Source organism: Botrytis porri (assembly GCF_014898465.1).
Source record: "Botrytis porri strain MUCL 3234 chromosome Unknown BPOR_005, whole genome shotgun sequence".
NCBI lineage: Eukaryota > Fungi > Ascomycota > Leotiomycetes > Helotiales > Sclerotiniaceae > Botrytis > Botrytis porri.
Window position 1 is genome coordinate 755653 of NW_024066079.1, and position 125458 is coordinate 881110.

Here is a 125458-nt window from a genome sequence, read left to right on the forward strand (position 1 = left end):
TTAAAGTTATTATACAACTCACTTGTTAAATACAATACAATTAATAAAAAGAAATTATAAATTGATATTATAGTATTATATCAATCTTATAAGAAAAAAAACATTGTTGAAATTATATAAATCAATAAACCGATTAATTTAATTAATATAATAATGAAGAGAGAATTATATTAAACACTTATTAACCTTATTAATATAAATAAGATTGATATTAAAACGATGAAATAAATTAAGATAAAATAAAATAATAAAGAAGATACCTTTATTAAATTTTAATAAAGTTATAAATTGAAATTATAAAAGATAGGTTTTAATATATAAATATTGATTATTAGGATTTAATAAATAGCTTTAATTTATTAGTTATTGTATTACAATCTTTAGTGAATATAGGATATAATAGTCTTAAGTAAAAGTAGAAAAAACTAACTCCTCTTATAGCGTTTATATAAGATCTATAAGTTTCTATATTTAATTAGCCCTTTAAAAAAAATATAATATAGATATTTAGGACTTATAAATACTATGGGTGCTACATCTTCTATATCCTTCTCAAACTAACACATTTTAATATAAATGAAAGAAATAAATACTCTTATATGAACAATTCTTATAAAAAAAGTGAATAACTAGCCTACAGATATATCTATAAGTATAATAATGTAAATTACATTAATAATAATTCCTTGAATATATTTAAAGAATATAGATCTACTTATAATAAAGAATTAGAAAAGTAAGGCTATATTATAATAAAAGAAATCATTTATAAAGAGACTTTCTTTCAAGAAAATAAAAGAGGTAATAATATTAAATATAATTTAAACGAAAATGAATACTCTATTTTAAATAATATTCAAAGTTATAAAGAGTATAAAAAGCATAATATAATCTTTATAATTAAGAATAAGCTTTTTAAGTATATTTACTCAAATTCTTGTATAGGGAATCTATAATTTATATAAGTAGTAGTAATAATAATAGTAATAGTATTAATTTACATCTAAGAGGTATAAATTTAAGATCTGTATTCTATAACCTTTTAAGAAGTATAAAAATATATTAAACTAAAGGTTTTTAAAACTAATGATTAAATGATTACAAAAAGTATTTCTAATTTATAGTAAACTTTAAAAGAACTGTTCAAATATAATCCTTTTATTTTATTTAAAAAGAGTATATATTATTTCAAAGTAATGTTTATATTTATTTCTAAAAAAGAAAATAATCAAAAGATTTATTTTAATACCTTCAAAAAGACTGAAAAACAAAGAAATAGTTAATTTCAGCTAAAAATATAATTTTATAGTAAATAAACTAAAACTAAGAAATTAAAAAGTGCTAAATATATCAAACTCAAAGATTTATTAATATAAATAATTAAAAAAGAAATATAAAAGTAGGGAAAAGAAAAGAATAAGAAGATATTTGAATAGAAAGTATGTCAAAATAATATATCTATTTGGAATAAATATTAATATAAAAATCTATAAGAACAAGGAACTTTACAAATTCAAATAACTTTTTAAAAATTATGAGAAGTATTTTATCTCTTTTATAATTATGATTAAGGAAATAAGTAATTAGAGTAACTATGTATTAAAAAATCTTTAAAATTTAGTATAATGTATAATATATAAAAATACTTTATTTTATTTATAAGAACATTTGAGATTGATGTTTATATAATTGAATTTCTTATAATATTAAGCACAATCTCTATAAGAGGATTTAATAACAAGTAGTCTATATAATTAATATTAAAAGAAATCAAATTCTGAAAGGGAATTGATTTTGTATTTGAAATTCCATTTATAATAATTGATAAAGAGTTTGAGGTTTTGTTTAAATTATTAGAATTGTTGAGTAATATAGTAAAGTGTTTTTAATATACTTTTAATATTATTAATAATCAATTACAAGTTAAGCTTAGGATTAAGTATATTATATAAAGTATTAATATTAATAAGTATATTAGTTGCTTTATTATTCTTGATATTTACATATCTTAATAATTATTTAATATAAATATTATATATTTATATTATATTCTAGATTGTATAAAATACTTATTAGAAGGACTTCAATATATTGTTTTAAATATACTAAATTACTAATATATTATCAATATATAACTAGATACATTTTAAGCTTATACTTATTGATATTCGGATTATATATTAAAGATCTTATTATATATTAATAACTTTGCTATTGAAAATATAGAAAATTAAATTAAATTTTTTTAAGTTATATACTATTTATTTCTTATTTTAATATATAGTATAATTATATTTAATATATTTGTTTTCATTAATATATTATTTCAAATTATTTAAGAAGATTATAATCTTATTATTCAAAAGGAATATTCATTATTCTTTAAATTCTCTTATAACAGTTTCTTTATTAATTCTTATTATAAAATTAATATAATATTTATAAAAAAAAATGTAATAACTAAAGCTTGAATTGGGGGATTGTGGGGAAAAAACCGTCAAATCATTGGACCTTGGTTTTGAAAATCTATTTACTTTTTACATTACAGCCCCTGATAATTATAAAGAAAAGAATATATTTCATTAAAGAGTACATAGTATTAATAATATTAATACAAAATATAAATCTTAATTTAGTTTCCTTTAGAATAATTTTTTTAAAGAATAAATTGATATTTTTAAAAAGAATAATTATTAATATTATTCTTTAGGTTGATGATACTCCATATATTACTATAACTAATATCTTATTAATAAGTTCAATATATCCTCTAACTTTAGTACTAATTATTATAATCTAGCCTATATAATTTAACTTAAAGGCCTTAATTCTTTCTATATACTATACTTCCATATTATAAAGAAAAGAAGAAATTATATAGATAATAACGACTTTATATAATAAAGATACTAATAGATTATTAATAATCTTAATCAGATTTCAAATATAAAGTATAATATAATCAGTTTTTATAACTTTTTCTATAATATATCTATAAAATATTAATTCCTTATTAAATTATACTCTAAGTTATTAAAATACTGATTATAAGTTAGGTTTATTTATTATAATAATAAAGTTGATAATAAGATTGTTATTAACAATATATTTAGGATTAAGGTTGCTATACTTTTTAAACAAATAAATCATTTCCAACTTTCGAATATAAAAAAGATCTTATTTTGTTCGCCTCAGTTTAAAATACTTTTAACTTTTATTATAAAAGTAATAACATTCTTATTAAATGAATTGAAAACTTTATATAAATAAAGATTATCCGTATAATTAAAACAAAACTGAAAGTCCTATATAAATAGTTTGATAAGATATAGCATATAAAGGATTAATGAGAGGGGTGACCTTTATAGTATACTGCATACTACTTCATAATTGGGTGTAATGGAATTTTCAAGGCGTATAATTTATATAAGATAATGGTCTTAATATTGTAAAACTAAAAATTATAGGAATCTAATATATATTAGAAATTAATAATGTTGAAAACCTAGTTCAATAAGGGATTTGTTATATAAATTTCAAAACTGTTATTAATATTTCAAATAAAGATAAACAAAACCTTTAGATTTTCTAAATATTTTTAAATAAAAAATCAAGAATTATATTTAAATCTGAAATCCTATTTATATTATAATATCAATAATTGATAGGAAATATAATTCCAAATATTAATTTATTTATATAATAATGATAACATATAAATTGGTTAATAATTAAGATTTTAAAATCTATACTAATAATGAATATCCTTGTTTATTAATCAATACAAAATAAATCTTTAATTATTTTTATGTATAAATCAAAAAGGATTTATATATTAATATTAAGAATATTAAAAATTACTTTTGTTTAAATTAATTAGTAAAATTTGATATCTTTTTTATTAGATTTATTCAATAATAAACAGATCTTTAATAAGATTAATATTAAGATCTAAATAAAATAAGAACTTAATACTTTAGATAATCCTATTATTCGATTAAGAAATGAGTTTCTAATATCTTATAGAATCTATATAAATTTAAATAGAAAAACATTTACTTTATATTTATATAAAGATTTAATCATATTATTAAATGTTTATATTAGAGATGAATTTATAATCCAAAAGATTATATTCATAATAAAGATAGTAATACCTTTTAAATTAATAATCTCTATTTCTATTAAATATCACTCCCTTTCTAAAAATAGGAACTATCTTTTTGAAAATATAATCTTAAAGGTTTGTAATGTTATTATTAATCATAACGATTTTATAATCTTTATAAATATTTTAAGCTTATTAATAATCATTTGGGCAAAAATATGTATGAGTATTATTAAGAATTATAAAGAGAATAAAAAATAACTCTTAGAAAATAAGTTTTAATAATCTTGAATATAATTTCGAAGGTAAAGGATAGATTTTATAAATATTATTATTAATAAAATATAAGTAGGTTATTTCATTATTGAAAGAATATAAACCCTTAATTCTTAGGTTTTTATTTTCTTCAAAGTCTATTATTTCTATCGAAAGTTTAGTATTATTTTTAGATATAATTTAGAAGATAATATTCATAAGTATTATAAAGTTGATAAATATAATAAAAATTTTAGTATATAATAATATATAAGTTATATATATCTTGAAGATTATAAACTTATTGAATACCTTGAATAATTGATTAAAGACTTTAAAATTACATAAGTTAATAACAAACCTATTAATCTTTCATATAATAATAAAATATTAATTATCTTAATTGATAAATAATAGAATATTAAAATAACGATTTATATATATTTAATTAGTAAAAGAAATCAAGAAATCATTAATATTATATTTAATAAACTATAAAAAATAAACTATATGAAATGAATTATAAAACCTATATTCTTTAAATATATAATATTTGTAATATGGTATATAATCAAAGGTAAATATAAGGGTTATATAATTATTAATTTATAATCAATCAATAAGATTTCAATCTCGAATATTTATTTAATATTATTATAGTTGAATATAATGAAAGCCTTGAGAAATAACAATTTTATTATTATTATCAATATATTAATTTTTTTATATTAATTTATAATTAAAGAAAAAGATAAGGAGAAGTTTATTATTATAAGTTATTGAGAATAAGAACATTTTAAAATAATACTTATAGGTTTTAAGAATTCATTAATATATATATAAAAGGTTCTGAATAAAAAGCTATTCTTATATAAATAATATATTCATATTTTCATCAACAATATTATCATTTTCTTTAAAATAATAAAAAATCATTTACAACATTTTTATAACATTTTCATTTTTTTTAAAGTTATAAATCTCATTTTAATATTTAAAAAATCTTTTCTAATATATCCTTTAATAATCTTATTTGAATATAAAGTTAATAATCTTAAACTTTTTCTAATAATAAAAGAGTAATTATTGGTTCGAGAAGGATACGGAGGATGTAGCATCTATGATATTCATAGATCTTAAATATCTATATTGTATTCTATTTAAAAAGTTAGCTAAGTTATAGGAATTTGTAGGTTTTATATAAATATTATAAGAGAAGCTAGTTTCTTTTGTTCTTACTTAAGGTTATTGTATTCTATATTTGCTAAAGATTGCAATATAATAGCTAATGAATTGAAGCTATTCATTAGATCTTAATGATTAGTGTTCATATAGTAATAATTATAAGAAATCTAATTTTCTTATTTAATCTATAAAACCTTAAATATTTTCTTAAAATAATCAAATACTTTAGATAATTCGCTTTTTATTATATAAAGATAATCGAATCTCTTTAAAACTATAAAACTAAGCTATTAATTCAAGATTAAGAATAGAAAGTTATAGATAGAAAAAGAAAGGTGTTGGTTCGAGAAGGATATGAAAGACATAGCACCTACGATATTCAAAGGTTCTAAATATCTATATTATATTTTATCTAAAAAACTAGCTAAGTCATAAAAAGTTGTAGGTTTTATATAGACACTACAAGAGGAGCTAATCTCTTCTGCTTTCGCTTGAGGCTATTATATCTCACATTCACTAAAGACTACAATACAGTTGCTAATGAATTGAAGCTATTCACTAGATCCTAATGATCAGTGTTCATACAAAAGGGCTTTTATAAATATATATATTAGGATTATATACCCACTAAAATGAAAGTATTCTAATTAATTAAAGACTACCTTTTCTCTAAGAGATTTCTTATTTATATAGATCCTTTTTGTTATTTATTTATTAAAATTAATAAATTTCTAGAATAAGATTTCGAAATTATAATATTCCATTTAAAAAAGGATTACATTGCTTTTAAGAAAGTTTAAAGATTTTGTATACAATTATTCAATCCATTCTATTTCTTAATAAATTACTTAAAACAATAAACAAACAATCATTATCTAATAGAACTTAAGATAGTATATCTAATTTATATATATAAATAATTGAAAGTTATATTATAATTATTTAATTCATTAATTATTATTTTCATTAATCATATAATAACCTAAGGAATTTATAAAAATAATTTATTCAAGACTTCAAATATTATAAAAATAAATTAAAGTTTGATTACAAGGTTTTGATATTTATTATAACATGATCTCAAAATTTATTATAATTCAGATTAAATTAACATTATTTCTAATATTTTGTTCTGCTTATCAGCTATATCTATAAAAAATATATAACAAAAGATAACAAATTGGATAATATTTGAATAATAATGGAAATTTATATGATTAATAATATTAAATCAAGATTCATTAAAGGATATTACAAGAATACTTATTTTTAAAGAATCCTATACTTACGAGAAATTATATCAAATAATTCGATCTTAGATTAATTGATCAAGAATAAAATCTCATTTTATTTTAATAAAGATTCTTTATAGTACTATTTTATTAATAAATAGAAAAAATTAATAATACTTAATAATATAATTAAAACCTTTTTTAAAGTAGTATATAATAAGAATTATTACTTAGATTCTAGATGAATTAAATTTGAACTATAAGATTTTTATATTCTCAAATTTATAAAGCAATTTACAAATTATATAAAGTTTTATTTGAATTATAAAACAAATTTTATATTTTAATAAAAACCTAATAATCAATTAGAATTTATTTGAATATCTTTTAGACTATATTATATGATTAATATAGACTTTATTATAAATCTATCAAAAATAAAGACAATATTATTATGATTAGTATAAAGTTATAAATTCTTTAAGTTTATAATTATTATAATTTACAAATTTTCAAAAAAATCATTTCTAATTCTATATTATATTGTCTATATAATAATAAATTAAACCAATATTAATTATATTATACTTATATTATATAATTAGAAAGTATTGTATAGTATTATTTTAAATAAAGATTTGAAATTCATTTTAGAACTTTAAAAGGAATTATTCTAAAAGTTGTAAATCAAATTATTTATATTAATAGCTTGACATTTACAAATAAACAATCAATTTAAGGTAAAGATTTAGTAGATAAAAATTATTATTAAAAATCATATTTATTATTCTTCAAATAAAAACTGAGTTTCTTTAATTATTTTAATAATAATTTTAATAAATAACATTTTTGATATAATCATCAATACTCTATTAAACAAATTAATATTAGACTTCTGTTTAAACAATATAATCTCGAGTTTTTTTCAAAAAAAAAAAACAAATACCTTTTTAAGATTATTTGAGAATTATATTAATAAAATATTAAAGTAGCTATTAATTTCACAATTAATATAAGAAAAGAAAATTACAATTATAAATATTATTTATTAATAATAAATATAGATAATAATATATACCTTGAATTATATAGAGATTATTAATTGTTAAATAAATCAAATTGAAATTTTTTAGAACAATATTTGAAACCCTTTAAGGCTTTGAAATGCATAGGAAAGCTGATATACAAAATTGATTTTCTATTTTATCGAAAGGTTTATTAAGTTATATCTATTATATATTTATACTCTGGTTTTATTGCTAAAGATTCTTTTAATTAGTTTAAATTTGATTATATTGAATTTGTTGAAATGAATTCTAATAACTATATGAGCTGAAGAGGTTTATTAATAAAAGAATAGTTAAATATAATAATGAAAATACTATTAAGTATTTAATAAAATATAAAAGATAAAGTAATACTTAAAATAAATAATTCCTTATTGAATTATTTAATAACGTTAAGAGTCTTATTAAAAAATATAAGAAAAAATTGAAGATTATATTAGTTTCTTTAAAGTATAATAAAGACTATCCTTTTAAAAGATTAGATTCTATTAATAATAAGACTTTATAAATAATTTTCAATTATTTTATTCAATTTTGGAATTATAGATTTTATATTTCATCTTTACTTTTAAAATAGCTTTATAAATTTACTTTTAATAATATTATTAATGCTAAGATTCAATATTAAATTATCTTCTTTTTTTTTACTAACTTTCCTTAGAATTTTCAATCTCTTTAATCATTTTAATTTCTATCAATTACGATTTCAGATCGAATATAATAATTCTCTTAAATCAATTGAATATCTTCTTTTTAATTGATTTTTTCTTTTGATTTTTTTCTTCTTTTTTTTTTTTATTTATAAAAAGAACGATGAGAATATAAGTAATCCCTTAGATAAATCTTAAAATAATTATAATCTTTTGAATTTATATAAGACAAATCAAGAATAAACAATAATGAAGAATTAAGATATGTTTTTTATATAAGGTATTTTTTTATTTACATAAAACCATTTCAATATAAATTCTATAAAACAAGAATTTTTTTTTGTTTTATCTTTTATAATACCTAATTTTATAAAAATAATTTTAAGGATTAAAAACAGAATTCATATTGAACCTTTTTAAAGACTTAATATTCAATTATTATTAAAGGCTTTAAAAGATTAGAATCTAGTATCTTTATAAATTAAACCTACAATTCAGTCTAGAATTAGAATTCCTAGTGTTGGTATATTAGTAATTATCACTATAAATGCCTTAGAAATCAACTTTAAATTTATATTAATATTAAGAAAACTATTTTTAAGATTATTATTAATAAGAATGTCAAATCCTTTCAATTTAAAAACCCCTTTATAACCTTGTAAATTCATAAAAGATCATTTTATTTTTCATGTATTAATTTCGATCTAGTATATAATTAATAAGGTTTTCAATATTATTATCTTAATTATTAAATACTTAGAAAAAGATAGTATAATGCTAATAAAATAATCAAGAATCCTAAAATATAAAATTCCATATAAAAAAATCAAAAATAATAAGATATCTAATTAGATAAATGTCAATATCTATATGAATATATATGGTTTTATTCTAACTAATTTGAAAAATCATATAATAATGATTGAGATAGTAAAGTTAAAGAAATACAAGTATTCAAGGAAAATAAGAATATTAATAAATAAGACAATAAGAAATGGTATAATAGATTTTTTAATTAAAGAGTATAAAGAAACTATATTATTAGAATTGTTTGATTAATTCGATAAAAAGAAAGAAAAAGCGATTTCTGTATAGAAGATAATTTTGAAATTTATTCCGGAATTAATAATAATCTTTATTATAATTAAGAATTTATTACTTAAAGGATTGAACAAACTATCTATAGCAAAAGACAATAATAATAAGAATATATCTCTTCTTATAAATAATAATATATAGAACTAACTATAAAAGTTCAAAATAGAATTAGAATTAAAAAAAAACTGATTAATAAAGGTTAAATAAATAGATCCTAATTTAGTAGAATGTATATTATAATTACTATATAAGTGTTTAAAACAGATGCTAAAATAATTAATATTATTAATTTATTTTTAGAGAATATAACTAAAACAATAATAATAATACTTAAACATATGCGAGTAGTTATAGATTTATATATTATTAATAAAATTATTCATAAATTTGAAAATTTAAATTATACTCGAAAACTAAAGAAACTAAAGTTTTTCTTTTTAAGTAAATCTAATAATATATATTCTCATTTTATAATAGACAATCTTTTAAGCCCTTTATATTTTATCCCTATATTTATTATATTATTTATTAATAAAGATAAGGAGATACTTTAAGTTTATTAGTGAAATATATTGAAAGATTTTTATCTTTTTTAAATAATAATTATAAATAAACAAAACTTAAGGATGTAATACTTTATATAAAAAACATAATAATTTAAAACTAAAATTCTAATTATTATTAAAAAAGAATTTAATCTGCTCGTTAAAATGCATAAGAATCATTTTATTGTTTTAACTAAAGAGCCAGAATCCGGACTCATAAATTCGACCTTTGATTCAAGATCCTTAATAACTACTACCCCATTGCTTATTATTTCTTTTATTTCTATAATAAGTTTCATAATTATATTATTTGCTAAATAACCTAAATAAAAGAAACAGTTATAAGAACATTAATGCTAAATAATTATTAAAGTTAAGGATAAAATTAAAGAATAAAATAATGTATAAAACATATAAGTTATAAAAACTAATAATTTATTATTAATAGAATAGTAAATTATATATTAGTATATTCAATACAAAAGATTTCTAAGGAATATAAATAAATCAAAAAACCTTGTAGATATTATAAAACTTCTAGAAGTTAAAATGAATATATGAGATATGGAACTTAATAATGATTTCTTTGTAAATCAATTAAATTCTTTAATCCCAAGTCGATATAGGACATCAACTCCACCCCCTCCTTTACTAGTCAAATCAATTCGATTCGTTCATTTCATATAGTTCGTTTAGTTTACTCAAACTATAGATTCTATTTATGTATAATCAATATCAATATATATCAATCAATAGGGAATTAGTTTTTAGTAATTCTAAACAAATATATTCGAAGTTTCAAATATAAAATATAATAAATTTAATTAAAACTATAGCATCAATTCTATACAAATATATTCTATTTCTCATTCCTAAACATTTAGGAATTCAATACAAATACCTAGATATTACTCTACATTTTTAATTTCATATTAATATTAGGATTATAATAGCTATCAATATAATACAAATTTTGAAAATAGAAATATAGAATTTGAAAGTAATATGGAATTCAATGATAATTGAATATAATTTCAATAGCCTTAAGTACAATTTCAATAATGAGCATAATTCTAGTCAAACCTTTACTAATTCTAAATTAATATTAATAATTAGGATTAGTTTGTTATTATGATATAAATACAACCTTTAAAATATAATTATAGTAAGGATTATTCATCAGATTTATTAAAACAATTTAATTAATAGAATAAGAATTAATAAGAAATCAAGAGAATATTTATAAAGGATGATAATTACTTTATTTTTTGCTTAGTTTTATTTTATTTTCTTTAATTTTAATTTTGTAGCTTTTTTTATAAGAATATAAGGAATGTTTCTTAAAGAAAGTATTTAATATACTAATACTAATGTACTAAAGTACTTAGATATAAATAAATAGCTTCTATATAGTATAATAAGAACTTCGTTCTTCTTTCATACTATACACGTATTATAAATGTTTTCTATATTAATAACAATTTTATTTTATATATTATTAATAAAATCATATGTTTTCAAACTGTTAGATGATTAAACAATATACTTATAAAATATATATAAAATAAACTTTACAAAGATTAAATCAATATATATATATTAATTTGTTAAAGTATATTACTTATAATATAAATATTAACTTTATTAAAAAAGAATTTCAATAATATACTATATTAATAACTATTAAGATGTAAATAATCCTTATAAAAGTATATTATTCAAACAATATTATTAAGAGATTTTATATATTATAATATAGATCTTATGAAATTATTCATCATGAAACTTATAATTTAAGTATTAACAAAAATATAATATTACAAATAACTATAAAACCTATTAATAGTACTACTAAATTAAATAATTTAATACCTATTTTACTTGTTTTTAAAATAATTCACTATATAATTAAGAATAACCCTTTAATTTCTATTATTTAATAACAAGCTATTATAATATCTAAAGTTATAATAAAGATTTACAAGCTATAGAGTTTTATAAAAGTATAAAAAACAATAAATATATATAATAGCCCTTTGATTATTAAACTTTATGATTTACTATTAAATAATATTATCTTAATATAAAGAACGAGTAATAATATTACATCTAATAAACAAAAAGAATCCTTTTTATTTCTTAATATGAAAAGAAAGATATATCTACTTGATCTACCTTATAAATCCATAAGATTTCCATCTACATTAATAAAACTATATTATAAATATATCAAAGATAATTATATTAAGAAAGTTGATTCAGATTATAACTATAATCTCATTAATCTCATTATTCTTAATGATTATATCGATTATATTCTTAATCAACTTAAAAGATATAAAATAACTTTACTATAATCTATCAAAGTTAGATCACTTGTTTTTAATAGAGCTATTATATATATTATAAATCCTAAAAAACTCTTTTTAAATTTATTTAAGAATAATCAAATACTTATATTAATAATCTTTTCTTAAGTAATATTATCATAAATTCATACTTGTATATAAGATTAGCATTCTAATTGTTTTATCATTAATCTTCTGAATTTAATTATATATAAGGAATTTAAAAAGAAGAAGATTAATACTTTAATAATTAAAGGTATATTCAAAGTCGTATCATTATTTAATATTCCTTTTGATATATATATATTTTAAAAGAAATAGGGTTTTCAGCTAATATGATTTTACTTAGTATAAAACTATTATATAGTATTTTGAAAATAAGAAATCATTAGTTTAAAATATACTATATTTATTATTATAAGAAACTTAGAATATAATAATTTATATATAATTCTTACTTTTTATATATTAACGATTAGAATATTAGATTTAATATTATAGATTTTCAAATAAATAATATATTTATTATTAAGAATAATAAGTTTATTTAAGTTAAGAATAAATAATTCAAATAAGTTAATTTTATAATTCAAAATTGTAAGGAATTTATTTACAATTATTTATTAATATTTAATAATGTTATTTTTATATATAAGAATAATTATATTTATTTTAATTATAAGAAGTAATATAAGAATCTACAACTTATTTTAAAGAAGTTTATAGATATTTACAATATATATATTATAATTATATATCAATCTGAAGTATCTTTTGATTTATTAATAGTAGTATAAATAATATAATCTAATAAGAATAACATTATAATATTGAATAAGTATATTAAATAATAAAAAGATAATTCTATTAAAGAACTTAATTATATATTATTTGATTTAAACTTATTCAAAATTATTATCTTTACTAATACCTTTTTTATTAATAACAAGAATTATTTATTCTAAATAGATTATATTATTATTATAATGAATAAATATAATTATACTAATATTGTTCATTAATTATTTATTAAATATAAAAGTGTTCGATATAGTATTCTAATTTCAAAATTATATGAATGAATTCAAGGATTTAATATTAATATAACAATTACTTTTATAATTTATATTAGTTTTGATAAAGAAATTTCATTGGTTTTGTATATTAATTTAAAATCATTATATAACTGTTAAGGTACAGGTAAAGACTTAGATTGTATTATAAGAGTAGAAGGGCCATGGAAGGGTGAGGCCCTACTTATAGGAAGTAGGGCACGCTAGTGGTCTATGCCTGAGGCACGAAGGCAACTACAGATTATGTAGTTGGCGCCGTGACAATAACTTACTCATTAAGTTAGATATAATTAATGAAAAAAGATTAATAATCGATATTATAATATTATATTAATCTTATAAAAGAAAAAAGATTATTAAAGTTATATAAATCAATAAACTAATTAATTCAACTAATATAATAATAAAGGGAAAACTATATTAAGTATTTATTAATTTTATTAATATAAATAAGCTTAATATTAAAGTAATAAAATAAGTTGAAAAAGAATAGAATAATAAGGAAAGTAATCTTATTAGATTTTAATAAAGTTATGAATTGAAATTATAAAAGAGAGTTTCTAGTATATAAACATTAATTATTAGGATTTAGTAAGTAGCTTTAATTTATTAGTTATTATATTATAATTATTAATAAATGTAGAATATAATAATCTTAAGTAAAAATAAAAGAGATTAGCTTTTCTTATAATGTTTATATAAGGCTTATAACTTCTTATATTTAGTTAGCTTTAAAGGTAGAATATAATATAGACATTTTGGATTTACGAATACTATAAGTATTATATCTTCTATATTCTTCTCGAACTAACAGTTATAGATCTTATATAAACACTATAAAAAGAGCTAGTTTCTTCTATATTTACTTAGGACTATTATATTCCGTATTTACTTACAATTGTAATTTAATAGCTAATAAATTAAAGCTATTTATTAGATTCTAATAATTAATATTCATATAATAATATCTTTAATTATATTAATTTCTATTATATTCATTATTAAAGTTATTAAGTTTGTTATTTAATAAATCTTTTAATATGTTAAGCTAAATGTGTTTATTAGATTTTAATAAAATTATATCATTGTTTACTAAAAATTCGAATCTATAATTATTTAGAATAGGAAAATAGTTAAATATATATCTCGAATAAATAAAAATATATCTCTAGAGTTTTTAGTTTCGAAACCGCTCAAAGGAGTAAAGTGAAAAGAAAAGAATCGATAACTCATGAAATCTTACAAAATCTAGGTACTACTTTAATGAAGAGATGAATAGGCGGCCTGGGTACGAAACTCTAGGATTGAAACCTCGTGGTTTTAGTAGAACATCAGTACAATATGCTCTATCAGATCATCATGTTAACAGATAGACCTGAATTTTAGCCTTTTTCTGTTCCTTTCATCAAGAAACGATGATGTACATGCAAGTGAAGCTTAATTGAGTTGATCGTTGAGTTTATTGGAATTGGTCATCCTCGTGGGAACATCCAAAGTCCATTTTTATTTCTTTAAGTTGAGATCCAAAATATTGCTGAACTTCAGCCACCGAGCCACTGAGCCACTGACGCCTCAAATGTGGCTCGGGTCATGGATAAACACAGCTCCGATATGAGGCCACAAGGCTCAAAACATTCCGATTTTCAGCGAGCCTTAAGAAATCCCAAGCTCGTGAGGTCACAATTGTAAATTATACCTTTCAAGCAATTGATCCTTCCTACACCAGTTAATATGGGATCTGGAGCTTCGAAACCGGAGGAACCTCCCAAGGCCCAAGTATGGTCTAGGTATTTCTTCCCAATAATGTATCTACATCTTCCTTCAAGCAAGCTCTAATGGTATCCGGCAGTGAAACACCTGTAAGGTTCTCGGAACAACTCATAGATTCTTTGCAATCGAGTTCTGAGGTAAGACTCTCTCCCAGACCTATAGATCTGAGAATTTCTAACATACTTCAAAAGTCCGATTCTACTCGTGCCAAAACTCTCGAACTCCACATTCAAGCCCGTGTCGCCAGCGAACTCAAGAAACTCCAAGAGCGCGCCAACAAAGATTTCGAAGAATTAACCGCCAAACTCTCCACCGAGGAATCTTCGCCCCCATCTGAGGAGAAATCGGCAGGTGATAGCTTGAGAAAATTGGGTAGAGATGCGGTTCAGAAAGATGTGGAGGGCTTGAGAAAGAAGTTGGAACAGAGGAAGAAGGTACTGGAATTAGATGAGGGGGTTGAGAATGCAAAGAGTGCAGTGGTAAAGTGTTTGAGGGATAACGACAGGAGGCCGTTGGATTGTTACAAAGAGGTTGAGGCTTTCAGACAAGAGGTTAGGAGGTTGGAGGGTAAATGGGTTGAGGGTATTGTTCGATAAGGGAGGTATGATTGTATGAGGGGAGAAGGAAAGGAAGATGAATAAAAAATGTCGAATGGAGGACAAAAGGATGGAAAGAAACCAACGAAGGTGTTCAAGGGCCCACCGTGTATAGAATATGTGTAACAGAAATAATGCATGGCGTGGAAGTTTGGGTACACTATCATAGACGATGTGAAGTATTAATGCATCAGATTCTAGTCTCACTATAATCTACAGGTGTTGGGCCTACTGAAAGCTCTCCCGAGTCCTGGTTCTCAGATTTCCCACTTCTCGCTTTTGCTTCCTTCAGTTCCTGGGCTCTCCTCAACCCTTCCGCACGCTTCCGCTCCTTCCTAGCCTGAGGATCCTCCCAGTCCTCCCCATTTTCTCCTACCTTTTTCTTCTCCACAGGATTCATTGCCTCATTCAATAATACTCTAAATCTCTCAATCCTTTTCGTGTTCTCTTCGAATCTCTCATTAGAAATTCTCATCAACGTACTTAATTGCCCGTTATCGACAAGGCAAACTCCTCGGTCAAAAGCCTCGTGATATACACCAACTAATGATTCAAGCGTCAGACCCATGCATCTTATTCCTACCATTGGAGTTGCTGGCTCGGATGTTGTAGATATTAGGTTCAATGCACCACTTTCTCGGAAACCCGCTTGTAATGCAGCTGATAACACTTTTTGCGCTTGCTCCAAAGATGCGGTAAGGACATGCAGGATCTACTTCAGACGTCAGCATTTAGACCTCAAGAACAGAGTAGGCTAAGTAACATACCATGGGCTCAAATTTAAAATGAATATGCCGTAAATCTCTTTCTTTGCTCTTCGGGAGAGGGATCATAGAATCACCACCATTCGCCCGCATCCCCAGCAGTTCACAAAGAGTTCCTTCATTTTCTTGCCTGCTCAGTGCCTCGTCTTCAATTGCGTCGTGAGAAACATATAACCATTTTCCACCCCCTCCTTTTCCACCAAACCCGGCTGTCTTCTCAGCTCTCACATCCGGAATACCATCCATACCAGTCTCGTCTTGAACTTGATTTTTGACTCCATCATCAGAATTCTTCTTCCCTTCCAAAAATACGCTCACTCGTCCAGCACAACTACTAGTCGTGACACAACCTTCAAGAGAATTTATTTCATCTATTAATTCTCGAATGCCTTCATCCACGGACCCTTTAGGAGACAGGTCATCGTATTCATCTGTAGGGACAGCAAGCTTGCTTAATATTAGCTTCTTCTTGCTGATAAAAGATTGAGGTAAAGACATTTTAACTCTCTTGTGTCTCTCATGTGATGGAGGGGTGAAGAATTGGTGGGGGAATGTATGGATCATGAAATCATTGGGTGGTGAAGCGAAGGACTTGGATAATTAGTGGCCGAAGATATTCCGAGACATCTCAACTAACTTTCACACATTCATTTTCCTTCCCTTTCTCTCTCATCTCATGAGGATGATGATACTCATCCAATGTCTTCCAACCATCAGATATCTGGGTTCATTTCCTACTTGAACCTAATATTCATCAAATAAGCTCTTCATTTACAGCTTACTCCTACACAGACCTGACATTCATTGTTGGCAATGGCACAGTATTAAAAAATTTAAGGTATTGGATTTGTACTATCTGAATGGACAACTACAGAGATGCAAATACCAAGATGTCATCAGAATGACCTCAAGAATCGAAGCAACCAAAGAAGAAACTTGACCCAAATCATCATAATCTCAAATCGAGCATCCCAATCAAATGACATCAAAAACTCAAATCCCTTCAAGTACTTACGCAAATCACCAAAGCATCGATAGCTATCGTCATGAGAAAAGTATGCAAGAACAGGTCATGCAAAATTTGACGTTCCAGGTGAGACCAAACATGCCGGACTTCTCTCGATAGTAAGACCCTTTATGATGCGAATAGAAGGATATCAACAATGCTGTTCCTTCAATGATATGACGGTGTTTCGATGATTTCGAGGATGGCTTCACGATTCATCAAGTTGGTGGTAGACAGATGTAATATGAGGAAAGTAGAAAATATGAACAATCGACGACAATCGAGGATTTCAAGAAAACTCAAGTCCAGCTCTTGTGATTTCCGGGAAGATTCGGAGAACGAAATTATCCGGATATCAGGCTTGCCTAATGAGAATGTAGAGAAATGCCTAAGAAGTTCGACAAATTATGTCCGAGAATTGAAAACAAATGCGAAATGGTATCTGACATTAGAGACTAGGACGCATCAACTGCTTGGTAGGTATGGTTCTATCAGTTAGATGGACCGGCCTCCAAAGCTGGAGTAAGTGCTCGTCGAATTGCGGTCTCGAATGCAGCCCACTCCTTCACAGCAAGTTCAGCAAGAGTCAAATCAAGGCAATTAGTGTAATCAACAAGCGTATCAAGATTCCCAAAGAGACTTGGAAGGCGAGGAACCTCTTCGGCTCTGGCTGCAGCCTTCTCGGCCAAGGTGAGTTGCTTCTTCTCAGTAGTTGCATCATGGATAAGCTTGACATAGTACTATTGTTGATCAGCCTGTGATCTCAATTTGATCAATATTTCTCGGGAGACTTACCTGAACGAGATCATAAGCAACATCCTTTCTTGGTCCAATGGTCCAGATATTGCTCCAGAGATCAGCTTGTGGTGGAACGCCACACTCAAACGCGGTTGTAGGATCAATCTTCATCTTGAAAACAATGTTGTCTTTCATACAGGGACTGAAACCCTCGCACTTGAGAGCAGTACGCCAAACTCGCTTCAACAATTGGGCATTAAGATTGACTGGATCATCATTGTTTTCGACACGTTCAACAAGCAACCCAAGCAATTGCATCGTGGCTTTGTACAATAACTCACGATCTTGGCAAGTGATGTGGTTGACCATTGCCCAAGGAAACTTGATCAAGGTACTGACAAGACATTCGAATGGTCGTTGCGGACAATCCTTAGAGAATGGGGACTGTTTGATGTCAGTAGAATTTCGAATGACGTAGGCAGACTTATAAATACTTACACGTTGTGGGGACTCAACATGCTTAACCAGCATAACCAACTCTTCACGGCTAACGAAACCCTGAAAACCAGAGTTATACTTGTCATTCTCGTCGCGTTCAATAATTGTGGGCTTATTTCCGTGCCACTCAACGTTCTTGGCCTTTGGAAAAAGCTGTTTCATCAACTCTTCCTGGGAAGACAACTCCACTTCGACGTGGCGCTGTCCAAGACGACCACCTCTGCCGCCCATGCGATTCATATCGAAACGTGTGATTGCATTTGAAGCCTCAGTAAAGCTGATAAACTCAACATAGGCGTCAAGTGTCTTGCTGGTGACACGCTCCATAATAATATGGATGGGCTCGTGGTCATTCGAGGCTGCGATCTTTGCGTTACGGCCTAGAAATGCAAGAATCTCTTGTCTTGTTACGCCATATGGAATCTATGAATGAATTAATATATGGTTATCAAACATCGGCGACCATGACTTACGTTTTTAATTCGCATAACCCCATATTGTGCAGGCTTGGCTTGGCGGCAGTACTCCTCGAAAGGCATGAAACTTATATCAAGAGCTTCTTCGGCAGTTGGCGTAACAGTACCATTTCTGGTCAACTCACGAAGCAAGGGGCTCATGCCACCAGCATCTCCGTAACGAGAATTTGGGCTGAAAGGAGCAAGTGTGGTGACAGGATTGAAGGGATTAACGCTAAGAGCGCGTGGGGTAAAACCACCTGGGATGGCGTCGTGGGAACTATTGATTGGGCGATGATCTCTACCAGCGTCATAGTTCGGCATCGTAGGAGTATTGTCAACTTCAGCAAAGTTGTCACTTGTGACAGAGTTTTGGCGCGAAACACTTCCACGAGTCGGTGTATTTTGTACCCAATCGCTAATGTGCTGAGCACGATCTACAGATGCGGTGATGGATGTGCCGCGATTAGATCGAAGCAAGGGTGTGAAGTTAGGTCTCGGCTCGGAAGCAGGAATGGCAGCAGATAGTGAGCGACCGTTGGACGATACAGGTGATTGGATGTCGTTGCTGCTCTCTTGACTTGGATCACTTTTCTCACTTTGAAGGCTTCGCTTTTGCTGTTGAGGAGTATGGACAACAGATCGAGGATTATTGCTAGTTGCTGTGTAAGGCTGGTTGCCAGAATTGGGTTTGGAAACATGGGTGTTTTGCGCTTGAAATGGTGGCTTTGGAGGAAGTGGGTGATGAATGTTACCGACAGATACAAGCGAGGAATACTGTGCGTTGCGAGCATTGGCAGCCATATTGTTATTGTTGGCTACAGCCGAGAAACTTCCATTGGAACGATTCTGCTCTGAACCATTGTGGCCAATGCCACCAGTATTGCCGATATTACCGACGCCGCTGCCATGGCCGTAACCATTGTTCTGAATGCCGTTCGGGCCGACACCATTTGGACTCATGCCGCCAAGGCTGAGGTTACTAAATTTCAAGTCGGATACCATACGCGAGGCTGAACTTGGTGTAGAATTTGGGCCATGATAATTGCCACCGCCAACATTGTCGTAAAACTGTGCTGGATTCATTCCAATCGGTGGAGCAGAGTAGGTCTGATTGTATTGAGGACTGTAAGGATGTGTAGGAAATTGAGTAGCAATTTGTGGTAATTGTGGTCGCATACCCATGTTCTGCTGTTGGAAGTTGCTTTGAGTTGGAGGACCACCATGCCCATTGAAACCGAATTGATTTTGATGCTGATGCTGCAAATTTCCTGTGTGACCGGTGCTCATGTGAGGGTTTGGGAGACCTCCGATTTGGCCATTGTAAGGTGGTGATTGATATGCATTGTTAGCACCGCTGAATGAATTCATGCTATGCATGCCGTTCATACCATTCAACCCCATAGTAAAGTTTTCTTGTTGATAAGTTTGCTGTTGTTGCATCTGGTATTCATTCTCATGGTTATAAGCTCCAGCAGAAGCACCGTTCACCATGGAATTTTGATTGGTAAATGGTTGAAACTGAGCGCGGCCATTGCTAAATTCAGGTGCCACAAAAGGTGGAGGCTCAGCAAAAGGACTTGGATCGCACATCTCAACTCCACCACTATCCTCATAATCGGATGGCAGGTTCCATGGGAGTGGTACCTGTGTTCGGAAGGAATCGTTTGAATTTGCTGAATCCTGACTTGTGTTTTGAAGGTTTGCCAGAGATGGTGGAAAGCCATGTGGGTTGTTGTTATATTGAAATGCATTTGGAGCTGGCTGACCAGTGGGCAAATTAAAGGATGCCATGGTCTCAGTGAAAGGTGCGTTCCACTTGCTTATTGAAACAAGGATTTCCTGTTGTCGATCTATGATCTGTTGTTGATAAATCAATGGTGATTTATCAACAAAGGCAGGTGGAGAAGTAAGCAAGATGGAAATGAACGAGGTGGGTGAAAAAATGATGGAGTTTCTGCAATTTTAAATGATGTTGCAAGAGGATTTAAAGAGAGCAAGTGACTTTGTTGTATTGTTGGATACAAAGGATTGACCGTGGAAGACGAGGGCGATGGTGGTGAATAATAAGTACTTGAATTGTCGTACCGCCGTTCACTTTTTGCATGGCTCAAGCGTAAGTTATCACTAGGGGGACCAGTTCCCCAACGAGGATCGCCGCTTTGAGGACTTGAAACCATTTCTAGAACTCCCAAGTTCAGACGAGAGTCACAAGTGCTAAGACAGTAACAAGCACTGGCCAAGAGTGAAGGTATAATAATCAGAGTATTGAAGTCAAATCTTACCTTGACAATGGTTGATGGTGTGTAAAGTGGAATCCAATATCTGCACTTCAAATCTTTCTGGTAATATGATGGAAACGAAGAGCGATGGGAACGTGAAAGTCAAATGTATGACAGTCAGTGTTGAGAAGTACGTCTGTGTGACCACACACAAATCATATGATTGACCTAAAAACCATTCTTGAGAATTTGGATGTACATATGGTGCAGCAAGATCATCAAAAGTGGGTGATGCATCTTTTCAGTAGAAGCATCTAGGCGACACATGAAAGGGATGTCTTATACACAGAATTCGGGAAGATCCTGAAGTTCTTGAAAATTGGGAAAGACCAATATCTCATTCGTTTTGAGTGGTCTAGTATCTATATATTGCATGTATTAATGCCTGGGTTAATCTCTAATCTGTTCAATGTAACTTAGACAGTTCTTCAAGAATGGAGATCATGTCATTTATGCAAGTCGTAGAATCTCGTTCTTCTCTCTTCATTCAGTTGGTTCCTTAAGCCAGCAAGTCCTGCGTGTATGTTAGTCACGGGCAAAGCCCTAGTATGGAGAAATCTTGGTAAAGTCTATATATCTGGTGATTTTGGCGCCAGCTTTGAGCTGCTCTGTATATCATCAGTGTATAGATTAGAGGTGATGCTTGATTGGAGTTTTACTAAAGGTGACACCAAAAACGGGCGTATGCCCCTTCCATCCATACTCACACTTTGAGACACTCCAATTCTCTAGTTATTTTTTCTCGCTGATGATAACAATCAGCTGCGGCCAAGGCTCTGTTTTCATGATAGTCGGGCGATGTCAACTGAACAATATCGATGATGCAAAAGCACATGGGCTGGTTGGTCAGCAGTTGTCCCGGAATTATGACATGGCCATGAGAACAATTGATATGTAGCAGCAAGCAAGTAGGGCTTTTATTTGTTCTTATCATTGTTGAGTTTGCAAAAAGCTTTCCTATGGGATAGAATCTCAAAATTGCCAAGGTAATGCTGTAGTTCATGGCTGATGTGAGCCCTGAGGTATTTTGGGTTTTCAACGTCTTCTCGCGTATTTTTAGGGGCAGGTGCGACTGTAGATGTCCCACCAGCGATGGAAATACATTCAGAATTGCTTGAGAGGAGTCCATCAACTAATGTTGTTGAGTTTAGACTCGATTGATTTTACTCGGATTTGGTTTGTGGTGTACTGATCGGCGAAGAATGAAATTGATATATACCAATTCTTGATTGTTGGACGATGAAGAGATCTGTTGGGGTATAGGAATTTGAAACTAATCCTATGTGTCGGCAAACACAGCTGAGTTATTTCTTCTGGCCATTTGAACTCACGATCCGATGATTATAACGCTTAGTATCATGAGTCCATGCTTCGCGTCACATTTTCATCGGCTTTATCGATAAGAGATCGATTTATGTACGCCTGAGCTTTTGAATCTATAATCGATAGGTATATGATTCAAAGACAGCGAGATGAGTTTGGGTTTGATCTACCTGTTGTCTTTATACTTATTCGGCGAAATAATTAAAGACGCATAGTATAAATTTAAAACAATTATAACTTCAACAGCTTTCGATAAAATAAACTAGAATTGATATATATAATTCATTAATATAATAATTATATTATATGAAAGTTCTTAAAGAATTAAAATTGAAATCATTGAAATAAAAGTAGTTGAAATTATTAAATTGACTTAAAAAGTACTTTTTTTTGATATCTTTTCAATCTTTAACAATGTAATTAGTTTAATAGTTAAATAAGAATTTATTCATAATAAAAAAAGTTATTTATATTCAAAATGAAAAAAGTAATAAATTTATTATTTTTAAAAGAGTAAATTCGCTTATTCTAGGGAATTTTAAATATAAAAATTCAAAAATCTACATCTCTTTTCAATTTCGATCTCGAATAATTTTTTAAAATTATAGAATAATCAAAAATGATTTATTTTAAATCAAACTTTGTTTGATTTTAAACAGAATTTAAAAATATCATAGTAGATAAATAAAAGTTAATAGAGATATAACATTAAATTATACTTATTTTCATTAATTAAATAATTTTCATATAATTTTTGTTTTTGAATCTTTAATTTGAATTTTATAAAACTTTTTCTATGTATATATATATAAAATAATTTATTGTTTTTAATGAATGTTAATTAAATCAATTAGATTTTATTTGAAATTTATTATCTTTGTTTTTATTTTGTTTTATTAATATTATTTTTTCAATAAAAAGGTTTTATAATTTTATAGTAAAAGAGGTTAATAATTATATAATCGATTTTAATTTATATTTGATATATTTATAATCTAAAATAAATTATATAATAAGTATAAAATGAATTACAATATCGATTTTTAATATAATAATAATAATAATAATATTATATTATTAAGAATTAATCTTTTTTATAAATAATTAATAGTATATTATATGTTATAAAGAAGTATAATCAATACTAATATATTATAATTTCTATTATACTTTAGGATTGTTCTTATGTATATAAATTATATTATATTAAGATTCAAAGATTTTTATATATATAGGATAATTATAGGTATTATAAAAAGGTTTGATTTCTATATATTAATAATTTTATTAAAAATATTTCTTGAATAAAATAGGGCTTTTTGAAGAGATTTTACTTTTTTATATTTTTATATTTAAAACCCTTTTCTTTGTACATAAGATCTTTTTATAAGGTTGTTGAGTATTGAAAGATCTAAATTATTATAGAAATCTTCTTTTTTATTAATTCATTTAATATGATTATTCTATATAATAATAGTATTGATTATTTTCAATATTTCAAATAAGTATAATATACTTCCTTTTTTTATCGATAATAATAATTACTTAATCTGAATAAATACTAATTTAGTAATTGTAAAAGAGAATATAAAATAATTTCCTGATTTGAATGTAATATAAATTAGAGAGTTATTTCGAAAAAACTCTTCTTAGTTTTTTTTCGTGTTTTATATATTATATATAATCTTTACAATAAATACTTTATTTTATAAGTCTGAAAACTAATAGAGATAATTATATTCTTTTAAAATAAATAAGAAATATACATCCTTTATATATTCTTAAAGGTTTATTATATTTATTTCTTATATTTCCAAAGAATTAGAATTTATTACTATATAAAGAATAGAATAAATAATCCTTAATTAGAGTATTTTTAACTTTTAATTTAAAAAAACTCTTATATATCAAATAGCTATAAATTTGATTACCAATTTTATTCACGATATTAAAATAATATTTTTAATCAGAATAGTTATTTTTTTGTTTTAGTTTTTTTGTATAATTAGAGTAGGTTTTCAACTATTACCTTTTTTTAAAATAGAAACGAGTATGACTTTAGAATAATATATATTCATTTTAGATAAAATAGAAGGATTGTATTTGAATAATTTTATAAAGTTTGTTATAAACTAAAAATGCTTTTTGTAATTATTTGATCATTTTATTTTTGAAAATCCTTAGTTTGATATATTCTTATATTCTTTAGGAGATTATAGGATATAGGTTTTAAATCTATACTTATTAGATGAAAATTAATAATAATAATATTATTATTGAATGATTGGATAGATATTTCTAATTGTTTTAAAAAGTTAGGTGGGGGTATAATAAAAGAGATAGGGATCTTAGGTTTATAGATTCAAATTTATAAATTTAGATTTATAGGTTTAGGATCATAGATTTAATAAAGATTTAAATAATTTGAAGAATTTATTAAGATATTTTTGAAATAGAATTAAAAAAGAATTGATTGAAAAGAGAATGAGAGGGGGAATTAAAAAGAGGTTCGTCAAAAGGTAAAAGAAAGTGAATTAAGAGAATTAGAAAGTTAAAAAGAGAGTTAAATTTATTAGATTTATTAGATTTACAGACTAAATTTAGAACACTTGACTAGGGGCGTGACATTACATGTCACGCTTTACTACACTTATATACTCCGTGCGTAAGTAGGTTTAGTAATTCCCTCTTCGTACGAAGAGAGTAATATAGTTTATTAGTACGTATATTATATTAGTATGTATACTATTCATTTTATATATAAAATTTGTTTATATGTAACCGTACACTTTCTTTATTTATTAATATAATTTAATTTTTTCTAAAAAACATTATAGTTAATTATTTATATAAATAATAAGAGTTTCTAATCAATTATTAGAAATTTGATTTAATATAATAATTATTATAAAAAAAGTTTTTTGTAACGAAAATCGTAACAATTTTAATCTTTTTTTAAAATATAATGGAAATATTTATATAAAAATTAAATTTTTGAATATTTAAATTATAATTTTTATCAAATATTTTGTTCTCTTCTAAAAATAATGATTAATTATTAAAATATGAATATTAAAAAAAACCTTGATTTTAGTATAATTTTGAAGTAGTGCACGCACTGATATGATGCACGCACTGATAAACTACGTTAGATAGAATAATTACAACCTTTTTATTTATATACTTTGTATATACACCCTATTAAGTCTACTCAATACTAAACGACGCCTTCGAGGCCTCTTTCCGAGCTAGAAGTGAGAGGTAAGCGAAGAATATTAGAATATTAGATTTATTATTAAAAGTTTACATTAAATTTACTCTATTTAAGTTAGTATATAGATTATTCTTTCAAAAAGCTTAAGATCTTTAAATAGCTTTAAAATTAATATTTTGATAGAATCTAAGAATCTCAAGGGGACAAGTGAAAATAGGGAATATGTTCTTATAGTATTCTGATGTTATATTATATCTGATTGAGATATAATGTTTGAGCTGTACTCCTAATTAAGTATAATATATATACTCTTAATATAGTAGAAGTATACTTAACGTATTATTCGTTAGTCCTTGTAGTTATACTCTATAAGTCTTATAATTATAAGTATCTAAATTGATTAAATATGATTTCAAAAGGCTTTTAGTAAAAATTTACTAGTAATACTTAAAGTGGGTCCAGGAAGCTATTATGTAAATAATATTAAAAATACATTGAAAAAATATACTAAAGCTTATTAATTGATTAAGATTTACATAGTATTTATATAAATCACTTCAGGGTTTTAACAAAAATACAATAAACTTTAGAAATTCGAAATTAATATATGAACATAGTCTTATAAATATATAATTTATTAAAGGTTTACCTTCTTAATAATCTTACTATTCGCGAAAACCGAAGTACTATATATATATATAAAAGTTGATTCGCTAAGCTTGAGATTCGATTTAAACAATATAATTAGTTTAAACCTCTATATATAATATTCTTAATATTATAGTATTGTAATATTATAACTTAGAATGATTTTTTCTAATAAAATTCATTTAAATTATTCTATAGAAGTCAGTTTCAATTAAGAGAAAAAAAGAAAAAAAGATAATCATATAGAAGAAGCTAAGACCTTTCAATTAATCTAATTTTTATAATACTAGCTTCAATATCATGATTTAAATAATAGATTAAAGTTAAATTCTTTTAAGGGCTTTAAAGCTTATATAATTAATATAAAAGGAGATATTTAAGTATCGTAGAGTTTATATTAATAAAATCATTTTAGACTTAAAGCTTTTATAATCTAATATTACAATTACTAATTCGAATGAAAAAATCGAAATGTAATTCTAAAATGTAATTTACAATATTATATAATGAAATATAATTCAAAATAAAATGATTAAATCAAGATTCTAAGAAATATGAAAATTATAAAAAATAAAAGTAATTTAATAGTAAACCGACTTTGCCTGTAAGTATTTAATAAGTTTATTTTTTTAATCTTTATAATAATAAACATTATTATATTATACTTTCTCAAAAAGTAAGGAGTTCGAGGGCTTGTAGGCCCCTAATAAGATTAAGAGAATTTATATTATAAATATCTATCTCTAAAGTAATAATATAAATTGACTTTTAGAGTTTGTTATGGGAGCTACCTCTAAGATCATATAAAAGTGTCTAGAGATCTCTCAAGATAATTTAGATTAGATTTCAAATAGGAATTCAATAAGATTATAATTAATTATAATTCTTATAATTATAATAATGAAATTAATAATTGTTTTTAAACACAAAACTCTATATATAAAGAAACCCTATTCCTTATATAAACCTTCATTCTCTACAGAATTATAAGGCTCTGTTCTACTTGAATCCTTTAAATCTTATAAATCTAGACATTTATTCTTCAATCCCCTAAATCCTCTAGGTCCATCACATAACCATTTGGCCATATGACATGGTATATTGGATACCATTATAATAGAGTTTTAAAACAAGTCTTTTAGAAAGCTTTGATTTTTTTACTTTTACTTTTTCTTTTAATATTATGTGGTTTATAATAATTATAGAGTATATTGAAGCTCTAATATAATTTCTATATTATAAAATTAATGTAATATTAAATTTATTAAGAATCATTAAAAGCTTTTTGTTACGACGATATTCAACATACCATGTTACATGGTCAAACGATCATATAATGGACCTAGAGAATCTAGGGGATTAAAGAATAAATATTTAAATCTATAAGATTCAAAAAATCCAAGCAGAACAAAGTCTTATAATTCTATAGAAAATAAAAATCTATATAAGAAATAGAATTTCTTTATATATAAAACTTCATACTCAAGAACAATTATTAGTTTTATTATTATAATTACAAGAATTATAATCAATTATAATCTTATTGAATTCCTACTTGAAGTTTAATTTAAATCATCTTGAAAGATCTCTAGCCACTTTTACGTAACTCTAAAAGTAGCTTTCATAACACTTTTTTTATTCTAAGTTCCTAATTAAATATAATACTAGTATTATTCAGGGGTTCGAGAACTCTAAAAATATCACTTCATTAATATTAGTACTACTATAACTATAAAAGTATCACTTCCTTAATACTAGTACGTACTATTAAAACTATACTAGTATTATAATTATATTATAATATGTCCTTATTTGTCTCATTAAGGACTATTAATTTTAGAATTCTAATAGTTATATAATTTGAATATAAGTATAGATTCTGAATAATTATAAAAAGAATTATTAAGATTATTAGTATTTTTATTTATAAAGGGCTGAGAAATAGCTTCTTTTATAATATTTTTAAAATATAATTCTTTAAAATGTTTAATAACGTAGTTTATCATCGAGTGGACTATTATAAATACATACAAAATTCGTCTGTGCGTAACCGTGTACTTTCTTCATTTAATAATATCATTTTATAAAATTTGAAATTATGAAATCTAATTATATAAATATTGTAGAAATCTAATTTGCTTTTTAAAATTCTAATTAATATAGGAGTTATTATTAAAATAATATTTTTGTAACGAAAATCGTAACAATTTATGATTTTTATAAAATATAATATCAATTTTCATATAAAAACTAAATATTTGTATAAGAAATCTTTTCTTATTAATAAATCTTTTTTCTTTTTTAAAAAATACTAATTAATTATTAAAATGTAAATATTAGGAAAAGGCTAATTTTAGTGTATTTTGAAGTGGCCCACTCGATGATATAGTCCACTCGATGATAAACTACGTTATACATAATTATAGAATTAGATTAAAAGACCGTTTTAATAATTCTTAGATTTTTATTGAATTTACAATTATATTCGATTATATAATTCAATAAAATTAAAATTAAAATTACAGTAAATTACTCTTATGTTTTTCAAAACCTATTTAATTATACTTATATTCTAAAATTTATAATAGTTAATATTTATATGCTTTAAATTCTATAATAGATTCTATCTAGAGTCTATTTCGAATTCATAAATTTTAGTTTATTAAGAAACTCTTTTTTAAGGAAAAGAAGTAATGTATTTACAAAATCTAATCTGAAATAACTAAAATCTATTCTCCTTTTATAAGATCTATTTTTCTCTTATAGAATCTAATATGAAATAATCAATATCCATTTTTATATTATAAAATCTATTATTTCATTACAGAATGTATTCTAAATAAATAGAATTTACTTTTCTATTGTAGAATCTATTTCCTTTTTATAAAATCTCATTAATAATAATTAGAATATATCCTTTTATTATAGGATCTATTGATTCCCTATTAAATCTATATCTTCTGTTATTAAAGATTCTATTTCAAATATCTAGTATCTAGTTATTTTAGATTGAATTCTATTATAAATTCTAAGGTATATGAAAGTCAATCACCTCTTAATTTTAAAGTAAAAGAGTAATTAAATAATGTTGAAAAAATATGAGAATAATTTATCATTAATATTATAAGTTATCAGATTTCTAAAGTCAATATTATGTATAAATGAGTTTACTAATTTAAAGCCTTATAAATTTCATTACTAGTTGAATAGTTATATTTATAACGAGTTGTTTTAGAACTCTTATATATGAATACTTCACTCAATACTCAATATAGACTTTTGAAATTATTTTATAACATTCTTCTTAATGTTATAAACTGAAGACGATAATAGATTTATTCGTATTTTTTTATTCCTCTTATTTTTATTTTTATTTGTTCGAAATTTGAAAGTCAGATAAATTAATGATTCATATGTTCTTGATTAACATGTAGATTTGAAAATGATTTGAGGAGTATAATATCTTGAACATTTCATAGACTACGTAGTATAAGATTGATTTCATGACTGAAAACTAATTAATCTAAAACCATATGAATTTTCTAAAGATTCGATTAGAATACGAAAATAACCTTAAATCATCTAGCAAAACAAGCAATTAACAAGAATCATACTATAAGTGAAAACTTAAAAAGACATAGTCATAACCTATAGTAGTAACTCTTAAAAGCTCGATATTTCATTTTATTAAATTTATTATTTTAAATTAATTACATTATTAATATTTATCGAACACTCTCTAAATCTAATGTTTTTCTTATATTATATGAGTATTTTATTATGAGTATTTTGTTATGTAAGACTAAAAGTGTAGACTAAACGAGCCCTTAAGCTTCGGAGCCGATATGTATTATTTTCTATTCGAATATGACATATCGTAAGTTCTCGGTCTCCTCTTGATGTCCACCTGATGTGTGATTCGGAAATTCACTAAACCCTAAGGTGCGACAAATGAGCTCCGAAAGTAGTCTGTATATTGAACAAGAACATTAATAACTTTATAAATAATATTAATAATAAGGAAATTAACAAATGCATTATATATATTAATTTATTAATATAAAAACATTATACTCAAATATTCTTCCTATTTTGAACATAAAGATTTTTTTCAAACCTATAGATTATATAAATTTCAATTAAAAATTCCTTTTTCAAATTAATACTTAATATTATAATTTATTTAATCTATTTTACCTTTACTTTCTATTAAAAATAAACGAATTCATATATACAAAACCTAAAAGATAAAGAACTTTTAAGATTACGACCATTTTTATAATATCCTATAACAATAAATAAGATTTATTTTTATTTAAAGATTCACATTTATATAACTATATACTCAGAATTTAGAATTAAAAGCTATTAAAAATATAATAAAAAATCTAATAAGCATCCTTTTATATATTTCATATTAAAAAATAAGTTCTAAAAGTTTTATATAAAATATCATATTAAATCTTCTAAAACAATTAATATTTATAAAAAATAAGATATCGATTTAATAATTTTAAATAAAAAGAAGTAAAATAACAAAGTATATAAAGATATTAAGAATATAATATCTATTTATATAATAATAATAATAAATATCTCAATAATAATAATAATAACTAATTCTTAATCAATTCAATCTATCTATTACTTCTCTTTTTATATAATTTTATTATCATTCATTATTACTTTATGATAATTATACCTTTATTTACTTCTTTTCTTCCATATTATTTTCTTTCATAATATATCTCATCTAATCTCTTATATAAGATTTATTTATTCTTTATATTATATTATGTTAATTACAATCTCTACATCCCTTAAGTATTTCTTTCCCTCAAGCTCTTCCTTTTAATTATCAAAATTCTTTTAAATTCCTTTCTTCTAATAAACATTACTTACATTTTTTCATTATATCTCCTAAAAAAAAGATTAGAGCCTAAAGATTATTTCCTCATTCTTATCCTACTATATATTCACTATATAAATATTATATAGGATATTTATATTAATTATTCTATAATCCTAATATAATCTATATTTATAAGTATAAGAAATACATTTACTATTATATTAATAAGAGTATATATTGTAATATATATAAAGAATATTATATTTACTTTGAAATACCTTCTCATATCAATACTTATCTATCTTTATAATAATAAATACCTACAGTGTTACGGGAGCTGCCTATAGGTGTTACGGAGGTACCCGCACCGCAACATGGATTATAAGATAAACCTAAGGCCTTGGTGTTGGAACCTACGAAAACAGCACTGTAGGGACAGTTGGATTAAAGGGTAACGAAAGATAGCGGTAACCGAATCAATAAGCAATGATTAAAAGATAGGTACATATCTTTTGTTGGCACCTATCCTACAGTAGGCACAGGAGGGATAGCGGTTACAGGTTATCTAGTAAGCACAGGTTAGATAAGCAGTAGTATCATATAGGTCACGGGGCAAGTGTCACGTGATGGATAGACAGGATAGACAGTCTACCCAAGCTATCCAGACGAGAACGAAGGTCTATATAAGGGAATGGGTTTCATTACAATGTAGAGCTTCGTGCTCAAGAACAATCATTAGTTTCATTACTATAGTTACGAGAATTGCAACCAGTTACAACCTTATTGAATTCCTACTTGAAGTCTAGTCTAAACCACCTCGAGAGATCTCTAGACACTTCCACGTGACCCTAGTGTTACGGGAGCTGCCTCTAGGGTCACGTGGAAGTGTCTAGAGATCTCTCGAGGTGGTTTAGACTAGACTTCAAGTAGGAATTCAATAAGGTTGTAACTGGTTGCAATTCTCGTAACTATAGTAATGAAACTAATGATTGTTCTTGAGCACGAAGCTCTATATTGTAATGAAATCCCATTCCCTTATATAGATCTTCGTACTCTGATGTTGGTTGGAGTTTCTTGGAGTCCTGGCTCCCAAGGACCTCCTTGGAGCCCTGGCTCCTGGGGACTTCACCACGTGACACTTATCACATGGCATTCTGTTACCCATCGTAACACTATCCCCTTCCTAGACTAGCGCTTGTCCCAAGCGTCTTATAATGCTCCATTTCCCCACCCGGCCGGTGAATCAAATGGTCTTGGGCTCTTTCATTATGCCTATCACCACTATTTCCCCTAATCACCTAACTGTTCGAAAACGTAAGGAACAAATCCTTCTTGCTCAGGCTATTGAATCTAGTAGTGTCGAAATGATTCCGTGTTCGCGTTGTCGTTTGGATGGTTATCGATGTGTTAAGGATTTGTCTCGTTCCGATCGCTCTCGTTGTTCTGAATGCGTGCGTGCACGTTCTTCTTGTGATGCTGAGTTTCCTTTGGCCGAGGATTGGGATCGAGAAGTTCCTCGGGAAGGCGATTGACGTGCCTTGGATCGTCAAGAGGAACGCCTTCGTTCGGAGGAAGAAGAGGCTATGGCGAAGATCCTTCGCCTTAGGAAACAACAAAAGTTGTTGCGCGAGCGGCGTCAGCGCATGGCCGACCGTGGCCTTAAATATTTGGATGAGCTTGATGCTCTGGAAGAAAAGGAAAGGCTAGAGAAAGAGCGTGTTGAGAGAGAAAAAGAAATGGCGTCTGCCTCTGTTGCTGGTCCTATCGACGACTCCTTTGCTTTCGATTCTTCTTTGCCTGAGTTGTCCGAAGCGGATCTTGAGGCTTTATTGGCAGGTGTGGGTACTTCAGGTGGAATGCCCGTAGCTTTTCAGAGCAGCTGAGATCTTCCTTGAATTCCCATGTGTTTTCTGAGTGTGGATAATCTAACCATTTGATTAAATATTTGATTGTGCCTCTGACGTATTTACAATCTAGTATTGTTTCGACATCGTATATGGCGTTCGGGTTGACTGGTTCGATTTCCGTTAATGGCGCATTCGGCGCTCCTGGTGGTGCTGGTTCGAGCAAGGATATGTGGAATACTGGGTGGATGTTCATCGTGTCTGGTAGTTTTAATCGATAATTGACGGTTCCTATTACCTTATCAATCTTGAATGGTCCTAGTTTCCTGTGATCGAGTTTATTGCTTGGTCTCTTGGTTTCGATGTTTCGTCGTAGCAAGTAAACTTTATCCCCCTCTTTAAGCGTAGGTTCCATACTACGTTTCGTATTGTAGTGCGCTGCTGTTCTGGAAGATATAAATCTTAGATCAAGAGCAAGCTGCTCTTGTAAATCCTTTAATTGTTCGACTTGTATTATTGCTGATTCTGCATTAACTTCCTATGGTATCGATGTTTGGTATGCTTTAGGATTAAACTCAAAGTTCGTGTATGCTAGTGTAATCTTTATGGTTTCCGTTTCCGATGTGTTATATGCGAATTGTGCCATAGGTAATAGCTCTACCCAATTGTCCTGTCGATAATTTATGTAGCATCTAAGATATGCCTCCATTGTCTGATTGGTCCTTTCTGTCTGACCATCGGTTTGTGGGTGAAAGGCTGTTGATAGTTTCCTCTTAATACCCATAAGTGCTAATAAGGTAGTCCAGAATTTCGAGGTAAAGAGCTTGTCTCTATCCGAGATTATCTCATCTGGTACTTCATGTATGCTTACTATGACTCTAAAGAATACATATGCTAGTTGCTCAGCAGTTTATGTTTCTTTAAATGGTATCATATATGCAAATTTTGTCAATCTGTTTACTACATTAAGTATTGCGTTGTACTCAACTTCTATAATAGGGTCTTTCGAGAGTGGTAGTTTGACCACAAAGTCCCATGTAATGGACTTCCATGGCTGAGAAGGCATGTCTGGGGTCTGGAGCTGACCATACGGAGCGTGTCTAGAGGACTTATTCCGTATGCAGGTATCGCAATTTCCAACAACTTCTTCAACTATCGTTCTCATTCGTGGGAAGTAACTGATTTCCCGTAATCTTGCGAATGTTCTCGCAATTCCCTGATGTCCATGTGCCAGCAACCCATGTTGTTCCGTCACGAATTCCTTGGTCATTTGACTCGGAATATATACTTTTCCATGAAAGTATATGGTCTCGTTTTCTATCGTGAACCCTGGTTTTATTGTCTTGTGTATGCGTATAGCCGTAGCATCCTTATCGTAATGTAATTGGATTTTGACCCTGAGATGGTTGTCTTCCAATATATACGTAGCTGCGAGCTGTGGTGCATTGTAAACCAGTGATTCGCCTTCTTTCTTGAATATTGCGTACGATTCGTACGACTTATTTTCTTGATATTCTGGTTTTCGGCTAAGAGCGTCGGCTCTAGCGTTTTCTAATCCTTTGACATATGAAATCTTAAAATTGTAGTTGGCCATGGTTTCCGACCATCTGACCTGTCGTCTGTTTAACTGCTTCATTGTGGTGAAGTAAATCAAGTTCTTATGATCCGTATACACCTGTACTGTGTATTTTGATCCTTCCAAATATACTCGCCATTCTCTAAATGTGTCGACTATCGCCAGTAATTCTTTGTCATATATTTCGTAGTTCAATTCGGCTGGTGATAGCTTTCGAGAGTAGAATGCGATTGGTTGCTATTTCTCATTTTGACCTGGTTGGCTCAGAACTGCCCCTATAGCGAAATCTGAGGAGTCCGTCTCCACTATGATTTGCTTATCAGGGTCGAATGTCAACAGTATTGGCTCCTCGGCCACTGCCTGTTTGAGCGTTTCGAAGGACTCCTGCGCCTTGGCGGTCCATTCAAAGCTTCCTTGATCTTTTCTGGTTAACGTGGTCAAGGGTGTAGTAATCTCTGAATAACCCTTGATGAATCTTCTATAGAAGTTGACGAATCCTAGAAAGGATTGTACTTCCTTGATTGTGGTCGGCTGCTTCCATTCGAGCACTGCCTTAACCTTGTCTTTGCTCATCTTGAGCCTTTGGCTTGATACGGTGAACCCTAAGAATTCTGTTTCCTTGACATGGAATTCGCATTTGCTTGGTTTGCATAGCAAATCTGCCTTGACTAAGCTTTCGAGAATGCTACTGATATCCTTGATGTATTAGATCTTGTTGTTTGAATATACTAGGATGTCGTCCAAGTAGTATATACAACAAGTGTCTAAGTATAGTGACAACACATTGTTCATGAGTCTCATGAAAATAGCTGGTACGTTGGTTAGCCCGAACAGCATAACTTGGTACTCGTATAGCCCGTATCTTGTTTTGAAAGCGGTTTTCCATTCCTCGCCTTTCTTCATTCTAATCAAGTGGTACCCGTTTCGTAGGTCCATCTTGGTAAATATTGTCGCTCCGCCTAATCGATCTCTTAATTCCGTAGCTAATGGAAGTGGATATCGATCTTTCTTTGTAAGCGTGTTGAGCTTTCTGTAGTCCACAACTAGTCTCTTAGTACCATCTTTCTTGGGTACCCACATAGTTGGGCTTGCCACTTGGGACGTGGATTCCCTGATCCATCCCTTGGCCAAATTGTCATCGATATATTCCCTGAGCGTCTTCAACTCATCGACTGACATTGAATAAATTGGGGTGTGCACAGGCATCTTGCCTTCCTCCAATATTATCTCATGATCCCATGGCTTGTGTTCTGACAAAGCCTCATGGATCCCTGGTTCCTTGAACACATGTTCGTATTTCTTGTACTGTTCTGGTATCATAGGCTCTTCTACCTTGATTGCGATTTCCTGCTGTGTCATTGGCTTCTACATTTGTAGAGGAGGTGTACTGGCCTTCACTCTTAATAAAGAACCCTGGACTAGGTGTCCTACGTCGCCAGTGTTGTTCGCGTTCAACTCTCCTGAGCGCGTGTTACGTCTCGCAGACGCCTTGAACATGTCGTCATAACCGTCCTTGCACTGATCAAATGTCACTGTTCCTTGTGACCAATCTATTCTGGGATTATGTGCCTTCAACCATGGCATTCCTAAGATGATCTGTTGTTGGCCCAATGGCACAACGTCAAGCTGTATAACCTCCGAATGTTGGGTCATATTCATTCGTACTGGTCGTGTCTCCTGTGAAACGTTCCCGTCAGATCCTGCTAGCTGTCCGTCAACTAGCTGCAATTGGTAGGGTTTTTGTTTCTTCTGGAGTGGGACTCCCAAGTACTTTGCAGCTTCTGGTGCAATAAAATTTCCTGTAGCCCCTGAATCTATCATGGCTTGTTGTATTTGTCCGTTTATCTTGACTTTGCAGTATATCTGTCCTGCTTGTCCTGTAGCATTCAATTGCTGGGTAACTTGTTTTTTGTCTGTTTCATTGAATTGTTGGTTCCTTGTCTTTCTTTTCTTGAGGAACCATCCGATTGCTTCTTTATCTGATCGATGGATTCCGCAGAATTCATTATAGCAAGCAGTCCAGCTCATCATCACGTGATCTGCTGATATCTCTTCCTTAATACATTCTTCCGTTGCAGAAGGTGATGGGGTTCGGTAGTACTCTTGTTCCCACAAGTCTACTGCATTCATACCCTCTTGGTTTCGTGGTAACTCGTCCAATAATTTCCGGAATTCTTCACTGGTGAAGGTCTCAGTTTCTTCGGTTTTAGCTGGATATTCCTGGGATACAAAGGTAACATTAAGTTGGCTTTTGCCGAACTTGGGTTTGAAGTTGCCTTTCTTTCCTCCTGTCTTCTTGCTTCGGTAATCCGCTGCCCAGTGCCCTGTTTTTCCACATTCAAAGCATAAGTTGTGTTCCCGTCTTCGTTCCTTTTCTGGATCATCATTCCCCTTCTTGTAGTGCATGGCGTCTAGTTCCATAGGGTCCCCGTAACTCTGTGTACTGTAACGTGGTCTGCCCTCATTCTTGCAGTAGCGCCCTTGCCTATGATTTGTCTGAGGCTTGTATGATCGTTGGGTTTATTTGTACCTGTATAGGCGGTCATCAGCATCGATGGAGCTTTTGATTAGTCCGTTCAAGTCATCGTCCTCCCCTTCCCTATCAAGTTCCAAACGTACTTCTGGTTTGAGTCCTTTACGGTAATGACTCATGATGGCGACCTCGTCCCAATTAGTTGTCCCCGCATATCTTCGGAACTCCGTAGCATACTTCAATGCCGATCCTGTCTGTTTGAGGTTGAAGATCTTCTCTTCCGCTACCTCTAACTCATTGGAGTTTCCGAAGATCCTACGGATTTCTGTCTTGAATCCTTCGAAACTGTCGAAGATGGTTCTTGTGGGTTGCATGCGTTCCCTGTCGTCATGCTCGAAATAGTCGCGCAGGTATGGCTGAATCCATTTGCCTGCCTCGCCTCTGAGGTATAACACGGCCCAAATACTCTTAGATTCCTTTTCGATGAACTTGTCTTGGTTGAATCTAAAATAGATTTCGAGTTGTAATAGGAAGGTGTCGAGTTCCTGTCGACTTCCTTGGTACTTGTCTGGTAAGGCAATCTTGAGTGTTTCATTGATGATGATCTCCTTGGGAGCATCAGTCATTTCGACATCATCGAAGTTGCTTACTGGGGCCGGTTGGCTTCTGGAAGAACTGTTGGCTGCCATACTGGCGGTTGGTATTGAATCGGTACTTGAAGCAGAAAGGGTGCTCAAAGTGTTACGGGAGCTGCCTCTAGGGTCACGTGGAAGTGTCTAGAGATCTCTCGAGGTGGTTTAGACTAGACTTCAAGTAGGAATTCAATAAGGTTGTAATTGGTTGCAATTCTCGTAACTATAGTAATGAAACTAATGATTGTTCTTGAGCACGAAGCTCTACATTGTAATGAAACCCATTCCCTTATATAGACCTTCGTTCTCTGTTGTCCCACTACTTCCCACTGTGTCCCACTGGGCCTTACTCAGTGAGACTCAGTGGGACACCTTGGTCAGGTGATATTCAATTAATCTAGTCATGTGACGACCTCAGTCGTAACAAAAAGCTCCTCTCGAATATTAAAATCTTCATAATACCTTTATTACTATTATATATATAATAATAAAAAGACTTTAATAAAATTCTACTTTAATCAAAACTACTACTTATAATCATTAAATTGAAACTTTAAAAACTATTACTAACTTATTTACTACTTTTATTAATATATATTATATTTCTATATGTATAATTCTTTAAAGGTTGTAATTACTTATTAATCTTTTTAGTATAAATATTAAAAGAATAATATCGATAATACGAATAAGGCCGATGCTGAAATAACTACTCGTTTTTATAATGAAATAAATATTCAATAGTTATCATAAAATATAGTCCAAATGATATAAGAATTCTCAAAATCCTAATGATCTGGTTGGTTGGTAAGATCCCTGTTAAGCGACGGAGCCCATTTGTCGCACCTTGGGGGATAGACTGGAAGTTGCCCTGTTGAACAGGCACAAGATGTAAGTACTGGTTGGACCCTATCTATTATCGAACACTTCACTTGGATTATATCTCCACTTCAGAGAGATAGCAAAGTACTCAAATTCATGCGAGGGTCAAATCCGAAATGAGTTATAGAAGCAACCGCTTTAGTTTTCTACTTACCACTTGCACAGGTGAAGCCTTCCGTCAGTGTTTTTGTTGTTGTTAACATGCCAACATAATTTTCGATCCTAGATACACCAACGGCGCTAGGGGAGAAAGAAATGCGCATGGTGACATAAAGTTAGGTCCTTGGGGAACCAAGGCTAGCTCCGAGCATAAATGTGCATACATGTGCATGCACCACACAATAAAGAATAGAAAATTGGCCACGGTTTGCTAAAACTTTCTGTAAATACTTCATGTTAGATTGGATGTGCAGCAGAGAACATGGACAAAAAGCCACCTGCCAGAATTCACAGGAACGTTGAAGTTTGATCGAATGTCGATCAGGTAATCTTGTTTAGTATATTGATTCTGCTAATTCCACAATTGAGTACGTATAGATAACCCGGCATGCGAGAGGGGCCATGACTTAACTGATCCAAGACGAGAACAAGCAGAGTAGTACTTTTGGGTGCCTCAGTTGTGAAATGTCATTTCATATGCGTTGGCAGCATTTTTGCATCGGTCTCTGGATATTTGCAAGCTGCAACATGATGGGAGATATTAATAGTGTCAAAGACTTAGATGCCGCATCAAAATTAGAAAAGCCCACTATGTTAACACGGTCGTTGATCGTCATATTGTATTCAACCAGTTCTGGGAAGCATTTAGCTTCGGATATGATTTCGATCCGAGTATATGGACTCGAAAGAAAGAAGATATGATATTCTGAACGATGCCCACGGGTGCGTGGACTTGGAAAACGTTGGTGGCATATAGGCATTTACTGGATAAAAAGTTGATCCAGTTGACTATTCACCATGAGTTCTGAGATCATAAACATATTATGCCAGCATGGCTTGGCTATTGCAAAAGTAATAAATGCTAAGACAAGAGGGAAGCTTGGAGAAATGAAGGGGTACTTGTGGGTAAATTCATTGATATCAACATTGCACAAAACCAACTATACAGAATCAGTCATCGTCTCAACCCTCTGCAGGGTATCCAATAGTCTGGACTAATTGCACTGAATCTATGACCTCAATGTATCAAGTAAATTGAATGGGTTGAATTTAGAGACTAAAAGTTTCTAGCTGTCATACTGTGATGTGGAATATCTACATGTTAAACCTTCTCAGTCAAGTTTTCATCCTGAACATAAATGATATCTCCAGAGACCCAGGGCGGCAGAACTCAAAATTTACAGAATCTCAAGCGCGGTATTTCGTCAACCAAATAGAGTAGGCATTATAGGCCGAAAGAACCTGGTCAATAGGATTGTATTTATATTGCATGTCATGATGTGTAAAGTTGACCAGGGCAAAGATGTCAGGAGGAAGAAAACCAGGTTCATACCAAGCTAAATGGCGAAGAAGTGGAAGGAAGAATACAGAGTGCCATGCATGAAGTCCATCGAAAAACACAGAAATAATCATGAAATACTTTGTCGTTTTATTCGTCAGTAACAATAAACTGTTCTGTTGACGTGGACTGAAGATTTTTTTTTGTCCCTGCATGGAGAGTTCATTCAGATGATATTGCTGATTCCAGACTTCAAAATGATATTTTTATACTTGATAAAATGACACAGCTAGTACAAGTATAAACGATCAATGGTATAATGATTTGCATTGGGTCAAGTCAAGGCGTAGAGCTCATTCACCTAACAACCATCGCGTGACTCTTGAATATTGCGACCAGGCCTAAGTAGTGTTTAGCGGCGCTGACCCAGAGGGAAGGGCTTTCATCTAAAATATCATGGGTTCTCACTGATGAGGAGTTTGGGGATGAAGAAATGTTTAGAAACGAATTGATTTACAAACAGTACCGGGGTCTTTCCAACAGGCCTGTCAGGGTATAAAATACAAAATCGAATCGTACCACTCCATCAGTGTTAGCTGCCGTATTTCCTCAGCACGAGGAACATAGTAAGAGAGCCTGATACCACTTAGTACGGCCGGTGAATCATTGTAAGAGAACTCCTTCGGGACATCACAAAGATATCATGTTCATTCATCTACCCAAATGCCACGATAAATCGAACAGAACACAACTTCCACGAAGATACCATAAACTTTAAGACTGCCATTCCTGAAAGTTTTGAAGAATTTACTCGGAAATTTCTAAAAGACAACAGAAATGGAAGGAAAGCCAGACGAATCAAATTTTGACGAGCCCCAACTGGCAGCTCTGATAGCTCTATACAAACGATGGGATGAGATCAAAGCCCGAGACGGCATACCTCCCATTGACGTTGATAGAACCAACTCATACCACGGTCAATATATTAGAACGACGACAGATCTCGACATGGTCTGGAAGGAAATAGTTGCCCTAAGAAAGACTATGGGACTGGAATCTGATAGTGGCAAAGGAAGGGAGAGAAGATGCAGATGGTGTGCTGAGCGTAAAGGGAAAGAATTTGAGCACTGGTGTTAAAGTAAGGATTAAGTGGATGAGAGTGATCCCGAACAACTGTGGATAACTCTACAATGATTTTCGGAGTCGGGCGGGCAAGATGGCATTCAGATTATCGATCTGGGATATTTGTGAATACAAAAATGATCCACAAAGGATCTCATAACCTGGGGACCCGGAACAATCGCAAATGCCATTGATTATTAAATTTGCAGAAATATGTGATTGTAATGCGGAAGTACAGGTAAAGTGATCTGAATCTTCCGTATCTTGAATGCAATTTTCTTCTCATCGATCTATAATAGGTTCAGTCCAGCCTGTTTCCTATGTTCATCCAAAGATCCAAACAATAAAGCTATCTAGTGCTCCCAACATCGCATCGAAAAAGACCAAAGACTCAACCGAATATCGAATACAGCTCAACAACTAGCAGATACTAGGTACCAACAAAAAGCAATGAACAACTTCAAGAAACTACAACTTACTGAATTGGAGAACTTGGTGGAAGAGGCAGCCAGAATACATGCTAGGGACGGAAACTGCGCACAGTGGCGATATTTGATGAAGGAAGTAGAGAGGATGAAAGATGCCATGGGCTGGAACAGAGCGTAGCACTGCGTTGTCAACACGCACGGGAAGGTTGGATAGAGGGCTTTGGTTAGAAGAAGATGAAGCTTCATCATTTGATGTTGTGAGGAAATGACGCTCGATCGTGCACAAACGATCAAATGTAGGATGGGAGGAAAGGAGAGCCTAGTGATGTGAACCAAGGTTAGGACACATGAGATTTAATTAAAAAATTACTTAAATTCTGAGCACAATTTGATGTTACATTATTTTCATTTACATCTAACTATGCCTGGCTTGCTCTCAAGCATAACCGTTATTGTAAGACGAAGACTTCAACGATAGCATCGATAGTCTAAATCGTGACGTTGTAAATAGTCACTAGACCTACGAACGAAGAAAACAATAAGAGTCGTGACCTACCGTATAGTGACAGGATACTATTTCAATATAGCCACCCACAGAGTAACGTCTAAGCTTTTGCTTTGACCCAATTCTAGGTTAACAGAGTTGTTTTTAGAACAATATGATGCACCCACTCCATCTGCATGCAGGAACCAAATCCGGACATGTATTTACCTTACTCGTAATTTCAGCTATGACGATCTCTCGCATTAATTTGCATGGAACTTGGAAGTAATGTGCATCCTCCAAGATCCTTTCCAGTGGCACAATTGGGTATTTTTCTATTTGATATTCGGATGGTCGCGTGACCTGTAGCCTGTCGCCAACTCACAGTTCATCCTACATGAAGCCGAATTTAGCCAAATCCAAGTACGATTGATGCATTAGGTAGGTCGGAATTATAATGTTAGTGGGTTGTGGGGGAAAGGAGGATGTCTGTCTCGAACGACAGCAATGTACACAGCTAACGTTTGAAGCGTGGGGAATCGTTTGGAGTTATGATAGCTCGTGCTTGTAAACCTCTGTACTTAGGAAAGAGTTCTCCCCCCCTCCCCCCTCCCCCCTTGATTGCGCACTTGTCTTTGAACCGATCTTTGGTGAACATCTTAGAAATTGTAGATATCGTCGATAGATGTCTGGTAATTTTACACGTAGCATTGGCAAGATTTTGTGGAATCGAGGGCCTAGTTACTCCAATAACATGTTATGTGGATCGCGATCTCCATACTGTATTGAGCGAAGATCAAGATGCCGAAAGGAATCGCTGCGATTTCGTATTCCGTAGTGCGCGGGCCATGTCGTGACCTTTCTCTAGAGGTAAAGGACTGAAGTAGTGTCTGAAGGAGGCGTGTAATCGTTCGTCATTGTGGCTCTACGTTTGACAGCCGGGACGACGATAATGCATGATTTTCCGGTTCCTTCGAAGCTTATAGGTAGCTATTGATTGCTATGCGAGCTGGAGTGTGTTGTGTTGTGTTGTGTTGTGTTGTGGCTGGTACTGGGATCTTTGTGGTTCGTGACTGAGGCTTGGGATACTTCCACTGTTCCAGGCCAGGAAGAAGAGGCTGGAAACATTTGTTCACTGGGGATGGCTGTGCAAACTAGACTTGCATATGAAGGGGAAGGGCTACTAACTCCTTCCCCAGGTTATTGCGAAAACTAAATCAAATTATAATTTCTGAAGCATCAACGCAGCCCCGTTGAAGAACGATACGACTGAGGTTACATCTTCATCGAGTCGTCGTAATCAATAACATTCTTGAATCCCCTCGGCCAAGTTCTAGGTCACATCAGAAATGTCTTCTCAGAACCATCATTGTACACGATTCACAATTCACAATTCACGATTTACGATGCACGATTCACGAACCTAGTGCTCGGACGTGCATGCCTAGGAAAGAGGACTATGTAGCTCTATTCCCAGTATTCGTATCCAGAATCATTTGCGCTTGAGATGCCGATGTAAGATTACAAGAAGTCAAGATAGATGCAGGAACACATGTAGAATTTTGCAAAGTCCAGGAATGGACCAAGGGATGATAAATAATGCAAAATCAGTCAGATTAACATTCTTACTGACGCATCTCATTGGATATACTGAAACTCGACGTCGTATTGTGTTTCCCGAAGAAGCCGGATTTCCATGGCACCACACCACCAAGAATGAAGATAATTTCATTGCCGCCGCGGATGGCAGATGGTGAAATTATCCGAAAGGGCTTTGTGTTTTTGACCTGAATTCCTATGTGATATTTGGTTTTGATGAAGGAGCTACCTAGTACACTACACACTACACAAATTTGAGGATGAATCTTTCGAAAGAATTCAATTGATAGATATCTCCTGGCTCCAATATATTTCGTTCCAGGTCACATGAAGCCAATCGTCACGCACTTTGCTTTGTACTTCTCCAAAGATTGAATGGTTGGTTGGTTCCTACCTACTCCGTAGTCAATGGAAGATGCTCCCCAGGTTCATATCATCCATGTCCAGCGCAAGCATTATCAAATCGTTGGATAAGATGGACCAGTGATAGGCTGATAGCACCCAAGAATTCTCTCACCTCCTGGCTCCCGAATGTTCTAGCTTTATTTGTATCCAGAAGCATCAGATTCCCATGCACACCAGGTAATCGTACCGTTGACACTGCAGCTCGATTTTTTGAAGCTTGAAATTTGACGCTGGAGAGTCTCAGGGGACCATCGTAGTCTCCGAGTCTCAGAATCTCAGTCTCCTATGTTTTTTTTGGCGCTTGTGGAAATTCCTTGGTCAAATGAACACAGACAATATGATGTAAATAGTAAACATATCAACATCACTTGTTCTTCCATTTCTCGCGATTCTCAATTCCCTAAACTTAACGATACGAGCTCACTGTCTTACCCCTGGCTTTGCTTCGTGATATTATTATTATTATTATTATTATTACCCTTGCCATTCCAAACACCGACAAATGCAAGTTTGAACCCAAAGAGTCCTCCTTATCACCCGAAGAATCTCCAAGCACTTGCGTTGCGTGCTCTGCCACTTATTAGTTTGCTGCTCCGTACACCACCTCAAATATCTACCTACCACTGTTACAATCAACAGATCAAGGAACAAGCAGAGATACCCAAGTCAACCACTAATCAACTGCGTCCGACTTTCCGATACGAGACTATCGAAAAACAAAAAAGACCAATACCCAGAACCACCCAAAGCCAAGGATTCTCCATTATTCCAGTTAAACCCACTTTGTTACAGTTTCTGAGCTTGTCTCCACCAAGATCATCTTCCCTTTCTCTTTCTACCCACCTAAATTCTAACACCCTTTAACACCGCCGTATCTCTACCTCTTGAGAGCTATACCACCCCTCTGTCGTTCTTACCCACGGATAGAAGCCGCGTGTATCCTAATACATCTGCCATTGTCGCTCGCTGCTTAACGATAAAATGAACAACTATTAGGGAATCATTGAACATGATACCTGATAATCTCGACTACAATCCTCTGAGTTGTGGTTGATTCTTAATTTGACATTGCTGGCAAAACCAAGCGGATTCATATCTTCGGACGAAATACCTCTCACCACAGATTCACTATATTTTCGCGACACCTTTACGATATTCCCTACTGTTACGAGTTCGACCATTGATCTACGTCATAAAGTGCACCTCCGAAAACGGTGATCTCTTGATCCAGTGGGCTGGAGGCTAGGTGAGCTACGATTTTACATTGAGGGGTCCATAGAGACAGTCGATCACAGTACCCTCCTCGACCAGAAATAACAGACCTACTCGTTCTCGACCAACTTTCGAAAACATCCTTTGGCGCGGAGTTTCCCATACGCCTGTTCCCCCCCGAAAGCTTCCATATATTAATCAATTCAACCGTCTTGACGATGGCACGAAAACCTTCCCTCATGGCCTCATGGTCCATCGCGCTACTATCTTCCCTCGCCATTCTTAATTTCATTTCTTCAGTCTCTGCGGATTCAAGTGCCACATTTGTTACCGGGACGAACTCTGCAGGAGAGACAGTTGAATTACTTGACAGTCGAACACCGGCGTTGTTCACAGGGAATTTTGGAGATTGTATGGGTGGACAGAGTTTAATTAATGTTACGACATTCGACGCGGCTTACTACGCCGATAATATGACCGTTTTGTTTCATCTCGCTGGTAACACGAATTTACAAAATGAGTCGGTAATGAGTAGGTTGCCCTCGATGGATGAAAGGAACTTGGCTAACCTTTAATTTAGTACATATTGGTGTGCAAGCTTGTATGTAGAATGACCTGTCGTGAAGATGTGATACTAATATTTGACTCAGATGGAGAGGATAGGTTCGATTTGACCTTCAATCCATGTAATGCAAATTTCGCCAGGTCAGTACAATTTTCTTGTAACCCGACTTGACTAACCACCAGTACAGTCTATGTCCCATGAATAGCAGCAAGCCAATCAGCGGCGAAGCCATTATTCCAGTATCTAAATCAGATGTATCCGGAATTCCGGCTATTGCATTGGTAATCCCAGATTTTGAAGGATCTGCTACCTTACGGGTATTTTCGAATAGCACAAAAACTGAGATTGCTTGTTTCCAAGCTGTTATGAGGAATGGGGCATCGTTTTCCCACCCGGCTGCTGTCAGCTCAGTCTTGGGAATATTCACGGCAATCGCCGTGCTTTCCTCATTTGCTACAGTCATATACGGAGTCAGCGTACCGCATATTCGAACTCATTATGCCCACTCCCTTTCAGTACTGGTGGTATTCGAAGTGTTCCAATCGATCTTCCTTTCTGGGGCTTTGTCGGTAGCTTGGCCAAGTGTTTTACCGGCATTCTGGAGTAATTTTGCTTGGTCGGCAGGTTTGATCCACACCCCATCCATGATCAAGTCAGTCAATAGCTTCACTGGAATATCCGGAAATTCAAGCCAGGTTGGTGGTGCCGGATCTTCTACCATTAACAATAACGGCGGACTGCAACAGCAAATCTATGGACGTTCCCTAAAGAAGTTGCAAGAGTATAGTCATTGGTCCAAAATGGCCAGGGGCAATGAGATGGTGAAGAGAATGGGATCCTTGACCAAACGTGCCACTAGCGACAATGCTACTAAAGGGTATAGTTGGAATGGAACTCCTGTTGGAGCTGGGCTGCCATTGCCTGGAAGCTGGTCCAATTTCACAGGAACACTCGCCAATATTGACATTCCGGCACAGGATGCTTTCTTGGTCAGCTTTCTATGGTACCTAATCTTGATTATTATTCTTGTTGCCTCTGCAGTTGCCTTCAAATTTATCTTGGAAGCATTTAGCAAGATGAGATGGATGAAGGAAGATAGGCTTGCGTTGTTCAGGAACAATTGGATCAGAATCAGTGGACTAATCGTTCTGCGATCAATGCTTATTGGGTTTTTCACGATAATGACTTTGTCGCTCTACCAATTTTCTTATGGGGGCACAACAGGCATCATCGCAATTGCGGCCATCATCTTCATAATATTCTTTTTCGGAATTTTGGCACTTGCCTTTTACGCTTGCTACTTCAGACTTAGATTCGGCAATTATGCCTCGGCTCCTGATCGAATACATTTTCAACGAAAGAAAGTTATGAAGTTTCTCCCATGGTACGGAGCTGTCAGAGAGAGTAGCATGGAGGAGAGCGAGAAAGCAAAAACCTCTGGCTCTATATCTTTCTTTCGCTTGCACTACGTTGACCTAGACAAGGAGAGACAGAGTGTACACCAGGATGAGGAATACACTAAGCGATTTGGTTGGCTCTCAGCTCGATACAGAAGAACCCGTTGGTGGTTCTTCGCATTCTGGGTTGTATATCAATTCGTCAGAGCTTGTTTCGTTGGAGGTGCTCGTTCTAATCCCGAGGCACAAGTTTTCGGTAATCTCGTCATCGAGATCATTGCCTTCATTACTATCATATGCCTCAACCCCTTCGAGGGTGCTCGTAATACAGCCCTGGCAGTTTACATGCTTGGCATCAGTAAGGTTGCTACTGCAGGTCTATCGGTCGCATTCCTCCCACGGTATAATGTTGCACGCATTCCAACCACAGTCATTGGAGTCATTATAATTGTTATTCAAGGTTTCTTAACAATTGGCTCGCTAATACTCATCGTTCTCGGAACTATCTCAAGCTACATGTCAATCATGCGTAATCGTGAGGACTTCAAGCCACGCAACCTACAAAACATTCGCACAAAATACTTCGATCATCTGGAACTGAAAGCTGTCGATCTTCCACCCCCACCCCCACCGGTCCCCGAGGAGCCAAAGGAACCATACTTCAGCGTTACACAAGTTCGCCGAGCCCCTAAGATCGAAGATGAGGATATTGTGCCAGAGATGCCGGAGATGAGAGGAAGCAGGGATCCAAATACATCACAGCCCTCACTGCCTGCTGCTCGAAGCAGAGCCGCAAGTATGCGCAGTCAGCATTCAGGATTTGGCAGTGTTCCATATGGAGCACGTGTCCATAGAGCAAGTTGGAGTTCCAGAGAATTTCAAAACTGGCAGCAGGATGAAATTGCCAGAGGCGACTCTCCCTTCAACGCGCCATCGAGACAACCGAGTATGCATCACACTGCTAACAACTCAACCTCTACGGCCCCACTTGTACACCCTAAGATGTCGCAAACGAGCTTAAGATCAAACACACCGAAAAGGGAGAAAACAGCTCAATACGCCGAACAGAGAGTGGGTAATGCAAGTTAGACACAGAGTTGATCTGCGACGAATTTATGACAGGTGGATAAGGAAAATAAACAACTACACCGGGTGTAGTTTAGGCGTTAGGCGTGTAGCCTTCATCGAAATATGCAAGGATGAAGGCATGCTATTGAAATTAATGGGTTTTGCATTGTAGCTAGCATCACCGAAGGATTATAGACCTCATATTTGTTGAAACATAAAGGCATAGTGATAGCATGGTATGATGGAGTTATAAAGATCATAGCGCATACATTCCAATCCTTGTGAGTTACTGCTCCGAGCGAGTCAATTCATTAACAAAAATAACGAGTAACTTTCCATAATTCGTGATTACTTTTGCTGATGCGTATGTGTCTCTGATGAATGATTTTCTGGTGTATATGCATACCTATGTTACCACGTCTTACTCCACACGCCTTGATTTTATGAGCGTTTCAATATTCTCACCCTTCGAGAAGGGGATGTATCTTCACCTTTCAGGTGGCCGATCTGACCGCACGCGAGCACACCTTCCTTTGCTGGAAAATTGCCTCAAGTTCTGAAAATCTCAAAGTTCTGTATCACCAAATTGGTTTCTCCTCTCCATCAGCTTACCTACTACAGGTTCAATTACTTTCTCTTCTATAATTTTCAGCCCATCTTGTAGTTGTACCTTCTCCATACTTCTCCATACAACCTCAGACAACTTTTCAATTTGACCGAATGAATCAAGGTATTGAAGACCACTGAGCGTGCGCATTCACAATCAGTAGTAAACTTACTCGTTGTGAAGTGATTCAAATCGAATCAGATTAGGAACAATGTTCTACAGCCATGAAAGTATGTCTCTTATCTGCGCTCAACTCTTCACTGCATATCTCACTTATCTGCATATTTGCTTCTCTAACATTTCAACTGTCTTTCCATAATTATTTTTCTAATTCTACTACTAGTTCTCACCTCTCGAAAACATGGTATTGCAACGGTATGGCTTGTTGCGACCCTAGGTAGTAAATCATCGACTAAGAAAATCACCCGGAAAGCCATCCTCGATGTTGACGTCAAGAAAGCCTGCAATACAATCATCGAGCCTGATGCTCCTATGGCATTACGTCTACAGAGTAATCTTTTGTATGGCGTTTCAAGAGTTTATGGTCAACAGGTTGGGTACGTCTTGAGTGATACTATTCATGTTGAGCAGAACTTGAGGGGACTTGGAAAAAAGTTAATCGGGAGCTTGGATTTGGAAACTGTTAAGGTCAAGTAAGTTTTGTGCATCGTGACCTCAATTTATGATGGGCCAAGCTGACTTTTTTGAAAACAAGACCAGCTCAATTGATGCTCGTGGATGATCCTGCATTTGATCCAGATCTTGCACTTCCAGAATTACTTCCAGATTACAATTTTGACATTGGTGGCCAGCAGTCGCAAAATCGGGATTCCCAAGTTTCATTATCGATTCACTCACAACGCGGACGAGGGTAGCTCCATTTCCTCTTCCCAAGGCGCTTCCATTATGGGCTTGAACATCTCCTCAAGTCTCAGTGCGGGTGGCTACCAGCTTCCTCTGAACGATCCATTTGTAAAGTCTTCCGCGCTGAAATCGGGTACTCGGAGAGATGAACTTGACGACGAAGCTATCTTATTCGAAGACAATGAACTTTTTGAATTTGATCAGGACGGGGAAATGAGAGATCTGACCGCTCAAGATATCGCCGCTCGACGGGCAGCAAATTCAAGTGTAGCCCCGAGGTTTGGTAACGAATCGGCTGCGAGTGCAAGAGTTCGCAAAGAACACGACAATGCTAGGCTTCAAGCTGGAGATAACGCCCGTATATACGACGAAGATGGAGATTTGAACATTGTGTTTGGAGAGGATGATGGCAGAATCGTGTTACCTGATGCGGAGCCTCTCGAAGTCTTCATGAGTGGTGCTCTACCTGCTCCTTTGACGGGCCGCGAAAAGTCGCTCTCACAGTCTGAAGATTCGTCATCTGAAAGTGCAGCCGCACCTTCGCGTCCTAGAAAACCTAAGACCAAGAAACAACTTCCTATCGACCATACGCAAGAACTCAAGAATTCAGTTCTGTCAATCTGGCAAAGAGAGTACGTCGATACTCAAGACAGTCTCCGTGCAGCAAAGTTGACAGCGAAGGGAAACGCGTTGGCCAAACAAAATGCTCTCATGTTCGTGATTGGAAATGGTCTCAATGGTGCTGGAATTGGGATTGGTTCAACAAAGCTTCCGGGCCCTTTGAGTATGTTTTCGGGTGATGCACTTCTTGCAAAGATCACAGGGCGAGTGTTGAATTCTTCTAAACGTCAAGCAGACTTCGAAGAGGAATGCAATATTCCTAACAAGCGATCTCACTATTCTTCCGACGAAGAAATTCCTCGTGGTTCCAGGGGTGACGACGATTTTGCCATACAAGTGGATGACGAGCGATTCGGTACTCCAGTCGAGGTGGAAATGGGTAGAGATGCAGCGGAGGGATTAGCCGAATATCCAAGCAGTGCGATGATGCCGTGGAACTTGTCTGCCAGTCAGAGAGCTCGCTCTTCAAGTTTACGACCCGCTTCTTCGCTCAGACTCGGTAGCAGAGGAGTGTCTGCCAGTCCCTTGGTGGGAAGAGGTAACATTTTGCCTGGTGGAGGTGAGTTGGAAAAGTTCTCTTCACAGCAGGATGTTATTATGTATGGAAGAAGTGATGATATCAGTACCAATCTGGGTGGTGATAGTGTCGATGGAACGAATTTGGGAGCGTTTGAACAATCAGTCCGGGAGTCAACTAAGGAGTTTGAAATGTTCGGGCCCGCTGCAAATGTGGATACACAGACGGCAGGACAAAGCCAGTGGGCTAGAGACGTCATGGACACAGAAAGTGAGAATTTCCTCGAATTTGTCCGACTATCCATCGCAGAGAAATATGACGACGAGGAAGATCTCTTTCACGAGGATGGTCAGTTGAGAGATAAGAAAGTGGGATTCGAGGATTTGTTCAACCCGAAAACGAATAGCGAGGTTGTAGCAGCTCAAGCGTTCTTACACATTTTATCTCTGGCTACCAAGGGAAAAATCTGGGTTGATCAAGATGACGGTGAGAGTATGGATGTAGGTGGGAATGGATTGGGTGGGGAGATTTGGTTGATGTGCTTGTAATATTGGTTTGGAGCGTTTCAAGGTTATGCCACCTGCTAACTCGAGACCCGGGCATGCGGTTCAAGATCAGCTGAACGAGAGAGATATTAGTGGACATTTGCTATGTTTTAAGAGGGGTTTATAAAGGATTTGAAAGGTTATCAAAGGTATTGGCAGGGAACCGGACAAAGATTTATTGTTGCTGCAGTTTGCTATATTGATGGATATTTTGAAGGTACTTGCGGTGGATGAGTTTACGGTTCTCGAATCATACGAAGATGAAAAAGAGGACATGTAACGTTAGCTTATATAATATTTGCCCGTAAAATCTATGAAGAGGTAGATATGAATACATCAATGAGAAACAAAGGTGCTTGCGCTTCAAAGTGACAATCAATGCCAAAGTATCGTAAGTCATACAACGTAGGAAATATTAACAGTACAAGAGTGAGAAACTATAAAGTACCAGCATCAAGAACTGGTGTTAGCTTCACAATAACAGTCAGATAATCTCCCACACTGCCCTTCACGCTCTTCTCAAGGCGAAATTTCCACTCCCCTCCAATCCCAACAACGCCCTCTACTCTCAATTCCCTTCGCCATCGCAACATCCCACAACTTCTCTACCGCAAACTCGAGACTGAACAATTTCCCCTCCTTGACACCTCCCCAAAACTCCTTTGACAAGCCCGTCTTGACCGTCCCCGGATGATACGAAATCGCCAGCGCATTATCCCCATGTCTCGTTTTCAAGAAAAGATCAAACGTCTTTGTTAGAGAATTCACCGCCGCTTTCGAAGCACGATAACTATACCATCCCCCGAGTGCGTTATCCGAGGTGGAACCTACGCGAGCAGACATGTTGAGCCAGAGGGCGTGGGGTGGCAGATTTTTTGTGTCGGGAGAGGAAGAGAGATCGAGACGTTTGGGGGGGAGGAAGGGGGAAAAGTGCTTGGTGAGGAGGAGGGGACCGATGGTGTTGACGGCGAAGCTGTGTTGGATTTGGGAGTGGTCTAATTGGGCGGGTGATTTTTCGGGGTAGAGGATACCGGGGATGGAAAAGGCGAGACGCAGATGGTGGGTTGAGGAGGGGAAGAGAGATGAACATTTTTCTGCGGCGGAGGAGATGGTGGATTCATCTAGATTGTGTTAGGATTTTGAGATTTTATATTTGGGGGATATTGATGTTGGAATTTATAAATTTCCAATATGATTTATGAACTCTTTTTGAGTGATTGAGTGAGACAATGAATCACTTACTTGTGACATCGACTTCCAATACCGTCAATCTCTTGGGATCAACATCTAAGTCTGCCAAAATAGATTTCTTCGCTCCTTCAATATCTTTCCTCGACGTTGCCACGACAGGAAGCTGTGTGTTTTGAAGGAGATGTCGAGTTAGGTAGAAACCAATTCCTCGATTTGCGGGACAAACTAGTGACCATGCCATTTTTTCTTCTTTCTCAATTGATTATATTGTCTTGTAGGAATTTGAAGATTGGCGTGAGTACGAAAAAAGATCATGTAGAGGGGAGGAGCATGACGTTTTGTTTGACATCAATTGCAATGACAATGACAGCATCATTGATATATTTTTTGAAAGAGCCATCCTTACAAGTGGCGGGTGTGGCTGGACGATCCATTGACATCGGGCGGTCGATCTTTCCATGCATCTATGTTGCATTTTAGATCGGGTTTGTGGGGGTTGTAGCTAGGCTAACTAGAGATTAACTCTAAGTTTGAATGTTTGAATAGGAATTAGTCATTGGATGAATTCACGATGTCTAAAAAAGGGGGATCTTGATGTTCAAGCGAGATCAAATGAAAATTGCGAATCTATAATCACAAAGATGGCGAGAGCTCATTACATATTCATATTTTCAAGCCATTGTAGAAACCATTTTTTAAGAAACGCTTAAGCAATGCAATGAATCTCTCTTCCCATCCCAACACCATGGCCGCCAACAATTGTTGTTGCTAGCCATTCCAAAACATTGATCATAGTATAACAGTAACAAAGATGAAATATTCTTCGATCATCTATCACAAAGCGACGTCTTGAAAGCTAGCATTTCCTGGCGTCTGATTCCCGGATGTGTTTTCTTCGCCCGATTTAGTCAAGTCATCTGCTGATACTCCAAATGGCGCTGCAGGTCGTAGAGCAAGTTTCTGTTGTTCTACATCTGAAGCTCGAGACTTTTGCTCTTCGGGAACTGCTGTCTTTTCTGTCTCTTGCTTTTCTTGTCCTTCCCCCGAGTCGCTACTAGAATCACCATCTTCTTGTTCCTTCTCTCTCTCCTCCTTATCTGCTTTAGGTGTATCTTTTGCGGGTGGAGTAGGAGGAACAGTTTGACCGTTCGTGTTCGTGTTCGTGGGTGGTGGTGAAGTAGTTGGTGTAGTGACTTGTTCTCTGGACGGTTCAGCCTGTGCTGGTTGAGCTGGAGGTGTGTTCGAAACTATTTGTCTCTGTTTTGGATCCGCATCAAGATAATATTGCCTAACGCCCACGATTCTTCCACCTCTCTCACAGCCCTCAACCCATTCCGGCCTTACAACTGGAATATTCATCTCGACGGCTTTCTCCCAGGCTATACCTCTTCCTTCTGTTGTGACAAAGTGTGTTGTGTCGATTCTCACAGTATCTGCCATCTTCGCCCCAATCCTCTCAACTGCTTTGACAAGACTATCCCTCAATGAAGCGGGCAGAATGCCAGGCGTAACAGTAATACCACTTAGATCCGTCATTTTGTGTGTCCTCACAACCACCTTCTCACTACTAAAAGTTCCGGCACTCGTTCTTAATAGCAGGTGAAACGTGTATTCTGTATCAACAGCCAAACCACTGATCTTTGTGCTCAGCATTTGACTCGGCCTTGGGATGTTTCCAGCCTTTTGTCCATTGCGAAAGAGGGAGAGTGAGATAACATCTGCGGTTGCTAACTCAATATGATCCCATTCTAAAACGACAGAAGTCTGAGTTGCATTGCGACAGCGAAGGACTGGTGCAGACGGTTCTGATGCACCAAATGAATTGAAGATAGAATCTTGGAGAGCGACGAATGATTTTTGGGATTTTTCTTCCGAGACGAGGTTTCGTGCAACGGTAATATCGACGATGCTACCGGATGTGATGTTGGGTGGAAGGAGAATAGATGGAAATTCAATCTGGGAGGGGCATTGTCAGTCACGGAGGTTGGGGGCAGTAACATGTGCAATGACGAAGTTGTATATATGTAGTCAATGTGCAGTTGATTGGATCATTGTTGAGAGGATAACTTACGAGTCGTTTATCTTGAGTTAATAAGACGGCCACTCCGGCATCGACTTTACCCACGGTGAGTGAAATCAACATGGCGAATACACTATTTAATGTGCCAAAAGGGAGCGGAATTCTTTAAGATACGTTGCGACAGCTTCGCGATTGCGATCGTCCTAGATTAGCTTGGAGAGCTCCAGCGTGTGTCTAGGCGGCGCTAATTGGTTGGATCTGACACAGCCGCAAATTGATAAAACATTTCTGGTGTGAACTTCCTTCAAGATGTTATGGTATGTGTGATAGCAAATGCAATACTGTATATACATATTTTATATCTTTAGAATAATGTGTGAAGGCTATATAGTCTGGCTATCAAAACGTGGCAACGTTTAAGATTTTTTCTATTTCTTATTTTGCATTATTTTCCATCACTTTTGATAGAGCGTTCCACCAAATACCTTATTCTTGGTGTTTTTCTTCTTTTTTGGAAAGTTCACTGTTGTACCACCCTCCTTTTCCTTCGCTCCATTTTTCATCTGGACCCTTTTCATTTCAATGGGTATGCCCTTGGTCTGTTTGCTGGGATTCTGATTTGATTTGTTATGTTGAGCTTCACGCTCTAGCTTGAACTTTCGTATCAATGCGGTCACAGCCATCTCCGCTTGATTTTGTAAAACATCCATCTTTGCAGTCAAGGCCTTATCTTTAGCAGATATTATCATCGTGCCAACTAGGTCTCCGCCCTCCCTACCCCCATCTATACTGTTGGATATCCTTCTTCCAGACAAGTCATAATTGTGGTTCTTCAAGGCTTCCCTGACTGCAGTTCTGATCCTCCGTACCATATGGGTTCGTATAACTTTCTTGTTTCCTCCATGAACTTTCGCACAAAATACAGACAGCCACAAAGGCGAGGTCTTGTTGACCAGAACGTGCTGAATGTTATAGTGGTCTGGGTTGTAGGTTTTAGATACCGCTGGAGTTTGATGAGAGCCATAGGCGTGGTGAGCGGAAAGCTTATAAGAAAAACAGTGATCGTCCCCTGTGATACCTTTGAATGATCCATAAGCTAGAGCATCTACTGATTTCAGTTGACCGGAACGTATCAGCTGCGAGAATTTCGATTCCACAGCAATTGCAGCTGTTCCAGTCGCTCTAGCAGCCATCTCCAGTGGAGGATTGGGAATGTTCTTGAGGTGAGAGTAGTGTGCGTCAGAATCATTGGCTCCTAGTTCATATTGTGCTTTGTTTTTGTAACAGTAGACAATGACTTTGAAAACTGGCGGATGTATTGAACATTGTTTTTTTGCATTATCATCTTTTGGAATCAAGGGTCTCGATCAATGACAATGCAGCCGTAACAAAGCGAATTCATCAATTTGGTCGGACCGGATCTCTTTAGCGTGCGCCAAGACCCCACCACTAGTGAACCACAATTTATGACACTACTCCAGCCCAGAAATAAATTATTGTTTGCTACTTAATCGCCTTCTTCTTCCTTCTTCACTAATCTTATTCCAATACCACAACCAAAATAACAATACCGCAAACCACACACACCCTTCAAACCGAAATCCAAGAATCGATAGTAAAGTAAAACAACAGCAAATATGCCTAAGAATAAGGGAAAGGTAAGAAATTGTCGCATTTTTATTGGAAATCTTCCACCCCACTATCTTGATCTAGGCTGACACAGTTGCGAAAAATAGGGAGGAAAGAACAGGCGTCGTGGAAAGAACGAGAACGACAACGAGAAGCGTGAACTAACCTTCAAGGAAGAAGGTCAAGGTACACACTCCCTGTGGCTACTATTTACACCCGCTATCTACTTTTACTTTCTCCTTTACCGCTCCTTGTTTTTCAAGTCATGTTACTCTGCAGACGACCAACTAACAACTTCCTGCAGAATATGCCCAAGTTATTAAGATGCTCGGAAACGGTCGTTTAGAAGCTCTCTGCTTTGATGGTACTAGACGTCTTGCACATATCCGTGGAAAGCTCAGAAAGAAGGTCTGGATCAACCAAGGAGATATCATTCTCCTTTCTCTCCGTGATTACCAAGATGAGAAGGGAGATGTCATCCTTAAGTACAGCGCCGACGAAGCCAGAAGTTTGAAGGCCTACGGAGAACTCCCCGAGAGCGCAAAGATCAACGAGACCGATACCTACGGACAAGGCGAAGACGGAGATTGCAACTTCGAGTTCGATGACGACAGAGATAGTGGTAGCGATTCTGATGATGCTGCTGAAGGAGGAAAGGGCAAGGAGATTGATATTGATGATATCTAAAATGTTCTGGGGGTTAGTGGCTCCCCTACACGGTTGATAGTGGTGGTTAGGGGGATGGAAAGAAAGACTGTCTTCTCTCTCAATCTCGTTGGATCTGGTCATCGTTCCACTCGCTGGATCCCGAGAACCTCGACAGGCATTTTTCCTTCTAGTGCTTCATTCGACTGGCGATACTTGTATAGTGGGAGAGACGTTATGCATGTATTAACCAAGACTCTTAATTCCAATCTACGTAGCATAGACTGACGGCTATTCGAATAATAAAATGGTATTTTTCTTTTGAATGTATCACCTGCAATCTGCGCTGAACTGAATGTACCACTTCAAGGTTTGACCACATTGCATACATAATCTCGACGTACACGTCCTGTCATTTCCAATTTTTAATGTTTTCGATTGATTTAACTACTAAAGCTCCTTGCACTTGAGTTACCCATATCTCCTAAGCCACCCACGTTACTTTACAGCAGCCAATTCCGACTAACAGGGCTTTGACTGAACGTCTCTTCTTTACTTGACTTAGTAAACGCTCAATATACTACAAACTTCGCCCCCCTTTTGACTTCATTCCTCTACCAAACTAAACAACCAATCACATCATCGCATCTACCAATCATCATCTTCCGCTTCGTCATCTGATCAAAATATTAGCCAAGGACACAAACTCTAAGATTATGAAATGAAAACTTACCACTAGCACTAACTTTCTGCTTTCTCTTATTCAAAGCAGCTGCTAATGCATCCGCCAATCCACCTCCACCTCCACCTCCTGAAGATGCACCAGCTGGAGGAAGTCCACTACCTGCAGGTCCAGTATCTGCACCAGGAACGGCAGCAGCACTTCTGTCTCTGACTAGTGATCGGTCAACTTTCTTGAGAGCTCCAATACCACCGGCCTTTTGAATGTTTGCCATAAGGTCGGCACGATCACCAGTAGGTTTAGGTGGTGGCGGAGCACCTGAAGCATTGCCAGAATCGCGATTTGGAGGAGGTGGTGGTGGAGGAGGAGCTGGAGGTCCATTTCCTGGAGGTGGCGGAGGTGGTGGAGGACCGCCAAATGATGGCATAGGTGGAGGGGGAGGGGGAGGTGGTCCTCCAAATGCTGGGGGAGGTCCAGGCGGTGGGGGAGGTGGAGGAGCAGCAGATGATGGAATAGGTGGAGCAGCAGATTGCGGTAAAGGTGGTGGAGGTGGGGCGCTCATTTGTGGCAAAGGAGGTGGAGGTGGTGCAGTGTCTCTCGGAGGTAAAGGCACAGGACGAGTAGAAGCAGGAGGTAAGGGGGGAGCACCCGGGGATGATGGAGTTTTGGGCGGTAAAGGCGGAGGAGGAATGTGTGCAGGCGGTATAGCATGACTGCTGTGTGATTGATGGATATCTCTAGGAGGCGGGGGTGGAACAGGACCTCGTTGTGGAGTAGGAGGTGGTGCCGTAATTCTTGTCCCTGTGAAAGGTGGAGGAACTCCAAATCTCGAACCTGATTCCCCTGGTTCGTAATCTTCGATAGGCGTCTTCGCAGGTCTAGGTGGTGGGGGTGGCCCTGGATTCGAAGAAGCATGTGCTCGAGAAGGTGCTCTATCATTGGTATGCGCAAATTTTCCAGCATCTGCGAATGGCGGTGGAGCTGCAAACCTGGGGGGAGGGGGACCCCTGGGCGGTGAAGGCTCTCTTGGTGGTGTTGGCTCCCGAGCAATATCTGCTTTGGATCGCCGTGGTGCAGGAGGTGGAGGTGGTGCACCTCGTCCATGACCAGCAGAAGAATTTTGAGGACTATCGGAACGTGTTCGAGGTGCTGCTGGAGGTGGAGGTGGAGGAGGGGCTTTATTTCTTTGATTTTCGATACCACTAGGCGTAGGTGTTATAACTTGTTGAGCTTGCTTCTCTCGAATATAATCTGCAATAAAATCCTGATTATCCCTGATTATGTCGTCTGTAATACCCATTTCTCTCAAGTCCTCACCCCATGTTTCTCGCCAATGAGGATCGATCGCTTCCAAAGCTGCATATTCGGCCTGCCCTGTCCTGAAGCTTCCACCCGAGTGCCTGTGGTTCTGCGCTTGATGCGCCGGTTGTGAAGGTGGGAGTACGTAGCTAGGCGAATCGGGGGGAGTAGGTTGTATCGATGGAGCAGAAGAATGTCTGTGTCCACCGAAGAATCCACCAAGGAGACTGTGTTTATGAGCCGGAGCAGCGCCTCCAAAGGGATTGGCCTTTGTAGCTTTACTGGCATTCTTTTCTCGATCGTTCATCTTTTTCATGAAGGTTTTGGCTTCTTTCTCGTCCACGAAGGACAGTCCAGCCAGACATTCTTCTGTTTCGAAGGTATGAAAGAATGTTCGATCTTGGTTATATGACCAAGTATCATATATCTCTTGGTCCCATATTACACCTTTGTTCGTAGACTATAACATAAGAGTTAGCATTGATGATTGATGAGGTACTGCCGGGCTAGTATAGAGGAGAAGCACTGACTGAGATATCGACAAGTTTTATCCAGTAGGTATTTCCGACAAGATCATTCGCAAGAACTGCCGCTCCTTGTAGGCCAGTATATGTCCATTTATGACGATCGGGATAAGCAATATATAGACGGGCGACTGCTACTGCCTGGATTTTGTTCGAGGCCTTTGGTACCATGCGTTTGACCGTCTCCTTATCATCGTCTGACAATATGGAAGGCATTTTGTAGGCTTATTGGATATCTGTAGGCCTCGATAGACTTTTTAACTTGATCACGTATCGGAACTTCTTCTATAATATGTATCTTCGTAGGGTTTTTGGAAATAGGGTTCGGTCGTGTGGGAGATTGCTCTCGTGTTGGTCGCACTTCTCACACTTCTTAGAAGCATTGGAAAATAGCGACAATTGTGCGATGATTCCTTTCCTATCACAATGATTCGGAGAAGAGATTTGGACCAAAAAGTAAAGCGAATGGTACTGGTCCTTTAGGTAGCCAACTTCCGCAGCGAATATGTGCTTATTCACAATGATTGATACGGTCAATGTCAGTTGGGCACAGATGTAGATTGTCGTACTCCGTATGGGCAATGCTGCGACGACAAAAATGCCAAGTGATTCAGCCACTGGTCGGGGCAAAGCCACAGAATGCTCCGAATCTCAAAGAAACGAATGGGGCATCTCACAATTCCACATCGGATTACATCTTCCGAAAGTACGAATGCGAACATCGTTTCATATTACTGTTGTAACGCGCGTACTGGTCACAGGCATCTATATTATTTTGAGTATTCCACGAAGCCATCATAATTTACGTTTTAAATTGATATTTTGACAGGCAAAATCTATAAGTCTTATACAACTACCACCTACTCACCGGTGCATCTGTACTGCGTAGGTACTGCATGACAATCGACTTGCAATGAAATGGGGATTAATCACTCTTGTACGAGTATATGAGGATGACAACATACACAGCACACCACTCGCATCAACATATATGTTGAGAAAGACGGAAGTTTTATATCATACTGGTCGTCTTTGCTAATAAATATGTACCACATTATGTCCACTATCATCCGTTTCCTTAACCATTCCACCTTTCCCAACGCCAGCCATCCATCAGTTCTTGCTTCGTTACCATTTCGTCGGAATGATCGCACGATTCGTGTAAGGTTCTCTTACAATCTAACAAATCAGTTTAGTCTATCGGGTAGGTTAATGCATAGGCATACCGAAGAGCTTTACTTGTTCAAAGCAGCAGTCTTTGCTTGACGGTCCGCCTTGGATCCCTCCTGCTCCGGCATACTTTGAGGGACAGCAGGTCCTGGGTTTGCCGCGTGGTAGTTGATTTGGACTTTATCTCCCTTTGCTTCGCCTTCATTATGGAGGGGATGATCGCTAGCATTGTTATCGGTCTTTGAAGATGAGTTCTTCATAACGTGCTCAGTCAATTCACCGGCTTTGTGTTGGTACGTTTCGTCTGGACCGGCAGGCATGATGTAGGGTTTGTTGTTTGGATGAATTATTTGACTTTGAGAAGATTCGTATATTCGTAGTTTGTAGAGTTAGATGGTATGAAGATAAGAGCTTTCCATCTACAGGATCCTTCATTCTCTCTTCTATATAAGCCATATTTCCCCTCATGACGTAGGCGGGCGTTGCTCGAAGACCACGGAATAAAGCTATCTCTAGCTTTGTCGCTAGCTTCAACTACCAATAACTATGAGTTCTCGAACAATGTTCGTAATAAGATCAAGATTTTGATAGTGAATGAACCATTAAGATCAGATCAACCAAGTCTTTGCCTAAAATAGGCCATCCGAGACATCTGACGTGGGTAGATACGGGTAAAGTGTATATCGAAAACTACTTCTGACATCGTGTGTGGTTCGCGTTAATCATCAATTGGCCAACGCGTCATGATACCTCCAAGATGTCTTCATCAAACGGCGAACAACAACCCGTGAAGCTGTCACTGCCATTGGTAAATTCAATCTTCCTTTGTATGAATAATATCTTAATGGGAACTGCAGAAATATCAACAAGAGATATTCCAAGAGCTTCGACAAAAAGATGAGCTTGTCGTTCTTGCTCGCGGCCTTGGCCTCTTGAGACTTGTCACGAACCTCCTCCATTCATATGATGCAGCAGGAAATAACCTGATAATACTGGTTGGTGCAGATGATCGAGAGAACGGATGGATTGGAGAAGCACTGGCAGAGCACGCTGCTATCAGCATGGCTCCTAGAGCGCGAGGTCTTTCTGTCGTCAATACAGATCTCATGAGTGTCGGCACGAGAGAAAAGATGTATGCACAAGGAGGAATATTTAGCATTACATCTAGAATTCTTGTGGTCGATCTTTTGACTAGTCTATTAAACACAGAGACAATTACTGGCGTGGTAGTGTTACATGCAGATAAGGTTGTAGCTACATCACTGGAGGCCTTCATACTTCGGATATACAGACAGAAAAATAAGGCCGGATTTCTCAAAGCCTTTTCGGACAATCCAGAACCATTTGCGACTGGATTTTCGCCATTGTCCACTATGATGCGAAATCTATTCCTACGCAACGTCTCAATATGGCCAAGATTCCATATAAATGTTGCTCAAGCTTTGGAAGGCAAGAAGAAAGCCGAGGTTATTGAACTTGAGGTTTCGATGTCTGACTCTATGCGAGATATCCAAAATGCCATAATGGAATGTGTAGAGGTTAGCATTGGTGAGTTGAAGAAATCGAATTCAGGGTTAGAGATGGACGACTGGAACGTTGATAGTGCTTTACACAAGCAATTTGATATAGTCATTCGTAGGCAGCTTGATCCAGTATGGCATCGAGTCAGCTGGAAGACGAAACAGATTGTCAACGACTTGACTGTCTTAAGAGGGATGCTACATTCTCTACTAACATATGATGCGGTCTCATTCAATCGTCATTTGGATATGATTCTTGCTGCGCATCAGCCTCCTGCTGGATCTACAAGGCAAAACCAATCTCCTTGGCTATTTCTTGATGCAGCACATACCGTATTTGACACAGCGAAAAGAAGGGTATATACAGGCAAGGCTACACGAACAGATGATGTGGATTCTTTGAAGCCTGTGTTAGAGGAACAGCCGAAATGGTCAGTGCTTGCCGAAGTGCTTGATGAAATCGATAGAGATCTATACTTCAATCCCGTACCGTTGGATGACTCGAATGGCACGATCTTGATAATGTGCACAGATTCGGCTCAATGCTGGCAATTGCGAGAGTACCTTCAAAGTATGCACGCCCGTCCAGAAACAACCGAGAATGACGAGGACGAAGAACAAGAGCCATCGGCAGAAATCATGATGAGGCGAAAGTTGCGCAGCTACTTAGAGTGGAAGAAGAAGTTCGCGAAAATCAGCGCGACTCTTTTCGATGAGAATCAAAACGCACTAAATGGTATTAGCAACGCCAACAGTGTTACGAACAGCTCCCGAGGTAAAGCTCCAGCAAACAAGAGGAGGAGAGTGAGAGGAGGTGCCTCAAGCTCGGGATCCACACGTGCCACCAATGGCAGTCTACAAGCTGCGGAAGATAAACCCCTCGAGGTTGCTGAATTAATGTCAGAAATAAAGCCCACAGAAGTGGAGGAACTGCAAAAAGAAGAGGTCATTGCCGATCCTTTAGATGACATGGAAGATTACTATCAGCTTTACGAGATGAAGGATCTTGTGGTAGTTCACGCATACGATGGGGATATGGATGAGCATATTCTCGAAGAAGTAAAGCCGCGGTATATCATCATGTATGAACCGGACACATCTTTTGTTCGTAGAGTAGAGGTTTATCGCTCTTCACATAATGATCGGAACGTCCGAGTATACTTCCTTTATTATGGGGGTTCGGTAGAGGAACAACGCTACCTGTCATCCACTCGCCGAGAAAAAGACGCCTTTACCAAACTTATCAAGGAAAAAGCCAACATGTCTGTTGTACTGACTCTTGACGCACATGGCATCGAAGATCCGCAAGAAGTTTTCCTCCGTACCATAAATACACGTATCGCTGGTGGAGGACGTTTAGCGGCTACAGCACAGCCCCCACGGGTAGTAGTTGATGTTCGAGAATTTCGCTCTTCACTCCCGTCTTTGCTTCACGGTCGGAGCGTGGTCGTAGTACCCTGTATGCTTACCGTTGGAGATTATGTTCTTTCGCCCAACATATGTGTGGAGCGTAAATCAATCAAAGACTTGATCTCATCATTCAAAGATGGCCGTTTATACAATCAAGCCGAAACTATGCTCGAACACTACAAGTCACCAATGTTACTTATTGAGTTCGACCAAGGCAAATCTTTCACTCTTGAACCGTTTGCTGATCTCTCCGGCTCTTTATCATCCGTATCAGCCGCAAATGCATCATCTGATCTCCAATCCAAACTCGTGCTCCTCACTCTCGCATTCCCTAAACTCCGCATAATCTGGAGTTCTAGTCCCTATCAAACTGCCGAGATATTCGAAAGTCTCAAAACACAAGAACCCGAACCAGATCCTATACAAGCTGTGAAGATTGGACTTGAAGGTGGTGCAAGTGCGGAGGATCAAGTGTTTAATCGGGAGCCTCAGGACATGTTAAGAGTGGTGCCTGGAGTTACAGGGAAGAATCTGGGTAACCTCGTGATGGAGTTGGGGAGTGTTAAGGAGGTTGCTAATGCCGATTTGGAGGAATTAGAGCCGGTGGTTGGGAAGGAGGCTGGAAGGCAGATTCATCGATTCTTTAACAAAAGTGTACTCGAATGATGTGGCATTGGATTCGTTCAAATAAATCATCTGTTTCGATGTATTTAGAAAATGACATGTTTTCGTATATGATCCTCTCGTCCATCGCAAGCATGCATGGCTATGAGTTTTGGCGCAACACATAGAAGCCGAGTAGCTAATTAGATACTATAATCAACGAATGTTTCCGCACCCCATACACAATCTAGATTATAAATATGCATCATTAAATACTATCAAATCCATCATGAATATCATATCAGGCCACCAGCGCTTCGAAACCCAAGCTTTGTACAAAGTGAATTCCCAGCATGTCTCAATTCGAATGGAAGCACCAACACGATGAACTAGACGTTATCTTTTGGTTCGGCTCTCCACCTGTTAGAATGTTGTTCTCCCATTTAAAATATCTGTAGATTGTCACGGTTACATGGATTATGTATTACGTATGTATGAATGTAGCAATGTAGGAATGCATGTAGTATGACATTGGTATCCTGAAATATGGTACATGGATGGGTGTTGTTGGTGTTGGGGATCGGGAGTTGGGTTGTGCTATCGTGGGTGAAATGGATGGATATGGATTCTTGTGCATCGAGTATGCATTTATTCTTGCTAGAAGAAGTCTACGCATAATAGATGCGTGTAGTTTTGATTCACGAAAACGAAATTGTGTGGTCACTATGGTGTAGATCCCAGAGAATGTAATATGAAGTGTGAGTTGAGAAGAAATCAGGTGTGGCCTTGATGGCATTGATGGCATTGATGGGTTCATCTGGTCAATTCTTTAATTGACAAGTTATAAGTCTGACCTGGTCTGGTCTGGTCTTGGTCTGGGGAACTACGTCATCATAGGATAGTCAATTAAGAAACAAACAGAGAAAGGACCATTCATCTCGATAATATTCAACCAACCAATCATCCATCCATCCATCCATCCACCCATCCACCCATCCATCCCATCCTTCCTTTATTCACATTCCATTGCAGCATCATCTCATAAAACCCGAGTCAGATAAGAAAAATCATACACCAAAGTTCAATATCAGATCTACGTCGTACAATCTCCTCTTATATTCCCCCTCCAGTAACATCCCCTAAAACTTAAAAAAAACTCTAAAAAGCATCCGCTCATGTGGCTACCTAGCTAGTGACATCAACAAAAACCAACGCCACAGTGGCTGACATGACTAGTTTCCTCAGACGAGCCACAATTACCACTCTAGGCCCTATCACGGGAACTCATCCCCGTCATCAGCGGCGTGGCATACCTAAAACGGAGACTTGTTCATACACCATGCCTTGATTTTTTGATTTGAGTCTAAAAGCTAAGAAAAATGCGAGGACGTTGGTATGTGATTCCTTCCGACTCGATTGGATCTAATGAACAGGAGAGGATGAAATGAGTTATTCTTCTTTGGGTAAGATGAGGAACTAAAGAAGCAAGGGATCAGGCAGGAAAATAACTAGGTTTGGTATGGGTAATAAATAAGTGTGAGAGAAAGAGTGAAGAAAGAAAATCTGATGCGACAAAATTTCCGTTGATGACGTCACTTTGGATATCATTTGGAGGACAATTTTTTAATTCCCGGGCAAGGTACTGGGCAAAGGATGGTACCGGTTTGACCTCATATTTGACAGGTCTTGGACCGGATTTTATTTTGTGACTAGGGAGGGGGAGAGGTACTGTTATGATGGTATGACGCTACTATGGGATCATCTGATTGGAAAGGATGGGACGGCAGGTTTTGGAGAGCTGGTGAGGGAATCAAATATATATAGAGTCGTATGTTTCTCCTTTCGCTTTGCTTTCTCTCTCTCTCTCTACATCATACAAACATATAATACAATCCATCGATTTTACTCTATCAACAAACAATTAAACAATCAAACAATCAAACATCCATCTCGAGATACTCTTTGAGTTTTAATCAACAACACACACACACACACATCTACTACACAAATCGATCAAAATGGGTGCCGTTGTTTCTTGTGTATGTCTCTCTACCTTTCTCCCTTCTCCACGGTTTTGCATTTCGTTGATCTCAGATCTATCTGATCTCATCCAACAAATCCCACCAACTCCCCTCCAAAACCACCCTTTTAAATACAAACTAACATCCCCCATAGATCACAGGCATGTTCCGCGCCATCGGTGCCGGTCTCATGGCCGTCGTCAACGGAATCGGAGCCATTCTCACCGGTATCATCAATGCCATTGTCGCCTTCTTCGATGTCCTCATCTCCTGCTTGACATGCGGAAGCTGCGGCGGTAAGAGAAGAGGTAGACGTACGACGAGTCATGTTTAGAAAGGTCCCTTGCCGTTGCATGAGGGGTACTTGGTATTCACACTCTCTACATGATCTATCATCTATGTATTGTTGGAGAGATGAATAGGGAAGGATGCATAGAAGATGCGAGTTTGCTTTATGATACCTGAGGTGTTTGATGGATGATGGATGATAGATGATGAATGCATGAATGGATGGGCGGAAGAGAGAGAGAGAGGAGAGCTATTTTTGTTTTTTCCGATTCGACTCGATACCCGGTTTCTTTTCTCTTAATTTGATGGTGGATGGGTGGGATGGTGGGCAGCTGGAGATGAGTTTATGTTTGGTTTTGCGAGCGCACGCGCTTGCAGTTACTGGAGATGAGAGAGTGTGAGAGGAAGGAAGGAGTGGAGGTTTAATGGTTATGATACACTACATTACTACACTACGTCTTGTTTTTCGATTGTGATTTGTGATTTGTGATTTGTGAAGTTGTGTTTCAGTATAAATGTGAACATCTATTGCGAATTTTAATGGCACTTGTGGAGGTATTCATTGGATCTACTTCGAAAACAAATAATGCTTACCCTATAACCTCTACACATACCCCATAAATAACATTCTCCTACCTCAACCTCCCTCCCTCTCTTCCCCTCCCCTCTTCACAAAACCACTCTGCGAAATACCATACATTCCATACCTTTATCCCATCTCATCCTTATACTGTCATCTTACATTTCCCTCTTCAAACCTTCCTTTCCCCTCCTTTTTTAATAATAAAGTGCTACACAGAAGCACAATAGACCTGTATCGTTTATCATTTCTTCTTTATTGTTTCTCTTATATCCTCTATTTTCCACCTCGAAATTCTGTCTATTGTTCTTCTTTTCCGAATATCTTGTTCTATCCTCCCCGGTCAACTCAATCCACATCAAATTCAATATTCAATGTTTATGTAGATGTAATTGCAATTGCAATTGCAATTGTAGGAATAAACTCGATACTAATTAACAAAGCAAACACACAACAACAAGGGAACCCGAATTTCCGGGGAAGGGTTAATTTCTTTGGGTTGTTGGTATTAATAAGTGGAAGAGAGAGAGAGAGCGGGGGGGGGTTTAGATGCTGGATTTGCACGGGGGATTATAAGGTTATTTGGGGATAACATTTAAGAATGATATTCGGATCTTTTGAGAAAGGAAGGAGGGAAGGAAGGAAGGAAGGAAAAGGGATGCCGGAAAAAAAGAAACGAGAGATGAAGAAGAGTAGAAGAAGAGAGCGGAGTCATTCTTCTGGAATACATCAAGAAGACAAGTCCACCAAAGATCGTGGGTTTTGGGATGGAATAAGATGCCTACCTATATTCTGGCCAAGGGTCATGAGTAGCAGAGTAGATGTTTAGTTACAGTACAGACTAGAAACCTAGATAGATGTAGGAAAGATAAAGTCGGTTTCGAGGCTTGGGATTTGTAGGCTTTGTGCAGTTGGAGTAGGTATTGGTTGTGGTGATGTTGCGAGGAGGGTATGTGGTGAGGATGATGTGTGTTTGGGCAGGGAGATGTTGGGATGGTTGTGGATGTTAATGGTATTTTTCTTGTAAGTTGTGGTATTCGTAAGGAAAGGGGTTTCTGAGGAGGAGGAGGAGGAGGAGGAGGAAGAGAAAATGGAGAGAAAGCACGTAAGTAAAGGATTGACAAGATGGCTGTAATTGAAAATGGATTAAGTATTAGGGCTCGTTTGGATGTCAATTCCGATCAGAATCCATTAAATAATCCGTTTTTCTATTTATATATTGATTTTGATATAAAATCTATAGAAATAAGAAGAATCGAAATATATATATAACATATACAAATCTTTATATATAGAAATCCGAATTTTCAATTTATTAAAATCATTTAAATAATTTAATAATTAAATATAATAATAACTTCATTTCAATTAAGATACATATAAGAATAACTTTATTTAATCGAAATTAAAATTTAAACTCTAATTTAAAGAGAGTTTAAAATTTTAGACTTTTCTAACTTGAAGTTTTAAACTATATATACTAATGCTTTAAATTTTAAAAGCTTATAAGAATTTATAAATTTATAGATTTTTCGTTTAATTGAAAATAATAACTACTTTTTCTAATAATTTTTTCAAATCTGTGTTTTATTTTTCTATATAAATGAGTAGATTATTTAATGAGTTGTTTAATATATTTTTTGAAAATTAAATTTTTAGTTTTATTCAATATATTAAACATATTAAACATAGGATTATTTAATAGAATCTGTGATTTAATATTCAAACGGAAAGTAGGAATCTGTTTTCAAAATGATTAGATTATTCGATGGAATCTGACCGGATTTGTACATCCAAACTACCCCTTAGATAGTTATTTAACAAAGGTAAGATGAATTTAATTAATACTATAATATCTTCCTCCTCCTCTCAAAGAAACACTCCAAGTCCATCACTCACTTACTCATCCTCTCCTCTCCCTCGAACCCTCCTCACTAACCCTTGGAGCCGCCATCCGAATCTCCCTCATCACCAAATCTATATCCGCATCTCCGTTCCTATTCTCCACCCCCATCCCCGTCGTATTAGCTCTCCTCCTATTTCCCTTCCCCTCACTCGCCATACTATTCACTCTCTCCCCATCACTCTCCTTCATCCTAATAACACTCGACCTGGACCCCATTCCCATTCCCATACTCCTCGCACCCACCCCACTCCTCCCATGAACCTCCTCCCACCTCAATCTCCCCACCGCTCCCAACCCATCAAAACTCTTCGCAATCCCTTCCAACGTCTGTAAAAGCACATCCGTATGTCTCTCCACAATCCTCATTCGCACATCCAATTCTTTTTCTTTCAAGCTTGTCGATCGGAGACTTGTTCCTATCTCCCCCGTGCTTCGTCTCTCCATATTTCTATCCAGCTCTCCATGTCTATCTCCATTCAAATACTCCAAATCCTCATCAGAAGAGAAATCCATCCGTGTATAACCAAACCCATCACTACTATTTCTCCCATCCCTTTCCTTCCCTAACCATGTCGTCGGCGCCAACGGTGTAGTATGACTTAAAATAGTCTGGGTAGACTGATGCGTATAAGCTGAATCCTCACTGTCGACTCGATAAAAAGAGGTTATTGAGTCAAATGTAGGTCTCGGGAGTCTCGAAGGCGACTTCGTTAGAGCAGGCGATATGGGACGTGCTCCAAAATCACACTGTCTTAATTCTTCAACATAAGGCGGGGAGTCGGCTACGAGCATGGTACGAGTTGTAGACAATTCATTCGGGTTTTGAGCGAGACGTTTTAGAGAGCGACTTGGTGGTCCAAAGGGTGGATTTGATGATAGTGGAGATAAAGGTTCGACTTCAGTAGGAGAAGTTTCTGGAACCAATTGAATGGATGCTTGGTTTGTATCCGTATTTGTATTTGTATTTGTATTTGTATTTGTATTTGTGTGATGCACACTCGAGTTTCTTGATCGAATAGAGGCCAAGTCTTTTTTCCTCTTTGCTCGTACTTTCTCGCGACGGCTTTGCTGTGTTGCTTGTTCTGTTTGATTCTCATTGCTGCCAAATTGTGGACTTATTGGTGTTGAAATTTCGACGGAAGAGGTCGCTTGATTCCTACATGGACTTTCTGCCTCCACCTCAGTAGTTGCAGGAAACTGGAGTATATTCTCACTTCCCGGTGAAGCAATTGAAGGCCCTGGAGTCCCTCTAAAACTCTGCAGATCAACCGTCTCAGCAGTTCCAAACACTGCTTGCGCCGAGGAGTTCGTATTAAAACTATCTGGTGTAGACTTTAGCGAGTGTCTGATATTTGTTCCTGAAGTTGCGATGCTATGAATAGTGGATATTGATTTGATCACTTTGTGACTCTGATAAGTCGGTTTGATATCGGGAGATGGTGTTCTATTTATCACTCGTAAGGGGCCGTCGGATCTATTGCTCCAGAATATTGGACGGTTGACGGAATTGAGAGAATTTGCTCGAGGATTATCTGTTGGAGCTATTTTGAATGAAAGACTGGGCGAGGAAAATACTTTTGATGACTGCGGTCGAGGTCGGGTTTCTGGAGCATCGTAGTAAATGCTTCCAGTAGGGGTATACACTTGACTAGTTCGATGAATGTATCTATTTTGCAGCATCACCTCTTCCGACCCTGGTTTTGTAACTACTTTTGTTAAAGTACCTGGGCCCCAAGTATTCCTATTAGAGGTTGAAGTAGTCCTACTAAGTACAGGAAGTTCCGGTGGAGGTCTAGCAGAATCCCCAATTTTGTAGCCTGGCTTGGGAATAACAACAGGGCTTCTATCCGGTATTGGAACCCGTGTCAATTCTGAAGTCGTCCCAGGAGGTGTCGGAAGTCTCCCCAGGTAGTCATGCTCTAGCGGTATGGAAATTGCTATATACTGCACGCCCTGACGAGTTTTTGCAGCAATAGCTGTATCGGGGAGTTTCAAAAAATGAGTGGACTTCGATTCCTTCTTTTGCTTCCTGCGGAGAAGACCAAACTTTTTTCTTGGGGTGGTTTGTGGGAGCGCAACTAGATTATGCGCCGGGGGATCATAAGACATGAGAAATTCGGATAAATCTTTCATGGTTTCTCTTTCACGTCCAGGTGGTGTTGTATCCAAAGATCCATAGCTTTGACTAGTCGTTTGACGAGGTCTAGTTCTTCCACTCGACTTGGTACCTGAACTGTTAAATCTTCTCAATTCTGGTACAGTATCGATTGTGCCATTATTCTGAGATCTACTCGTTCGGCGGCGCGATAACAGTGTAGGATTGATAGACGAGGGTGTTCCCATGGACCGAGGTCTTAGAGGTGTGATATCTACCAAACGCGGTGGAGGAGTTTCACTATCAGTTACTGGATTCATTTTAATTGTGATCTGTAGCATGCACCATGTTAGACAAATATGTGATTTCCCGTAACCGGGGAACCTTCTCTCGAAGAAGACATACTGATAGTTCGTCACACTCACATAGCGTTTTTTTAAAGCTGTATTTAAATCGAACCACTTCAAGCAGCTCTAGCTTACGAAACAGTCTTTGAAGATGAACATGATGGAAATACCGAACAGTGAAAAATGTTGCAAAACTTAGCTGAAGGGTAAGAAAGGCCGTTACCATTATTGTAGCTCGGTCGACTTGAATATCCACGCTGGTGGCTCAGATTCGTCCTAGTAACGCAATGCAAGGAGGAAACTAATCACCTGCATCTCGAAGTTGCGCGGACGCTGGCTAAACAATCAACAAACTAAAAGATTCCCAACCCGTGGTAAAATATATCGACTTTGAACAATTGGAGGTTAGTGGTGGCTTCATGGCGTTTTATTGCATCAATGGCAGGCACAGTAGACGCCGACTAATGCGGCACTAAGAGTCGATTTTAGAGATTTGCAGGTCATGGGCAGATGGACATTGACTTGATGATAGCGGGGCGTTGCATGCATGGCCGTCATATCATGTTGTATCATTGTGGCCATTCGGTTGTGATCCGAATCTGAAGTAGCAATGGGTCAAGACAGACATCTACTCGAGTACAGAAAAAATACCTCTCTTCACGATTTACAATACAAATACACAATCAATCAATATTATTCCAAATTCCCACATGAATTATTAGAATTATCATTAATCTTTCCAAGACTAGAAGTCCACCCCTCCCACTAAACTCTTAGCGATTCAGGGAACAAAAATATCCGATAAGGCAAGGAATGATCTACAGCCCCAACTCTCAAGCCCGAGTAAATATTTATATGTCCTATGTCCGTGCTAATTATTATTTCTTGATTTATGATTAACAAAGTAAAGTAATCATGAAACTCTCAATTATAAAGTCCGAATTCAGAAATCTCAATATTAGGAGCAACACGGTAATTCCGGATACGTATGTTGAAATGAGAATGCAAATGAGATAGATATCGAAAATTGCAAGACACGGGGACGAGCCGAGAAGGCGCAGGGGAATTACCGGTGTAGCGGAGAGTAGTTGAGTGGCTTTCAAAGGAAACTATTGAGTAAACCATTCGGCTTGATTGTTGATAACTACAAGAAGATTTTACCTCGGAGTTAGCCCTTTGAACTCTGTAGGATTCATTGATCTATGTCAATTGAATCTTCTCGCCATTATGGCTCTCTTCGAGTATTTATTAAAGCTGTCACAAGTCAGGTCACCAAAATGCAACTATTTTCTACTCTCTAAGATCTATCAGATCTACTAGTTAAAAGATAATTCCCACCAGCATACACTTGTCTCACACGTGCGCCATTCGCCATGCTAATATTTTGTTGCGCCAAACTATGCAGTTTCCTAACCATTAAAGAATATATCAATAAATAAATTCATGCTACCCTCACTTTCTTTTTGGTGGTTTACGTTGAATAAACGGGTCCGCCGGTGCCTTTCTACGCGGCGGAGGTGGTAAATTAGATTTCGGTGTACGCGCCGCGGCAGCAGCAGCTTTATTTGCCTGCTGTGCTTGAAGCGCAGCTTCCAGATCTAATTTTTGAGGTTCGACTGGCCCTCGATTGAGCATGGCGGAAGCTGGTGGTGCAGGGTCTGCTTCTGACGTTGGAGTCTATGAGGGTCAATAAATAAAAACGTGTTGGCATAAACCACGACTAGCACTAAACCAGTCTTTCGGTCGACTTACCTTCTTTTTCTTTTTGGCTGTAGTATTATCTGGGTGAAGTTCCTGCTCCCTAGGTCTCTTCCTCTGCTCGCCCATCTCAACGTTGATTGGTGTATTCTTATCGTCGACCGATGTCGTGCTACTACTACTACCTGAAATAGATTCTCGAGAACTTCGGTTTCGCGGCGCATCCGTCATATCGATATCGCTGTCGCTCTTGTCGGATGGACGCCTATAGCTATTGCCATTCATGTCTGAGGACATCTTCGAATAGTCTATCGCTGGTGCATCCTTTGATGTCGGCCTCGATAACAATCCCATGATATCACCACTTGTGTATCTCTCACGGCCTTTGGCATCTTGAATCAGCCTATTCCAGAATTCACCTTGTTCCAATGCTCTAGAGTCTCCTAGAACCCACAATGACGATTTGGCTCTAGTAAGACCTACATTCATACGTCTGATATCGTTCAAAAATCCAATACCCCCTGAAGCCTTAGCACGAACACAAGAAAATATGATAATCTCTCGCTCTCGACCTTGAAATGCATCGGTCGTATTGAATTCAATCTCTTCGAAGATTTCGTCTCCAAATATTGCACCAAAACGTCGTTTGAGCTCATTTAGTTGAGCTTTATAGGTAGTTATGATACCGATTTTGCCTTTGAAATCATAGGATCTGTAATCTGTCTTAAGTCGTTGATAAAGCTGAATAGCAGCATTTAACTCAGGAACGTTGATGAGGGAATGGCCTCTAGCCTCTTTGCTTTGGACACCCACAACATCAAAGAATCGATAAGGTCCGAGAATCGAACTTGCGTGCCATGGCTGCACCCGTAATTGTGCCATTCCATCACCATCAATAAGACGACTATTATAAAATTGTTGACTTGGGAATCGACTGATCTCAGGATGCATACGATATTGAGTATCGAGTAAGTGGACATCGTCGGGATGATTTCGCTGCATGCGGACGAAGAGACTCTGTTCGTAGCCATAACTCTTCGCCAATCGTGAGAGAACTGTTGGAGGCAATTGTTCAGGATCTCCGACTAAGATACATTTCGTGGCACCGTATTTAAGAGGTATCAGAGCGCTGAGTTCGATACACTGAGCAGCTTCATCAATAATGACTGTTTCGAACTCGACATTGACATTTCTTAGAAAATCGTGTCCAGATCCACTGAGCGTGGCACAAAGAACATGGGCGCCATCGATAATCTCCTGGGTGAAATGGCGTCTACTGATCTCATTTTGTCGCACCTTGTTGTCGCTTTCTTTATCTTCATCGATCTTGTTACCTATGTGAGCTTGCTTTCGTTTAAGCTCATCGAATTCCCTTTGCAGTTTGAGTTCTGTAGTTTTGTCACCTGCAGCACGGCATTTTTCCATCTCAGGTCTTAAAACGTTGAGCCTCTCTTTGATAAGCCCTGCATCTCTGTGAAGCATCTCCCGATCATTCAATTGTCCCTTCTTAGATTCTTGGTCCCCCTCAAGCTTGATCCTCACCAATTCGTCAAGTGTCACATCTTTGACACTAGAATTGATCGCATCACTTCGCCCGACACGAATTACGTTAATCTTTTGATGCGAGCCGCTGAGAGGCAAAATTCCCTCCTTCAACCGGAGGACCAATTCATCAACAGCAGCGTTACTAGGAGCGCAGATAAGTAGCTTTTTCTTTGGTGCTTGTGCTTGTGCTTGAGCGCCCGCACTGCGATTTTGGCCTTGTGGTCTGAAGCCCACTTGCTGTGCTTGCTGCTGAAGCACCTGAGATAGCAAGGCGCCTACCATGGCAATAATCGTTTTCGTCTTTCCTGAACCCGGAGGACTAGTACTATTAGAGCAATATCATTTGAAGTGGAACAAATTTCAATACATACCCTTGAATCAATGTAAAACCGTCATTGTCATTGGCGGACAAAATCGCTTTGGCTTGCCCATTGTTAAGTTTATACCTGGTCGATATCGAAGCGACCTTTTCATCGGAATATTTCTGTAAAGGAGAAGGCTTTGCCTCCAAGATTTCAGTGCACAGGTCGTAGTATTCAAGACTGCTCAAGGCTGCAAACTCTCGCAGAGTTGTCGTCATATCGGTGATTTTGAGAGTATATAACTTGCCGTTGGGCACGAAACAATTTAAGAGCTCGGGGCTAATGTCTCTGCTTACTCTGTAAGTGACTTCCATTGCATCACGCTTGCGGGTTGTCCTAAAAACGCGGGCTAGACAATGTGGTGCTTGCTTGTCTTGGAGTGGATTCGAGCTTTTGGAAAGGAGTACAATATCTTGTTGGTACACCATGAGGTCTCTTTGATTGGATATTGACATAGTTGTACTAACTTCCATGAATTTATCAACAGACAAACGATTGAGAACCTTTATTTCAATGGGCTTGAACTGATTCTCTTCTTTGGCTGTCAGTAAAGAGCGCCAAACTTCCGATATGAGCAACGGCTTGAATGTCTCCTTATAGAGACCGAGGTCTAGAAAGCTGTTTGCAATCTTTTTGCAAACATTATTGCTTGGGGGATCCTCGCCCTCATGAAATATATCCCAATTGAGCAGCTCGAGATATATAATGTCCATATTTGGCTCCAAACGAGCACGAAGATCTTTCTTTGAGTAAACCTTCTTGGTCTTTCGTACTGGACCAGTAGCTTGTAGAAGTGCCTTTTTTCTACTCTCCTCGTATTCTCTGACTTTGTTTGAAGCCTCTCGACTTTTGGTGAAAAGAAACTTCGTGTCGGAACCATCATCGTCATCATCATCATCCGAATCTTCGTCTGAAGATCCTACCATTATCTCACTTCGAACAGGCGCATGATCTTTACCTGCTACACCGCTTAGATTTTTCAGACCAGATCCCTCACCCTTCACTAAGGCTGCTGGAGCACGAAGGGCTTTCGCTTGAGCAATAGCTGCTGCATTACGCCTCTTTTTCTCTTCTTCATCTCTTCGGCGTTTATCCTTCCAATCCTCAGTAGCTTTGGCGGTCTTTAGGGATGGCTGTGCTCTCATTTTATCCATAATACTCTTATGATGCTCAGAAAGGGTAAATGGTGCCTGAGAGGCTTTGTTGGATTGAGTAATGACTGGCTCATATGTTTTACCATCTCCAGCCTTTGACCAAGTATCGAGCGAGGTTTGAGTTTGACGCCCCTTGACACTGAATGTTGGCTCATGTTTTACACCTCCTGCTGATTCAGACCAAGAATCGATTCTTGATTGTTGTTTCTGAGCTGTTGTAGAATAACTCTCTATAATTTCCACACCTTTATGTTCGTCAAGGGCAGCGCGCAACTCAGCTTTTTGTTGGTTAGTAAGATTTGTCTTTCTGTATCCCTTCTCGCCCTCATTTAAGCACGCATCTTGAATAAAACTAAGCGAATACTCATGTACCTCAACATCAAACTCTGCTAATGATCGAAGAAGTTTTCCGAGGAGACTAGTGATCACACTGACCAAATAGATATCTCTCAACCTCAGCATCATTGTTAGGCCGTTCACGTTCAAGCAAACGACTTGCAATACTTTCTTTTGTGCAGCCTTCCTCGATATATAACCCGAGGACAGGACTTGAGTATGAGACGAGTTAGAAGACTCGCATAGGGCTGAAGCAATGATACTGTTCTTATCAAACAAGGATTCGGCATATTCCATTCCATCTCGGCAAAAGTCTTGCAAGGTTTCTTTAGGAAGCTGAACACGACCTCCCCAAGCTTCTGTGTTGGCAAATGCCGCATCAAGGGCACGCCACTGATTGATCCACCAAGACATTACAGCGCCTCGCTCTGTAGAATCTAAAGATGGGTGAGTTCGTAAAAACCCCGTCGTGTCTCCACAAAGGGCCTCTAGCGTGTCTCGTCCAACCTTAAATAAATATGGGACAGGGGAAAAGTTCTTGGCTTTGGTGATCCGGACAACAGCAAACGTTAACGAATTCAACATCGGCACAAATGCTTGCCCTAATAAGCTCGATATTGCTTCACGCTTGCTTATTTGATCCGTTGCAGCCTTGACAACCTCAACAGCAGCCTCAAAGATTTGTTGATCAGCAGACATCAGGGCTGCAAACAGTGGCCGAGAGGTCTGAGGATCTCGATACATCTCGATTAAATGAGATGCATTAAAGTCGCTGAGCCGCTCAAAGATTCTAGACACGTTCTCAGTGAGCTGACGAAAGTCTTTATTATATTGTAGATGAGAGGAAGGAAGCGGTAGTTTCTTCGACTTTGGTGTGAGTTCATCTAATCCGGTAAGGTGAGTCGTTGCCGCCAGAATGCTTTTGGCCAAATCTACATTTCCTGGTCTGAATATGTCAAGAACGCCTTGCCAAATTGGCTGGGAATGGCTTCGGAGACCCTGTTGTATCGGAATATCCTCCGCAAGAGCTTGGAACTCTGCGCTCAGAGCTTTGCAGTCGAGAGCCAAAGCATCTCGTATGACTAGCATACCAAGTCTTCTCATTTCTTGGTGTGTGGTGTTTTCCACCTTCGAATCAGCAGACTCTGTGATCATCTCCTTGTAGTCGTCAACAAGTTTCATGATGTTATTGATGAATATAAGAGACGTCGACGGATTGATGACGTACTCTGAATCGACAAAGGTGTTCAAGGTGGCACGGAGAGTATCGAGTGCAGCACAACGACAAGCGAGTTGGGTATTCTCTGGGTGTTCCGAGGTCTGATAAGTTCCCAGAAATCTGAAAACGAAACTACAGACATCGTATTGACGATCGGAAGGAAGTGACTCCACGAGTTCAGGTAACCATGCCAGAATAAAAGAAGTTTCAGGGTCTTCAAATTTTATTGTTTGCAGTTTTTCTTTAACGCCCCAAGATCTCAGGATGTTTTCTGCAACGGCAACTGGTGATATTGTAGCAAATGCAGCCCAGAAGTTCTTTGGAGACTTCTTGAGTAAACCTCTAAGCGCTTCGATGACTAACTTGTTGATTCTTTCAGATTTACAACTTAAGTGATTGAGTGCAAGTATGTACACACTTGGTTGAACTTCCATTGCTCGGAGAGAGTGTGTTATCAGATGTTCATCAAGCTTCTCTAAAATCAAAAGGAATCCTTCCCAAAATCGTATGATATCCTCGTAATCGTAGTTTCCCTGAGTCACAGAAACTATTGCGTCCGACAATGCGTCATGCACGACCCAGTCGAATGATGTGGGTGTGAGCATTGTAGTAGCCTTCTGCCAGGCACACCTCGCGAAACGCTGTCTAATGGGGTTCTTGTCGAAAAGAAACCGCCCTGTAGCTGGCAGTATATCACTTATTCTCAGGACTTTCTTTGTTTGTATCTCTTCAAAAACGAAATCGAAGTGTTTCGAAAGGTTGTCTGCGGATTTGTGGTAATCGACGCAACAAAGTGATTCGTAAAGCGACAGTAAAAGGGAAGAGTCGTAGCCAGCTAGCAATTTCTGCGTCCTCATTGGAGATTCCACTTCGGATATAACTTTCTTGCTTCTTTCTAACCCGTTATCTATACGTTGAAAGTCGAGGACATTAAGGCGACTGGAGAGCGCTGCAACCGTTTCGTCGTCGAAATTTCTGAGATATATTAGCATCGAGATCAAGCGCATATTGCGATGTATTACTCTGCTAGTTCCTTGAGATATGCCTTACGACCTATATGCCAATTATGCACACATTTATCACAGCACATCAGAAGCTTATTCAAACGTTCCAAGTAGCCTTCTACCATCGCCCCACCAGCATCACGATCTAATCCTATTGTGAGAGAGAATTTATATGCAACAGCCTGTCTCCGCTGGGCATCCTGTATGAGCTCCTTCTTGGTTTCTGCGCTCATATCCTCCTCGGCGTCATCTGGATGCGAATAGTCGACATAGTCTTCGTCGTTCCGCTTGGGGCAAAACCAATGGGCATCGGCAGGAAAACTCTTCAGTTCCCTATCAACAATTCATCAGTATTCATCATGGAGATAAGTACAACTCGTAGTACAAACCCGTGGAGCCCGTGGAGCTCGTCCATGATGTCTGCTTCATCAGGCATAGTTGCGGATGTTTCATAAGCTGAGCATGCGATCCGAATGTGAATATTGAGAAAAATCAAGATTGATATGGATAAATGTAGTTTACAGAAAGTATTAGGAATAAATTTATGGAAAGGTAGAAGTTGTGAGGTACTGCAAGTCTCAGCACCCGAGGGAAGAAAGTGGTCGCCTTTTCAAGTTCTGAAATCGTTAAAGAAAGTGAATACGAAGCGCAAGTTTTGGCAAAATGACAATCAAACTTGTGGAGTTGATATACGGTATGATATCGCAACGAAATTTCGAGAACAATTACACCATTGCTGTATCCCATATACAAAAAAGTAAAAAATTGAGGTAAGGGCTGAGATTGAAAGTGCTAACTCGCATCGCGTAGGACTAAAGCCATTTCACGTGTATTACTTGGATTGATTTTATCAGTAGCCTCGCATGCAAGGCTGGGAATTTGTTATCTGGGGTCAGTACTTGAGATCATTCGAACAACATTCAATCTTCTGCGAGTAGTACACAAATCTTGTTATTACTCAATTTCTGAATTTTAGAATGAGACTGTTGAGTGTTATCGAAATACTTCAAAAGTCCATTGATACTCATGTTGAATCACAAATGGAGTCAGTATAGTCATCCTGCAATCTACAATCTTCGTGGCACAAGGCAAGTCACAATAATCATCAAGGTATATAAATGATAAGTTAGATTATACTGCTCTCTATATTGAAGCTATGTGCACTTGTTTCTTTTGCAATCGCTATATACAAATGGACCACGGATCCTACCATCACTGCTGAGTATACACCATCAGAAGTGAAGATCTAGAACTATCTTCCAAAACCAACATGCCCTCACCAGTAAAAAGAACTTAGAAAGCAAACAACAAAATAAGATAATATGGCCTAGTGCCTTTTCATGTCATTTAAAACGCCCATAACACCAATGCAAAAGAAAACCAAATGTAGAACACAAAGGTCGTAGATCGCTCCTGCAGATCATTATGCTTAATATCTCCTGTATCAACAAAAGAAAAGGAAAATGTATGGTACAGTTCGTCGTAGTCTCCCGGTGTGGAAAAGAGTGAATATGATATTCGGGTATCATTGTGAAATGTCTTCGTTCCTCCTACTTCTTAGCGGCCCAAATGACTGACTTGATTCTAAGCGTGTCAAAAGGGCTGCCGAAGTAAAGTCGTTACTAGCCTCGAAACTCGGTCTAACTCGATCGCACGACGTTCGCAATCTATCGAAGGAGGGTCGTGGCCTGTCAACAGAGACCCGAGGACCAAGTTGGTCTATCGAAACTCTATGCCTTGTAAAGTCGGTTCCGTCGCTACCGTTTTGACTTCGAGGATTGTGTGTGGTGTTCGTCGGAGCAACTGAAGGAGGGTAAATGGGTCGTTGGTCTTCATCAATGCTCGGATAGTGGATGTGCTTACTCGGCTTCGTGATCTCAGAAGAAGATGCCGATGAACCATCCTTGGACATTGCGTCCACGCGCTCATCGGACTTATCAAGATAATCAAACTTGCCTTGACGAACTTGTTCGCGGATGATGTCGACATCATATGGAAAGTATACTTTTTGCACAGCCTTGATAGCAAATCGTGGTAAAAGGGCGATGACTACAGAAAGACAGGTAACTGCCCAGAAGGTGGCTTGTGCGAAAATTTGGGCAGCGGCTTTGTAGAAATATTCCGACGAGGTGAAGGATGAATAGACGCCAGTCCAAAACCAAACCAATAGAATACTTATGGTGACAAGAAGGACCATGAGCCAATCCCATCGATAGGTATTGATTAGGATGTATACGTTGATGGCGACGACGGCTGCTGGTGCTACGTAAACTCCGAATCGCGCTCGGTCATCAATATTTTGGCCACTTGAAGTAACAAAAGTGCCAGAGTCGAACAAGCAATATGCCATGAAGAAAATCATGACAGATTGATACAAGCCATCAAGCATGTAAAGCCTATCCTATGTTAGTCGTCTATATCAGAATGGGATTCATTTATACTTACCAAAACTTCTTTTGAGTCCATTCTTTTCGCTCAATGCCTCGTCTATAGAGTTGAGGAACCGCAAGAGAGACCTTGTCTGAAACGTCTTGATCCAAAACACCCATGAAGATAACAGGCACAGATGTAAAAGCCAAGTTGAACAAGAGGATGTAAGTGTAATCGTAAAGATATGTCATGTCGAAGTCGGCGAAGATCTGGTACCAGAAAATTGTAAAAGTCCATACGACGTTCTTGTAAAAAAAGTTGGCAATGGTTTCTCCCAATCTGCGATATGACCATCGTCCATGCACTAACACAAGTCGCTGCAAGAAACGGAATTGACCAATAGCATAATCAGAAGACATTACAGCTTGTCTACCTTCTTCACCAGCAATACCAACTCCAACGTCTGCTTCTTGAATCATAGCAACATCGTTTGCACCATCACCAATAGACAAAGTCATAACGCCCAAACCACTTTTGACCATTGCCACAACGGCAGCTTTTTGAGCAGGGCTGACTCGACAACACAGAACCGACTTGCATTCTTTACACAAGAGAAGGAATTTTTGTCGCAGTGAGTCGTCTAAAACAAGTTTAAGAGAGTCACCATCAATGACAATGGCATGAGTTGGTGCTGGTGGCTCGTGATTCTTCTTGGCGGCTTTGAGCTCCGCGTCAGAACCGGTGAGTTTGAAAGCTGCCAAATGCTTGTTAAGCTCTGCTTCAGCGGTAGAAACTTGTTCATCCTCGATCCTGAAGACAATGAGTTCCATGTCATTATTGAGTAAGTTGCATGAAAATCCAATGTTGATAGCCGTCTCGACCTTGTCACCAGTGAGAACCCAGAGCTTAATACCGGCTTCGGCGAGAAGTGCAATGGTATCAGGCACGCCCTCTTGTAGTCGATCCTCAATAGCTGTACCTCCAAGAAGGGTGAGATCGCGTTCAATCATATCTGATACTGCTTCCAGCTTATCTTCACGGTCCTGGATGGCAGCAGCCGCGATCTCGTGTTCACGGTTCCAATCCTGATATTCTTGCTCACCAAGCTCTCTTTGGGCGATACAAAGGGTACGTAAACCTTCTCTTGCAAACATCTCCAGATGTTCCGCTGTCGTACGACGCAACTCTGGTTGCTCTCCTCGCTTTAAGCGAGAATATATTATACTGTCTGCACCTTTACAGAAGAGTATGATTCTGTTGTCTGGCATACGGATAATGGCACTCATTCTCTTTCTGGTCGAGTTGAACTCGAGTTGATTTAAAACCCTATATTCTCTATCTTCGCCTTGGACGTTCAATAAAATACCATTCGACGAGTTTCCGAGAACAGTGAAACCAACATCACGGGCAGTAGCAACCAATGCTGCTTCATCAGGCGACTGAGCTCTGAATTCAATTTTGGGAGGATCTCCTGGTATGGTTTCCGAAATAACCGAGTGACAAAGAGCGAGAGCTAACATGAATTGATAATTGGCGTCTTGTTGCTCCTTACCACTTTCACCAGCGAGATCGGTAACGAAATCAGGAGCAATGAAAGTCAGATCATCATCATGGAGGTACGGGTTGTCATGGAGTTTTCTAACATCGACCAGCATTTTAGCACGCGCTGCATCAATCTGCTGTCTAGCTTTTGCACCTTCTTTTTCTACATCAATGCCTTGTCGCTTTTGCATACCAGCCTGGGCTTCAGTGTATGCTTCTCCGTAAGGAACTCCGTTGATACTGGCCTTTTTGAATTCCATCACGTTCTGGGTTAAAGTTCCGGTTTTGTCGGAAAAGATATACTCGATCTGTCCCAAATCATCAGAGATATTCCAAGATTTAGGCGTACAAGGATAATCGAGTTTGTCGTAATACATTTCGCTGTCGCTGTAGATGAAGAACGCCTGGCAAGTCTTGATGATTTCAATCGTGATGTACAATGAAATTGGTACCAAATTCTGGAAGAGAATAAGAGCAGCCCAAAAAGTAATGAAACCGTCAAGTGCCGGGGTTCCACCAATAGAACCAAATTCAAATAGATCGATGGTGTTATTGCCTTGCCCCCAACTGATACCCTCGACTAGACCAGAAGCGAAACAGATGGTGAACAGAAGAACGAAATTGTAAACGACATTCCAATTGAGTTCCCGGGCGATGCGTGAGCGTTTACTTGGTGTGATTCCAGAATTCAACATGATCTTGGTATCAAAGCCGGTAAATACGACAACTCCGAGAATCCAATCCGTGTTCCTGAGATTGCATCCACGAAGAAGCAAGTTATTAATTGAGATCGGCTCAACCATCTCCTCGCCTGGTCCATCTTTTCCATTGTATTGCGTCCAACGAGCCACACCGCTGTATTGGTAAAGATTAGGGTGCGGTGCTTCGCTGTCAATAGTGAACTCCGTTCGTTCACAGTCCCGAGCGTGTTTGATGCTTCGGCCACTACGAAGAGCATGTCGTACCTTCAAGTTTGTCTCTCCATCCAAATTTTTCGTTTCAACGTAGCAAGCTCCATCGGGGTCCGAGGTAGATAAAATCACAATATCAGCTGGGATCTGGTCGTCATTGTAAATACGAACGAAATCTCCAACTTGCACATTCTTCCAATAATCCTGATGAAATCTAGGTCTTCCAGTTACTGCATTGTTGCGGTTGATCAAACTTCCGAAATTTCTCTCCGCAGGGGCTTTCCCACTAGCGTCGTAAGAGAAAGCCGTCGACGGGCGATCGGGAACATCAAGCTCGCCATCTCGGGGGAGAGGAGAGGGCACTGGTGTCATTTGAATGTCGTCTCGCGCAGCCCTTGACTCAAAAGAGGGTCGAGACTCGTCCACATCCATAGCACGTTGGGCATACGTCTCTCCGGGTAGCTTTTTTTCTTTTCTCATCTTCTTGAGTGTTCTTACGATCCAACGTGAAGTGGCCTTTTTGATTCTCCTCCATAGTGAAATGTCATCATCGCTGACGTTCACGTTGTTCCAGTCAACAAGGCGATGAACAGGCGAATTGTTCAATTCATTGTCGAGAATAGTTCTGCGATAATCTTCGATGCCATCTTTGATAGCTGTAATTGCGACAATAACAATCAAGGGAACAGCATTGAGACCTGGATTAGATGCACCAAAGATACTAAAGATCTATACGAATCATCAGCCTCACATATGCAGTCTACGAGACCTGGACTTACGGTGAGAATGATCAAAAACAAGAAATACACGTTCGCGATATTGTGGAATTGAAACCAGATGTTCTTCGGTATGAAACTCAAAGGGGTGTATTTTGCAGTTCTGATTTTGTTTCGTTTATAATGCACCAAGGGGTGACCCGACTCGTCGATCGCGTCCCGTGGCAACGGATGATTAAAGAAAACCTTTCTAGGTCCTTGACCGTCATTATCATCATCCCCCGCCTGTTCCTCCTCAGCTTGATTCGATTGTTCTTCTTGTATCCTGTCAAGATCCGTTCCCATTGAACTTGCGCCGGCAGAGTCTCTCTTCTCACTACTTTGCGATTTACGCGGATGCAATCGATCCATTATCGATGTCCTCTTTTTATCACTACCGTTGGCAGGTACTCTTTGTGTGGCCCATCTCATTCGCCTCGTCCCTGCCCCGGGTGCATCCTCCTCGGGTTCTGCGTACATGTCGACGTCCGGCATGATTGCGATCGTTTGTGATTGGGGCGGAAGCCCAGTTTGAGGCAAGAGCCCGCAGGCAAGGTGAATATGTCCGCCAGTGTTTGAATGAATTCAGACGTTGAAATGTATTTCGTGAAAGAGACCAAACAATTGAAACGATTGAGACTCGACTAGAACTTTCGACCGAGATGAAATTAGTATCGACGAGCGACGGTAAGAAGTATCGTTATAACAAAGGTCCACACAGTAGAAGGTCTGGTACTTTTAGAATGGTCGCTTATGACAACTTAATTTGGTACCGGAAGAGTCGGCCAGGAGATCGCGAATAGGCGGTACTTCTTTTGAATATTTGAACCTTGCAAGGTTATATGGTGCAATTGAAAGATTGTGTGTGAGCAAACTCCCTAGAAGGAAAATTGGTCGAATTGAAGATATGGCGAAGATTCGAGGAAATGGTGGTAAAAATTGTTGATGTTGAGAGGAAAGAAAGGAAGAGGCACGGAGTCTACGGTTTGAGTTGGGTTTGAGCAAGTGAATGAAATGCTCTGGAAGTTCCGGGGGGTAAGAGGAGTTCGCAAAATGCTTATTGAGCAACAGCTAAAGAACAAATAAGAAGTAGTAGCAAACGCCACATGAAACCGACGAAATTCGGAGAGCGGATGATGGATTTGTGGAGAGGTAATTGATATGGTAGAGATAGTAGATAATAGTAGTATGTGAGACTAGTATCGTTCATACATCATATCACGTATTTTCCATGCTTCACCAAAGTCAAAAGTAGGTAGCTAGCTGTATAATAAAGAAAGGTCGATTGCGGTGGATGGAAAAGAATACGGAGTAGAAGGAGGGATGAATCGAAATTACTTGGCTTGAATAGTCCAGAGGAGAGTAACCCTGGAGGAAAATAACAAGAAAGAATTCCCGCAAAACAGATGATTGATTTGTCCTCTTGGATGGTTGTTGACAAGAGAGAGCAAGGGAGTGTCCGAATGCTGCAAGTACATAGGGAGAGGTACGAGTAGGTACTAGACAGATCGGTAGGTAGAGAATACCTAGGCACACCTGAATGTAAACTCAAACCCGAGGATTGCATTGGATTGAGACGAGGAGGGAAATATCAAAAATGTTCATACTCATGCTCATTCATGCTCACTGATTCATATCCAGTACCGCCTTACAATTTCTGAAGAGGGCTGAAATTTCCAAATGTTCTTGGGAGGCACATTGGCTGGAAGGGGGGGAGGGTGCTCCAGAAACCTAGGATTCACATTTACGCCAATCATATTTTAGAAGCAAAGTTCAGGGGGTTAACCTTCAATATCAACAAACAGTCATTCTCGAAAGGAGGGAATTGTCCTTGCTGTCCATGTAAGATCTTACTTTATTACTGTAATGAGCTTTGCCATGACCTTTTCCGGGGGAGGGGAAGGGACTTTTTGATGTATCACTGCATGTCGATGTACGGGAGATTCTATCTAGATAGATGGGTCTTTTGGATGAATGTGTTACAAGATTAGATTCGGAGTTTATACCTCGAGTATTGTATGTATGTACTGACTGGATTTTACCCGACTTGTTATTTCTTTAGAGTAGAAAAATGGGATAAATACTACAAAGACCAAGAGAAAAAAGAAGAAATTGATATAACTATGTAAGCATTGGGTATCACTTAGATAGTAATGTGCCAGTCGATAGCATGTACCTCGTAAGCATTTCATAAAATGGCTGGGGCTGGAGTCGAGTGGAAAACTCGGCCGGACAAAGGATCTTGATTCTGAAGCGAGGAAGGAGATTCGGAGAAAAGCTCTCGGATATTATATCTGACCGTGAGCAGTTGGGAGACGTCTCATTATCGATACTTATTAGGTGCACCCGTACTGGGTATGTGCAATAGGTAGGTACATAGGTACACTTTGTTATTTGCATAAAGGAAAAATGGTATAAGATATATTGCTCCAATTAATGTTTATCTATTTTATCAATCTGCTTCATCAACAAAACACTAATAAACAATTTATTTGTTTATTTGTTTATTCAGTACGGGCTGACCCAGGCTGGCTCGGCTGGCCACTGGCGTTGGCTGGATCTTTCTCATAACTCCGTACTCCGTAGATCTCTCTTTAGGTCCTACGAGCACTGGCACTGGTACTGTCCTCTTTTTTAACCGAATGGATAAAGCCTCACTCACATTGATCATCCAAGTTACCCTTTTTTATAGTTATCCGAAACCAGCTATCGATACTAGATACTAGATACTACATACTACATACTACTCGGGGTTTACACAGAGCGAGATGCATGCATCATGTGAATGGTAAAGAAAGTTAAATCCGTATGACATGAAAAGATGTCCTGCCTGCTATAAGGTATCATTTCATTTATTAGTCTTTTTAATCTTAAGAGAGGGGTATGTAATATGTATGTATCATCATCCGCTGTCAATAATGATCAACGCCCTACCTACACTAACGAACTACAATACTCTCTCATTTCATTTCTCAAGTATCTTTGAGGCGAAGGTGATAGCTGCTTACTTCAGATAAAATTAGCATGCATAAAACTATTATTATTATTATTCCTCCAAAATCCAGCGCGAGGCTTAGACTCTCGCTGAGCAGGATGGCCAACATCCGGACCGGACCATCAAGAAAAATTGGTACAGATGGACGTTTGACATCTGCATCAAATTGGAAGTAAAACGGAAGCGCAGGGACTTTTAGATCCGCGGTGGAGCCAGGGACGAATTTAACCATGGAGCCAAGGTAGTTGATCTTTTGATGGTGGACTCGTGGAGTACTTCGTATGCAGGACGGTACTGCACTCTCCAGAATCAAGATTGACACACACTCATCAAATAGTTTCCCAAAGAAAAATCAACTTTTTAATGAAGATCTTTACAATCTGATCTCTCGTCGCCCAGTATTTTAATCACAAGTAGAATTTAAGTACAAGTAGTCGTCAAATAGTTTCATCTAAATTGGATGGCTGTCGATCGCAACGTAAATGCCGCCCCAGCGCTTACCTAATCCCCAAAATAGAAACACCAAAATTGAAGTGATCCAAAATTCGTCATCCCGTGATGTTCGTGTCTACAAGCATTATCATTTACGCGACACAGACGCGACTTTCAACTCATCGAATTCTGAAAGATTGATTTGCACCTCTAACAAGAAGATTCTCATGGATTGAACAAGGCACTACGTGTTTCCATATCTGCTATACTATTTGAATGTGCAAGGTAGTCGTAGTCATGTCTTCAAAGAAGGGTAAAACTAATGGAAACATCCGCCAATTTTTCAAGCCGACACAACAGGCTTCCACATCGGCATCTACCCCTCTATCCACAACTTCGCGCAACAATGATCAGATAACATCTGCATCTTCACTTTCCACAAAGCCTCAGCCAACAGACCTAGTCTCAAGTGCTACTATGGAATCTATCTCTTCTCCACAATCATCTTCTTCGCCATCTTCTCCACAATCTACCTTCTCGTTATCAACTCCACCGATAAATGTTCCGCAATCCTCTTCCAATATCTCGAATGGCGTTGTTCCATGCTCAGACGACGAAGGTGATTCTGATAGTTCGTTGGAAGATCTAAACGTTATCTTCAAGACAAACCGTACAGCGCCAATTGCGACGTCTTCCGCGCTAGCTCCAGTATTCCCCAGGGCCTCCAGATTTAGAAATGGCCCAAGTTCGAGTGTTAAGCGTTCTCCATTGGCTCTTAGAACAACACAATATAAATTTGATCTGAAACATCTCATGGGAAGTGCGGTGGCCGATAAAGCGCTCGAGGAAAAAGAAAGAAGGTTGAAGGAAATAGCTCAGGAAGATACAGAGATGGGAGATGACGAGCCTACCACATTTAACCATGATATTCATGGCGGCATCCTACGGAAACTAAACGAGGAGAAAGAAGATGGTGGCGGAAAGGATATTCAGAAAGTTTTAAAGGCTGTAAAGAGAACAGAAGCCGGAAATGTCGGCAGTCGATGGTACTTTTTCGAAATTGGAGAAACTCCCCCGATTAAGAGGAACCCATTTCCAACATCTTCGTTGCCGAAAAATTGGAAGAATGATCTTGCCGAGCCTCAGATCAGACATCAAACATTTGTATCGGGGTTCGCGGAGAATATGATTGCGTATCGAAAGAAATTGCCCGATGAGATCATTCAGTGGATTCTAGATGACTTCTGTTTGGAAGAACAGAATGATCTTCGAAATGCCTATTCTTCCGTTTTGGCAATATCACGAAAACAAGTCCGTCGACTAGTTACTCCTGTGGTCATTGGAAAGATGTTCAAATCTATCGGTGCTACGAATACAGCTATCACTCTATCTGAAAAAGTAGGCCCACGTCTAGAGATATCAGATGCATATTCAAATCATCCTTGGCCGAAAGTCCGAGCTTTGATCGTTCTCTTGAATCTACTAGCCAAGTATCTCCAACAAGAAACTAGACTGGAAGTTATATGTATACTCTTGAGACTGGGCATAGATCCAGTCTTACTAGAAAGAGTAGATCTCTTATCACAAGTACAGACAACATTGCACAATCTATGTCTCTGGATCGATTCAGATGTATGGGAAGAATCCGTAAGTCTCCTCTCCAGCTTTCACACTCCAGCCCTAAACAGAAACTAACCATCCCCCAAATAGTCTCAAACAATCTGCGCCACCCTCTTCAACACCGTCGAACTTGCCTCCCTCCGTCTCGGCATAGTAAACTCCATTCCCCCCGTCCGCTCCTCCAAACTCCACGAACTCCGTCGTCGCCTAGCCCTCACATTCTTCTTCTCCTCCCTCCCCATATCCCTCTCTCCACCCCAAAAATCCCTCGCCATCCCCTCCATCATTCAGCGTCTCAACGATCCCCCGTTCCAGATAACTCGTACTACCGATTATTCCGAGCTCTCGGCTCTAATTCTCCTACTAGATATTGGTATTGACGACGGACGAGCCGAGGATCTAGATCTGACAGATGAAAATACAGAGATACAGTTCAATAAAGACGTAGATGAATTGACGGATCGATTTGCTAATTTCGGCATCATGGCTTCGGGTGCCGCTCATATCTCAAAGGTGGAAACAAGTGGGATTTTAAATTTAGTGGAGAGGAGAATAGAACATACGGTGAGGACTAGGCGGAAACCTAAAAATATGTTTTATGAAGAGACGAAGAAATATTATGAACGGGGAGAAACTCTAGAAGGAATGCAAAAGAGCATGTCTAATTTTGTGAAGCAGGCAAAATAGATTGGTGCTGCGCTCAAGATATGGGATTCACGCCTAATAAAGCAGGTCTTAATGATTTGTATATTTCAAGACCAAACACTCTGTATGCAATTTTAATGATATTGATGTTAATGTATCATACACGCTCTACCGACAAAACCTGCAATATTGTATAGTTGGAATGTGCAAAGCTCCTTCGTACCACCTTTCCATCCTTGAGACTCTCGAAACACAACACTCATCATCCACCAATCACCTAATCGTAGAATTTCCGGTTAACGTTAGGACCAAATAATGTGGTTCGAATAGAGGGTAATGCGTTATCCTGGAGCAACTTCAGACGCTCCTCAAAGGTATTGTTGATATCAATCTTGCCTCCTCCGCCAATAATAGACAAACCACCAGCACTATCCAAATGTTAGTCTCCAACTTCATCTCACTCAAAACTGGAGAAACCTACGATTCTTCCGGCAAAGGGTTCTTCTCATCTATACTCGCCGTCACATCCTTCTTCATCTTCTCCTTGTACACCTTCTGCGCCTCCTCAATTGCCTTCTTGATGAGGTCATAATCCTGTTTTCGCCCTCTAACTTGCAATTTTCCCTCGTTCAGCGCATACATTCCCTCCAACAAAAGGTTCTTCAAGATCTCCGTATATTTACCCCTATCATTCGTAGCTTCCTTGAGTTTTCCCTGCGCCTGTTCGAAGATGCCATCGAGAAGTTCCTGACGGGCAGATAGAACCTTGAGACGAGTCTTGTTTGCGACAGTCGACTGAGTGATTTGTTGGGACATGCGGGCGGTCTTGAATTTCTTCTCATATTGCGTGTCGATGGAGGAAGTTTCTTGACGGACGAGCTTAGATTTCTCAATGGCGAATTCCTGTTTGGGTATGTTAGGGGGAGGCAGATGGAAAATGGGTTGTTGGTGGAGACGTATCATTTGCTTTGAGTTCGATTTCGCGGCCCTTTTCCATGGCTTCTTGTTTGATGAACGCCGTCATCTTCTTCAACTCCTGTTTTCACATTGCGTTAATGCCGGTTCTACGAGTGGAAAGCCTCGGGGAGTGGAAGGGAAGCTGTACCTGCGACACCTAGATATAACATTAGCATAGGATTTTGAGGCCGGAGTGATTGTTGGAAATAGCTTCACTTACCTGGTCATCCGAAAGTGCGTGCGACATGATGGGCAATTGGTAGATGTGAAAGTACTGGGAAAGATTGCGTAGGGTCCAGAGATGTGGAAAGGTTGATATTCGTTGGAAACGTTGGAGCTTCAATAGCAACAACAAGGTTGGGGATTAACCACCTGGGATAGCTCCAAGGCCCAGAAGCGATAAGGGAAGCGACGTCCCGATTAATGATCATGTGACACTGTGGCGTTTACGTATTCTCGAAGTATATTTGTTTGAACGGTGAGGAATGTTCCTTGACTCGTGGGAAATGAATAATTCATGCCAAAATTCTTTCTATTTCATCTGAAACTCGTTGTTCGCACTGTCATATTTGCAAAATTGTATTTGTTGTGATTCATTGAGAGCGGTTGTTCTTGGAGTAATTTACATCTCGCGACTCAGGATATCGAACTTGCGATTGTTATACATACCCCCGAGATCTGCTGGACATCGCATATGACTTAATGTTAACTGCGTGTTGGAACAATCACCTTACACAACAAGTTCCTCTCAAACTTAATTATTACACCATATAATCTCTTTCTCGATCAGAGGACGGTACTTTACCATACCAAATGAAGCTTTGCAATACATCGTAATGGGACAGCTCGGCGACCTATCGCCTGGGGGGAGTGTGGCTGTAAGTCAAAGTCTCTCGTCCTGGAAATGAAATAGTTCCAAGATTCGTTGCACAGCTATCTAACTACCACTTTCACATATTGGCAGATTGGGATATTAGTAGGACTTATATCCACGAGTGTCCAAAGTCTCGGTTTAACCCTACAACGCAAATCACATATTCTAGAAGATGAGAAAGGGGCACATCATGTTCGAAGACCGCCGTATAGAAGGAGAAGATGGCAGTTGGGCATGGGAATGTTTATAATATCGAATCTTGTGGGCAGCACGATTCAAATAACAACTTTACCTCTACCTGTATTGTCAACTCTACAAGCCTCAGGTCTGGTCTTCAATTCTATTTGCGCAACTTTGATATTGGGAGAACCATTTACAACATGGTCTTTGGGGGGAACATTATTGGTTTCGACAGGAGCGATTCTGATTGCTATATTTGGGGCTATTCCAGAGCCAGCTCATTCGCTGGATCAACTACTATTACTGCTCGCACGACGGACCTTTGTTATTTGGATGATAATGCAGGCTTTATTGGTTGCAGGAATACTCGCTCTGGCATGGTTTCTGGGGAGAGTTCCAAGAATCTCTGCAAGTCCTCGAATCCGACTCCTTAGAGGATTGGCATATGGATGTATTAGTGGAGTATTGTCAGCCCACTCTTTATTGGTAGCCAAATCAGCAGTCGAACTGTTGGTCCGAACGATCGTTGATCGACACAACCAATTCAATCGATGGCAATCATGGGCTATTCTCTTCGGTTTCGTCTTCCTGGCTCTTACACAACTATACTTCCTACATCGTGGTCTTAAATTAGTATCCACCAGTGTACTATATCCACTGGTATTTTGCATCTATAACATCATAGCTATTCTCGATGGCCTCATATATTTCAAACAAACTGATCGACTACCTGCCCTACACGCAGGATTGATTGCTCTCGGAACGGCCATTCTACTATCGGGCGTCCTAGCTCTCTCTTGGCGTCTCAACGAAGAACAAACTCAACCAGCTGTAGCCCAAAGTGCGCTTGCCCCCGGCCTCGGCCTCGTCGAAGATACTGATAACGACTCTTCTGAATCCTATAACGCAGATGAAGAAGCCGCCATCACAAATGAACATCAAGCTCTCTTAAGCGATGAGCCCATGACTCCAACCACTAAACTCGATACGATTATTGGGGCAACGAGACTTGTAAGGAAAGCAGTTCGTCTTTCGGAAGTAGATGAGATCTGGGGTGAATTAGAAGATGATGATGCGAAATCGACGCCTACACGGCCAAGAGCGAAGAGACCAAACTTTGCATCGACATTCCCTAGAACATCGAATTATGATGAGGAAGCGGGAATGGACTCGCCTATTCCAGATGAAAATACATCACTTCTTCAGCGTGAAGTATCTTTTTATCGTAGGAAAAGAAGACGTTCAACGGGCTTCCCAGGCTTTGCAGCTCGTCCTACACCGAGGAAACGCCGTTCTATGAGATCAGAAAGTCAAGACGCGACAGGTGGGTGGTGGAAGATGAAATGGTGGAGAGATAGAGATGGGAGTAATGGGAAAGGCCCTGGTCCCCCTTCTGGTGGTGATGGGAGTACGGGTACGGGATTGGGAATCGGAGGGATAGAAGGATCGGACGCTGGTCCTTCGGGAACTGGGACGAGTAGTTAGGGATACGTATACCTTATATATGAATATTGTTTTTTTACTTTCTTATTTTATTTTATCTTATCTTTTGAACTTTAGATCTGAAGGTTTCCTTCTATCTAGCCTATTAGGGATGAGTGGATGAGTATGAAAGACTGGGTGTTGGGTTGTTATTGTACATTCATTGACTGATCGTTTGATTGTTTACATGAAGCTTTTCTTTCTACTCTTTTCTGGCTCTGTCTTTGCTTTTCGCTTCTTTCTGCTTTTCCCGTTTTTCTGCGTTTCTGTTGTGGTGGAACGAACCAATGAAAGAATGGATCGATGGCGTTTAGAGGAATCACAAGCATGCTAGGTATATATGGGGGCGCTGGTATTGATATCGATATTGAAGTCTGATGAGGTATGAGGCGTGAGGAGTAATATATAAGATGTAGGCATGGGTATAGGGATGGGTATAGGTATAGGTATAGATATAGGTATAGGGAGTAACGATGAAGGGGTGGGTGCTTGGGCGCTTGGTTAGCTTGTTCGACACTATATTATACTTTATATCTATGTCTATGGCGATGAGGAATCGTGGGGAATGGTAGGGATATGCTGTAAGAAAGGAGGGGGGAAGAAAGAAATGGAAATGAGATAGGGATAGGAAGTGCAGAAGATAGGCTGGAAGAATAGTAGTGCGAAGGGGTAAAGGGGTAGAGAAGAGTAGTTAATCAAAACATAATATAACGTACATAGCATAGCATATATGATAGATAACACATATAATATAAATACAAATATGAATACAAATCTGGAGAATGGTTCTTATTATTCAATCTTTTACATCTTTTTCAATTTTTCTATCTGTTTATTTGTTCAATGGTTTATTTGTTTAGATGTTTGTATATGAATACTACTACCACCCCGACTACTGAGATCATGAATCATGTGTAGGATATAAACATTATGGATATAGGTATATAGAATACAACAGAAGTTTCCGTCTCCCTTCTCTTCCGTTCTATTATCTCTATAAATCCATCATCCATTCATTCATTTATCTATTCTTCTATAACCTACCCACTTATCTATCTCCCTATAATCCATCTCTCTATCCATCTCTCTAATCCATCTCGCTATCCATCTATCCCCCTTATCCATCTATCTATCCATCCAAGCAAACAAGCCAACAACCACAAATAAAAACCCTTCCCTTCCCTCCCTTCCCTTCCTCCCTTCCCTTCCTCACTCTCTCACTCTCTCACCTTTCACTCTTTCACTCTTTCACTCTTTCACTCTCTCACTCTCTCACTCTCCTTCACTCTCTCACTCTCTCACTCTCTCACTCTCCTCACTCTCGTCAACTCTCTCACTTTCTTATTCTCTCACTCTCTCACTCTCTCACTCTCTCATCTCCTCTTCCCCTCCCTCCCTCCCTCCCTCCTCCTCCTCCTCACTATTCCCTCTCTAAAACAGTAAATCTAGATCCACCATCTTATCTACGATTGTACAATTGTACAATTGCAATTACAAGATAATATGTAGTAGATGGTAGATGGTAGATTGTATATCTATCCATTCATATATCCCTATCCTATAACATATCATTTCTCACATCATCTCGATCCCATCACATGACCAGAAGCCAGATCTCTTGACAGATATCTGCAGCCACCACTACAACCTGCAACTGCAAGCCCAAAGCCAGACAGGCAGGCGACATCAACGTACAGCAAAAGCAAAAGCAAAAGCAAAAGCAAAAGCCAAAGCAAAAGCAAAGTAAAAGCAAACCCAACAAGCAAAAAGCAAAAAGCAGAATATATCTATTACATATGCACAGGAAAATGCAGTGCTACCAAGTTCGTCAGAAGCAAGTTTATCTCATTCATTTAATACTTAATATTCTTTCATTCCAAGTAAATAAATCCTTCTTTCATGATACACAGGAAAATCACTGCGCATTTTAGAGAAACTTCTGAACAGACCGATTATATCATTTAGTCCTCGTCCTCCCCAAATGATTTTACTGTACAAGAGAGAGCTGCTACAACGACCTGACCTCGAGCTAGAAATTTGCCTGATTACCTGCACCCACTTCCCACGAACCATCCTTTTGATATCATCCCATCATGAATGAACTATGTTATATTTCAATGCATCATCCACCATCACCATCACCACCAACCGTTCAGACGAGAAGAACAGAAGAAAAAAAGAGGAGGAATTCGCAGAACCAAACATTGGCCGCCCACCTTGCCTGCCAAAGCCCCCGCACCAACCAACCGCCTTGCACGCCCCCTTCCCTTTTACCATATTCAGAATTCCAAATGGTGGCAAGGTTTATTAATCTCATTATCGCAAATCGAGTCTGTTTTGGTGATGTGGGAAATACGTCTGTGCAGATCAAATGAAAGAGAACCCCATATAATAGAAGAAGAAAAAGACACCTTAACACCTTCGGAAACAACATTAGAGAATCGATCCCCGCAAGACACGATTGGTGCAGAACACTCATGCATTATGTGCCGGGTATCAAAGTTTCAAAGACTTATTTGACCCGTTTCGTGTACTGGGACTTCGCGATTGTATTATGATTGATGTGTTTGCGGTTGTGGCATACCAGCTTGTGGAGGCATATAACCTCCTCGTTGTTGATGAGCCATATAATTTTGATAAGCAATAGCTTGTTGCTGTTCCTGCGATAGCCCTTGTACACCAACGCCATAACCTTGATGCATTTGTGGTGCCTGTTGAGGCATTCCAGGTCGACCTTGTTGTTGTGGAGGTAAATGTTGTGGAGTTGGCTCCTCGGGTGATTCGACAGTGTTTCCATCATCAACTCCATTCTCACCATTTCCAGAAGGTTCGGGCGCATTTAGGCAAGCCTAATGAATATATGTTAGCATCGTGTCCTTATTGAAACGAGTGAGGCGGAATTATTCGCATACCTGAATCAAATTCTTTCCTTCCGCCTTTGTGACCAAAGGTTGTAACTTTGGTGTTGTGAAAGTGTATACAAGACCAGTCTCGGACACGACCAAGAGCAAGACTTGGGTCCCAGTTAAGACGGACAATTCGTATGCCTAAAAAGCAATCATATACCATCAGCCATCATTTCGCACACGATAGGCGCGTCGCATTGCATTGACGCGTGTCATTATTGACATGAATAACAAGTGAAAACTAACCTTCTTCATGATACCGGCCTTTCTTTTCGAGAATGTGATGTGGCGACGCGATTTATCTGTAATGAATTTGATCTCGATTTTTCTTCTTTCGCGACCGGGTTTATCATCATCGTCATCGTCGTCATCAGCGGTGGCAGGTCTTGCGCGTTTAATACCGCGAGCATCGGATCCAGCAATTGGGTTTCCGTTGCCGACAGCATGTTCGTCGAGAGCTGTTGGAGAATTCTGGTCGTGTTGATCTGTGATATCGGCCATTTTGATAAGATTTATAAAATAACTTAATTGAGGTAAGGTATGACGAGAATGACTGCTTTGAGGTTGTTGCCGACGACCTTACTGCTTATGGGGAAGTGGTGGAGAGGCTGTTGTCCTGCTTTGTCGCAGAAACCTGGTTAACGAAGACTTGATTAAGAATGGTGGGAATTTTTGGGTTGAGCCGAGTTTATTATCTCAGCCTACGAAAGGAAAAAAAAATAAAAAAATGGATGGGCTGAAATTTAACTGGAAGAGCAAAGGCCTCCGCGCGCCTTTATTTTTCTTGATTGCCGAGCACCGAGAAAAGCGGTAAGGAGGGATGGATGGATAGAGAATGGATGGATGGATTGGATGGATTGGATGGATTGGATGTATGGGATGGGATGGGATGGGATGGGATGGGATGGGGTAGGATAGATAGAATGATTGAATCGAGGAATGAATTTACCTGATGCGGGTGTTTGTAATTGTCTGTAATATAATTGGAAATGGAAGTAAGTGTAATAAGTGGTATTGATCGAAGGTGTACTCCTTAAAGGTGATTGTGATGGATGATGTAAGCGTGTATTGATTGTATTGGTTGGCAATGGTAATTGAATAGTCGTGGTGGTAACTGATACAAAAAAGAAGGATAAGTATTAGTACCGTACATAGAAATTATTTACTCGATCCGATCAATTTCCAGTGAATCATGGGATTTGATTCGATCAAAACTGGACGTCGAAGGGGGGAGTTTGGGGAGAATGTTCCAGGTTAAGATGTGGTATGGTGGTATGGTGGTATGGTACGGTTATGATACAGTACGCGGGACGTACGGCTTGACGGTTGCGGAAGTTGGGGGTGGTGCTTGGATGCGGATTTTGATGTGGTGCCTGGTTGCTTTTTCTTTTGGGTACGTACCTGTTTTTTGAAGGGGGACCTGTCTCTTGAAAGGGGGGCTCTGGCGAGTTCGATGTTTCGTTCCGTAGTAGTAAGAATAATAAAGTCGTAGTGGTGATTGTGGTTGTGATTGTGATTGTGGTCGGAGTGGTGGTTGTGTGAAGCTGTAGCTGTATCTGTAGCTGTAGCTGTCGTCGTAGTAATAGGTAATGGTAATAGCTGTACCGTCGGGACTCTAGAACTATTTCTTGTGGTTCGTTCCTGAGAAGGAGACTTTGGGCAAAAGTAACTGTAAAAAGAAGACGGGGGGAATTAATAGATTGATCAGGCAAAATCGCTGCAGCGTGAATGCAGGCAGTGGGAATGCGGGATGAATGAAAAGAGAATAGATTGATTCAAGAAAGCACAGGCGGATTAAACAATTAAACAGTTTGTTCGGTAGGGTCCTGTGCTGATACTGGCACTGGCACTGGTAGTCTGGTACTGAACTGTGATGTACGATTCGATGTATCTGTATGTAAACTTCTTTGGGTAAGGAGGAGATACACACTTACACACAAGATACTTCCGTATACACAACCGACAAGTTAGAGAGTCGAAAAAAGATGGGACACTGGGGGAGGCTGGGGTTGTGGTTGTATGAAGTGAAGTCAAGACTGATGGATTAAGTAAAGTCAGAAAAATGTGCTCGGTCGGGAAAGTGTGCAGTGCAGCCAGTAGTTCCGTTGTAGCCAAAGTGGTTGGTCGATTGGTCCCTTAGTCGAAGAAAGGTGGGTCACAATGTCTTGTACTGCAGACTATTGTATGCGGGAAGGAACGGTGGGGGGGGAATTTGTGAACTTTGTGTAAGACTGTAATAATAAGTGGGAGAGTGGAGAGTGGAGAGTGGCTAATCTGTGGTGTGATTGACATAGGAATTGTTGTAGAGATACACCAATCAAGTGCTGGAATCGTTGCAAGTGGAATGGGTCTGAAATGAAATTATCTGTGCATGTCGATTCGATTCAATCGCATACTAGAATATAACTGGTTAAGATGAGTTAGTTGAGTTCCATAGATTCCTGAATTAACCCTTTTTCCCAAAATTGCACAGACGATGAGATTTTAAAAATGGTTCTAAAGAAATCCACGTCGATGTCGAATTCGATAGTATGCTATCACCCAATTAAATGAAATGATGGAAATTGATATAATATCGAAAACTCAAAATTATTGATGGGCAATGTCCATCAACCACTTTGGTGAGTAGGGACAATCTCAAGGGACAACCTTCCAAAGTTCACTCTTTCATTAACTCAGTCCCCAATCTTTGACTCGGCTCTGGGTAAGCTTTTAGTGATGGGATCTATTGAAAAGCACTTGCAAGCATCGTGGAGCATCAACCATTCATAATCCCTACGTTACTCAAGGTAAACGAGATGGGCAAGGGACCTTTCAGCGAGGAAAGTGGCGTGCACCGGTATCAAACCCGGGAGCTTCTGCATCCCTGAAATTCTAATTTGAAGGTGGTGGTGGTGGGTGTGCTGTACGTGCTCGAATGAAGTGGATGATAGATGATGGATGGGTACGTCGTGGATTGATGGGGGGTGATTGAGTGAGTGACAGTCAGGGACTCGAACTCATTCATGTCATCAGTGGTGAGAGGAAGTAATTCTGGTCTCCTCTGCAATTCCAACTCGTACCATTTGAGATAACGATCGGAATTTTAATTTTGTGCTTTGAAGCAACTTTACTTCCAAGTGTCCGTAACAATGAAATTTTATATATGTGGCTCATGACCAATTCTCTCAATTGATCAAATTTCCAATCTGTACACACACAGTACACTCGAGTTCGAGTTTCAATCATCACCTCCAAGTAGATTGACTCGAGAAGGATTGGAAATCTCTTGGCAAATGGGGTAAGTCTGCGACAAGCATGAATCCTGCCCTTGTCTAGAATGGTTTGAGATAAGGTAATTCGGCCTATTGGCTAGAGTTCTCCCTGATCGTTCAATCATTGACTCAACAATAGATTGTATGGGAGATGGCCATGGAAATGTCTTGACTTGTGTGCTCTCTCCTGAACAAATGCAGAAATCGTTGCAGTAGTGTGGGAAACAGATAAATTGTGACCCGTAATCATTTCCCGAGCTGTTGGTAGTGTGCACTGTGCAGTGTGCAGTTGTATAGGAAAACATGGTAGTGTGGGGAGGAGGGTTGAAGATCAGTGCGACAGTGTGTTGAAAGTTGGTAAATGGTAAAGTGAGAAACTTTGAAACTTTGAAACGTGAAACTTTGACGATAGAGATGAAGAGGCGGATTGAGAGTGTGGGTATTGGAGGACAAATAGTAGGAGAGGGTGGAAAACGTGAAGCAAAGGAAGTGAGTGAGAGCGTTTGCGAGCGAGTGAGTGAGGGAATGTGTGAGCGTGGGAGTAGGGGTGGATAGATAATAATAATATGGCCAAACAAGAACAAGACCAATTTCGTCTGAAGTTAAGAACATTTATATTCCAACATACCTTACCGAAAGGGTATCTTTTGACACCTCTTCTGGGTAGCTACGGCGAAAATCAGAAGTAAAGAGGTTACTGTCGATGTTTGGGTGTGGTGACTTGTGTTACTTTGGGATAGTGCAGGGATTTAAGGACTTGGTCAAGAAATGCGTCTTGTTGGGGAGACAATTGAATAATGAATACTAAGTAGAATCAAAACCTTTTGAGGTCAAGGGTTAAAGAACAAATCTGAAAAGGGGAAGGGAAGTGTGACTCTTTTTAAACCTTTGAAGAGCATAAGGAGACGTTATTCATCTTTGGTATCAGTACCTAGTGGTAGTATGGATTTGCGTGTGTGTGTATGTGTGTGTGTGTCACTGATGAGGAAGCTATCTTTGAATTGAGGAGAAAAGGAAGGGGAACATCATTTTCATTGGATGATGAATCGCCCTCCCTATACATGGGTGACTTGACTATATAGAATTGTTCACTCGATTGATACCTCGGGGACACTACCGGTGTGAAGATTCAACAGATGTAACTACCGGTATTAAACATGTATCTAAGAAACTCTGAAGATCCTTTCAATAAGGAACAAAGCTCTTGTTGGATCGAGTCGATATTGAAAAATGGTTCAAAACAGAATCAGAATGCATCGCCTAGGTATGCATCATACACTTCTAGATGTGCTGAAGGTGTGAGTATACGAGATGGATATGATGGATATCGGAAATGAACAGAAATGAACAGAAATGAAAGGAGAACTACAAACTAAAGTAACTGACCTTATCAAATATGGGGATAAGTACCTCTTGGCATTTGCTCATACTTCTGGCCTTTGAAAGTTCCCAATGTTTGTGTTTCCCATGTATAACTCACTCACGACCAAATGTGAAGTCTGGGTCTACCTAACAGCAGCCAGCCTATGTGCTACATTTACAGTAATACAAGCACCAGTAATAACTACCATCCAGTTCCGTTGACGTTTACCCAGAACGACGGGCATCTCCAGATCTTAGATTTCTGCACATACCCGTGCATTGGATCTACCTGTATGATCTATGATCTATGATCTACCCGCATGTATAACCATCTTTTGTCACATGACAACCCTGCATTTGAAAAGTAATTCCAAGTCTATCTTGATTATCGATCGCTTCAATCGAGCGCAGCGAGGAAAGGGGGGTTTGGGGGCTGGCCCCCTTAGATATATATATAGATAGATATATATATAGATAGATATATATATAGATAGATATATATATAGATAGATATATATATAGATATACTTTAGGACCAAGAAAAAGGGTCGATATGAAGTCTTTCAAATTGGATCTTAGAACAATCAAGCTTTTTACAGAAAAGACTTTTCTGTAGTTGGACAGACTGTCAGTTCGTTTGTGAATAGATGGGGCATTTTCAAGCCTCACCCGTTATCAATAAATAATACCCTTTCAGTTAACTACGGGTATTGTTGAACCAAACTTGAAGCGGATGATACTCCGTTGGACGAGCTCTCAAGCTTTCCTGTTCCTGCCTTAAGTTTTCTCAGTACATTTTTACACTCCGAACCCTTGGAGAAGATCATGAATAACTTACAAGTTACAAGCCAGCAAGCACAAGCGCAAGCAATGATCAATCAAGCACAAGCCTCCAACCGCTTTCTCTCTCTCTCTTCCTCGTGCTCGTGCTCGTGCCCGTGAGTCGTCAGTCATCACCAAAATATCAACTGTATATCTCTCATATATCATATATCCATGCATGACATAATCAATGCCTCTCGCGATATCATTATTGACCCATTTCACATTCCCAACTCCCAATTCCCTCAAAGTATCAAGATTTATTCAACCAATAGATTATCATCACATACCTGGGAAGTTACAAAATTCGCAATCCTCTATCGTCATTGGCTCGATATGAAATTTGTTACTTCTCCTCCCATCATGAGGCAAAATTCGAAACGCCAATTGTAGAGAAGAGAAACCCCCAAATCCTTGAACCCCTCGTTTTCAAGCACCGCCATTACAACAACACTCAAGATCTTACCACGCCGTCCTTTTACCGCAGTCACACAGTCACACTGCTGTTACAATCTTCTAGAATGATACGAATGGCACCTATTGCACGGCCCATTTCACGAAGCCTGAAGCAATGTGTGCAAATTTCTCACGATATGAATGGGTATTGCTGGTAAGGGAAGTGTTTCTGTTTCTGTTCTATCTTAGGACGGTAAGATCATACCACCATTGAGGCAATACTAACGATTACCTTCCGTTTTTACCTCTTACCGTGGTGGTTTTCTGTAGTAGGTGGTTCTTCATTTCTTTCCTGTCGCAAGAAAGGTTCTCACACTATGGTGGCTTATTCTTCTCTTTCCATTTGATTGTCTATCTTTTTCTTCATTTCACCTCTATCTTTTTCAACGTCTGCCAAGCAAAGCTCAGTGCATTGATTGCTTGACTTCTCTTCATTCTTCGTCTTGTTCATTCGTTGCAACTACGAACATAGTCCAATCAGTGGTCTGTTTACACAAATTTAGACGCCGGACGTCCTTTTACTAAGACAAGACAACCTTCACTTCTTTCATTCATTTATACTTCTTTAATATCGAATTTAACATCGAGTTGAGTATAGCTGGTACTATTCAACAGGACAAGATGGCGGATAAAATTCTTTTGACATATGTTGTTCTGGACATACTCTTTGTAGGTTCAGGTGCATTATTGCTTGGATTTGCCTTGACGACGAAGACTGGTACTTCGCAGGCTCCTACTATTGCGAGTGTAGCTACAGATTTGTTGTTGATGGGTACACCTTTGAATGGTCAGTTTTCACATCTGCTCCTTATAATGTTGATCTGGGAAAGAAGTATAGCAATGAGCTAACATCACTCGTACCCTATAGCCGCCATTGGAAATGCAATCTTAATCTTCTTCTCCTTCCTCCTCTCAATTCCCGCCATGCTCCTCAGCACCACTCGCGGCTGGCTCAAAGTTCATGGATTCATGGTCGTTGTCTGTGGTCTCTTCACTCTCATCATCGGTCTCGATATTTGGTTCGGTACACTAGAATCGAAAGAATCTCTTCTCGATACATGGACTGCCCAATCTACGACGACGCAAAGTCTCTTGCAGGAACAATTGAGCTGTTGTGGATATTTCAATAGTACGAGTGCGCCACCTTTCGTAATCGATAGTACATGTCCTAATGCTATTATTGCGGCTACAATGCCGGGATGCTCAGCGGCATTTGTTAAGTTGGATGGATTATTCTTGGATGTTATCTTTACGGCGGCTTTTGGAATTGTGGGCTTGGATGCTGCGCTTATTTTTGGTATTGCAATGCTTAATAAGGATCGTAAGGAGAGGGAAAGATATAGATTTATTGATGAGAAGAATGGGACGGGATCTTTTTAGGTTATAAGCGAGGGTGGGTGATTGGAATGGTGGCTAGATGGATTTATGGTGTTGGGTTCGCGAGATGGGATGGTCTAAGGTGTTGAGGTATAGGGGAGTTGTGGTGAGGTTTTGGTGGATGGAGGGGTACGGGGAATGGGGGATGAAGGGGGTATGCTGTGTTGCAGGGAAGTATGGTCGTGAGGAGGGGAATGGACGAGATTGTTAACAGGGAGGGAGAGGGGAATTCCATGATATGGCAAATAAGTTGCAATAGAAGGATGATACGATTCTATGGAAATGAAAAGGAGCCGGGGCAGGAGCAGGAGCAGCATAAAACAAGTGAAGCTGAATGGAACAGGAAATGCAATTACTCATTTGGGGAAGTTTCATATTTCACCATGAATAATCCAATGTAATCACAACGCTTCATTTTATACTTTGATGTCTTGTTGGTTGTTTTTTGAGTTGGTTCTTTTGTAGCTTATATTTTATGTGTTTAATGGTTTCAGATTTTTGGGATAGATGAGTTTGGGGGTTTGGTTTGTTGTCTTGTCTTGTATTTTTTGAGGGGATAGAGGGAGGGAGGTTGGATCGAGGTGGGTTAGATAAATAGCTAGATAGTTATATTGTGTTGCGTCGTATGGTGTTATAGATAGTTGCTCTTTTTAATGAAATTATTTGGATCTGGATGTGGATATGTAATGGTTTGGATGTGAATGATGGGGATTGGAAGAGTGGTATTGGGTGATGGTGTGATGGTATATAATGTGGTGTATAAGATGTAGAGATGTAGAGATGTAGATTATAGATTCTGTTGAAGAGATGGGAGGATGAGAGGATGAAGTTTAATAGCTATTTTGATGTATATGGAAAAAGGGGGGATTGATATTGAGGGGTTATATAGAGGGATTATATGGAGGATTATAGAGAGGGATTATAGGAAGGGATTATATAAAGAGATTATATAAAGAGGGTTTTATATAGAGGGATTATATGAAGGATTGATATCGATGGTTTGTATGAAGGGTCTTTAGGAAGGATTATATAGAGGGATTATATAGAGGGTCAAATGATTGAGATTTTGAATGGGAAGATTGGGATTTGGGTTGGATGATGGATGGTGCATGATTGATGATTGATGGTGGATGGTGCATGATAGAATGATAGAATGATGCTCGGTGCTTGGTGCTTGGTGTTTGATGGAAGATATGGGAGATATGGGATTGGCATTTGGGGACTAGGGTTTTGGGAGTAGAGGAAGGGGATAGTGAGTTGAGGGAGTGAGATAGGGTAGAGAGATAGAAGTAGAGTAGAGGGATAAGATGAAGAGAGGGGTGTGAAGAGATAGAGTGAAAAGATAAAGTGAAGAGATAGGGTAAAGAGGTGTGGTTGAAGGGATAGAGGTGAAAAGAGAGGTGTGAAGAGAGGGGGTGGTGAGAGGGAGAGTTGGTATTTGTATTTGTAGTTAATCGGTTAGGGGAATATCGAGAGTTTTGAAGAGTTTTGAGGAGTTGGACTTGTGAGTTTTGAGAGATGTTGGAATGAGGATCTGAATAGAATGTAATATAATATTTTGGGAGCTTGATCGGAGGTAGGGGTAGGGTGATAAGATGATAGGCTGGGAATATAGAGAATAGTGAGGAGCATGAGAGTGGAAAGGGGTGTTATGTAAAAGGTATGATGTCTATAAAAGCATGAGCTTGGGTTTAAGGATTAAGTAAGTATTAAGTAAGTGATAGGTGGGTGAATAGCGATCTGATAGGATAGGAGGGTGAGCAAGAGGGGATTAGAAGAGCATAAATAAATCAATAGATTGGATTGGGGAAACGGGAAGAGGAAAGAGGAAACTAGTACGGGAGAGTGAAAATTCGAAATAGAGAGTCAGAGGGTCGATAGATATTGAGATACGTAGAGAGAAATTCAAAAGATGTAGAGTGTATATGTTCTTGAAAATGTGTTTTGACCTGTGGATTTAGAAGTGTGGGAAGGGAGGAAAGAGGAGAGGTGGGCTAGTGATGATGTTGGATGTTTGTATCTACATCTTTACAGATGCCTACACGAGAGAATAGGTAATTTCATTTCAACTGAGTTGATTTGCTCTCAGATTTCATGACTTTATTAGTCTCTTCTTGTGGTGTTTGTATTTGTAGTGATTTGAAGGAAAGAAAAAGATGGAGAAGAAGTGACTGATATGAGGGAGTGAAAGAAAGGGAAAGGAAGGAAAAGGGGAGGGAGGTGGAAAGAAAGTTATAGTATGTGAATAAAAGGTAGAGATAATAGGTATAGACAGGAGAGAGAGATGTAGTTTAATATGGATTATTTTGAAGAGAGTATAATGATATAGGAGAAAATAGTATAGTATTCGATAAAGTAGTATTAAATAGGAAGAGAATGGACTCATAATAACATTGATTTCGACAGTGACAAATAACCAACTATTACTTATACATATATAACCAAACTAAATTCTAGTTTCTACATTATTAGGATGTAACGAAATCACAAGAGTTTAAAATAGAAGTATGATACTATAGTATAGAAAGAAGGCTCCGGATCTTCAAGTCATCATATCTTGATGATATGATAGAAGTGTTAAAAAAAAGAGTGAGATGGAGTGAAAGTAGAGATGGGGATGGAGATAGAAATAAACTTACACATTAATTTCAACAAATCGGTATAAATTTCGAAATGTAAGGAAAATCTACTCAAGTATTTAAGTATTTAAGTATCTAAATGAGTCATAAAGAATAAGGAGCAAGAATAAAGTAAGTAAAAGAAAACATATAAGATTATATAGATAAATCTCGCTTATTTCTTATTTCTCATTTATCTTATATTACTATGTACGAATACACCTATCTATTTACCTATCTATCTACCTATATATCTATCTATTTATTTATCTATTTATCTACTTATTTATTTATTTATTTATTTACCTACCTATTTATTTACTTATTTACCTATTTATCTATCTATTTATTTACTTATTTACCTATTTATTTATATACTTATTTACTTATTTACCTACTTATTTATCTACTTATCTACCTATCTACCTATCTATCTAGGTATCTAGATATGAACACTATTATTAAGAATTCAAAGAGCGAGATTGTTTTATAGGGCTTCGAGGGGTTTAGAGAGAGGGAAGAAAAGGAAGGAAAGAGAAAGGAAAGAAAAGAAGCAGATAGATTGAGGAGTAAACAGTTGAATATGAGGAGGGGGGTATAGTATATAGTATATAGTATGTAGAGAGAAAGAAATGAAGAGTAGGATATAAAATAAGGGTTTATAAATGTGAATATAAATGTAGACTTAGATTAGAGGATGGATATAGATATGAATATGAATGGAATTGTTGTATCTGATTGAGAAGAAGGAGAAGGAAAAGGAGAAGCAGTAGAAGAAGTAGAAGAAGAAGAAGAAGAAGAAGAAGAAGAAGAAGAAGAAGAAATTAACTTAAAACTATACAGCTATATATTTCTACATCTACATACTTATTTATATTCATACATTCCTAAACTATTTCTTCATTCATTCATTCAGCATAGGAAAAACATTATAATAAAGTAGAGTAAAGAGAGTAAAGAAAATAAAGAGAGGAAATCCCATAAGTTATTTCTTTAATAGTCTTATTATATTAGTATATATACTATACATTCTCATATCTCTATCTCCTTATAACCCCTATAGTAATAGAATTTATTATTAACGAAGTATTTATTTATTATTATAAAATAATATTTAATATTTTAATATTATATCAAATAAATTACTTTCATTTTATTAATTTAATGAAACTTTTTATTACATATAACAAAGTCTTAATGAATTTCTTGAATTTTAAAAAGTTAATTAGTTTGAAGTATAATTATTTATTAAATGGAAAGTTTCTAGAGCTTATTTGTTTTTTGATTTCTGATTTCTTTTTCCTTTTTTAAATTGTTCTTTTATTAGATTTGAAAAATAATAAAAGAAAAGATTTTTTAAGATTTTTAATTAGAATTCATTAAGAATAATTGAGCGTCTTTTAATTATATTTTTATTCTGAATTCCTTATTAAATCTGAATTTAGATTTTATTTAAATTTATTTACATCTAGGTTAGAAATAAAGTGAATTCTTGTTATTTGATATATTTTATATGTATGATATATTTTATATGTATAATATATTTTATATGTATAATATAATAATGAAACTTATAATTAAAGAATTATTTAAAAGTAATATATTATATAAAAGAGTTTATTTATTTTTAAATTTTCTAATGAATACTTTTTATTTATTTTTTAGCGTTTATACAAATGTTTTCTCTTTTTTTAGTTTGTAATTATCTTTCTAATCTCATTTTTAGCTTTTTAGTTTATGTCTTTTCTTCTTCTCTTTTTCTTAATATTTAAAAGCAAAAAGGTTTTTTAGAGCTTTTATTTTCTTTTTTTATATTAAAATTCATTAATAAATAAGTTTCAAAATTTATAAATTATTTTATTATTAATAAAATGAGTATTTCATTTATAGTAGGTTATACGCTTAGTAGGAGGTAGACTAGACTTAATTGAGAATAGTACTATAAATAGTACTATATGAGAAGCTTAGACTTATAGAATATATAAATAGAATTACTATAGAAATCTCGATTTGATTCAAATATATTAATTGATTATTTAATAGGTATATAAAAGCGAGTACTAGAATAAGATCTTTCTTTAGAGGTCTAAGTTACTTATTTATACTTTTTTCAACTCCTCGTATAGTCTATAATATATAGATAGCGTATGTTATAAATTTAATTTGAAGTCAATTTTGATTTAAAATCACTTTCTTTATTGATTTCAAATTGATTTTTTGATAAAGAGAATTTATTATTATGTCTGTCATTTCGTATTTAGATTAGCTTTTATATAATATCTTGTATTTTTTTAAATATTAAATTGTAAATTCGAATAAAGAATTAATAAAGGATTTCCTTTTTAATAAAGAATCCTTTATTTAATACTATAATAGTATTCTTTCTTAAATAAAGAATATAAAGAATTTATGAGATTTTCCTTGTAATATTGAATTTTCATTATTTTATAATAATAATAGATTTTTATTATTATAATTAGTCCTCTTAATATTATAATAATATTAAGTGATTTAATTAATATTTATTAAAAAACAACATTTTTAATGAAAGATTATTAATATTATAATACACAAAATAGGAATTTATACATGAATTTATATTGAATTTCTCTTCATTCGGAATATTAACTTTGTTACTACAGGGAACCTTCTTCATTCCAAAAACGTATTCCGCACTCCCATCTATCACCCCCTGTATTTCTTCAAATATGTACTACTATGCTATACTTATGAGAAAAACAGTAATATACAGCCATCCAGAAGATGCATTTTCTTTCTTTCTTTTCCTCCCTCTCTCTTTCCCTCCTATCTTTTCTCTCCTCTTCCCCCCATCTGCAACCTCTCTCATTCCAATCCTCACTTCCTATTCCTAATCTCTAGTCCCCAATTCTAGTCCTCATATCCTAAATTCGTACTTCCTATTTCTTTTACAGCTTTTTTCTCAATCCCCTTTTCTAATATTCTCTCTATTCTTATCTATCCCTATCCCAATCCCAATCCCAATCCAAAGGCCATTCTCATTCCTACCATTATCATTTTCTCATCCTTCAATTACCAACCCCATACTCTCCTCTACCATCACGCCCATCTCATTCCTTTCCCTTGCATCTCACAGCTTCTCATACACAAAGGTAAATATATAAACTATTATAGTTATCTATCTATCTACTTATTGACCTATCGAGATAGCTAATCCCTCCATCTTATATCAAGATGTCTATCCTCTCCCTCTCTCCCTCTCTCCCAAATACAACACTTCATCCACCCGCTTACCCACCCATCACCTATTATACTCTCTAAACAGACTGTATACTGGAAGAAAACATACATAGCCAAGTCCCACATACACACATACACACGTCAGTACTGACTGCCATTTCAATACCATTGCTACGACTAACCACAACCCAACACAACACCACCCAGTATATCTATATTCAAGTTATAAGCCGCAGCACATTGAACATTTATATAAGCCTATCTTCATAGTAACCATATCCATATTCACAGACTATCAGTTCAAGTATCTATAGGTTACCAGTCAAACTTGACTTCACATTCAAGTCCACTCCACAAAATCACAGCCAAACACACATAACATAACACATTCAAATCAAGCAAATATGAGCTCTATTAATTTTCTATAGTTCCTTTCATCCATCCTGGATTCAACTACATTTCATGAGTCATAACTCATATGATCATCATTAAACCATTCAGTAAACTAAGGTAAAGAAAGGTAAAGTCCTATGCTATGTTGAAAAGAAAAAAGTAGAAATATGCAAGTTCAAGAATATGCAATTTCACTTTTATCTTCATCCATCCACAATTCCATTCTTCCTAAATACAAGTTACACATGTGCAACTTCATTTTTTTTTTCGCATAAGAAAATAATATCTTCTTGGGTATATGAAACTCATCCATCAACTAGAAAACCATCCGTCGATATAAGGAACCAACCAACGTCCACCAGAGGAAATGTTCAACAAATCCAGATGATCAACTTAAGCCCATTTACCAAGAAGAGCCATGACAAATGTTCCGAGTATAACGCAACAGATCATGAATGTAAGTCTCTTCTTATCATGAGTCAAGTCTGGGTTGAATAAGAAGTCACGAGCCAATAACTCGACTAAACCAGTGTAGATGAGGATACCAGCAGAGATGGAATCGAGAACACCAGAGACGACATTGGCAGTGAATGAACCAGAGTTATAAGTTGTGCGAAGACCAAGACCAATGGCGATAGCGATGGGTGTGGTGAGACCATAACCTGCGCAAAGAACCCATGGAAGCCAAGAGAAACGCTTGGGGAAAGGAATGGCAGACATACGAGCGCCGATACCAAGACCCTCAAAGGATTGATGGAAGACCAAGACAGGGTAGAGAGTTGCGAACTCATCACCAGCAGTACCAAGGTTAAGACCGATGATGACAGAGTGAAAGATGACACCAAATTCGAGAATCAAGAAAGCGCAAATTTGTTGACGGAAAGAACGTTCTTCTGCCATTTCGGAGGAAGATGCAATGTTCTCAACATCCTTTTCGTTGGAGAAGGAGTTGGATGTAGGGCTGTGGTCCTTTAATTCTTGGGCTTGTGCGATGTTGTCGAAGAGGTTTGGATCTTGATCACCAGAGTGAAGTTGATTGTGTGTGAGGGTGGCACGACGTGTCGCGTTATTGCCATGTTGATTGGTGACAACATCTTCGATAGATGGACCATGTGCGTAGCCATACTTGCGATCGACATATTGTTCAGCAGCAAAATCCATCAAGAAGATGGAAAAGACTGAAAGTAAAACAATGGCAGGTACCCAAGAATACTCGGCCCAGCCACCAGTCATGCCAACACAAGTAGCTGAACCAATTTCTCCATAGGCGGGATCAAGTAAACTGAAAATATGTTAGGTTTCACTTTCTCCGAGAGGAAGACTTGGTGGGAAGAATAAAAAGAACTTACTGGATGAAAGCAGTTGCGATGATCACGCCAGCACCAAAGTAACGAGCGAAGAGGTAGACATAGATATTGATCTTAACCCAGCTGACTCTTGCAGCAATAACGGGGAAGAAGGTCGCAGCTGAGGAGACGATCAAGATAACGAAGAGAGCAGAGACACGACTATGATGGTTGATTAGTAGCTGATTTAAGAAAGATCAGAAGGTAAAGGATTAAGGAGGAGGATGAGAAGGAAGGAGACAAAAACAAGAAACAAGGAATGATAGAAAGCAGAGAAAGAACTTACGCTCCCAATTTTCCATTATACTCATTTTCACCAAGACCGAGATAACAGATGACATCTTTTGGATCGGCTGTATCTAGGTTGACCGAGTTGGGGTTGAAGTCAGTCATCTTGAAGACTTGAGGGGGAAGACTTGTGTGAAGACTTGTGTGAAGACTTGTTTGAAGATGGATAGTTCTCGAGAATTGTTGTATATCACAGTCTTGTGATCTTGCCAATATAGACAATGATTGTTTTGAAGAAACAAGGATAGATCGACCAACAAACAGTTGATATGTCGTATATCAAGTGTATGAAGTATATGTAATGAAGATCCAAGATGGATACTTTGAGAGACGAAGAAAGAGGAAGAGGTGATTCGATCTAATATGACGGAAAACGTTGTGATGGTGTATGTATGTCAGAATGGATTAAGAGAAAGTGTGTTTTGGAAAGTCTTTTTAAGTCGGAAGTAATTTGAGAAAAGAAGTCAACCGTAGAGTAGATGGGACCCTTGAATTGTGAGAACCTTGAGAGGTAGTTGATAACCACTTATTTTTTCTTCCTTTTTTCACGTGAACGGGATATATTACTAGGGAGGGAGGTATGATGTGAATGAAATCTCGGATCTCCAATCTCCAATCTCTGATGTTGGATATGATAGGTGAGATGGCGTGCGAATGAAAAGGTTCAAAGGTGAAATGATGAAATGATGGAGATGTAAATCAAGACACCTTGTTGGATACCCCCCCCCCCCAACTCTCACTCCCACTTCCAAACAAAATCCGAGTTGAGAATAATTACTCGGTAGGTAGGTAATGAGAACCTGGATGTTTCCCAGAGATTATGGGAAAAGATGGTTTTGATATTCCTTGGAAGGATTGAATTTTGGGGAATTTTGATTGGCTTTGATCGAAAATGATGATTGATGAAGATGGAGTAATTCGGGAGATGATACCGAAGATGAGGAAAGTTAAATGTGAAAAAGTTATATAATGAGGGGTTTGAAATCTGAAGAAGGAAAGAATGCAGAGTGAAGAGTGAAGGGGGAAGAGAAAAGAGTGAAGAGTGAAGAGGGAATATAGAAAGCGGAAGAGTGAAGAGTAATAATGGAATACAAAAAACAAAAAAGTGAAAAGAATGATGCTCGTATTGTACTATATTATATGTGATTGATGATGAATGAATACACTGTGATATTTGATATGGTTATACTTCAAGGAGATATAGCTAGTCCTTGAGAGAATCGATTCCTGAGTAGACAGTAGGGAGGTAGAATTGATTGAAGGGGTGATGATGGTATATATCTAGGAATGAAAGTGTGAACGTGAGGTTGATATCTATCAAGGATATATATACACATGTAGTACTTGGCCAACACTTCTCCTTCACCAACAAAGTAACACCGAACAACCACTCCTCCTCCATTCTCACGAATCATTCATTACACACACACACACACACACACACGCACACACACACAAAAACCCATGCCGTATCCCGCAAACAGTACGATACGAAAGACCAGAAGAAACTTCCGAATTTGGTGAGAGGGTAGTAGGAGTAGTCACTTGAGTACTGAGTACTGAGTACTGAGATATTTACATACTTTACTTCACTTTACTTCTCGCACGTCTTGCTATCATACCTCGGATGGAATAAACACTTGCTAATTACGTAGGGAGGTAGGTAGGTAGGATAGATATACAAGTGAATCTTTATATCATTTCTTTCCTCTCTCTATTGTCGGCGGGTATCTCATCGTGATTGAACAGATATCTACATTAAATTTCCATATATCGTAAGACTACCAAGTATGTACCTACTACGTACGGTTATGTGGGGCTCTAAAAACTTACCTCGTAATATTTGCAAGGTCATGCCAAGATGAAGGATCAGCGCACATATGCATACCTAGTAGGTATTCATCGTCCATAACATACATCCACGGCAACTTCACTCATACATCCACCATCCACCATCCACCATCCATCATTCGCCATTCACCACCCATACACCCATACATCCCCCATCCGACAGTAACACAAATCTGACGACATCCTTTTCTTCGTCTCTGCATAGCATAAGTGTACATGCCAGTCATGACATCGTACATTGTTCATATGATAAAAACCATGTTTTCCCCATGAATGAGGCTGAAGATGATACTACTTAGTAAATTCAGGTAATATAACAATATGCGAGGTAGCACTCGGGTATATTATCGAGGATTAGTTTTCGTAGAGGAAGCTGGGTGGATGGATAGAATGATTGTACTCCGTATATCTGCCTCCCTAGTATGTAGGGAGAACTTTGGACTCACGGACTCGGGTAGGATGGTAATTTTATATATCGAATGGATCCATATTATATCACTTCCAAGCCCCTCACTTATTATAGACTTCAATTCTCACTGCATGCATACTTCACTCCTCATCCTCATTCCTCACTCCTCACTCCTCACTCCTCTCTTTGACACCTCTGTCCCACACAACCATCTTCACATACCTATATACACCCAGTCTTTCCCCTCACCAGAGTCATCTTTACCAATCCATCCAATCATCCATCCACCATCAAGCAATCCACCATCCATCACCCAATCGATCAATCAACCCAATCTCACCACCCAACCCCTCTCAAAAACCCCCAAGACCCTCGAAATCCAAATCGTGAAACGTGATACAAAACCCATCCTCCTTGTACCACACTACAACCTTCGTACCACAACCCTCGTGTCACCAAACTATATATCGCAAACTCACACCCATCCATATATCTCGAACCGAACATGTGAGCGGATCCAAAGATGCCTAAAATGCAAAAGTTCGTAAGCGCCATTTTGGCAGGGATTTTGTTACAAAACTAATATGAGGTGTGGTAAGAAGGTTCCAGAACTCTTACTACTACATACATACATACATACATACCACTCACTTACCACTGATTTGTATCACCAATGATATCCATCACCATAACTATCCATCATCATCCTGATCATCCCATTCATATTCCTATCGATATTCCAACCCAGCGAGCTGATGCCGAGTTCGCATATCCTTTCTATATCTTTCCTGCTATATCCATACCTTCCTGCTATATCTTCACTACCTCCTACCTACCTCTCCAGTCCATTCCTACCCTCCCCTACCCTCCCCTCTTCCTACCCTCCCCTTTCCCTTCCCAATTCATCTCATTCTTAATTTCCCGCTCACCAAAACACATCTTAATTCCTCACATCCCTCACATCATACTACAACTCAGTTCAATCCAATCTAGTACACTCTTATTATATCCAATACAATTTCATCCAATCTCATCCAATAAAATCTTCTCTCTCTCCCCTCATATCTCACCCTCTCTCAACATCTCTCAGAATCTAGAATCTATAATCTATAGTCCTAATTCTCAAATACTCAGATATATTATATTATTAATATATATCATTTTTATAATATAATATATTTCTCTCTCTCTATTATTCTCTCATTTTCTCTTAATATCTTTTAAAATTCAAAATATAAATATAAATATTAAAATAAGTAAATAAATATTCAATGATATGTTATTATCTTTATAATATAATATTATATCTCTCTTTTTTATTCTTTTATTCTCTCATCTTTTTTTAATATCTTTTAAAATTCAAAATCTAAAATCTATAGCTTCAATCCTTAATACTTAGATAAATTATATTATTAATATATACTATTCTTATAATATAATATTATATCTCTCTTTTTTATTCTTTTATTCTCTCATCTTTTTTAATATCTTTTAGAATTTAAAATCTAAAATCTAGAGCTTTAATCCTTAATACTTAAATATATTATAGTATCAATATATATCATTCTTATAATATAATAATATAATCTTTTTCTTTTCTTCTCTTTCAAAATTCAAAATCTAAAATCTAAAATTTAAAATATAAATACTTAAATATATATTATTCTTATGACATAATAATAAATCTTTTTTATTAACGTGGTTTATCATCGAGTGGCTCATATCATCGAGTGGCCTACTTTCACCTCAATTTACACTTTCAAACTCATATTATTCAACAATAATTGAATCAATTGATTGAAACTATTAAGAATCTAATAATTTAGAATCTATTATATTATTTTGATAGGTTCTTGTATTATATCCTGTCTTTCCGCATTTACTACAATATCAATTAGAAAATACTTTTTTATTAGAATTCCCTCCTTTTTAATGCTCATCATATTAAATCTGAATATTAACCTTTTATTAAGATAATATATTAAGAATCTTTTGTTTAATAAGTACTCTTTTTTAATGTAATTGAGTTTTTTTATATATATTGATATTTACTTAATACCTTATTTGCTATTCAAAATATATAATTCTTTATATTTAAAAGTATATTTTTATAAACTAATTTCTCTGTACTTTTAATTAGAATTAATATAGTTTTGAATATAAATATAGAAGAGCTTAATTGATAACAAGTTATTTGAGATTTAATTAATATTAATTAAAAAAGAGCTTTTATTAAATTACAAGGGGTTTAAGAAATCTATTAATTTAGATTGAAAAAGGGGAGAGTAAGTATATGAATTCGAATATCTAATTTCGAGAATATAGTTTTAGAATTAAATAGGATTAAACCTATTCTTTAGAATTCTGATTTTATATTCTGAAAAGTGATTGATTCCTTATATATAGTTTTAAAAGCTATAAAGAATTCAATCTTTAAAATATGATTAATATATGCTTTAATAAATCTATTAATTTGATTATTATATAAACGTTTTAGATTACTAAAATAGTTGATATTAAATGGTTAAATTAAATGATTTAAATATGGTGGTAAATATAAATATATAATATCATTCTCTTTATAGTATATTTGAAAAGCTATTGATTTATAACTTTTATGTCTATCCAGTACTAATATTCAATATTTACTCTTTCTTTAATTCTTAATATATTTATTAAAGTATTTCAATTATTTTAAACCTGTTTTATTATTTGTTCATTTATTAGATGTAGATTTAATAGCTTATTCTATAGGAAGATTTGTTTCAATATATTAATTAGAAAGATGAACTTGTCCTTAAATGTTACGACCGAGGTCGTCACATGACTAGATTGATTAAAATATCACCTGACCAAGGTGTCCCACTGAGTCCCACTGAGTAAGGCCCAGTGGGACACAGTGGGAAGCAGTGGGACAACAGAGAACGAAGGTCTATATAAGGGAATGGGATTTCATTACAATATAGAGCTTCGTGCTCAAGAACAATCATTAGTTTCATTACTATAGTTACGAGAATTGCAACCAGTTACCAACCTTATTGAATTCCTACTTGAAGTCTAGTCTAAACCACCTCGAGAGATCTCTAGACACTTCCACGTGACCCTAGAGGCAGCTCCCGTAACATTAAACTATTAGAAATAAGGGAATAGTTTTATCCTCTTCATTTCCGTATATTATTGCTATAGCTCATTCTTAATTATTTAATTGTACTATCTTACTTTTACTATTTCGTTCAGCACTAGTTATTATTATTGCTACATATATAATCCTTATCATAAAGTCTGTTTCATCAAAATTATAAAAATCTTTGTTCAAAATATTATATTTCGCTTATATATTTGTAATTAATTAAAATTATTCTTTAAAAAGTTTAGGATCCTTATAGAGAACTTTTTGAAAATTATAAACATAATTAAAACGCATTTTTAATTCAATTCGACATTTTATAAATCGATATGCCTAAAGCTTTCTAATATATTTCGTACCCCTCGATTTAAGAATATTATTTGTTATATTTTCCATATTCTTTAGTTTAAATGGAAATCCTCTTAAATCTATATTGAATATATATATTGAATAATTACTTCTTCTTTTAATTCTATAATCTTATAACGATTCGCTTGAGTTTCTGTATAAAAAGGTAAACCTTTCATTTTATGTCGAAGAGTTGTACAAGGAATATTATAGAGTATAGTAGCCTTTCGAATACTTAATTTTTTATCTTTATGAATAGCTTCGATAGCAAGGAGTATACGAGCTTCTTGATTATTCGAATTCATTATAGATTGTTGATAAAACACGTGTTGAAAGAGATAGGTATAAATTGAAATGAAAGTGGGCCACTTGATAATATGGGCCACTCGATGATAAACCACGTTATTCTTTTATTCTTTTTTAAAATTCAAAATTCAAAATTCATAATCCTAATCCTCAAATATTTAAATAAATTATATTATTAATATATATTATTCTTATAATATAATATTATATTTCTCTTTTTTATTCTTTTATTCTCTCATTGTTACAGGAGCTGCCTCTAGAATCACATGAAAGTGTCTAGAGATCTTTCGAGATGGTTTAAACTAAACTTCAAATAGGAATTCAATAAGGTTGTAATTAATTACAATTCTTATAATTATAATAATGAAATTAATGATTGTTCTTAAGTATGAAATTCTATATATAAAAAAAACCCTATTCCTTATATAGACCTTCGTTCTCTACAGAACCATAAAGCTTTGTTCTGCTTGGATCCTTTGGATCTTATAGATCTAGACATTTATTCTTCGATCCCCTAGATCCTCTAGGTCCGTCACGTGACCGTTTGACCATGTGACGCGGTATATTAGATACCGTTGTAACACTCATCTCTTTTTAATATCTTTCAAAATTTAAAATTTAAAATCTATAGCTTCAATCCTTAATACTCAAATATATTATATTATTGATATATACTATTCTTATAATATAATAATACATTCTCTCATTCTCTTTCAAAATCCAGAATGCAAACACTCAAATACACTAGTACACTACGCCATCAACTTCATCTTTCCTTACTTGCATTATCTCTCTCTCCTCCCTTCCTCTGTCGATGTTGAGGAAGAGTATATGTAGAGTATAGAAGAGCGGAGATTAGAGTATAGAGTATGAAAGAAGCAAAGGAAAAAATATTCAACCTCTCCAAAATCATCACGACTAACCATATCACTTCCATATCACACTCAGAACGCCTCACCCACCCACATAAAAACAATACATCATATATACTCGACACTTCATTTACAGTTTCATTTCATTTCTTGTATTATAACACCCTCATTCATTCATAAAATAAATAAACAAATCCCCGAGCCCCCAACCTAAAATCATAAAAATCCAGATATCATGATATCATACCTTCTCAATCTCAAACTACCCTACTCGACGACCCAGCTACAATTTAGAAGCAGGCGATGATTGTCCGACCGCGGTAATTTCATTATATAGAAGGCTGTTTATTATGTGTTAGTAATTAATCTTTTTCTCAAAAAAAGAAAGGCTAAAGACAAGGCAGCATAGGATAGGATAGGATAGGACGAGACAGAAAAAAACTCACGTGGTCAAAAAATCCGCATAATCCTCCCCTGTAACCTGACTCGAAAAATATTGAGCCGCCAACTGATACTTATTACCCTTCGCCCCCTTACTCGCCAACTGATCCGCCTGTTCCTTGAGTAATCTCAACGCATACGCCTTGTCGACTTTCTTTCCCTCGGCCGTGCTCACACCATGTTTAACCCATTGCCATAATTGCGAACGACTGACTTCGGCAGTCGCCGCATCTTCCATGAGATAATTGATCGGGACGCAGCCGACGCCCCGGAGCCAACCTTCCATGTATCCCAATCCGATATTGAGATTCTTGCGAATGCCCTCTTCGGTAACGGCACCCGGGACATTCATATTCAAGAGATCGTTTTGTCCAATCTTCACATCGGCTCGACGAACAAACATTTGATTGGGGGTAGGCATGTGTTTGTTGAATACTTCAGAGGCGATCGATGCGAGTGCTGGATGCGCTACCCACGTACCATCATGTCCGGCTTTGGCTTCACGGATTTTATCCGCATAGACACCTTCCATGGCTTTGTCATTCGCGGCTTTATCATCCTTGATAGGGATTTGAGCGGCCATTCCTCCCATGGCGTGAACTTGTCTTCGATGACAAGTTTGGATCAGAAGTTTCACATATGCGTCCATGAAAGGAACGGTCATAGTTACCGCCGATCGGTCGGGAAGGACGAAATTAGAATTATTGCGGAATTTCTTGATGACGCTGAAGATGTAATCCCATCTTCCACAATTGAGACCGGAGCTGTGATCGCGGAGTTCGTAGATAATCTCGTCCATTTCGAACGCGGCAAGAATGGTTTCGATCAAGACTGTTCCTCGGATGGTTCCGCGGGGAATAGCTAGAGTGTCTTGAGAGAGATTGAATACATCATTCCACAAACGAGCTTCGAGATGCGATTCCAATTTGGGAAGATAGAAATAAGGACCGAATCCACTGGCGATGAGTTCTTTCGCATTGTGGAAGAAGTATAATCCGAAATCGAAGAGACTACCGGAGATAGGTTCGCCGTCGACGGTGAAATGTTTCTCTTCGAGATGCCATCCTCTGGGTCGGACAATAAGTGTGGGGAGTGTGCGATCGGTACGGAGTTTGTATTCTTTTTCGCCTATTTTGAAATCGACTTGTCTTCGGACGGCATCGTATAGATTGACTTGTCCATTGATCATGTTATCCCATGTTGGAGCACTGGAATCTATGAGGACGTTAGTGTTTTGATTTGAAATTAAGATTTAATGTTGGAATCCATCAATCATACCTTCGAGATCGGCCATATATGTCCAAACATTTGAATTCAAAGCATTCACAATCATTTTCCTATCCGTAGGACCAGTGATTTCCACTCTACGATCAATCAATCCCGGTGCAGGTGGTGCTCCCCTCCACGCATCATTCTCTCGAATATGTTTTGTTTCGGGGAGGAAATTTGGTAGAGAACCTTTATCCAATTCTGCCTGTCTGATGACTCTGCGTTGAAGTAATTCTTTCCTGGTTCCATTGAAGGATCTGTGAAGGAGCGCAAGAAATGCAACAGCTTCTTTACTGAGAATCTTTTTATTGAAATCTGTAATCGATCCGGAAATGTTCACGCCCTGTAATTGAGCTTCGACTTGAGACATCTTGGGCTACTATTTGAATGGGTATATGTGTAGATGTGTAGAGATGAGATTTGATGTTGTAGAGATATATTCGAGATGAGGATGATATGAGATGGATGTTGTAGAGATATATTCGAGATGAGGATGATATGAGATAGATGTTAAGAGAGATGGTAAATTAGAAAGAATTGAGAAAGGTAGTAGATATGAAAGAAACTTAAGCATCAAACTTCCAAGATGTATGAGGGGAATGAGAGGAAAGATAGCCATGACTATATTAGGAGCTTGGTCGCGGCAATGAGGAGCCACTCGGCATGCAAGTTCCCAAGTGCAAGAGCAGCATGCCATTCGGGTGGAGGGGAACGATAGCTTTTGGTTAGAAGCGTTGAGATTTCAGCTTGTGAATGTGGGGAAATGCCTTTTTTCGGTAGTCGCCGCCTTACGTTTTGTTTCTTTATGGAAGTGGTGTGTGAGTGAGTGAGTGGGTGTGGGTGGATGGATGGATGGATGGATGGATGGATGAATGAAGGAAGGAAGGATTTGTTTGTTTGTTTGTTTGTTTGTTTGTACTTCATTCCTGATGACGATAAAGCTTTAATCACTGGTATCTAGGGATTATCATCAAACGTTGACAAAATAGATGATGTCGATATCGTCGTTTGTGGGAGTTTTTAGTCAATGAGATTGTTCACTATCGAGTGTCTAGTGAGTAACCAATGTCTTCATATCTTCCTCAACAATCGAAGTATTCATATTGATATAATGAGCATTCTGAGATTCACTCACTCATTCGACTTTTTTTGCATGTGAAGAGAACTCCCAGATCCCCGAGAACTTTCTTCCAGATCTTTTCTTCTCCTGCTTTCTGATACCAATTCCTCCAGCCCTCCAGCCCTGTACACCCTGTCAATGTAACCAACCCCTGCTTATCCTCGGACGATAACCCGTCTCAAAGTCCGGTTATCTGTTATCGCCTAGACTTTGATAAGCCGAGGTATAGAAATGTATGGCATTACTGTATGTACTCGATTCAGTCGAGTAACCATTGTCCAGTATAGAAATTGTTTAATTGTTTGCCGGTTTTCATTCCGCATCTGTCCGATGATCGGATTTCATTTGTGTTGCCAATAATTCGTTTTTGACGCTTCCGGGTAACAGGAAAGTTGGGACCGAGGTCGGTTTGTTGGTCTCGTGTCGCATTCCGATGTACGCATCCATGGTTTCATCTGGTGGCTCCGATCACTTGGTGACGGGAGGGGAGGGAGGCGATGAGAGGGAGGCGATGGGAGGGAGGGATATTATTGACGGGTTCCGTTGTTTGGATATTACTGTACCATTGCAGGAAGTATGAATTCATCACTACATATGAGTACATCTTTGGCTTGGATCAATAATAATATAGAGATACCTCATTGAGAGGCATGAAAAGAATCTCGAAAAGAACCTCCCAAAGTCTCGTTTTACATCCAAGTGGACAATACAGCCAGCCATCAAGTGCAGGTAGGCAATGGGTGTAGGGAAGTATTCCGATTCCAAGACTTCAGTGATGTTTTGGTATCGTTTCATACAACATTCTACACGACACCTATCAAGCAAATATCTTGGCTTTCCTAACTATCTATCATTTTTGAGAAGGAAACCTTTTATTCTCTCTTAGCAGTCAGTCAGTCAGTCAGTCAGTCAGTAATAAAGACATCTACCAGCAAACTATCATATTACTTTATACAGTGTACACTAGGTTACATATGCTATACATGATATGAAATATCAACATCACCACATAGAAGCAATCACAATACCAGCAGCCAGCACTCCCACCGATATATAATTCCTTTCAAATACAGCTACCCCAGAACTAGAATCCGTCAAAGTCGACGTAGTATTCGGATTTCCTGTGACTATCACTGCCACATCCGTTACATTTAAACAACTTCCCACAGACATCGATCCTTTTTTCGAAAAAGTAATATCCGCACACTGTACGAGGGCGTGTTTTCGAAGGGGGCCCGATTAAAATTTAAGCGAATTTCCTCACTAAAATTATGCTTTATTCTCTTTTTTTATAAATATAAATCAATTCAAGTAATTGTTATAAAGCTATAAAATTTAATTCTTTTTCATGAAGATTTAATAAATAATAACTTGTTTACTAAAAGTATCAATTTATATATTATAAAAGTTGATAAATTCTATATGGAATTTTAATTCTTAAAATAAGTATTACTTTTAATAATAATTTTAAATATTAATAATCTTTATAGATTTTGATCAAATCAAAAGATTTTATAAAAAATCCAAAATTATAATATAATTTTTTATATCAAAATCTATATTTATATAAAAACTCAAATATATAATAATATTAATTGAATTTGATATTAAATTTTAAAATGAGTTAATTTTAATGGTAAAAACGGCTTGCGTATGAACCCGGGCCCTCTTTAAAAACATGCCCTTGTAATGAAAACTCATTAGTAACTCAACTCAGCTCATCCCATTTCATCAGAGTCTCAATAGAAATCACAACCTCCACAAAACTTCCTCAAACCCACATTACACAACCCTCCACTCATCCCCGCCTTCCCCATCACAACCTGAAACGTACTCCGTAGCTTTCACCTCCTCCATCACATTTCACCTCACCCCACCCCTCCATACAAAAACTCCCCCTCCCGTCTCCGCAAACGTTTGTCGCAAACCTTTTCTAAAACGCACTTCCCACAACATTGCTAAAAGCAATCAGAATCTCGATATTCGCAGTTGTATCTTCCATGTCTAGAGCAATGGAACCGTCTGATAGAGGCTAGAGGGTTAGATTACCAGATGCGATATCTTGTCCTCCGCAGGGAAATTGGGAAAGTGTGCTTTCGTTGAAAACGCGGGAGGTGGGGTAGGAGAGGAGGAATTGGGTGGCTAGGAGGGGAGGGTGAGGGTGACCAGTGCGGGGAGGGGGGTGGTAGTGTGTATTATTGATTGGAAGAGTGAGGGAGTGGTGGTTAGGTATTGTTGGGTTGGGATTCAAAATGTGATTAAATGAATTGAGATGATATTGCTACAAAACATGATTACAGCATGGTCTATCATACTTATATATCCTCACCACAAAAATGCCCCATACCCAATAGCAACCCACCAAACAATCCCCTCTCATACCCTCAAATGTCCATCCATCCTCCCCACCCACCCGAGAATATGAGAATACAAGCACACTCACCAAACATGCTCTCTCTCCCACGTCTCGACTCCTCTCTCGAAAACCTTCCCAAATCCAATATAAACCATGCCTTGATCATGATCAAACAACACCACAACACCACACCACACCGCACCCTAGAATCTCCCTTATTAAATCTTTTTTTCGAGATCGCTACTTGCAAGATAGAATCAGAATCAATACAAAAGAAAAGCAAAAATTGAACAAGGCAAAAATAAAGCATACCAACCCTGAAAAATAAAATAGAGCAAGATAGAGATAGGGATCACACGAACAAAATATGTCTTTCACTCCCTTCCCTTCCCTTCCCTTCCGCCCATTCCTCTTCCTATCTCACCCAGTCTCTAGATTCCTATTACAAAATCACCTCATGAAATTCTGAGTTCAAACTATTTTCTGTTCTGCTTCATCTTTTCCGCTCTGGATAGTAAGAGGAAGGGGGATTTGTTCTTTCTTTCTTTCTTATAGGATTTGAGGAGATGGAGATAGCTTGATATGATGGCTTGATAGCTTAATCTTTATGAAAATAAGATTGGATAACATGTTAATATAGTGGTTAAATATGTTGTGTTGGTGATTGGGAGTGAGGAATGAGAATTGGATGTTGAATTGGATTGGTTGGGTAGGTACTTGAAGTTGAAGTTGAAGCTGAAATTTGTAGGTGAAAGAATTGGTTTGGGGTGAGGTGGGAGGTGAGGTGAGGTGAGGTGATGAAGTGAGGTGGGTGAGAGGAGCTTGCCGGATTTGGAATGGGCTGGAATAAGTAGGGTCTAGATTGGATATAGATATGTGTAGAGTCTGAAGATAGATTTGAATACAACAGATTAGTCGGGGGTTTCCACAAAATCTAGACCCTTGGAGATTGGAATTGAAGTTGGTTTAAAGATGAATTGTGAGAGTTCCTGGAGATGTCTATTTGTGAGGACCCAGAAGCTTAACTGTAGTTTTGGGTGTGAATAGAAGCTTTACACATACTACATACGTTTATATATATCATTACATTCCTAATATTAATAATATTTAGTATTTAATACTCAATACTATCATCTACTTCTATCTTGTACTCTATCTCCAAACCCATCACTCTACCGTGACACCATACATCCCTTCAACCGGGTATTTTTTCCGAGTATTTCGATGGATATTTAACCTATAATATATGTTTAAATAGAGTAAATATTCGAGAGACAATATTAGATATAAGTATATTTATAAATAAATATTATATGAATTT

General features: G+C 37.1%; 23 protein-coding genes across 23 annotated transcripts; 9 read left to right on the forward strand and 14 right to left on the reverse strand.

Moving 5' to 3' along the window:
- Positions 1-15292: 15292 nt before the first annotated feature.
- EAF01_003950 (uncharacterized protein) lies at positions 15293-15927 on the forward strand (the record flags this gene model as incomplete). Its single annotated transcript, XM_038912204.1, has 3 exons — positions 15293-15348; positions 15411-15468; positions 15523-15927. The coding sequence occupies 3 exons, from the start codon at positions 15293-15295 to the stop codon at positions 15925-15927; spliced, it is 519 nt and encodes a 172-aa protein (XP_038771888.1).
- Positions 15928-16117: 190 nt separating this feature from the next.
- EAF01_003951 (uncharacterized protein) lies at positions 16118-17189 on the reverse strand (the record flags this gene model as incomplete). Its single annotated transcript, XM_038912205.1, has 2 exons — positions 16118-16639; positions 16695-17189. The coding sequence occupies 2 exons, from the start codon at positions 17187-17189 to the stop codon at positions 16118-16120; spliced, it is 1017 nt and encodes a 338-aa protein (XP_038771889.1).
- A 999-nt stretch (positions 17190-18188) lies between these two features.
- On the reverse strand, positions 18189-21568 carry EAF01_003952 (uncharacterized protein; the record flags this gene model as incomplete). Its single annotated transcript, XM_038912206.1, has 5 exons — positions 18189-18437; positions 18493-18879; positions 18934-19356; positions 19407-21241; positions 21319-21568. 5 exons carry the CDS (start codon positions 21566-21568, stop codon positions 18189-18191), a joined length of 3144 nt encoding a protein of 1047 aa, XP_038771890.1.
- A 24452-nt stretch (positions 21569-46020) lies between these two features.
- Positions 46021-48853, forward strand: EAF01_003953 (uncharacterized protein; the record flags this gene model as incomplete). Its single annotated transcript, XM_038912207.1, has 4 exons — positions 46021-46333; positions 46383-46403; positions 46453-46507; positions 46555-48853. The coding sequence occupies 4 exons, from the start codon at positions 46021-46023 to the stop codon at positions 48851-48853; spliced, it is 2688 nt and encodes an 895-aa protein (XP_038771891.1).
- A 797-nt stretch (positions 48854-49650) lies between these two features.
- EAF01_003954 (uncharacterized protein) lies at positions 49651-51989 on the forward strand (the record flags this gene model as incomplete). The annotated part of the gene is made up of 4 exons (XM_038912208.1): positions 49651-49669; positions 49783-50092; positions 50155-50310; positions 50375-51989. 4 exons carry the CDS (start codon positions 49651-49653, stop codon positions 51987-51989), a joined length of 2100 nt encoding a protein of 699 aa, XP_038771892.1.
- Positions 51990-52505: 516 nt separating this feature from the next.
- EAF01_003955 (uncharacterized protein) lies at positions 52506-53418 on the reverse strand (the record flags this gene model as incomplete). The annotated part of the gene is made up of 2 exons (XM_038912209.1): positions 52506-53107; positions 53229-53418. The coding sequence occupies 2 exons, from the start codon at positions 53416-53418 to the stop codon at positions 52506-52508; spliced, it is 792 nt and encodes a 263-aa protein (XP_038771893.1).
- A 593-nt stretch (positions 53419-54011) lies between these two features.
- EAF01_003956 (uncharacterized protein) lies at positions 54012-55320 on the reverse strand (the record flags this gene model as incomplete). The annotated part of the gene is made up of 2 exons (XM_038912210.1): positions 54012-55133; positions 55249-55320. 2 exons carry the CDS (start codon positions 55318-55320, stop codon positions 54012-54014), a joined length of 1194 nt encoding a protein of 397 aa, XP_038771894.1.
- Positions 55321-55652: 332 nt separating this feature from the next.
- EAF01_003957 (uncharacterized protein) lies at positions 55653-56390 on the reverse strand (the record flags this gene model as incomplete). The annotated part of the gene is made up of 1 exon (XM_038912211.1): positions 55653-56390. The coding sequence occupies one exon, from the start codon at positions 56388-56390 to the stop codon at positions 55653-55655; it is 738 nt and encodes a 245-aa protein (XP_038771895.1).
- A 300-nt stretch (positions 56391-56690) lies between these two features.
- EAF01_003958 (uncharacterized protein) lies at positions 56691-57797 on the forward strand. Its single transcript, XM_038912212.1, has 3 exons — positions 56691-56855; positions 56934-57012; positions 57131-57797. The coding sequence occupies exons 1-3, from the start codon at positions 56835-56837 to the stop codon at positions 57511-57513; spliced, it is 483 nt and encodes a 160-aa protein (XP_038771896.1). The 5' UTR covers positions 56691-56834; the 3' UTR covers positions 57514-57797.
- Positions 57798-57875: 78 nt separating this feature from the next.
- Positions 57876-60542, reverse strand: EAF01_003959 (uncharacterized protein). The gene is made up of 3 exons (XM_038912213.1): positions 59983-60542; positions 58205-59912; positions 57876-58148 (listed from the first exon to the last, which is right to left on the reverse strand). The coding sequence occupies exons 1-3, from the start codon at positions 60190-60192 to the stop codon at positions 58120-58122; spliced, it is 1947 nt and encodes a 648-aa protein (XP_038771897.1). The 5' UTR covers positions 60193-60542; the 3' UTR covers positions 57876-58119.
- A 669-nt stretch (positions 60543-61211) lies between these two features.
- EAF01_003960 (uncharacterized protein) lies at positions 61212-61466 on the reverse strand (the record flags this gene model as incomplete). Its single annotated transcript, XM_038912214.1, has 1 exon — positions 61212-61466. The coding sequence occupies one exon, from the start codon at positions 61464-61466 to the stop codon at positions 61212-61214; it is 255 nt and encodes an 84-aa protein (XP_038771898.1).
- A 437-nt stretch (positions 61467-61903) lies between these two features.
- EAF01_003961 (uncharacterized protein) lies at positions 61904-64742 on the forward strand (the record flags this gene model as incomplete). The annotated part of the gene is made up of 2 exons (XM_038912215.1): positions 61904-61954; positions 62004-64742. The coding sequence occupies 2 exons, from the start codon at positions 61904-61906 to the stop codon at positions 64740-64742; spliced, it is 2790 nt and encodes a 929-aa protein (XP_038771899.1).
- Positions 64743-66697: 1955 nt separating this feature from the next.
- Positions 66698-67034, forward strand: EAF01_003962 (uncharacterized protein; the record flags this gene model as incomplete). The annotated part of the gene is made up of 2 exons (XM_038912216.1): positions 66698-66718; positions 66855-67034. The coding sequence occupies 2 exons, from the start codon at positions 66698-66700 to the stop codon at positions 67032-67034; spliced, it is 201 nt and encodes a 66-aa protein (XP_038771900.1).
- A 2437-nt stretch (positions 67035-69471) lies between these two features.
- On the reverse strand, positions 69472-71889 carry EAF01_003963 (uncharacterized protein; the record flags this gene model as incomplete). Its single annotated transcript, XM_038912217.1, has 1 exon — positions 69472-71889. The coding sequence occupies one exon, from the start codon at positions 71887-71889 to the stop codon at positions 69472-69474; it is 2418 nt and encodes an 805-aa protein (XP_038771901.1).
- Positions 71890-73368: 1479 nt separating this feature from the next.
- EAF01_003964 (uncharacterized protein) lies at positions 73369-79670 on the reverse strand (the record flags this gene model as incomplete). The annotated part of the gene is made up of 5 exons (XM_038912218.1): positions 73369-73593; positions 73669-75478; positions 75531-79205; positions 79253-79567; positions 79624-79670. 5 exons carry the CDS (start codon positions 79668-79670, stop codon positions 73369-73371), a joined length of 6072 nt encoding a protein of 2023 aa, XP_038771902.1.
- Positions 79671-80759: 1089 nt separating this feature from the next.
- On the reverse strand, positions 80760-85307 carry EAF01_003965 (uncharacterized protein; the record flags this gene model as incomplete). The annotated part of the gene is made up of 3 exons (XM_038912219.1): positions 80760-81630; positions 81680-84786; positions 84837-85307. The coding sequence occupies 3 exons, from the start codon at positions 85305-85307 to the stop codon at positions 80760-80762; spliced, it is 4449 nt and encodes a 1482-aa protein (XP_038771903.1).
- A 3229-nt stretch (positions 85308-88536) lies between these two features.
- Positions 88537-90546, forward strand: EAF01_003966 (uncharacterized protein; the record flags this gene model as incomplete). The annotated part of the gene is made up of 2 exons (XM_038912220.1): positions 88537-89886; positions 89950-90546. 2 exons carry the CDS (start codon positions 88537-88539, stop codon positions 90544-90546), a joined length of 1947 nt encoding a protein of 648 aa, XP_038771904.1.
- Positions 90547-90781: 235 nt separating this feature from the next.
- EAF01_003967 (uncharacterized protein) lies at positions 90782-91708 on the reverse strand (the record flags this gene model as incomplete). Its single annotated transcript, XM_038912221.1, has 3 exons — positions 90782-90932; positions 90986-91407; positions 91682-91708. 3 exons carry the CDS (start codon positions 91706-91708, stop codon positions 90782-90784), a joined length of 600 nt encoding a protein of 199 aa, XP_038771905.1.
- Positions 91709-92297: 589 nt separating this feature from the next.
- Positions 92298-94000, forward strand: EAF01_003968 (uncharacterized protein; the record flags this gene model as incomplete). The annotated part of the gene is made up of 2 exons (XM_038912222.1): positions 92298-92339; positions 92426-94000. 2 exons carry the CDS (start codon positions 92298-92300, stop codon positions 93998-94000), a joined length of 1617 nt encoding a protein of 538 aa, XP_038771906.1.
- A 1760-nt stretch (positions 94001-95760) lies between these two features.
- Positions 95761-101438, reverse strand: EAF01_003969 (uncharacterized protein). The gene is made up of 7 exons (XM_038912223.1): positions 100786-101438; positions 98838-99309; positions 98305-98572; positions 97853-98017; positions 97150-97522; positions 96910-97044; positions 95761-96846 (listed from the first exon to the last, which is right to left on the reverse strand). The coding sequence occupies exons 5-7, from the start codon at positions 97402-97404 to the stop codon at positions 96550-96552; spliced, it is 687 nt and encodes a 228-aa protein (XP_038771907.1). The 5' UTR covers positions 97405-97522; positions 97853-98017; positions 98305-98572; positions 98838-99309; positions 100786-101438; the 3' UTR covers positions 95761-96549.
- A 1980-nt stretch (positions 101439-103418) lies between these two features.
- Positions 103419-104177, forward strand: EAF01_003970 (uncharacterized protein; the record flags this gene model as incomplete). The annotated part of the gene is made up of 2 exons (XM_038912224.1): positions 103419-103584; positions 103666-104177. The coding sequence occupies 2 exons, from the start codon at positions 103419-103421 to the stop codon at positions 104175-104177; spliced, it is 678 nt and encodes a 225-aa protein (XP_038771908.1).
- A 6620-nt stretch (positions 104178-110797) lies between these two features.
- EAF01_003971 (uncharacterized protein) lies at positions 110798-112143 on the reverse strand (the record flags this gene model as incomplete). The annotated part of the gene is made up of 3 exons (XM_038912225.1): positions 110798-111686; positions 111754-111912; positions 112037-112143. 3 exons carry the CDS (start codon positions 112141-112143, stop codon positions 110798-110800), a joined length of 1155 nt encoding a protein of 384 aa, XP_038771909.1.
- Positions 112144-119234: 7091 nt separating this feature from the next.
- Positions 119235-121031, reverse strand: EAF01_003972 (uncharacterized protein; the record flags this gene model as incomplete). The annotated part of the gene is made up of 3 exons (XM_038912226.1): positions 119235-119292; positions 119398-120607; positions 120671-121031. The coding sequence occupies 3 exons, from the start codon at positions 121029-121031 to the stop codon at positions 119235-119237; spliced, it is 1629 nt and encodes a 542-aa protein (XP_038771910.1).
- Between the last annotated feature and the right edge of the window lie 4427 nt (positions 121032-125458).

Bases quoted from the DNA above. Each gene is read 5' to 3' on its own strand.
- EAF01_003958 (XM_038912212.1), top strand. From the start codon at position 56,835: ATGCCTAAGAATAAGGGAAAG. The intron at 56,856-56,933 runs GTAAGAAATTGT...TGCGAAAAATAG, and splicing joins TGCCTAAGAATAAGGGAAAG to GGAGGAAAGAACAGGCGTCG. The intron at 57,013-57,130 runs GTACACACTCCC...AACTTCCTGCAG, and splicing joins CTTCAAGGAAGAAGGTCAAG to AATATGCCCAAGTTATTAAG.
- EAF01_003959 (XM_038912213.1), bottom strand. From the start codon at position 60,192: ATGCCTTCCATATTGTCAGACGATGATAAGGAGACGGTCAAACGCATG. The intron at 59,913-59,982 runs GTCAGTGCTTCT...CTTATGTTATAG, and splicing joins TAAAACTTGTCGATATCTCA to TCTACGAACAAAGGTGTAAT. The intron at 58,149-58,204 runs GTAAGTTTTCAT...TATTTTGATCAG, and splicing joins GCAGAAAGTTAGTGCTAGTG to ATGACGAAGCGGAAGATGAT.
- EAF01_003969 (XM_038912223.1), bottom strand. From the start codon at position 97,404: ATGGCCGATATCACAGATCAACACGACCAGAATTCTCCAACAGCTCTC. The intron at 97,045-97,149 runs GTTAGTTTTCAC...ATTGCTTTTTAG, and splicing joins AGGCCGGTATCATGAAGAAG to GCATACGAATTGTCCGTCTT. The intron at 96,847-96,909 runs GTATGCGAATAA...TATATTCATTAG, and splicing joins AAGGAAAGAATTTGATTCAG to GCTTGCCTAAATGCGCCCGA.